Source organism: Dasypus novemcinctus, chromosome 9 (genome assembly GCF_030445035.2).
Source record: "Dasypus novemcinctus isolate mDasNov1 chromosome 9, mDasNov1.1.hap2, whole genome shotgun sequence".
Classification (NCBI taxonomy): domain Eukaryota; kingdom Metazoa; phylum Chordata; class Mammalia; order Cingulata; family Dasypodidae; genus Dasypus; species Dasypus novemcinctus.
Window position 1 is genome coordinate 108,060,111 of NC_080681.1, and position 142,401 is coordinate 108,202,511.

The following is a 142,401-nucleotide window of genomic DNA, read 5'->3' on the forward strand; positions in this document are numbered from 1 at the left end:
AACTAAAAGAATCAGGGAAGCTGATGTGGCTCAGGTGACTGATTGCAATTTGGAGGCCGAATGGCAGGGGCCAAGCTGGAGGCAGGGAGACCAGGGAGGAGGCTGAAGGCAGAGCAAAGGAGTGAGGCTTTAGGGCCAGAAGGTTTAAGCAACTGATGAGAAAGGGGGGTGTGGGGGGTCAAGTACTCCTCGTGAATGAAAGCTAAATTTCCACTTGTAATTCATTCAGAACATATGTATTAGGGACATACTACGTGCTACTTCCTATTTCAGGCACTGGGGATATACAGCTGTAAAAAAACAAACCAGGTCCTTGTCCTCTTGTGTTGTCCATTCTGGTGGGTGGAGACAAGCAAACAAGTATATAAAATGCCAAGATTTGGAAGTCCCAATAAAGAAAAAGGAGGCAGAGTAAGGATGGGATGATTGAAGTTGCCCTTTGGATGGGGTAGTCAGAGGTGGCTTATCTGAATTTTAGGTAGAGATCTGAATGAAGCCAGGGAGTGGCTATGCAGTGTGAAGGGAGAGCTGGGTGGGAGGTCTTCCCGCAGAAAGACTGGCAAGGCTTTGAGGTGAGAGATTTTCTGCGAGCTGTGGCCAGCTTAGCCTCGGCAGTAGGTGGAGTCAGAAAGGGAGCTGGAGCTCCAGTAAGGAATGTGAACTTTCCCAGAAAACCATTTCCTCCTCCCCTGAAAGGGGAAATCCCCTAAGATCGTTTTCAAGCTCATAAGGTCTTCTGGTGGTCCATGAGTATGAACTGAAAAAAATCAGCTTACCTTTATTTTCTCTGACTTCTAACTGAAAGCTAGCATTTCCTTCATGTATGAATGTATGCAATAAATAAATAAATTTCACCCAACTGGCAAAGGGGTCCGTGGAAAAAAAAAGGTTAAGAACCCCTGCTCTAAAGACTTGAACTGGTTTTGCTCTCTCCCTGCTAACTGCATAGCCTTGGGCATGTTGCTTACCTCTCTGAGCCTCAGTTTCCCCTGCTATAAAATGAGTATACTAATACAGCCTCCCAGAGTTGCTGTGCTCATTTGGTCTCAAATGAGGTTATCACACAGTGCTTGGTACAGAGCAGATTGCTCAATAAATGTTAGGTTTTTGCTTTTTTTTTTTTAATGTGGAGGGAGAAAAGATACAAAATTGACGGAGAACACTGGCTTAATTGGGATGTGAGAATTATCCTGGTATTGAACTCTGCTGCCATTGCTGGCAGGCCAAGTGTACACCAATAAATTCCTTCTGCTTCCTCTTCCCCTCTTTTTCTTTCCCCCTTTCCCTCCCCTCAGTTCTGATCTGGATATATTCGTGGTTCCAAGCAGGCTGGTTGAGGAAAGCCCCATAACGAACACTTTTCCTGGTGGGATGCCATCCCAGGTTCAGTCCTGAAGCCTTCCTCTCTTCTGCCCCCCAGCCCCCTCCCCCAGGGGTGCAGTGGATTTACTTCACTGAGGAGGGAGGGAGTGAGCAGAGGGCTGTAGAAGAAATCTCCCAACCAGAACCAAGGGCTTTTTGCATAAGGCTCCACCCTGCCCAGGGGGCACTGGGAGGAGTGATTTGAAAGGTTCTTACTGGGTGTGGAATGTTGAGATTACGAAGAGCTGAGCGTGAAGTCACAAGGCTCTAAAGACCCCTGAACTGGGTAGGGACAGGAAGCAGGGTGTGGTGCTGTGTTAGGGATTTAGATTCATGCCAGAGCCAGGCCTCTGGAGCCAGCAGGGCAAGGAAGGGGCTCTGGACGGAGAGCGGAGGGCTGCTGGAGGGCGCCCGAAGCTGAACTGTGTGGCCTTGACCGAGTCACTATGTAACAGGCCACACCTTGCTCAATAGCCTGCCTTTATCCCCCACTGCTGCAGGGCAGAGTCCCAAAGGCTTAGCCCATTTGCCAGGGCAGGGGCCTGCTACTCCGCTCCCCCCTTCCCCAAGCTCCCTGCATCCATCCGAGTGAAATGCTGAAAAGAAGCATTTTACATACACAATCATATGTGAAGCCTGCTAGTAAGACAGGGACTCAATGGATGGATGTGGAGCCTGGCAAAGAGTCCACGTGGACATCAATATCCCCAAGATGGCTGCTGGAAGGCCCCCTCCTCCCCCACCCCCCCCCCCCACAGACAAGATTCTGCCATTTAGAACAACATATCCTCCAGAAGCCAGGAGAAGCCCCAGATATTGCCCAAGGACTTTATAATTGGGCCCTCCTGGGGGGCTGATGGGTGGGGTAATCAATCAAAACAGCAAACAGCTGGAACTCCTCCCCTGCCATTAGCAAAGGGGAAGAATAATTAATGGTTTAAAAAGCAAGCACAGGAAAGCGGATGTAGCTCAACTGATAGAGTGTCAGTCTACCATATGGAGGGTCCAGGGTTCAATCCCCAGGGCCTCCTGACCCGTGTGGCAAGCTGACCCACGCGCAGTGCTGCCGCGCACAAGGAGTGTTGTGCCACGCAGGGGCATACCCGCGTAGGGGAGACCCACATGCAAGGAGAGCTGCTCTGAGTGAAAAAAGTGCAGCCTGCCCAGGAGTGGCACCACACACGTGGAGAGCTGACACAGCAAGATGACATAACAAAAAAGAGATGCAGTTTCCCAGTGCCACCAGATAATTCAAGTGGACGCAGAACACACAGTGAATGGACACAGAGAGCAGACAACAGGGGGGAAGGGGAGAGAAATAAATAAAAAATAAATCTAAAAATAAAAAATATAAAAAGCAAGCACAAAGACCTCTTGCTCTTTTGCCTTCTCCCTGTCCTAGCGCCAGTCCTGGTGCCAGTCCATGTACCTCTTCCTGCCCTCTGCACCCTGCTCTCCCCATTTTTCCCCTGCCATGGTTGCCACTCAAGTAAAACCTGGGCATTCATAATCTATAATGGGAAATTGTAGTTTGTGAATCAGCCCGCTTTATCGCTCTTCAGCCCCTTCCTCTCTACCTGGGACCCCTGATCTGTTATTTTCTCCCATTTCTCTTCCCTCCCTACCTTAATAAATTACTGGCCTAACTCACCTGATGTGCTCTTGAAATTCATTTCTGCAGCATGGTCAGGAACCTAGACAAAATTTGGTTACATATGTATGTATATATCATATGTGTATATATAATATATTTATATATATCCAGATGTGTGGTGGTGTTTTTTTTTTTTAACTTTTCCTTCAGAATAATTTTAGATTTCTAGAAATGTTGCAAAGCCAGTCAAGAGTCATATATCCCTCACACAGTTTCCTGTAGGGTAACATCTTATATTATCAATGTACATTTGTCAAAACAAAGAAATCAACATCATTGCATTATTATTAATTAAACTTGAGGACTTATTTCACTAGTTTTTCTACTAAGGTTCTCTTTCTGCTCCAACATCCAGTCCAGGATACTATATTACATTTAATTGTCTCATTAGTCTTCTCTGTCTGTGACATTTCTCAGCCTTTCCTGGTTTCCCATGACCTTGACAATCTTGAGGAGTTCCTGCCAGGTATTTTACAAAATGTCCCTCAAGTAAGTTTGTCTGATGTTTTCTTCACGGACAGACTGGAATTATGGGTTTTTGGAAAGAATACAACAGAGATGACATGGCCTTCACATGATGTTACGTGATGGGGCATGTGCCATCCATGTGACGTGGGGGCGTTACCCTGGTCTCTAATCCCCATTTATTTATTTATTCTATCATTTATCTATATCAGTATGGACCTATGTACATTTATTTTATGGTTTAGATTATAATCCAATACTTTTTAAAAAATCATTTTTTAAACAAATCAATTTTATTGATGCATATTAATAAAGCATACAATTCATCCAAAGTGTACACTCAGTGACATTTGGTATAATCACAGTTGTTCATTGATCACTTTAATCATTATTAGAACATTTTCATTGTGTCAATAATAATAATAAACAAAACAGACAAACAAGAAAATTCCTCACCTCTCAATCTCTCTATGCTTTCCCTGCTCTATATAACTGCTATTTCTGGCTATTCTTGCACATTTATTTAATTTTAAGCAGTTTTATTAAGATATATTCATATATCATATGATCTGTCCAAAGTATATAATCAATGGCTTTTAGTATACTCACAATGTTGTACATTCATTACCACAAAAAATTTTAGAACAATTTCATTACTCCAAGAAGAAAAACTTCACACCCTCTAACAGTCACCTCTCAATTCCTCTATCCTTCCCCAGCGCTGCACAACCATTTATCTAATTTCATCTTTATAAATTAATTTGTATTTACATTTTATATAAATGTAATCATATAATATGTAGTATTTTGTATCTGGTTTCTTTCACTTAGCATAATGGGTTTTTTTGGTCTGTTAACATCTTGTAGTATTAACATACATTAGTTCAGTTTCCAAGAAAAACTCTTATAAATGCAATTTTACCCATATTCATATTTCACATGTGATTTTACTATGCTATACAGTCCCATGTTACTTTTTTTTTTCTTGTTTTAGGTACCAGGGGCCAGGGATTGAAACTAGGACTTCGTGTGTGGGAAGACGGTGCTCCACCAGAGTCACGCTGGCAACTCTGAGTTGGTTTTTTTGTTTGTTCTGCCTATTTTTATTTTTGTTTTTAGAAGGCACTGGGAACCAAGCCCAGGACCTCCCATGTGGGAAGCAGGCACTCAACTGCTTGAGCCACATCTGTTCCTGCCATCTTAGATTTTTCAACTTTCCTTTTAGTAATATATTTATCCTTAGACTTGGAGTTTCCCTTTAAACCACTGTCATACCCAGGTAATAATGCTGCTAGCTATAAACATTATGTTGTACTTTCACCTTTTCTATTCGTTTCCAAAGATTAACACACATCCTTTACTGGTAAGTTTTTGTGGTTTTTTTTGTTTTGTTTTGTTTTGTTTTTTACCATGGCTGGGAATTGAACCCAGGACCTCATATGTGGGAAGCTGGCACTCAACCACTGAGCTACACTGGCTCCCCAACACACATCTTTTTACCAGTTCTGCACAGGTTAACCCTCAGCTTTCCATTCTCTAACCTCATTCTATTTTCTGGTGACCCACATTCAAGTATTAACTCCATGAGATTACACAGTATATTTGGTTCATAGTAGTGCAATCATACAATAGTTATCCTTTTGTGTCTTGCTTGCTTCACTCAACATAATGTCTTCCAGCTTCATCCATGTTGTCATATGCTTTACAACTTCATTTCTTCTTATCACTGAATAATATTCCATCATGTGTATATACCACAGTTTGTTTACCAATTCATTGGTTGATGGACTCCTGGGATGTTTCCATCTTTTGGAAATTGTGAATAATGCTGCTATGAACATCGGTGTGCAGATGTCTGTATGTGTCACTACTCTCAGTTCTTCTGGGTATATACTTAGTAGTGGTATTACTGGATCACATAGCAAATCAATATTCAACTTCTTTAGGAACTGCCAAACAGTCCTCCACAGTGGCTGTACCATTCTACATTTCCACCGACAGTGAATAAGTGTTCCTATCTCTCCACATCTTCTCCAACATTTGTAGTTCTCTGTCTTGTTAATAGTGGCCATTCTAATAGATGTGGAATGATATCTCATTTGTATTTGTATTTCCCTAATCGCTAGTGATGTTGAACATTTTTTCATGTGTTTTTTCACCATTTGTATTTCTTCTTTGGACATACATCTATTCAAGTCTTTTGCTCAATTTTTAATTGGGTTGTTTGTCTTATTATTGTTGAGTTGTAGCATCCCTTTACATTTCATGGATATTAAACCCTTATCAGGGGAATGGATGTGGCTCAAGAGGTTGGGCACCTGCATCCCACATATGAGGTCCCAGGTTCAATTTCTGGCCCCAGTATCTCAAAAAAGAAAGTCCTTATCGAATATGTGATATCCCAACATCTTCTCCCATTGAGTTGGCTGCTTCTTCACCCTTTTGACAAAGTCCTCTGAGATTCAAAAGTGTTTAATTTTGAGGATGTCTCATTTATCTATTCTTTTTTTTTGTTGCATGTGCTTTAGGAGTAAGGTACAAGAAATGATCTACAAAAAGTGGTTGTTTTTTTTAAGATTTCTTTCTTTATTTCTCCCCCCTCCCTCCATTGTCTGCTCTGTGTGTCCATTTGTTGTGTGTTCTTTTGTGACTGCTTGTATTCTCATTAGGCAGCTCCGGGAACCTGTCCTGGGACCTTCCGGAGTGGGAGAGAGGCACATCAGTGTGCCACATCCATTCCCTGATCTGCGTCTCTTTTTCTCTCTCCTCTGTGTCTCTTCTTGTTGTGTCATCTTGCTGTGCCCACTCTCTGTGTGGGCCAGCACTCCTGCATGGGGCAGCACTCCTGCGAGGGGCAGCACTCCACGCAGGCCAGCACTCCTGCATGGGGCAGCACTCCACGCAGGCCAGCACTCCACATGGGCCAGCTCACCACATGGGCCAGCTTGCCTTCAGCAGGAGGCCCTGGGCATTGAACCCTGGACCTTCTATATGGTAGACAGGAGCCCAATTGGTTGAGCCACATCCACTTCCCCTACAAGGTCTTTAAGATGTCTCCCTACATTTTCTTCTAGTAATTTTATGATCCTGGCTTTTATATTTAGGTCTTTCATCCATTTTGAATTGATTCTTGTATAGGGAGTGAGATAGGGGTCCTCTTTCATTTCATTCTTTTGGTTATGGATATCCAATTCTCCCAGCACCATTTGTTGAAGTGACTGCTTTGTCCCATTAATAAAGACTTGGTAGGTTTGTTGAAAACCAATTGGCTGTAGAGGTGAGAGTTTATTTCTGGACTCTCAATTCTATTCCACTGATCAATGTATCTATCTTTATGCCAGTACCATGCTATTGGACCACTGTAGCTTTGTAATATGCTTGAAGGTCAGGCAGTGAAATTCCTCCTACATCACTCTTCATTTTTAGAATGCTTTGACTATTCAGGTGCAATTTTCTTTCCAAATTAATTTGTAATTGCTTTTATATTTCTGAAAAGTAGGCTGTTGGGATTTTGATTGGTATTGCATTGAATCTATAAATCAATTTGGATTAGATTGACATCTTCACAATATTTATTATTCCAATCCATGAACATGGAATGTCTTTCCATTTGTTTAGATCTTTTAAAATTTCTCTTAGCACTGTTTTATAGTTTTCTGCATATAGGCCCTGTACTTCTTTGGTTAAATTGATTCTTAGGTATTTGAGTCTTTTTGTTGCTATTGTACATGGAATTTACCCCCTGATTTCCTCCTCAGATTGTTCAATACTAGGGTACAGAAACAGTACTGATTTTTGTGGGTTGATCTTGCCTCCTGCCACTTTGCTGAACTTGTGTATTAGCTCGAGTAGCTTTGTTGTAGACATTTTGGAATTTTCTAAATATAGGATCATGTCATCTGTGAATAGTGAGAGTTTTACTTCCTCTTTTCATATTGGGAAGCTTTTTTTTTCTTGTCTAGCTAGAAGTTAGAACTTCTAGCACAGTGTTGAATAACAATGATGACAATGGACACCCTTGTCTTGTTCCCAAGCTTAGAACTTAGAGGAGAAACATTCAACCTCTCACCATTGAGAACAATGTTGGCTGTGGGTTTTTCATATATGCCCTTTATTATATTGAGGAATTTTCCTTCTATTTCTTGCTTTCAAAGTGTTTTTATCAAGAAAGGATGCTGGGTTTTGTTGAATGACTTCTCTGCATCAATCGAGATCATCATGTGGTTTCTTTCCTTCAATTTGTTAATGTGGTGTGTTATGTTAATTGGGTTTTTTTTATGTTGACTCACCCTTGCATACCAAGAAAAAATGCCATTTGGTCGTGGTGTATAAGTCTTTTGATATGATGTTGTATTTGATTTGCAAGTCTTTTGTTGAGAATTTTTGCATCTATGTTCATTAGAGAGATTGGTCTGTAATTTTCTTTTCTTGTAGTGTCTTTATCTGGTTTTGGTATTAAGGTGATACTGGCTTCATAAAATATATTCAGTTATATTCCCTCTTCAATTTTTTTGGAAGTTTAAACAGGATTGGTGTTAATTCTTTTCAAAATGCTTGGTAGTATTCACCTGTGAAGCCATTTGGTCCTGGACTTTTCTTTGTTGGGGAGATTTTCAATGGTGAATTCAATTTCTTTAAATGTGATTGGTTTGTTAAGTTCTTGTATTTCTTGTAGTGTCAGTGTACATTGTTTGTGCATTTCTAGGAATTTTTCCATTTCATCTAGCTTGTCCAGTTTGATGGCATGCAGATTCTCATAATATCCTCTTGCGATCCTTTTTATTTCTATGGGGTCAGTCATAACTCTCCACCCCCTTCCATTTCTGATTTTATTTATTTGTGTTCTGCTCTAATCTTTATTATTTCCTCCTTCTGCTTGCTTTGTGAATGGTTTGCTGTTCTCTTTCTTGTTTCTCCAGGTGTTCAGTTAGAACTTTGATTTTTGCTCTTCCTTCTTTTTTTAATATGAGTCTTTAGGGCTATAAATTTCCCTCTCAGCACTGCCTTCACTATATCCCATGAGTTTTGTTCAATTGTATTCTCATTTTCTTTTGTCTCAATATATTTACTAATTTCACTTACAATTTCTTCTTTGACGTACTGATTATTTAGGAGTTTGTTATTGATGTCCAGTTTCATTCCATTATGATCTGAGAAGGTGCTTTGTATAATTTCAGTCTTTTCATATTTATTGAGACCTGTCTTGTGACCTAATATGTGGTCTATCCTGGAGAAAGGTCCATGAGCACTTGAGACGAATGCTTAACCTGCTGAGTTTGAGTGCAATGTTCTGTATATGTCTGTCAGCTCGTTTATCGTATTGTTTAAGCTCTCTGTTTCCTTGTTGATCTCTGTCTAGTTGTTCTATCTCATGACGTGAGTGGGGTGATGAAGTCTCTAACTATTATTATAGAGATGTCTATTTCTCCCTTCAGTTTTGCCAGAGTTTACCTCATGTATTTTGGGGCACCCTGGTTAGGTGCATAGATATTTATGACTATTATTTCTTTCCGGTGCATTGTTCTTTTATTAATATGTAATGGCCTTCTGAATCTTTTATAGTATTTTGCATTTGAGGTCTGCTTTGTCCCATATTAGTATAGCTATCCCTGCTCTTTTTTGGTTACTGTTTTTGTGAAGTATCTTTTTCTAACCTTTCACTTTCAGGCAGTTTGTATTCCTGGGTCTAAGGTGAGTCTCTAGTAGGCAGCATGTGGATGGCTGCTTTTTTTTTTTTTAAGATTTATTTTTATCCCCCCCTCCCCGTTGTCTGCTCTCTGTGTCCATTCGCTATGTATTCTGTGTCTGTTTGCATTCTCATTAGGCGGCTCTGGGAACTGATCCTGTGACCTTCCAGAGTGGGAGAGAGGCGATTACTCTCTTGCGCCATCTCAACTCCCTGTTGTGCTCTGTCTTCTTATTTTCTCTCCTCTGTGTCTCTTGTTGCATCATCTTGCTGTGCCAACTCTCCACATCAGCAGGCACTCCTGCACAGCGCAGCTTTCCTGTGTGAGGCAGCATTCCTGCATGGGCTGGCACTCCATGTGGACCAGCTCACCACATGGGCCAGCTTGCCCTCACCAGGAGGCCCTGGGCACCGAACGCTGGACCTCCTATATGGTTGAGCCACATCTGTTTCCCATAATGCTTTTTTATACATTCTGTCAGCCTATATCTTTTGATTAAGGAGTTCAATCCATTCACATTCAGTATATATTACTGTAAATTCATTATTGACTTCCACCATTTTATTCTTTGACTTCACATGTCATATTTTATTTCCAACTGTTTTTTTTTAAATCTTTTGGCTATCCTTTCTGCTATTCTTGTCTTCTATACTTTCCTCCAATCCTCTCTATCTTTTTCTTTTAAGTTGTAAGGCTCCCTTTAATATTTCCTCAAAAGTGAATTCTTTTTTATGAACTCTCTTAGTTTCTGTTTGTTTGAGAAAATTTTAAACTTGCTTTCATATTCGAAGGGCAATTTTGCTGGATAAAGAATTGTCAGCTGGCAGTTTTTCTCTTTCAGTATCAGCCAAAGGGGTGCTGATGCAAAATACCAGAAACCATTAGGTTTTTATGAAGTGTATTTGGGGTGGGCCCTTACAGATACCAGGCCATAAAGCATAAATTACTTCCCCTACCAAAGTCTCTTTCCATATGTTGGAGCAAGATGGCCGCCAATGTCTGTAAGGGTTCAGGCTTCCTGGGTTCCTCTCTTTCTTGGGCTTCTTTTTCCTGGGCTCAGTGTTTCTCTCTTCCTGGGGCTTACTTCTGTTTCCTCTGTGAGCTTACTTCCCAGGGCTCCAGCTTAATGCTTCAGAATCAAACTCCAAAATCAAAACTCCAACATTAAAAGCCCTCAACTCTGTCCTTTGCCATGCCTTTTATCTGTGAGTCCCCATCCACCAAAAAATGAGGACTCAATGCCCTATTGGCACAAGAGGTTTACATAATTACTTAACCAAGTAAACCTATGAATCTAATATAATCTAATATACCCAGAGGAAAAGATCAGTTTTACAAACATAATCCAATATTTTTTTTTGGAATTCATCAATAATATCAAACTGCTACAGTATCCTAATTGTATCATACCACTGTCTTCTTGCCTCCATGGTTTCTGAGGAGAAATCAGCACTAAATCTTACTGGGCATCCCTTGTATGTGATGGGTTGCTTCTCCCTTGCTGCTCTTAGAATTTTCTTTTATCTTTGATGTTTGACATTCTGAGCAGAATATGTCTAGGGGTAGGTCTATTCAGATTTTTTCTGATTAGTGGTACACTGTGCTTCTTGGACCTGTAAGTTCATTTCTTTCATGAGAGTTGAGAAATTTTCAGCTACTATTTCCTCAAATACTTTCTACCCCTTTTCCCTTCTCTTCTCCTTCTGGAACTCCTATGACACATATGTTGCTGCATTCTGTGTTATCATTCCACTCCCTGAGACCCTGCTCAATTTTTTCTATTCTTTTCTTTGTTCTTTTCTCTCAATTTCAGCTGTTCTGTCTTCTGTATCACTTATTCTTTCTTCTGTCATTTCAAGTCTGCTGTCATATGCCTTTAATATGTTTTTTATCTCACCTATCATGTCTTTCATTCCCATGAGCTCTGTTACTTTCCTATTCAGGTTTTCAAATTCTTCTTTGTGCTTGCTCAGTGTCTTCTTTAAAAAAAAAAGATTTATTCATTTATTTATTTTCCCCTCCCCCTCCCCCCACCCTGCTGTTTTTGCTGTCCGTATCCATTCACTGTGTGATTTTCTGTATCTAATTCTCTTTTGGTCTTCTCAGTTTTCTCCTCTAGGATTCACCTGGATTTGATCCTGGGGACCTCTGATGTGGAGAGAGGGTCCCTGTTAGCAGTTCCTGGTTTCTGCTGTGCTTCACCTTGACTCTCCCCTTTGTCTCTCTTTTCTTGCCTCATCATCTTCCTGTGTGACTCACTTGAGCAGGTTCTCAGCTTGCTGCATGGGCACTGGCTTCCCATGCGAGCACTGGCTTGTTGTGTAGGCATGCTTTCTCTTCTTCTTTTTCACCAGGAGACCCCAGGAATTGAACCCAGGTCCCATATGGTAGGCAGAAGCCCTATCACTTGAGCCACATCTGCTTCCCCTCAGTGTCTTCTTGATGTCTTTATCTCTTTTCCTTATTTCCTTTCAACTCATTAATTTGATATTGGAAATTTGTTTGCATATCAGTGATCAGTTGTCTCAAATCCTGTGTCTTTTTTGGTGCTTTGATATATTCCTTTTCTTGGGCCATGTCTTTCATTTTCTTAGTATGGCTTGAAATTTTTTGCTGATGTCTAGGCATCTAATTAGGATGCTGAGTTAATTCAGATGCTCAATTTCTCTTTCGTAGGGATTTAATGGCAGGAGGCTATGTGTTACTTCTGCTCTTTGATTCTTGGTTCAGCCTGTTCTGGGTCTTTAGGATTGTCCCTGTTAGTTGCTCAAAACTGGGCCATCGACCCAATAATGGGTTGCAGACTTGCTTCCAAGGACCTTGGGAGGGAGTCTGTAAAGGTTGGTAAAAGCCTAACTTATTCTCGATTTCCTCACATCTACTTTCTTAGTCCACCAGCAGATGGTGCTCTTTGGCAGCCCTCTCAGTTCAAAGCCTGGTGGGAGTGTGTTTGCTGCAACACGGAGTATATCAATGTGATAGAGGATCCTGCCTGGATGCAAAGAGCCTCATAATTCAAACTTTCTCAGAGGCTGTCCTCCAACCTTAGCCAGCAGCTCCCTCCCTTTCTCTGTGTCCTCAACAACCAGTCTGGGTCAGTAGAGAGGGAGATTGAGAGGGTTGGATCTCTTTAGTCTCTTGCCAGCTCCTAGGGCAAAGAGTGGCTTGGTCCCACCTGGCCTGGAAGGGCTTTTGGGACACAGCAGACCAAATTTGTTGATCAAAAGCTGAGTCAGCCTTAGGCTGCACTCCTCTATCTCCCCTTTCCTGGGGAAGTGGACCCCTGCAGCCCCCTCTGTCCATGGCCACTGGCCAGAGGCTGGAGAATTCAAAGCTGTCTGCTCTGAGGGTGGGGGCGATGGGCACTGACAGTGATAGCTGCAGCCTTTACTTACAGAGTTATCCCATCAAGATTCTTTTCCTTTGTTCCTCTCTCCTCTGGGTAGTGGCCAGCCTTCCCCTGGCACCCTAAACCCTAGAAAATTTTTTTCCAGGCTATTTTTGCCTTTCCTCTATCTATATTTCTGGTAGAGATGTGAGTCCTGTGTCTCTCTAATCCTCCATCTTTCTGGAAGTTCTTTAATTTTTTTGTTGCATGCTGGACATTTTAATATTTTAATGTGTTAACTCTGAATTTTATCACCAAAGTGTCTGTTCCATAAACTTGTATTCAGTTAGTGTTATGACAGAGATTTCCTTGAATGCTGGGAGCTAATGAATTAAATACAGAAGAAGAAGATAATGAAAGGGGGAAAAAAAGAGAGAGAGAGAAAAGAAAGAAAACACCTTTCCCAGTGTAGTATTTTGAAAAACTTGGTTGTTCTTTGTCCTCAGTTCCTAGGGAAGTAGGCTCTTGATCTTTTGAATTTCCGTAAGAGCGTCTTTTGTTATTTCTGGAGGACTCAAGACCAACCCTGATAATTGATGTACTAAGGTGATGCAGGCACACCTGTAGTTTTAGGGTAGGAGCTGGCCACACCACAAAGACCAACTATATGGTTAGAGGGTTGGGTCTTCAAGCCATATCAGCCAGACCTCCAGGACCTCTGGGTGGCAGATTGAGTTCACCCATGTGGGCACTGATTCTATCAATTGTGCATATACAATGAGACCTTACATAAACTCAGGATACTTTAAGCTGGAGAGAGTTTCTGTAATTGATAAGATATAGCTCCTGCATGGTGACCCAAGGTTCTGACTCCACATGTTCTGGCTTCACATAGAAAACACAAAGAAGCTTACATTTGAGACCTTAGGGACTATGCGTCTTTTCTTTTGGCTTCTTATTTGTATCCCCTTACTAAAATAAAGCTATAATTGTAACATTAGAATTTTCAGCGAGTTCTGTGAATTTTTCTAGCATTGAACCCAAGGAGGTGGTAGGAACCCCCAAATCTGTAGCCAGTAAATCACAAGTATGGGTTGCCTGTACCTCCCAACTTGTAACTGGTCCCTTAAGCTGTGGAGTCTGGCCTAATTCTGGGTAGTTAGGGTTAGATTTGAGTTGAATTGAGTTATTGTGATTTTTGTAATTACTAATGGAATGGTGCCAGAAACTGTTGGAAGTTGGAGAAGTCTTTGATAGCCTTACGCACACTCTCTTTGTAGACTGGCTCTGTTTGAGTGCTCTCCTTCAGTACTTAGCTAACCTTATGGTGAAGCTAAAAAACAGTCCAAGGTGAAAGTATGGAGTCCTCCTTAGTCTTTCTTAGCAGTCATCTTGTCCTGGGCATGCATGTAAGGCCTTGTGAATTTCTGCATTTACACGGATTTTCTGCTTGTCCTTCTTCCCCTAGGAAATTAAGTTTTTCCTGCAGGTCTGGGATGTTCTAGCTCTATTGTATGCCTTAAAGCTGGTAATCATGTGCCCCAGACAGCTGCAAATTGCTTGTTTTCTTCCAGCATTTTAGCTGCCCTGTGAGCTGCTTCTACATCCAGAAGAAGATGTGGTACCAGCAAGATGGAGGTGAGTGTCCTGGTTTAAGTTTTCAGGCTGCCGCCAGGCAAAGTATTACGGACTTATATGTACACACCTTATTCTGCTCCATCTGGAACTGGGACGAGGAACCTGCATTTGGAATGTGGGCTGCCTCTGCATTGAGCCGGAGAGAAGGTGGTAAAAGGGCCAACAATGGTGCCATGAGGTTTTCCTACCATTTTAAGTTACCTTGTATTTGAGTCGGTTCTTAGTAACCACAACACTTTAACTGTTTTCCAGTGCTCCAAGAAAGATGGGTGTGCCAATTTATTTTGTTTTTGTTTTTTTGCTATTTGTTTAAAAAATTCTTTTGGGGGATGGAACCACGTGACTCTCATTCTACCATCTTGGTGGCATCATTCTTTAGATCCATGTTTTTAAATTGTGAAATATGTCATACAAACAGAAGAGTACATCAAACGTAATTATAAACTGTACACAATCAAATCTGTTTGTTGTGTTTTTTTTTTTAATCTCTTCCCCTTGTGGCTGTTTTTGTGCATGCTGTCTGCTCGCTGTCTCCATTTGCTGTGCGTTCTTTTGTGTCTATATTTCTTTATTTCCCCTCCCCCCTTGCAGCTTGCGTGCTGTCTGCTCTCTGCATCCATTCACTGCAGGCTGTTCTGTGTTCTCGCTTGTCTCCCTTCTTTTTGTTATGTCACCTTGCTGAGTTGGCTCTCCGTGGCGCCTGTGGGCCAGGCAGCACTCCTCAGCGTGCGGGCGAGCCTGCCTTCACAAGGAGGCCCTGGGACGCCAACCCAGGACCTCCCATATGGTAGGCAGGAGCTCATCTGATTGAGCCACAGCCGCTTCCCTCAAATCTGTTTTTAGCCTTAATTTGTTCATTATTTTGTATCTTCCTCCTGAAACCCTTTCCCTGACCTACCAGGTCAGGATTTGAGCACCTGTATCACCTAGTATTTATTCTCATCAGGATCGTCTGTAATAAATGTCTATGGTAAACAAGTTGGAAATGCAGAAAAGAGAAGAAACTGGGTCAGCATTATCTACCACCCAAAGGAAAAACCTTTAACTACCAGAAAGGTCTGAGATGTAATGGGTTCCCTCTAGACCTGCACTTTACTCACTAGCCACATTGGGCAATTGAGTACATGAGATGACTTAGTACAAAAAAGGAGAAGAAGATTAAATATTAACAATTTTTAACATGATTACATGTTGAAAGAATAGTACATTTGGATACATTGATTAAATAAAATATATTAAAATTAATTTCACCTTTTTCTTTTTGTAGTTACTAGAGAATTTCAAATTATATATGTGCTTGCATTATATTTCTATTCCATAGGGTGCTCGACAGAGAGGGAGCTCCTGTGACCAGATGTATTTGGGTACTGAGTGGATTTTGGCAGGGATGGTGGTAGAAGTGGAGGTTGGAGTAGGTGATCTTTAACATACCTTGACAGGTTATGATTCTATGTCTCCAGACTTTTCTCCCATTCTCTGCTTCCACCAAACTGTTCTTTGTTCCTGTTATGGGTTGAATTGTGTCCCTCAGAATGATTTGTCGAAGTCCTGACCTTATTTGTAAATAGAGTCTTTGAAGATGTGATTGGTTAAGATGAGGCTACACTGGGCTAAAGTGGTTCCTAATCCAAAATGACTAGAGTCCTCTTAAGAGGAAATGTGAGCACACAGAATATTACTGAGGGGAACGCCCATGTGACCGCCGAGGAAGATGTTGGAGTTATGCTGCCACCAGCCAAGGAACGCCAACCATTTCAGCAAACCACTAGAGCCAAGAAGGGGCAATGAAGGATTCTCCCCTACAGGTTTCAGAGGAAGAAGGACCCTGCCGACACCTTGATTTCGGACTTCCAGCCTCCAGAACTGTGAGAATAAAATTCTGTGGTTTTAAGCCCCCCAGTTTGTGGCACTTTGTTACGGTAGCCCTAGGAAATGAAGACCGTCCCCCAGCATGACCTTCTGTTTCTTGTTTTGGAGCCTTTGCTCATGCAGGACTCTCCAACTGGAATGTCCTCTCTACTATCTCTTCTGTTGAAATCCTACCCAACCTGAAAACCAACTCACACGAAGCATTTCCTGTTCCCCCGTGACCAGAAGTAAACTCTCTGGACACCTCTAGCACCATTCATCAGCCCCTCAGTTCATTTTGTACTCTGGCAATTTGCTAACTCTTCTCCACTACTAGATTGGAAGTGCTATGAGGGCAGGCTTCTTATGAATTCTTTTCTTTTTTTAAACAAAAACAAAACTTTTTATTGCAGTTACTCGTATGGAGCACAGAATTTGCCATCTTAACGACATTCAAGTATATAATTCAGTAGTTATATTCTCAATATTGTGCTACCATCACTGATATCTATTACTCCTTTTCCATCACAAACAAAAACTATTCACCCATTAAGCTATAATTCCCTCTTCCCACTAGTCCAGTGGAAGAAACAGAACGGGTAGCAACAAAGCGCAGGAGGGGCCCTAGCCCATCCTGGAAGGGTGGATGACGATCAGAGAAGGTTTACTCAGACGGTGATGGGAGCCTTCTCTGACCCCACCCTCCTCCTACTTTAATTTTCTCATTCTGCTTGGAATTTCCAGGGCATCTCTTCAATGAAAAGTTTCCTGTGTTGGTATCTTATTTCCCCCGCCAGGCCAGCAATTCTCAAACCCAGGTTCACAAAGACTTTCCGCAATGTACATGGACATGGATACTTTCAAGAAAACTGATGTTCAGGTCCTCAGCCTTTATTTGTGTTCCTTCCCAAGACCCCCCTTCTTCAGAATGCACTCCAGATATCCAGGTGCATCTTCTTTCCCTTCTCCCATCTTGTAAAAGAAAAACCTGAGTCTCTGAGCCCAATGTTTACTTCACACATAGCATTACCCTGGCAGATAAGGTGAAGGGTTCTTTAATGAGTGGATAACAAGGCATTTTCCAAGTAGGGTGGTTGCCAGTTCTTTGCTTTCAGTAAAGCTGAAGGAGGTTCTAATTGTGTTGTCAACTTATAGATCAATAAAAATAATTTTTGGTGATAGATCACTGTGTGATTCTTGGCTTGTAACCCAGAAGGAGTTCAAATAATTAAGTGACACTGCTATAATAAAACTCCCTCCATTCTCATCTTATTTATGTGGACATGGTTTCTCAGTGATTCTATCTATAAAAATGAAAAATAGATTTAAAATTGATGCTGAGCTTGGTGTCATCACAGCAATTAATAATTTTTACCCATAAATAAATGAATTAATTGAAATTTTTCATTGAGATGTGTTTTCAATACCATTTTACACTTTAATAATTATTTATCAAAAGATAATATGTTTTCGGAAGCGGATTTGGTTCAATGGATAGAGCGTCCGCCTACCACATGGGAGGTCCAAGGTTCAAACTCAGGGCCTCCTTGACCCATGTGATGAGCTGTGATGAGCTGGCCCATGTGCAGTGCGGATGCGCGTGAGGAGTGCCCTGCCATGCAGGGGTGTCCACCGGTAGAGGAGCCCCACATGCAAGGAATGTATCCTGTAAGGAAGGCTGCCCAGTGTGAAATGCAGCCTGCCCAGGAGTGGCGCCACACAGATGGAGAGCTGAGGCAACAAGATGATACAACAAAAAGAGACACAGATCCCCAGTGCCACTGACAAGAACAAGTGGACACAGAAGAACACACAGAGAGCAGACAACTGGTGGGGGGCGGGGGAGGGGGGGAAAGAGGAGAGAAATAAATAAAAAGTAAATCTTAAAAACAAAACAAAACATGTTTTATGTTTCTTTGATCAACAGAGTACTAATATAATAATTGTAATAATCCAGTAGAAATTTTTAAAAATGCACAACCTTAGAGTTAAAGGAAATTTAAAAATTATTTAAATTTCAAATTTTAATATTTTCAATTTTATATACAAATTTATGTTGAGGTATGAATTAGGTGAACAATTATAGACTTTCAAACATAAAATATATTATACTAGAATAGCATTATGTGAGAGGAAACAAAATGTAACTATACATTCAAGAAGAAAAAATAATGGTGTAGGATTTTTGCCTGTTAAAGTAGAGCTTGTCTGAATATTTTCTTTACATGGATTACAGTAGATACCAAGTCATGATGGCATTTGCCTTCCATCGACAGATGAAACAGTTTGTTTAAAATGTTAGTATTTAGAATATGCTGGTAAGTATTATATACTTTGCTGTTAGGTACATTCAAGTTAAGACTTTTAGCTAGTTGTCAACTTAAAAATGTGCAGGGTGTGTCAGATATCCCGCATAGGGCTCTGCAGATCCATTCTCTGCCGCCCCCACCCTGCCCTCTTTCCTGGCTGGCTTTTGGGTAGAGGACATCAATGGCTCCTGTGGCCTCTGGTCTGCAGATTCATTCTCTGCCGCCCCCACCCTGCCCTCTTTCCTGGCTGGCTGTTTTGGAGAGAGAACACCAATGGCGCGTGCGCCCTCTGGTCTTGGCTTGGGTTTGGCCAATGGGGAGCCCTGGCAGCAGATGGGAAGGAGGGAGGAAAGCCAAGTCAGGGTCTCTCTCCCTGGCTCCCACCCTTGGGGGTTGAGCTGGGCTGGCTCTGTCCCTGAACTGTCCTCCACTCAAGGCAGAGGACCTGCCTCTTCAGGTTTGGGGTGAACCTGGCTGCTGCCAGTCCCAGCTTCCTGTGTGAGCTCTTGTGGTTTTCATACGCTTTGATCACACCTTTGTAATTAGTCCTTTTGTCTATGTGACTCCTTGAATTGTCCTATTTGAATGTGCCATTTATTCCCTGTTGCAATCCTCACCGACAGAGAGGGGGTGCAGGTTTTTTGTATGTGGGGTTGGTTTTTTTTTTTTAGTCTTATAGGTGGCACAGGAGCAAAAAATCTGAAGACCAGTGATCCAGATTATAGCCTTGGTCATTCATTCATTCACTCATTCATTCAATAAACATTAACTGCATCATGCTCAGCGCTCCACTACAAAGGTAAGTAGATGGGGATAATCTAGTACACAATGTAAGAATACGATATATGCTTTTATAAAGAGGTGAACAGCACATGGGAGAAGCACTATGGAGAGAGCAACAGATTCTCTTTTTTTTTTAAGATTTATTTTTTATTTATTTCTCTCCCTTTCCCTGCCCCCCCCCCCAGTTGTCTGCTCTCTGTGTCCATTTGCTGCGTGTTCTTCTGTGTCTGCTTGTATTCTCATCAGGGAGCACTGGGGATCTGAGTGTCTTTTTGTTGTATCATCTTCCTGCGTCAGTTCTCTGTGTGTGCGGCACCAGTCCTGGGCAGGCTGCACTTTTTTCACACGAGGCAGCTCTCCTTACAGGGCGCACTCCTTGCATGTGGGGCTCCCTACACGGGGGACATCCCTGCATGGCATGGCACTCCTTCTGCACATCAGCACTGTGCGCGGGCCAGCTCACCACACAGGTCAGGGGGCCTTGGATTTGAACCCTGGACCTCCTATGTGTTAGGCAGATGCTCTATCAGTTGAGCCAAATCCGCTTCCCCTGATTAATTCTAATTGGGCTTCACAAAGGTAGAGGATTCATTTGCTTTAGGACATTAAAGCTAAATAGGAGCCTTCCTGGAAGCCAAAGGGAAGAAAAGCAGTGGAGGCAAAGGGGCAACATGAACAGAGCAGGGCAGCATAAGAATCTGATGGTTAGCAGGGACTTCTGAGTCCTGGCTGAGCATTCAAAAGAGCTTTGGGCCCAAAAGCACAAAGAATAAAGGAAACAATAGATCAGAAAAAGGAGATTCGTGAAATGTGAATGAAGTCTGGAGTTTAGTTATTATTAAACATGTCAATGTTGGTTTCTTAGTTTTGACAAATGTACCATGGTAATGTAAGATGTTAACAATAGAGGAGGGAAGCAGGTGTGGGTCAAGTGATTGGGCTCCTGCCTACCACATGGGAAGTTCCTGATTCTGTTCCTGGTGCTTCCTAAAGAAGACAATGAGCTGGAGGGATGGGCAAGTATGGCAAGCTGACACAACAAGATGATGCAACAAGAGACACAAGAAGAGAAACATAATGAGAGACTCAACAAAGCAGGGAATGGAGGTGGCCCAAGCAATTAGGCACCTCCCTCCCACATCAGAGGTCTGGGGTTTGGTTCCCAGTGCCTCTTAAAGAAACAAGGAAGAAAGAGACAGAGCAAGTGCAAACAACAAAGGGGTGGGAAGAAATAAATAAATAAATCTTAAAAAAAAGATAGAGGAAACTTGTGGGGAGTACATAGGAACTCTTCATATTATTTTTAAACTTTTCCGTACATTTAAAATTATACTGAAAGAAAAGTTTATTTAAAAAAAAAATGATACTGATTCACCACCCACCAAGTTGTCAAAGTCTGACGCTCAAATATTTAGGAGGATATGGGAAAAATGGTACTTTCGTAATTGTTGGTGGGAGAGTGTGTTAGTTTCCTAGGGATACTGTAACATTAAAAATTGAGTGCCTTCAGACAAAATAAATTTATTCTCTCGCAGTTCTGGAGCATGGAAGTCAGGACTATGCTCTCTCTGAAGATTCTAGGAGAGGATCCTTCCTAGCCTCTTCCGAGCTTTGGCGGTTACAAGCAATCCCTGGTGTTTCTTGGCTTGTGGCAGCCTAATGCCAACCTCTGCTCCGTCCTCCCTCTAGGTCTCTTTGTCTTCTTACAGTGACACCAGTTGTGTTGGATTTAGGGCCCACCCTACTGCACTATGACTTGATTACATCTGCAAAGACCCTATTTGCAAACAAGGTAACATTCGCAATTACCAGGGGGTTAGGATGTCAACGTGTCTTTTTTTTTTTAAGATTTATTTTATTTTATTTACCTCACACACACTCCACCTGCACTCACCATCTGCTCTTTGTGCCCATTCGCTGTGCATTTTTCTGTGTGTGCTTGTCTTCAGGAGGCACTGGAAACCGAACCTGGGACCTCCAACGTGGGAGAAAGGTGCTCAATCGCTTAAGCCACCTCAGCTCCCTGGTCTGCTGCGTCTCTCACTGTCTCTCCTCTGCGTCTCCCTTTGTTGGGTCATCTTGCTGTGCCGGCTGTCTGCGGTGCAGGCCAGCTTGCCTTCACCAGGAGGCCCCGAGAATTGAACCTGGGGACTCCCATGTGGTAGACAAGAACCCAATAGCTTGTTCCACATCCGCTTCCTTCAATATGCCTTTTTGGAGGACATGATTCAAGCCGAAACAGAGGGCAAAAGAGTACATTAAGAAACAAGTTAGTCCAGGAAAGCTGAAAATGTATAGACCGCACAACCCAGAAAGGCTGCTTTGAGTATATAGGGAGAGGAATTCTAATACATGTGCATCAAGGGACATGTGTAAGACGTGACGCAACATTGTTCACAATAACATAAAAGGAGAGCCTGACAGTCTACAGCTGACCTTGTGGAGACAACAGAGCAGCTGAGCCTGGAGAGAATTGAGCTCTGGGAGAGAGAAGAGATTTGTCCCAGCCTACAGCTGATACTGGAAGAAGCTGGGACCACAGAGCCTTAAGAGGAAAAGTAAGGCGAAACCCTTGCAGACATCGGCAGCCATCTTGCTCCAACACGTTGCAACAGACTTTGGTGAGGGAAGTAACTTATGGTTTATGGCCTGGTAACTGTAAGCTTCTACCCCAAATAAATACCCTTTACAAAAGCCAATAGATTTCTGATACTTAGCATCAGCACCTCTTTGGCTGACTATTTCATAAGGTATAATAATGTGACGGAATATTTACTATATAGTAGTTAAAAAGAAAACAAGGGCATGGATGTAGCTCAAGTGGTTGAGCACCTGCTTCCCATGTACGAAGTCCTGGATTCAATCCCTGGAACCTTCTAAAGAAAAAAAGAAAAAGAAAGAACAACATCTGTATATAAACAGGTCTAGAGGTTAAATATGTGATCTTGAGTGAAAAGGTAAAGATGAAGAAAGATCTAAATGATATGATGCCACTGAAACAAATTTAAAAGACATGCAAAATTACCATATATGGTTTATGCAGACAGGTACATTAATTCATTTAGCTAACAAATCTTTGTTGATTGCCTTATGTGCCAGGAACTGTTCTCAATTCTGGAGATAGAGCAGTGAAGAATAGTTGCTGACACTTAAATGAGACCAGGAGCTAAGCATCCTGTAATAATAATAATAATCATAGCAAATACTTAAGGAGCATTTATTATATAGCAGGTTCGGGTCTAAGCACTTTCCATGTATTAACTTGATAATCCTCATAATAAACTTATCACATAGGTTCTATTATTACGCCCATCCTGGAGATGGAGAAACCAAGGTGCAGTGAACAAAGTTAAGGAACTTGCCCAAGATCACGAGACTAGATAGTGGGAGAGACAGCAGTTCAAATCCAGACAGTCTAAATACAACTCTGTCCTTAACTAACCCTTAGGTTATACTGCCTCGAATCCCTACCACCATGGAATTTGCATTCTAGTTAAGGTTAGACAGGCAATAAAAACATCATTTGTCAGGCGGCGGACTTGGTCCAGTGGTTAGGGCATCCGTCTACCACATGGGAGGTCCGTGGTTCAAATCTTGGGTCTCCTTGACCCGTGTGGAGCTGGCCCATACACAGTGCTGATGCGCGCAAGGAGTGCCCTGCCACGCAGGGGTGTCCCCGCGTAGGGGAGCCCCACTCCCAAGGAGTGCGCCCCGTAAGGAGAGCCGCCCAGCGCAAAAGAAAGTGCAGCCCGCCCAGGAATGGCGCCGCCCACATGGAGAACTGACACAACAAGATGACGCAACAAAAAGAAACACAGATTCCCCTGCTGCTGATAACAACAGAAGCGGACAAAGAAGATGCAGCAAATAGACACAAAGAACAGACAACCGGGAAGGGGAGAGAAATAAATAAAAATAAATAAATCTTTAAACAATAAACAAAGATCATTTGTCAGACAGTGGAAGTGTTATGGAGAAAAATTAAATAGGAAAAGAAAGGAGGAGTGTGTGGGTGGAGGCATTATACCTTAACTACGGCTGGTTAGGGAAGGTGTAACTGAGAGAGAATATTTGAGCGAGGACTCAAGGAAGTGAAGGTGGAAACCATGCGGCTATCTGGGGAAAACAGCATTCCAGGTATACAAACAGCAAGGTGAAAGGCTCTGTACCAGTTTGGTATTATTTATGAATTCCAAAAATAGATATTGGATTATGTTTGTAAATTGGTCTGTTCCTCTGGGTACATTAGATTGTATTGGATGCAGAGGTTTCACTCTTACTTGATTAAATAATGATTAAGGCTTTGATTGGGCCACATTAGTAGGACGTTGAGTCCCTGCCCCCTTGGTGGGTGGGGACTCACAGAGAAAATGACAAGGCAGAGAAGTGAGGGGAGTTTTGATCCTGGAGCCCAGAAGGTAAATACATAGAGAAGCAGATATATGTGGAAAGAGAGAAGGCTCCATTAGACACGGCAGAGGCCCCGGGAAGAGAGACGAGCCGTTTGTCTGCAGTTTATAGCTGGCCTTGTGGAGAGAGCAGAGCAGCTGAGCCCAGAGAGAAAGGAGTCCCGGGACAGAGACAAGACCTGTCCCAGCATGGCAGGAAGAGATGAGATGTGGAGGCGCCTTTGGGACTTGGAGTTGCCCTAGATGGTGCTTCAGGGGCAATCACCGGACATTGTAAATCCTCCCAGGGACCACTGGATGGAATGTGGGAGAATATGGGCCATGATGTGGACCATTGACCATGAGGTGCAGAGATGCCCAGAGATGTACTTACCAAATGCAATGGATGTGTCATGATGAAGGGAGTGAGTGTTGCTGGGGGGGGAATGGTGGGGTGGGGGTGGTGGGGTTGAATGGGATCTCATATAATTTTTTTTTAATGTAATATTTTTACAAAATCAATAAAAATTTAAAAAAAAAAAAGAAAAAGAAAAAGACCTGTCCCAGCTGGCAGCTGAGATTGGAAGAACCTGGGACCACGGAGCCTTTGGAAGAGGAGGAAGGCTGAACCCTTGCAGATATCGCCTGCCATCTTGCGTCAACACGTGGCAACAAACTATGGGTGAGAAACTACCTCTTATGGTACCTTGAGTTTGACTCCTTCAGGCCTTGTGACTGTGACTTCTACCCCAAATAAATACCCTTTATAAAAGTCCACAGATTTCTGGTATTTTGCATCAGCGTCCCTTTGGCTGACTAGTACAGGCTCTGAAGTAGGTTTGATTAATAACTTGCAAAGTAGCTGGGGCTTGGGGGTGGGAATAAAGCATAAAGAGTAAGAGTAAGAGGACACAGAGTCAGAGAGCAGGCCAGAAAGAAGTGGGCACTGGGCTGGGGAGGGACTTGTAGGCCATAATAGGGACCTCGGAGGGGTCTGAGCAGGGGTGGCAGCATCTAAAATATATCAGAAATGGGGTGGCTTTTATAATGGGAATTTATTAGGTTAAAAGCTTGCAGTTCTGAGGCTGTGAAAATGTCCAAATCAAGGTGTATTAGTCAGCCAAAGGGGTGCTGGTACAAAATACCAGAAATCGGTTGGTTTTTATAAAGGGCATTTATGGGGGGTAGGAGCTTACAGTTAGCAGTCCATAAAGCATAAATTTCTTCCCTCACCAAAGTCTTTTACCACGTGTTGCAGCAATATGGCAGCTGACATCTGCCAGGATTCAGGCTTCCTGGGTTCCTCTCTTCCTGGGGGTTTGCTTTGTTCCAGGCTGAGGGTTCCTCTCTTCCCAGGGCCTGCTTCTCTCTGGGCTTAGGTTTCCTCTCTTCCTGGGGCTTGCTTCTCTTTCCCCACAATCGAGCTCCTCTGTGTGCTTACTTCCCAGGGCTCCAGCTCAAAAGCCCAATATCAAAATCCCAGCATCAAAAGCTCTGTCCTTTTCATGTCTTTTATCTGTGAGTCCCCACCCACCAAGGGGTAGGGACTCAAAACCCTATTGATGTGGCCCAATCAAAGCCCTAATCATAAATTCATCATGCCCAGGTACAGACCAGATTACAAACATAATCCAATATCTATTTTTGGAATTTATAACTATATCAAACTGCTATACAAGGTATCATCAGATGGGAAGCAGACTTGGCCCAATGGATAGGGCGTCTGCCTACCACATGGGAGGTCCCCGGTTCAAACCCCGGGACTCCTTGACCCATGTGGAGCTGGCCCATGCGCAATGCTGATGCATGCAAGGAGTGCCGTGCACGCAGGGGTGTCCCCTGCGTAGGGGAGCCCCACACGCAAGGAGTGCTCCCCGTAAGGAGAGCTGCCCAGTGTGAAAGAAAGTGCAGCCTGCCCAAGAATGGTGCCGCACACATGGAGAGCTGACACAACAAGATGACGCAACAAAAAGAAACACAGATTCCCCGTGCTGCTGGTAAGGATAGAAGCTGTCAGAGAAGAAAACACAGCGAATGGACACAGAGAGCAGATAACTGGGGTGGGGGTGGGGGAATAATTAAAAAAATTAATCTTTGGGGAAAAAAAGGCATCGTCAGAGATATTGTCTTACCAAAGTTCAGCTGCTGGTGATCTTAGGCTCCTACCACACAGGGAGGCACAAGGGAGACTCTGCCTTCCCCTCCAGTCTCACTTCCTCCCTGAGCTCAGCTGTGGGCAGTCAGGCATATGGCTCACCTCTCCCCTCTCCTCCAGGCTTCTTTCTCAGACCTTCGAGGGCCTCTTTCTAGGCTTCTGTGGCCTGCTGATTGCAGCCTCCATTTATAAAGGACTCCAGAAGAGGACCAAGACCCACCCGGGATCATGCCTCACTGAAGCAATCCAATCAAAAGCCCCCAGTCGAATTGATCCAATCAAAGAGTCCCACCCCCACAGGAATGGATTTGCCCCCAAACCATGATCTTTTCTGGGATCTACATAAAGCTTCAAACTGTCACACAGGGAGACATCCAGTTAGGGGCTATTTCAATAAGCTGGGCAAGAAATGCTGCAGGCTTGGATCAGAGTAATAGTGGAGGAGGTAGTAAGGAGTGATTGGATTCTGGATATATTTTCACGGTTAAAATGAACAGTATTTGCTGAGGATTAGTATGAAAAAAAGAGAGGGGTCAAGGCTGGGGGTAGAGGATGAAGTGGTTATTTCCTGAATGGGTAGGAAAGTGGAAGAAGCAGGTTTGGGGAAGGGGTGGGAAAGTCCTGGAGATCTTGGACATATTGTTGTTGTTGTTTTTTAGGAACTGGGGGCTGGGGATTGAACCCAGGAAACTGGTGCTCAACCACTGAGCCACACTGGCTTCCCTGAGCTGGTTTTATCATTTGTTTTGCTTGTTGTTTGCTTTTGCTTTTTTCTTTTTTTTCCAGGAGGCACTGGGAACTGAACCCAGGACCTCCCATGTGGGAGGTGGGCACCCAAGCACTCGAGCCATGTCTGCACCTGTGGACACGTTGGTTTTGAGATGTCTGTTGGATAAAGCGGGTGGAGCTGTCAGGTGTTCAGAGTGGTACAGGAGGGTGGAATTAGAGCAGAGGACTGGGTTGGAGAGAAAAATCTGTGAGTCATCTGCATATAGATGGTATTTGACACCATGAGAAAGGACGAGGTCATCTGAGAAATGAATGTAGAGAGAACAGTGAAGAGGTGAGAACAGAGCTCTGGGGCCCCCAACATTTAGAGGCTGTGGCAAGGAGGAGGATTCAGCAACGGGAGATGGAGGAGCAGTCAGTGCAGAGGGAGGAAACCCAGGAGAGTGTGAGTTCTCAAAACGAATTGCAGAAATGTCTTTCAAGAAGGAGCAAGGGATCAAATGTATCAGAGGCTGCTGAGGGTAAAGAAAGATGAGAATCAAAACAGACCATTTAGTTGCTCAACATGGAGGTGCAATGCGGTGACACTGACAAGAGTAGTTTTGGTGAAGAAGATAAGGGTCAAATCCTAATTTTAGAGGGTTCTAGAGAATTGGGGTCTGGATGCAGCCATACAGACAACTCTTTCAAGTTTTTGGCAGAAGCTAGAGGGGTATGTGGGATGAAAAGATGCATGTGAAAATGTAAAATAATATATTACACTCATGATAGAGGATGTCTAGGGGTGGAGGTAGAAGGGAATGGCATTGATGGTGCAAAGGGACTTGAATATTTGACAAAATAGTACAGATATCAGTAAAAAAAACATGGAAAGCAACAACAAAAAAAAACCTGAACGCAAATATAACAAACTGTAACAGCCATTAATTCTGGAAGTTTAAAACTAGGGTGTTTGTTATATTTTATACTTTCAAAATTCATTATAAATAATGGGAGGCAGACATGGCTCAACTGATAAAGCATCTGCCTACCATATAGGAGGACCAGGGTTCAAACCCAGGGCCTCCTGGCCCATGTGGTGAACTGGCTCACGCACAGGGCTGTCGCGCACAAGGAGTGCCCTGCCATGCAGGGGTGTCCCCCATGTAGGAGTGCGCCCTGCAAGGAGAGCCACCCCACATGAAAATAGCGCAGCCTGCCCAGGAGTGGCGCCGCAAACATGGAGAGCTGACGCAGCAAAATGACGCAACAAAAAAGAGACACAGATTCCCAGTGCTGCCAAGAATGCAAGTGGACACAGAAGAACACACAGTGAATAGACACAGAGAGCAGACAATGGGGGGAGGGGGAATGGGAGAGAAATAAATAAATCTTTTTTAAAAATTCAGTATAAATAAATTAAGAAAAAAGTATGTGGGCCAGAATGTGTGAAGGAACTTAATTGCCCTGCCCCAGGGAAGTGGACTTGGCCCAGTGGTTAGGGCGTCCATCTACCACATGGGAGGACCACGGTTCAAACCCCGGGCCTCCTTGACCCGTGTGGAGCTGGCCCATGTGCAGTGCTGATGTGCGCAAGGAGTGCCATGCCACACAGGGGTGTCCCCCGCATAGGGGAGCCCCACGTGCAAGGAGTGTGCCCCGTAAGGAGAGCCGTCCAGCGCGAGAGAAAGTGCAGCCTGCCTAAGAATGGTGCCACACACATGGAGAGCTGACACAACAAGATGATGCAACAAAAAGAAACACAGATTCCCATGCCGCTGACTACAACAGAAGTGGACAAAGAAGACACAGCAAATAGACACAGAGAACAGACAACAGGGGTGGGGGGGGGGGGAAAGGGGAGATAAATAAATAAATCTTAAAAAAAAAAAAAGTCCTGCCTGGGATGAAGTATGCATCTGTTTAAACAGGGGCAACACTGATCCTGAAAGTCCTCCCTGAATGCTGTGTGAAGGGCAGACTGGATTTGGGGCAATTAAAAGTTTACTTGAGGGAGCAGAGGGGCTCAACCAATTGGGCGCTCACCTCCCACATGGGAGATCCTGGGTTGGTTCCCAGTGCCTCCTAAGGAAGAGGAGCCGCTGCCGCAACCAGCAGATGCCGTAACCACCACAAGGAGCGGATGCTGCAATGAGCAGATGCCACAACCAGCAAGGAGTGGAAGTGGCTCAAGTGGTTGGGCACTCACTTCCCACTTGGGAGGTCCTGGGTTCGGTTGCCAGTGCCTTCTACAGAAGATGAGAGAAATAAAAAGTCTACTTGAATAGTCCAGGCCAGAGCTTTCCAAAATGTGGATCAGAATCTCTCAGGGGCAACTAATAAAAATGCAAACGTCCAAGTCCTTCCCACCAAGTCTACTAAATCCTAACCTATCCATCTGGACTAAGAAATCTGCATTTGAAAATGGGTGCCTCCCTCCCCCACAATGGTTCTGAGAACCCAGATGGAGAGCAAGGTTAGGGGAAGCTGGTGAGCTGAGTTTGTACCTTTGAAAATGGAGGCGCCTGTGGGACATCCAGTAAATAAATGGACATCAAGTTTGCTGATGGGTATTAATCAGATTCATTATTGATTCTCTCTCTCCAGGAAGCACATGGATTTGCACATAGTAGGTGTGCACTAAATGTTTACTAGCTGAATTCTGAACTTAAAAGCAACTCACTGAACCCCCAATTCTAACTCCTCACCACCCTCCAAACTCTCTTCTAGTTGTTCAGGTGTACATGTTTTTTCACGGTGGCTATGAGCCTGGCGAAGTGGGAAAAGTTTGGACTTCAGGGTCAGATGGGCCTGGATCCAACCTGGCTCCTCTTCTTCTGAGCTCTGTGGCCTCAGACAAGCGACTCTTCTCTAGGGGCCTGGGCTTTCTCATCTGCAAGTAGTACGTCCTGTTAGGCATTCATTCAGCAAATATTTATTGAGTGCCTACTATGCCCTATCATTGTTCTATTGCTGGAGAAACGGACAAGACAGGCACGGCCCCTGACCTCCTGGAGCTCACATCCTAGGGGAGAAACAGCAGACACAGTAAATATAAAAAATAGGTAAATTATACAACATGTGAGGTGACAAGTACTGTGGATAAAAACAAAAAGGAACAGGCTAAGGGGCTGGGGCTGGGTGAGAGTGATGGTGGTTGGTCAGGGGAGGCGTCACCAGGGAGTAGGATTACCATGTGGCGTCGTTGAGAAGGGAAATGTGTGGAAAGGCTTGAAGGACATAAGGGAATGAGCCAAGTGGATATCTGGGGGAGAGTGTTCCATGCAATGGTAACAGCATGTGCGAAGGCCCAAGCAGCAGCGTGCCTGACAGTGGTTTGAGAAGTAACAAGGAGACAGCATGGTTGGAGTGGACTGAGCGAAGGGGACTAAAATTCCCAGCATTTTTAGTCAAAAGACTCAAGTTGGTGTATAGGGAAACAGACAGAGCTAAGCACCTGGAGATGCCACCCATGGCCTGAGCACCCTGAGGTTGTTCAAGATTTGCAGGGGGAGGGTCTGCAGAGATGTGGCCTCTCCCAGCCATGAGTGGTGTGGGCCTGGAATGGTAGCAAAATGAGGACTTGCTAAAACAGGGTGACAAATATTGCAGTATATGTTAGCCGATGACCTTTAACAAGTCAATGCTTTTAACACATACAAACGCTCAGCAATGTGATTTGTTTAAAATTTGAAAATTCATAGCACACCACAGGGGGTGCTGTCTGAGGATGGGACCGACGTGTCTCTTTCTAGCTGTCAACATGTCTCTGTGACTGAATGTGTAACTTCACGTGGTCCTAACGGAAAAGCCTACATCGGACACCCTTGGTGCATGTGAAGAAAAATGCTGGAAAAATGTGCTTGAAGCTTGCTGGGGACTACTCTAAGTGTTTCGTGTACATTAGCTAATAATGCCTAACAGTCCCGTGAAGTTGGCACTATTGTGGCCCCCACATTATGGAGGAAGAAACCGAGAAACAGGGAGGTCGACTGGTTTATATAAGGTCTTATTAACCAGTAAGTGGTGGTATTGGGATTTGAACCTAGACAGTCTGGTTACCCACACTAGGCAGCCCCCGTGCTTAAAATATTATGTTACACTATTTCCCCTGGGCAGGGCCTTGGCCAAAGTCCGCCCCAAGTGGTTTCTCCCAAGGCCTCTTTCCTGGTGTTGCCATGTTGTCATAACCTTCTCCAGGCTGTAGAGGCATTTCCTGATTCTCGTGGGATCTTTTACCTCCAGGCTGGCACAAAAAGGCTCATTAAGGAGCGGAGTTGGGGAGAGCCAGAGAGTAGGGAGGATCGGCACACACCAGTGAACGTTGCCCTCAGGACTGGAAAGGATGTAGGTCTTGGAGTTCTGCCCCGTGGCACCTGTGGAAAGTCTGTATCCTGGCCACACCCTTGCCCTGCTTCCTTTTTCTGTGCTGCGCTTGTGGCGTTTGAAAGAACACTGGAACACTGGCGTTTGAAAGAACATCAGAAACCTAAGTCCTGGATCTGCTGCTTAATAGCTTTGTGACCTCGGGCAAATTCCTTCATGTCTCTGAGCTGTGTGTGTGTTTTTCATCTGCAAAATGGGAATGAGAATAATAGCTACTATTTATTGTGCCCTCACATGCCCTAGCACTTGGATTGTTGATAAACCTGGGGCACTTATTTGTGAACGATAAAAGGCTTAACAGTTGCAAGACATTATTGTCATTACTCTGGTTCTTGTTGTTCCTCTCTGGTTACTTCCATTAGGCTAATGTTCTCCTTTCATCTGTTCCCAGGTGACACAGGGCCCCTAGTCTTCTCTGAAGGCCCTTCCAGGCTCTTCCCATGTAACTGAGCATATGCCAGGAAAATGGAAAGTACACAGAACTCGGTTTAATGTTGCCATCCTCAGTCATGATCAAATTACTCTATTTATTGATTATTATTTAAATAGACCTTTTTCTGTGGAAGGATAGCATACATGGAGAAAAGTGCACACATCCATGTTCAAAGAGTTATCCCCAAACAACCACATCTGTGTAAACTTGGTGGAACATTAGCAGAAGCCCGCATTGTCTGCCCCCTTCCTTTGTGCCATTTTCCAATTGCTACTTCCTCCTTCCTCCCCAAAGGTATTCATTTTCCTTACATCTAACATCATAGTTTTCCCTAGTTTTATACTTTATATAAATGCAATCATACAGTATTTAGACTTTTATGTTTAGTGTCTTCAACTCAACTTTACGTGAGTCATCCATGTTGCTGTGTAGCAATAGCACATCCATTTTCATTGCTGTATAGTATTCCATTGTATGAATACAGCTTAACTTATTTACCACAGTTGTGGCTATTATGAGTACCATTGCTCTGAACACTCTCATACCCTCTGCCTTTTGGTGTACATAAGTATGTATTACCCTATTCACTTCATAATGTCTATTGAATTTTAATTTACCTGATCCATTGGTTTATTTAATTTATTATCTCTATTCCTCCAGCGAAATGTCCATTCCATAAGGCAGGGACCTGGTCTGTCTTGTTCACAGCTGTATGCCCAGTGCTTAGAACCTGACCCAGTAGTATAAATATTAAAAGATAACAGAAACATACATGTGCTGAGCACTTTGGATTTATGGAGTGATTTCACATGTACATTATCTTAGCTTTCACGAGACCTCTTTGACTTAGGTACTGTTGGTATCATCATGCCCATTTTAAGGATGAGGAAATATGTTCAAAGAGGTGATGTGATTTATGCAAGATTATTCAGCTGGCAACTGGTGACTCAAGATTTGAACCCAGCTTAATCTGACTCCAACTCCAACACTCTTTCCCCTGTATCCTGTTGTCTTACAGGGTTGCAGAGGCCCAGGATTGAAATCCAGAACCACAGAAGATGGTAGGAGCAATCTCCGAAGAGGGTGCAGTTTGCTTTCTGCACTCTGACTTTCTAGAGTGGTGGAAAAAGTATCAGATGGGCAGTTAGGAAACTGGGTACTTTCTAAATTGAGAACAAAAGCCATGCCATTCATCTCTATGTTGGCAGAGGCCAGGACAAGGCCTTCTCACAAGACACCCAGTAAATGTGTGTCGGACTGAACCAAATCCTGGTGAAATCACTTGTGACTTTGAGCTAGTCACTTTTACTTTCTTGGCCTCAATTTACTCTTCTGCAAAACAGGGACAGCCTTTCAGTAATTTCAGTAGTTCAGTAGTTTGTACATCTCTCACATATAAGCTGTACATTAGAATCACCTGAGGAGCTTTGGAAAAAAAAATGCTGGTGCCTGGGCACTCCTATGAAGCAACCTAATCCAAAACTTTAAGAGTGGGTTCCAGACAACACCATTTTAAAAAAGCTTTCCAGTGATTCCCAAGTACTGCCATCATCTCTTGAGACCTTACCAATTCCAACCAACACCATAAGTTCAAATCTCTCCTCACTACTTACATCCTAGCTAAGGAACACTCTGTGCCTCAGTTTCCTCATCTATAAAACTGAAACCATATTAATAGTTCTATGTGCCAGGCTCCATGGCACATGGATTTACATGAATTATCTCATTTAATCATTACAGTACCCTTCTGATACAGGTCCTACTTCTGTCTCCACTTTAGAGATGAAAAAGCTATGAAACAGTTCAATAACTTGTGCAAGGTCACATGACAACTAAATACAGAAGATTATACTGAGAAACCTTTATGAGATCACGGGTGTGGAGGTGAAAGGACTTTTTAAATAGCGAAGCACTTTGTCCGTGTTAGTTAGGATCTCAGTAGATTCAGGATTTTTTTTGCCCCCCGACTCTTCTTCCTCTTCCCACGCGACACCTCCTCCTCTTGGCGAAAGGGGCCGCTGTGCTGCGCGGGCGCTGACAGGTCCCTCTAGCCCTCGGCGCCGGCAGCTCGCTGGTGCCTATAAGGGCAGCGCCGGGCTCAGCGCGGCATCAGTCCGCTGCCGCCGGGGCCGGGGTCGGGTTAGGGCTGGAGCTGAAACCGGCACTGAACCTGGACTTGGACGCGGACGAGCTGCAGCTGGGCCGGGCCGGGGCGGAGCGCAGCGACGTGCCAGGGCCGCAGGGAGGGGCGTGTTGCCGCCGGCTCACCGCGAGCTGCCCCCAGCCCGCGCCGAGGTGCCCTCCCGCCGGCTGCCTGCCTCCGCCTTCCGCCTCCTTCCATTCCCCCGGAATCTCAGCCTGGCGCTCCTCGACCCCGGCCCTGGTGGGGAAGCTCTCCGCCGCTTTCCGGGTTCACTTTCCTCGCAGCCTGGGCTCCCAGCCTCCTCTCTCCCTTTTCCTGGCCTGGATCCCACCTTCCTCGGTCCCTTTCCTTTAGTCCGGGCTCCCTACTTCTTCCCTTAACCCAGAGTCCTAGCTCCTCAGTCACTTTCCTCAGCCAAGGGCCGTAGCCTTCCTTCTTCCTTTCACTTGCCTGGGGTCCACCCACCCCCATCACCTGTTCTGGCCCCAGGGCTCAGAGTCCTTTCCTACCCCCACCCTCCACCTCCCTGCACCCCTGCTCCAGACCTTTTGTCTCCTCCTATGGTTCCTGGGTCCTTGTCTCCCTTCTCTATTTTAGAGTCCCAGATCCCCGTCTCACAATTGTGAACCCCCAAACCGTCTCCCACCCCAGACGACTGCTTCCACAAAAATATCTCTCTAAAACATGAACTTTTCCTAGAGACTCTTCCAGTCTTCGTCCCTCCTGCTGACCCTTGCTACCTATGTCCCAGGTCTTACTCTCCCTTTGCTAAGGTCCAGGCCCACTGGGCTCAGGGAGCAGGATGCTGCCTCTGTGGTGTGGCATCAGTGGCCTCTCTCCGCCACGCATCTTCCCTTCATTGCTCGTGGTGGTAGCCTTGGTGGGGCTGCTACCTGTTCTCAGGAGCCATGGCCTCCAGCCCAGCCCTACTGCCAGCACCATCCGGGGCTCAGAGCCACCACGGGAGCGCTCAATTGGGGATGTCACCACCGCCCCACCGGAGGTCACCCCGGAGAGCCGCCCTGTCAACCATTCCATTCCTGAAACCGGCATGAAGCCGCGAAAGTCCTTTCCAGTCCTGGACATCGACTACGGCCACGTGCGCATACCCTTCGAGATCTCCCTCTGGATCCTGCTTGCCTGCCTCATGAAGATAGGTAAGTCTGATCTGCTCCGCTGCCAGTGCCACCACCAGACTGGCTTACCATTTGGGGCTGCCCAGGAATAAGGGTCTGGACTATTCCGGTAGCTTGGGCAGCCTCCATCCTGCCGTCATGGTCCTTCTCAAACTTGAGCTCTGTGGCTTCTGGGGTTGTAAAGCCTGCTGGGATTGAAGGCAGCCTCGTGTGTGGGAGAGAGCAGGGCAGGATGAGAAGATGGGACCCTCGGATAGTAGGTGCCTTCAGCACGGCTTCCAGGCCTGGCAAGTCTCCCCTGGCCGGGCCAGGCATCCAGCTGTGTGCAACAGGGGAGTGTCTTCCAGCAAGTGGCACCTTCTGCTTTGTCAACAGCAACCAGTGCAATTACATGCTTCATGGTCAGGAGGTCCAGGACAGAGTATATCTGTACTTGGCCTGTCTGAGGCCTGTCCTGTATAGTGGGAGACCTAGACTTCAAAGCGCTAGAGACTTTGAAGTGTGGTGGAACATGAGGGATCCTCAAATTCCCACTTGCCTTTATCCCTAGCATGCTATCTGTCAGGTTTGCCTGTCCAGGCTGGTTAGGAGTCCCTGAGTCAGTTTCCGGCCCAGGAATGTCATTCCTTACACAGTTTATAGGATGGTGGCCCTGGAAATTTCCAAGGTCTGTTTTGGGGGTATAGGGAGAGTGAAGGAGGTTGCAGCTTGCTCTGGACCCAACTCACCCCCAGGTTCGCAGTGGGCTGTGTCTCAAGGTGCCTTCTGAGCCGGCCAGTCACACTGCCCTTCCATCCATCTAAGTAGGAGATGTACAGTGGAGGGGCTAAGGTATTCTGATCTGAAGAGACTTTGAAACATTCTTTTTGGGGGAAGGAAACAGAAAAGTGGTTCCCTGTCATAGGGCTGGTCTCCCTGCCAGGCCTGAGTGTCCTGTCCTGCTGGGTGATTGATGGAGCACCCTGGAGCCTGCGTAGCCCAGAAGTCCCTGGAAGCGGTGTCCAGGGAGGCTTTTAATGTTGCCTTTGCTATCATCAGTTCCCAGCTAGCTGTGGAAGGCATAGGGACCTGGAACTCTGCTCCCCTTCTTTGCCTGAGGTTGGGTTTGGGGTGTTCCTGCCATTTGGCAGGCAGTCTTGCAGCTTTCCCAAGGGCATGCAGGAGCTGAGTGGCAATGCCAGCAGGCTCTGGGACCTGCGGGTACCTGGGGCTCTCATTGACTCTTGGCAGATCCAGGACCTGGCTTCCTGGTGCGCGGCTTTGATGCTGAGCCGGTCACAGTTACTGGGCTGGGCCTGGAGCTGGGCCACTAGGCCCTATACACTGATAGAGCTGTACTTCTCAGAAAAAATCAAGGACTGGGCAGAGGAGCTGTTTATACTGATTCTGGCACATACATGACCTTGAACAAGCTGGGGTCTTTCTTAGCTGGTCTCTTCCACCTGGGAAATGGGCAAGACACTCTAAATTTGACTATACCAGTCGAGACCATGTGTCTTAATTTGTTGTAAAAAAACCCGAAATGACTCTGATGTGTCATTTGTGAGTCCAGGAAGAGAAATCACAAGTGCTGTCTATACACTGCCCTCCTCTCCAACCCCCTCACCTCCGACCCACACCCGGCACTGTGTTAAGGGCGCTGGGGGCTGGCAAACACTTCTGGTGTTGGCGCCTGCTGGTGGGATGACAGCGTACTGCAAAGACCTCACTGGGCAATCAGGAGTTGTCCCTGCAGGCCTGATGAGCTCTCTCATCCTCAGGCTTGCCCCAGCCTGCTTTGTCCCCAGAGGCGCATCGTGCTCAGGACCCTGGGCTGCTGGAAGGCAGAGATGCTCCCATGGCCAGGGTATTAGTCTAGAAACCTGGAAGGCTGGCTTCTCATCTCACCTCCTGTGACCTTGGGCCAGTCACGATCCTCACCTGTCAGTTGATCTTTGTGGCCCTTCCCCATCTGATATTTCTATTGTTCCACTTGCTTGGGTAACTGGCAAGTCACTCAGCCTTGGGCCTCAGTTTTCCCAGTGAAAAATGAAGAGGCTCAGTATGATCTCTGAGAGCCTTTGCAGTTCCAAAAGTCTGTGCCTCTGGCTTAGAAAGGCATTTTCCTGCCTCTGCAAACAGAGACAGCATCTGGCTGTCCTGGGGAAAGACTGGAGAGGAAGGTGGCCAAAAGATCTCATGGGTCCCAGTTAAGATGGCAAAAGTGAAGGCCCATTTTTCCTTCTCCTTTGCAGTGTAGAATCAAGGTTGGATCCACTTAACCTGAGCCCTGGTTTCCTCATATGTAAAATGGGGGAAATAATAGTATCTAGCTACAGACTTGCTGATGTGACATAAATTGATGCCTATGAAACTGACTTTGTAAAGTGCTTTACATACAGGAAGAACTCAGAGGGAGGCAGCTGCCCCTGTAGTATTTTAGACACCTAAGACAAATGCATCCCTTCTTCGGCCTCCTACAGTCTCGCTCTGAGCCCTGGAGTCTCCCTCTGAGTCTCTCTTTTAACCCTAAGCTGCCACTGGGAGACTTTCCTTGAGGTTTCAGGGTTTGCAATGTGGTCCACTGACTTTGTTCTTCCTTTCACTTAAGCTGCCTCCCTAGCTGATCTGGGAGGTAAGGATGGGGGAAGAGAGAGGGGCTGACTGCTTCTGGGGGTAGAGAGTGGGGGGCTGAGGCCATGCTACCTCTGCACAAATACCCAAGAGCCTAGGAGCTTGTTTGGGGTACTTGCCTATTCTCCCAGCACCCCAGCATGGGTAGGAGCTGGTTTGGAGCCCTCATTCTGTCATCAGTGACAGCTGCTTCTCTTGCAAAGTAACCCTCCTTTAAGAATGGAGGGGAGTGGATGTAGGCCAAGTGGTGAGTGCCTGCCTCCTACGTATGAGGTTCTGGGTTTGTTCCCTGGTACCTCCTAAGAACAAAACAAACGAACAAAAAACCAACTCAAGGGGACTGGTGTAGCTCAGTGGTTGAGTGCAGGCTTCCCATGTGAAAAAACCAAAACAAAACAGAATGGAAAGGGTTGTGTGCAGTTCTCATTTCTATCCCAAAACTCCTAATCATTACCCTTGCTAGGTACACACTTTGTCAGGGACTGGTGGGAGAGGGGCAGGTTTAGAGCTGAAGTTCTAGAGTAGATGCTTCTGGCTTCTCCTCTGACTTAGGCAAGTCACTTGACTTCTGGGGAGATATTTTTTTCTCTGACAGTCAGGGATTCTTGCCTTTTTCTTTTGGGGCAAGGGCTAGCATTGTGAGGGAGGGGTTAGAATTTTGGGAGAACTATGACACTTACCCTAAGCCTTAAGGTTATGTCCATTCCCCAGCCCCGTTCCACATTGTGATTTGGACCTTGCATGAATTCTGCTTTGTTCCTGGTTCACCTGACTCCCGGTATAGTGCTTGTTCCAAGGGAGCAGCTCAGTGTAACCCAGCTCACCACTGGCATCCCTTGAATTTGTTTTCCATATTCCTGACCCGGAACTCCTGGCAGAGGCCTGGGAGTCTACAAAGCAGGTGTTTATTGTCTCCTAACCAGAGACACAAAAAAAGCTTCTTTTGTTCCTTTATGTCTTACAGCTTTTTTTTTTTTTTTTGGTTTTCACCCTGCCATTTTCTCCTGTGAAAGGGAAGGTGGGTTATTATCACCCCCTTCACCTGTGAGGATACCAGACCCAGCAACTACTTCCCTATAAAAATAAGACTAGAACTTGCCTCTTCCACTTCTCAACAAGAGAGAGGAACAGCCTGAAGGTCACCTTGAAACTGCCTCAAGAAGCCCAGATGGGACTCTAGAAAGACAGGTGACCTTTTTCACTTTGGGAAAACAGCTGACTGACTGCAGGACAGTGGGAGGGGAAGTAGGCTGGGGACTGGAAGGAAGTCTTGAGGTAGGCATATGTCTCCTGAAGCACCATGGCCCTTACAAGCCTCTGTTGCACATATTGCCATGCTGTTCAGCAAGCACCTACTACCTGCAAGGTGCTGTATGGGCGAGGCAGGCCTTTCCTCTCATTTCCACCCAGCTCTGGTCTAAAGGAAAGCCTTCATCAAGAGGTTCTGACCCTGCTTCTTGGTACCCCTGTAACCTTGGACAAGGCGCTTCCTTCTCTGAACCTAACGCCTCATCAATAAGGTGAAGGTGCTGTCCCCACCTTCCAAGACCGATGTGGTGCCAGCTCACTGTGGCAGCTTTCAGGGCCCACTCAGCGTCCTTCCCTTTTGTGAGGTCTTCCCAGCCTGCTCCCCAGCAATTGCTCCTTTCTCTCCTGAACCTTTTCCCCTTACTGTTTTTCCACAACTTTGGCATTTGGCCCAGCCTGCCCTTGGACATTTCTTCTGTTGGGTGTATGTATGTTTTAATAATAATTATCATTTATTGAATATGTGTGGCATAGTGTCAGGCACTTTATAAAAGTAATCTCAGTTAATCCCTACTAAAATCCCAAGAGATAAAGGTTATCTCTGTTTTACAGATGAGAAAACTCAGAGAAGTTGTCTTCTGTGATTTTGAATTGCTATTTATTTTCTGTTCGAGTCTCGGCACAGCCTCTTAGAGGGGTGCAGCGCATCTCCTGCCTCTTGCTTTCCTTTCGGCATATGCACAAGGCTCTGCACTGAGTAGGTACCCAGCTAGTACTCCCCTTAAGGGGCCAGGCTGGCGGCGATGGTAGCAGTTTTCTCCCTGCCCAAAGCTGGAGGTATTCAGCGCCTGTGTTTGGGCCCATCCTCCATCCCTGTGAGTCCACATGGGCACACCCCACGCCAGGCAGCTCTCTCCCTGGTTCCATGGTGGTTCTCTCTTCTCCCCCCCTTCCCCCCTTGTCTGACCAGAGCTTGCTTCTCAGGGTTAGAAGCTGCTCAGGCCAGGGAGTGTCAGTTGGAGAATGGCTTTCTTTAGCAAGCAGAGCATGGCTGTCCTTGTGGCTGTGATCCCCTGCTTCAGAGCAGGAAGGGTGCTGGTTGCTTTTGGTTCCCCTCAGGGCCCATCAGGATCCCCTGAGAGGCAGCCGCCGTGTAGGGAGCAGGTGGCTTAACTCGCTTTAGCCCGCCAAGGTGAGCGGGACTAAGTGGTAATTCTCATTGGTACCTTAAGTTGTTTTTTCCAAAGTACTTGCGTGTACAGTATTTAATTTTGATCTTTTCTGAATTCCTCTGGGTTAGGATAGCAGGTGGTATTGACATACCCATTTACATCTCAGGAAACTGAGTTTCAGATTGTGACCTGCCTGAGGTCACTTAACAAGTAAGAGACAAAGGATACAACCCCTGGACTTCTAACTCCATGCCCCGAACTGGATTCTTGTGAGGATTAAGGGGAATGAGAGACCCAGAGGTACACCGGGGCGAGTAAATGAGCAGATAGGGCCATGAGGGCCGCCAGGCAGGGCCCCTGAAGGAGTGGGCCTCAGCTCTGGCTGCCTCAGCTCTGAGCACTTGGCAACCTCTGGAACACACCTGTATTTGCACAAAAGAGGATATGAAGGCTGCACTCAGAAATGGAGTCTGTGGAGCAGCGAACCTCCAAAAATGGAGGGCTTTTCCTTTCCCTCAAAGCGTTTTAGGCCCTCCAGGAGAAGAGAGAAGAGTCAAGGAAGTGAACTACAACAGAAAACATACTGGATAGGGAGGTGGGGGGCAGGTCAAGAGACCTGGGTCTGGTTTCAGCTCTTTGCAGCCTCATTGTGTGCCCTTAGGCAAATTACAACCTCTGCTTCCTAATCTGCTGTATAAGATTGGATTAATTATATTAACTGCCACTTATAAGGCACCCTTCCAAAGGCTGTGTCAGGTACTTCTTGCATAGCTAGAAAATACAGGGGTTTAAGCCCACGTCTGTCTGGCTTCAGAGCCCATGGTCTTTTCATCAGCCTGCCCTGACTCCAAGGACCCTTTCAATTCAGCAATTTTATTTTTCCCATAATCATTTTGAACTGGGAAGTTCTAAAGATTTTAGTGTTTCAAGCCTGGCTGCTCTCTTGGATCACTTCTTGGGTTTGGGGCAAAAAAACTGTGACCCACCCCAACTCCAGGTCTTACTGTGAAGCAAACAGCCCTTCCCAGAGGTGGCTGTGTTCAGAAACACCGGAGGGACAGGGAACTGGAGCGAATCAGTCCCAGGCTCCCTCTGGGAATGCCAGCCTGCGCAAAGCTGGCCCGCCTGCCTCCTTCCCTCTCTCCCCACCCCCCATCTGCCCCCTTTCCATATGAGGGGGAGAGCAAGGGAGGAGACCTGGCTCAGCAAACCAGGGCCTGGGTTATCCCTGAGTCATGCATTGCTTGTGTGGGCCTCGTTTTGTAGCACTCACTCCCCCTGCAAATGTATGAGTCAGACATGTCTCCCCAAGGTTGTCTGCACACACCGCACCCAGCCAAACCATCTCTTTAGATGACGATAAACATCAACTGATACTTTAAGGTGGCCTGTGCGTATGTGTGGATATTTTTAATCTTATGGGCTAATCTAATTTTAACTGAACTAAGCTTTGGGTTGAACTGCTCCCTTTCCCTGAGATCGTGCTGACTTTGTTTCCTTCCCCCCAAAGCTCATCCATCATGCAGGGCCAGTTTTGGGGTCTCAGGCCAGTCCTGAGCCTTGAGTTCTAATACTTGCTGAGAATCTGGAATTCCCCAAATTATCCCAGCAGGTTATTTCCTGCAAAGGTATGTCTTTAAGCAGCTATGACTGAGGTTCAGAATGAGAAGTCCTGTTCCTTCCCAGGCCCCCTTCTCAATCCCTTGGGAAGTCCTAAGCCCAGACTGGCCCGTCCACAGTGCTGAATCTGTTTCAGACTAGGCCACCGAGGGCAGAGGGGTGACCTCACAGCTGTGTGTGAGGCAGAGCTCATGAGCTCACCAGAATAATAAATAGCTAACACTTGCGTAGCACTTGATGTCTGCCAGGTGGAGCTACGGAGGCTGTGTCTCTGCAGGGGCCAGCCAGGACCAAGGGCAGCTAACGAATTCATTCGCTCGAGCCAGGGATGAAGAGGCAGGTCAGCTGAGATCCCAGCAGGCATCGGGCGCGTGGCCCTTCGGGGAACTAAGAGTGAACCCTTCGTTCCCCCGGCCCTGCTCCTGAGGAGCTTCTGGTCTGCTCAGGAGAGGGGTCTGTGTTGGGACTGGGTGGATGCCTGGCAGAGGCAAAGTTCAGAGGGAGCGAGCCGGGAGCCGGGTGGTTAGGGAAAGCTCTCAGGAGAGGTAACTTGAGCTTGAAGGATGGGGAGGAGCTAGATAAGCCGGCAGGAAGGAGGGAGCTATTCTTAGTATTGGATTTCCACAGGAATGTAAGTCCCGTGAGGGCAGCGGGGCCTCTGTTTGCTTTCCTGGCCTCTGTTCCTGGCACGTAGTAAGGGCCCCATAAATATCTGGGGGATGAATGAATGAGCGAGCATGTGACTGACTTCTGTGTAGGGATAGGCTGAAGCATTTGGGGCAGACGAGAAACCAGTTTGGCTCCTCAGGGAGCAGGGAGAGCAAAGGTTGGAGAGGGAGTCTGTAGCTGCCACGCCAGGGAGGTTAACCACCCTGGAAAGTGACACCCACAAAGTGATGCTTTAGGGTCAGCCTGCCTTTGCGTGGTGCAGCGTGGCTCCCTCCCTCCATCCCGGGCTCTAAGGGCGAGGCTACACTGGGAGAGGCTATACCTCTCTGCACTAGGTGGGGTCTCTCTGGGGGAGGCGTGGGTCTGTTTGGTTTGCCCTTGATGTGTGTAAGTAAAAGCAAGGTGCCCAGGCTTCCTCAGGGAGCTGCTCAGAGCCTAATTGAATTAAGCCCTTTCCGAGGAAAACTGTCTGCCTGTGTCTATGAATGAATGAGACTGGTGGCCATAAAGCTTGCAAGAAGTCACGCTTGTTGCTTTATATTCATACCTGGACAGGTTTACTTATGGCTTCCCCTTGTTTTTATGTCTGTGCTGGGGGTAGGCAGGGACTAGAATCTCCTTTCTGTGGCAGATTTATTTTTATAATAAATATGTTCAAGGTAAAAAAAAAAACCCAATAGTACAGAAGGGTATTAAGGTGAAAAGTAAAAGTGCCCCTCCTACTTCTCTGACTGCCCCACCATTGCACTTCCCACAGGATACCACTGTCAACTTTCTAATGCATCTTTTCAGAAATTGCATTTGCACGTACAAGCGTGTTCGTGTATGTGAGGGCAAATTTAGTTTTTTTGTTTTGTTTTTTTAGGTACCAGGGGCCGGGGATTGAATCTGGGACCTTGTGTATGGGAAACTGGCACTCAACCACTGAGCCACATCAGTTTCCCTGAGTTGGTTTTTCTGTTTGTTTTGCTTGTTGTTTGTTTTTGTTTTTTCAGGAGGCACCAGGAACCAAACCCAGGACCTCCTGTGTGGTAGGCGGGAGCCCAACTGCTTGGGCCACATCTGCTCCCCAAATTAAAATTTAGTTTTGTTTTTTTTTCAAAGATTTATTTCTCTCCCCTTCTCTCCCCGCCCCAGTTGTTTGTTCTCTGTGTCTATTTGCTGCGTGTTCTTTGTCCACTTCTGTTGTTAGCAGCACTGGGAATCTGTGTTTCTTTTTGTTGCGTCATCTTGTTGTGTCAGCTCTCCGTGTGTGTGGCACCATTCCTGGGCAGGCTGCACTTTCTTTCGCACTGGGTGGCTCTCCTTACGGGGTGCACTCCTTGCACGGGGGACACCCCTGCATGGCATGGCAATCCTTGCACGCATCAGCACTGCGCATGGGCCAGCTCCACACGGGTCAAGGAGGCCCCGGGTTTGAACTGCAGACCTCCCATGTGGTAGACGGATGCCCTAACCACTGGGCCAAGTCTGCTTCCCCAAATTTAGTTTTAATAAAGCTATTTGTTAAAGAGAAAGAGCTCTAGGCTGGGGTTCGGGGACCTGGGTCCTAGTCCTGGCTCTGCCTCTTTCTTGAGTATTGACCTATGGTGGTGTGTCAATTTGCCTCCCTGGGCCTTAGTTTCCCCACCTGTCAATTTCATTGTTAAAGGCTGTCTGGGTCTTTGTACTAGGAAAAGCAGCCATTCCGGGGAAGCCCCTATTGTGGTGAGGCCTGAACAGACTTTGAGGCCCTTGGAAGGGGCGTTCCATGGCCCCATCCTTTGAGGGTCAGCACAGAATTCTCAAGTATAGGATGCTAGTTATTTCCAGTTCAGGGTTAAGGGGTTGAAGAAATGGGTCTGCTGGGGAAGTGAGAAAACACTGAGGGGGCGGGTTACAAGTGAGAACTTATATGACTCAGGCTGGATTGCCAAGGGGGATCAGAGAAGAGGAGGTGACATGAGGGAAGCTTCCTGTAGGAGGTTGTTTTGAGAGATGGGTCAGGTGGAGAAGAGGAACATCATTCAGCAGTGTTGCTATAGCAGGGTGTCTTAGTTTGCCAGGGCTGCTATAACAAATACCACACACTGGTTGACTTCAACAATAGGAATTGATCATCTCACTGTTTGGAGACTAGAAGCCCAAAATCAAGCTATCAGCAGGCCATGCTTTCACTGAAGGCTATAGTGTTTGGATGGTGGCTTGTGAGTGATCCTCTATCACATGATGGCCTATCTTCTTCTGTCTCCTCCTCTTTCCTACTACTGTGTCCAAATTTTCTTTGTTTATAAAGACTTCAGTCATGTTGGATCAAGGGCCACCCTGATTCAGTTTGGCCTCATCTTAGTAGGCTTTTCAAAGATACTGTTTCCACACCTACAGGACTTGGGGTTAGGACTTGAGCATGTCTTTGTGGGGCACATGGGCCAGTTCACAACAGGTGGGTTCTGGCTTGAGTGGGAAGGTGGACTGGGATACCTGCTGTTCTCCAGGATCTAGGTTCTTATGATCCTAAGTAGAGGTTCTTTTGTGATGGTATTCAGGGGGCCTATAGACAACCGAAATAGTCTGTAGACATTTGTATATATTTACTTTTACCGGGGGGAGAAGGCCTGTAGTAGCCATAGATTCTCAAAGAGGTGTCCACCTAAAGCTAAGAGCTGCCTTTTTTCCTGTGAGAATTGGAATAAGGGGACCTCTGTGAAGGCCTAACTGATTTGGGATGAATCCTTGGATGAAGTGGTCCTTAACCCTGGGAGGAGTGGGGTTTGCTGGGGGGCGGTGGGAGGACTCCTAGGCAAAAGGGAATGAGTCCAGTCAGAATGAGTAAGCTGTGTCCTGGGCGACAAGAAGGGACAGTGACACCTTAAAATAGAGAAAGACTTGTTTGGATGGGGATCAAAGGTTTTGTCTGCACTGTGCAGACAGGGAAGGCACGGATTCCTCTGCCTCCGGGGTCTGCCAGGTTTCCGTGGCGAGTCCAGCTCACACCCAGGAGGTGGCTGAGGCCTCTTACTCTTTTTCCCAAAGTGGCTGGGGCCAAACACACCTCTGAGGCTCCATTAGGGGAAGCAAACACACTTGGAGGCAGCAAGCACAGGGAGAGCCTCTGAAAGTGCATAGCATTGCGGGCACAATGCTAGAAAGTCTAGATTAGCCTCTGTGACTTCCTGGACTGAGGATCCGCCTTCTCCTGCTCTGGCCTTGTTCCTGGGCATGGGTGTATGGAACATTATTCCAATTCTAGAATGTTGGAGGTGGCCCTGGAGGGCCTTTGTCCTCCAGGCCCAAAGATGGACTGGAGTTTTGTTTTTTAAAGATTTATTTATTTATTCCCTCCCTCTTGCGACTTGTTCCTTTCTTTGCGATCTCTTCTCTGTGTCCATTCGCTGTACGTTTTTTCTGTATCTGCTCGTCTCCCTTTGTTAGGTCATCTGGCCGGGCCAGCTCTCTGCAGCGCATGGCCGTCAGCTCTCCGTGGCGTGTGGGCAAGTCTGCCTTCACAAGGAGGCCCCAGGACGCGAACGCAGGGCCTCCCATGTCGTAGACGGGAGCCCAACTGATTGAGCCACAGCCGCTTTCCTGGACTGGAGATATTTTGGTCCAGTCCCCTCGTTTTATAGTTGAGACACAGAGAAACCAGGAGCCTTGCCCTGGCCCTTCCTTGCTTTATTAACTAAAGCAGTAAGATCCTGAACCAAGAGTAAGGGCCGTGGACTTTGGCCTGGGTGTTGGTATCTAAGCCTTGTCAAATCCCAGTTTTTCCAGCTGGGCCCTTCAAGCTAAGGAAAGGCAGCCTCCTGCTGTGGTGTCTAGCAGGGAGCCATTCCTGGCAGGGAAACCTCTGGGCCTTGGCCACACTGGTCCTCACTGGGAGACCAAGTGCTGGGCTTGGGACCTCTGAGCCTGCCCTGAGACTCTGCCCTCACCTGTCAACTTCCTCAGGCCTTTGTGATCCATCATAAGCCAGTGTTGAGCTCTGGTACTGTACCTTTTACAGCATCTTTGCCATCAAACCAGAGAGTGCAATCCTATCTCCTGGGTTCTGGGCCAAGGCCCACAGGCATCTGGATGCTGCACCAGGTGGGCAGCATGCCAGCAGGAGGTGGGGCCAGCTTACCTAGCTGAGCAGAGCCTGACTCGGGTGACAGCCAGATGGCAGAGGGGGAGCAAGCACCCCAGCCATCCCTGACTGAGCCTGGCCTGCCTGCCTGACTGACGGAAGGTACAGTGAAGCATGAGAGCTGCTTGTCTTAAGGAGCTCAAGGACTGCACTGAGAAATGAGATACAGATGCAGAACAGTCAGGGAGTAGGAAGTGGGTGTTATTTGAGGTGCAAATGGAATTCTTAGGGAATATGGAGGAGGAAGGGAGACCTTCCCAGCTGGGAAGATCAGGAGAGGCTTTGTGGACATGGCTGTTGAGCTCTGCCTTGCAGGATGGGTAGAATTTAGATGAGAGGAGACTGCTTGACAAAGGTACAGGTGCAGGTCTCACTGGACACAAGCAGAAGCTTTCTACCGGGGCAGGGCCTCAGGGTTACAGGTGTCTTGTTCAGTGAGCACTTGCCATCAGGGCTACCCAGGGCAGGTCCCTTTGGAAGCTTGCTCATGGGCCTCTTTGAGTCTCCATGTGCTCATCCATTTCGTAAGCTAACACTGACCTGGAGGGGTATCGGGAGGATCCCAGAAGAACACGCATTTCTGATGTGTAGCACACTGTGGCATATACGGAACACACGGAAATGGTGGTGGTGGTAGATACTGCTCTCCTCTTATGCGAGGAGGAAGAGAAACCCTGGCTTTTTCTCTTTGACTCCTGAATCTCCCAGCAACTGAATATTGACTCCCTGCTCTGTGTCCAGGGCTTGCTAATTAAGCATGGGGTTGAGGTAGAGATAGATGAAGAATATTTATCCTTTGAATGAGTGCATCTCTAAGGTGGAAGAGCACTTTCCAACATGCATCAAGGAAACTTTTTGGGAAGAGATGCTATGATCCCCCCCTCTTTCTTTTTAATATTGGTAACATAGCCAAAATTTTGCCATTTTAATCGTTAATTACCTTTACAATGTTGTGCTATTATCATCACCTTCCATTACTAAAACTTTTTATCACCCAAAACAGAAACTCTTTAGCCATTAAGCCATAACTCCCCATTCCCCACCCCAAGGTAACTTATGCTCCCTGTCTGCATGAATTTGCTTGTCCTAAGTATTTTGTATAAGTGGAATTATAGAATAGTTGTCCTTTGGTGTCTGGCCTAATGTCTTCAAGGTTCATCCATGCTGTAGACTTTGTTAGAACTTTTACGGCTGAATAGTATTTTTACGAATGAGGACACTGAGGCCCAGAGAGGTTAGATGCCTTGTCTAGGGTGTATGGCCCAAATGTGGTACAGCTAAAGCCAGAACCCAGGTCTTTCCATTCCAAGTCCTGTGCTTTTTCTCCCTACATAACAGTCATTTTACCACCTAGCTAGAGTTGTGAGACTTACTGCCTGAAACATTTAATGAACAAAGCACAATTTTGTGTGGCAACTTGATGTGTAGCTGTAAAAGTACTAAATATTGCAGAACAGATGATGACTTTTAAAACAGGCCAACCATGATATGGCATCAGGTGCACCGAGCCAATGTTAGGGGCAGAAGGTTCTACCACTTCCTAGCCACCTCACCCTGTTTGAGCCTCAGATTCCCCAACCTAATAGGGTAATGTCTGTAAAGCCCTGAGCAAGTTGTAAGCGTCAGTGTCAGGAGTTGCCACCATTCCTGTGGCGTTAGAGAAAGACCCTTATGGTCTGCTGCCATCAGGGGAGACTTTGAGGGGAATTTGAGGGTGGAGTCGAGCCCTGGGGGAGGATTTTAGATTTGCGGGTGGGAGGCCACTGGGATGGGACAGAAAGTCACCCATCCTGGGGGTGGGGTAGAAATGAGAGCTTGAGCTTGATGTGTCTAGGTTTGGCTTTTAGTTGGGAGAAGTGGAGACACACCCTCAGCAAACTTTGATTTGTGCCTGATAAATGTTGTGCTGAAAGATGAAAGATGAATAAATATTATCCCAGCCTACAGTCTGCCAGGGAGGCAGACGTGTAGATGGCTCTTGTGATATAATGTGAAGTGCCACAGCAGAGGTCCGTGGGGCCGTGGTAGCGGTGCCGGGAGGCATGGCCTGGATCAGGGACGGTGTTCTCTGAGCAGAATGCTGCAGGTGAAGCAGCATTTGCTCAGCTCGTGGAGGGGAGAACAGGAGAAAGGCACAGACAATGCAGAACCACTGCCGTTGGCTTTTGAAACCTGTTCGGACATCCTCCATTCCCCTCACCTCACCCTCCTGCTAGAGAAGGCAGGCAGAAGTGAGCTAAGCCATACCTGGGGGCAGAGAGGGGTGTGAGGAGGGAGAACCTGTCATGGGAAGCCTCCTGAGCGCCTGGCCTCGTGCTAAGGGCTGCTCAAGGCACATCCCCATCTGATTCTCACCACAGCCCAAAGGGCCTGTCTCATGGTATCTGCCTCTTTCCAGCTTACAGTTTACCCCGGGAAAGTGAAAACCGGCAACAATTAGGTGCTCATTGCTGTGCTACTGTCTCAGAGCATGGAAGGACTTCAGGGAAGGGAGAAATGTGGCAGGGATGAGCTGGAGGCAGAGGGCTTTGTGCGGGTGCCTCCCATTAGAGGAGGGGCAGCAGTGCTTCAGGGGAGCAGCGGGTGGGGGCAAGTTCCTGGAGAAGGCCCAGCCCTCTGGAGAGGGAAGTCCGGGCTGGGGCTCAGTGACAAATAAGATTGGGTCTGGGGTCTAGAATTGGCAGGGGTTCTCAGACTGGTGGAAAGCAAGGCCTGCATTGAATATGCCCCCTTCTCTCCATTTCCACTCTGTTCTTACCCAAGCCACTAGCCACGTGACCCAGGTACCTCTAGTCCCTTCCTGTCTCCCTGTGATCCATCCTCTACAGAGCAGCCAGAGGGGCCTTTTGAAAATGTAAACCAGGACATGTCATTTTCTCCTGCTGAAAACCCTTCATTTGCTTCCTGATGAACTCGGGATAAAGTCCAAGAGAGGTTTGGCCTACACCTCTCCCGACTTCATATCCTACTGCTCCTTCCCTTACTCAAGTCCCACCAGCCTCCCTGGTTCCTCACATACCGTGCCCTCACCAGTCAGATAGGGCAGTGTCTTGAAAGCCCTGAGCATGGGAAGTGTTCAGTGTCAGGAGTTGCCACAATTCCTGAAGCGTTAGAGAAAGACCCTTATGATCTGCTGCCATCAGGGAAGGCTTTGAGAGGAAGTTAGAGCGGAGCCCTGGAGAATGACTTTAGATTTGCAGGTGGAAGGCCATTGGGCTGGGACAGAAAGTCACCCATTCTGGTGTGGGGCTGGAAGTGAGAGCGTGAGAGCCATGGCACTTTCTTTCCCCGGCTTGCTTTCTCCTGGCGCTCCCCACTCAGGCCCAGGATCAGATGTCATCTCTTCAGGGAGGCCTTCCTGACTGACCCTTAGGAGGCGCTCCCAGCCTCACTCCCAGCTCCTGTGTCAGACACTATTCTGGGTGCTGAGGATGCAGCCAGGACCGAGACAGAGGAGGTCCCTGACAGCAGGGGCTCCCACGCCAGAGGAGAGCCTTGAACAGTGGACGCAGTACTGTCAGGCAGCCAGGAGAGAGACGAGGGCTGCCTCAGATGGTCAGTGCGGGCCTCTCTAAGGAGATGACACCTGAGCTTAGACCTGGGGGATGAGATGGAGCCAGGCTTTTGAGGACCAGGGGTTCTAAGGAGCACTTCTTTGAAGAACCTGGAGTGGAGCCAGAGCAAGGAGGAAGGCAGGGCCAGCTCACAGGGCCATTGGAGTTTGCCGGGGGTGCTGTGGGCTGCCATTGAAGGGTTTTGCATGGTGAGTGGCTTGTCTGACCTGGGGAAGGGTGTCCAGAGCAGGCTGGAGTCAAAGCTGGAGAGTCCACTCTGGCCCTGGCGTGGTCGCAGAGTGAGCTGAGCAAAGCCACTGGCCACTTTGCCTGGGTCTCTGAGAGCAATGAGAGCAAAGCTTCTAAGCATGCCCCTCTGGCCAGGACAGAAGGGGGATAGCAGCTTCGGCCTGGGAGAGCCACTGCTGGGGGCGGTGACCAGGGAGCTGGAGCCAAGCAGGAGGGGCTGGGTGGGGCTCCCAGTTCCGCTGGACTCCTGCCTTCCTTCTCCCCTCCCCTTCCCAGCCTCCGTGCTCACAGCCAGGCAGTCACCAGACCTGTCATGTGGGAGGCGTGGCACCGCAGCCCCGGACAAGCCTGTTCCCAGCTGAACCTCACGGTGATAGCCTGGGTCATTGTCAGCAGGCCCAGGAAAGGCAGAATCAGAGAATCGGACTTAGAGCTGGGAAGGGCCCTGGAGACAGTGGAGAGTTCAGACATATGCTGGAAAGATAAGGGGTTGGGGAATCAAAAAATCTGGACATGAATCCTGGCTCTTCCCCTGGCAATGTTGAGAAGGTGCAGGGAGAATGCTGTGGAGGGCACCTTGCAGTCAGGGCTCAGGCAGGGTTGGTGAAGGAGGGCAGAGCCCAGCCCAGCCGCCTCGTCTTACAGAAGAGGAAGCGAAGCCCAGAGCGGAAATGACTTGCCCAAGGGCCAGTGGGTGGTGGCAGAGCTGGGGCTGAGTTTGGGTCTCCTGACCCCTCGTCCTCTAGGATGTAAGTGGCCCCTCTTTCCTGCATTGTTCTGCAGAGGTGGAGCAGCTTCCCCTGCCTGCCTCTGAGCGTTTCTACACGTCAGGCCCAGCTGGCTGGGGGGTGTTCCCACTTCTCAAGTCGCTGACATTTTTGGGTGGGAGATAGGCGTGCAAAAAACTAGAATACAAGGCTGACTGAAGTGATGCAGGAGGTGAGGGGCGTGGGTCCTGGCACAGACAGGTCCCAGTTCTGGTGCTGCCCCATAGGATACAGAGCCTGAATCCAAGTCAGGCCAGATCAAGGAGGCCCCCACTTCCGGGCAGAGGGGCAGGGGCTCTTTTTGTAGGCAGCAGGGGCAGCAGAGCTTTGGGGAGAGGCATGACTGTGACTGGCCAGTTTTGGAGGCATGTCCTGCTGGCAGGTGGAGAAGGGACTAGAGAAAGTTTTTCCCCAATGTTCTTGGTCCTTGGAATGTTCTACCTCCACCCTCCACGGATAATTATGCTTCCTAAGAAACTGATCAGTTGGGAAACTGCAGGAAGAGGTTTGGGACAGGGATTGTGTAGGAGTTGGGAGGGGGGAGAGTTTGTCACCAGAGAGGGGGCGTCTGTGCCAAGCAGCAGGAGGTGGATCCCTACAGAAGGGGAGGGAGAGAAGCCTGGGCAGGGCTGGGAATTTAAGGCAGGGTGTGGGTGGCTCTGGGGGAGCTGAGACCCACCAAGCTCCTCTGATCCTGGTTCCCCAGTCGGGGGTGGGGTGTGTGGGTAAGGCTGACTGGGAGGGTCTGGCCTTTCTGGGTAATAGTAGCTGGAGGCGGAGCAGGAAAGTGTGAGGCAGTGGGGCCCAGTGACCAGGGCACCGGGCCCAGCTCCAGACCAAGTCCCTGGGCCCTGAGGAGCCGGCCTTCCACCCCTGAAATTCCATTATTGGCCCTGTGGGCCAGCCTATTCAGGTGAAGAGTGGGCACCGGGCACCCTCTCCTCCCACAGAGTGGTCCTTTCCCTGCCCCGGTCCCAGCAAGCCCAAAGCTTTGGTTGTGGGCCTGGCCTCCACCCTGTCTGCCTCGCCGTTAAACAGCCGCTCTCGGGTGCTGAGACTGCTGACGAGCCAGGCGCCACTGAGTGAGCAGGCAGTGGAACCACAGCGGCCCGTTTAGCAGTGAGGAGCAGGTGGCTCCCCACATCTGGGCCAGGAAGCCAGGCTGCCCGAGGAGGGGCTCAGATGGCTCCATAGGTGGGATTCAAGGCATCCTTCGGGAAGGTCAAGGGTCAGCAGAGCCTGGTGCTTAAGATCAGCAGAGCCCAGCAGACCTGCGTTTGAATGCCAGCTCAGTCCTTACCCACTGGATTACCTGAGGCTGATTACCTGACCTGGGAGCATCCTTTTTCTGGACCTCATTCTTGCTCCCAGATTTGTTTGTTTAACTTTTCCCCCTATTTATTTCATTGACAAATAACATGTGTGCATATTCTGATCTCAAGTGCACACATGATGATTATTTACCAATGTTTACATCCATGTCAGCAACCACCCAGATCAAGATACCTCCCCCGCAAGGCAATCCCCAAAGGAGGACCTCCTGTGCCCTTTCCAGTCTGTAGGTATCCGTCCCCCCTCCCCCCCCACTCCCCCTCCACCCAGGTAACCACTATTTTGCCTTCTCTTCATGGATTGATTTTACCTGTTCTTGAACTTGACATAAACAATCTCTGTGTCTGGCTTCTTTCACTCAGCATATCTGAGAGATTTATCTCTGCAGTTGCATGTTCCCAAGGTTTGTTCTCTTTCATTGCTTTGTGGTATTGTCATGCATGAATTCACCACAGTTGGTCCATTCTCCTCTTGATGGACATGTGAGTTGGTTCCTGTTTTTGACAATTATGAGTAAAGTTGCTATGAACATTCCTGTGCTCCATAGGATTTCTGTGACAACTAAATGAATAACCTAGTACAGTAAAGTATCTAATACCAAGTTTTGACTCAGAGCAGGTGCTCAGAAAATTTCCCCATGGATTTTTTTTGGTTCAAAAAAAAAAAAGGATGGGAAGCAGATGTGGCTCAATAGAGCATCTGCTTACCATATGGACGGTCCAGGTTCAATACCTAGGGCCTCCTGACCCGTGTGGTAAGCTGGCCCATGCACAGTGCTGTCACACACAAGGAGTGCTGTGCCATGCAGGGGTGCCCTTGCGTAGGGGTGCCGCACGTGCAAGGAGTGCACCCCACAAGGAGAACCACCCTGCGTGAAAAAAGTGCAGCCTGCCCAGGAGTGGTGCCACACACAGAGAGCTGATGCAGCAAGATGATGCAACAAAAAGAGACGCAGTTTCCCAGTGCCACCTGACAATGCAAGCGGACACAGAAGAATACACAACGAAGGAACACAGAGCAGACAATGGCGGGGGCGAGAGGGAAGGGGAGAGAAATAAATAAAAATAAATCTTAAAAAAAAAAACAGGAAGGAAAAACAGAAATTCAAACACTGCGTAAGTCTATAAAGACAACTATACAAGCTTTTTCCCTTTCACCCCTGTTCTTCTAAGCCAAGCGCTCTTTTTTTTTTTTAAAGATTTATTTATTTCTCTCTCCTTCCCCCCCCCCCCCCCAGTTGTCTGTTCTCTTTGTCCATTTGCTGCGTGTTCTTCTTTGTCCACTTCTGTCATTGTCAGCGACATGGGAATCTGTGTTTCTTTTTGTTGCGTCGTCTTGTTATGTCAGCTCTCCGCATGTGCGGCGCCATTCCTGGGCAGACTGCACTTTCTTTCATGCTGAGCAGCTCTCCTTACGGGGCGCACTCCTTGCATGTGGGGCTCCCTTATGTGGTGGACACCCCTGCATGGCACGGCACTCCTTGCGCGCATCAGCACTGCACATGGGCCAGCTCCACACGGGTCAAGGAGGCCCAGGGTTTGAACCGCGGACCTGCCGTGTGGTAGGTGGATGCCCTAACCACTAGGCCAAGTTCACTTCCCCCAAGCACTCTTAATGGTTCATTGTGTCCTCCTGGACTTTCCTCTACATTTGTGTGACTTTTAAAAACAAAAATAGTTTTATAAAAATCATGCTGTTGATACTCTTTTGCACCTTACTTTTTTCATTAAATCTGGTCTTTTAAAAGAATCCCCTTAGTGGGAGGGGACGGGTGTGGGGTATATGGGGATCCCCCTATATTTTTGATGTATCATTTATGTTATCTAAACTTCTTTAAAAAAAAAAAAAAAAGTCCGCCTGTCTGCACTGAGGGAGCAGCTCTGTGAGGGCCAGGCTGGGGTAAGCTTGCTGGCAGGGCCGCTCCCGGGCTACCTCCATGGGGAACCCAGGATTTGTCTTCCGTAGCCGCGAGGGTGCATCCTGGCTCAGTCACTCCCAGGCTGGATGTATTCTGGGCCTTACATGCTCTGAGCTTTGCTTTTCTCATCTTTAATATAGGAGAACCCATACCCACCTTAGAGGGATGTCATGGGTTTAAATGACATATTGTGCATGAAAGTACAAAGCAAAATGGAAAGTGCTCTATGTGTGCTAGTTATTATGTAAACTCATGGCCTGTCAGAGCTGGAGGAGACCTCTGAGAAGTCAGCCCAGCCCTGCACCTTACACCTGAGGAAACCGTGCCCAGGCAAGATCCCAGAGCCAGCAGGTGAGGGAGCCAGGCCTTAACCGAGGCCTTCTGACTCCCAGGAGCCTACACTGCCACGTCCCAACTTCCTCTGAGGGTTCCTGCTCTCTCTTGGTCCAGGTTTATCGCCGATAGCCCAACTTCCTATTTGAGGGCACTTTAGAAAATTTCTAAGGCTCCGGTTTTCCCTACTGGTCCCTGAACCAAGACCACTGGGTGACTACAACTGCCAGGCAGTGAGCCGTGCTCACCGTTGTTCGGTCTAGTCTAAGAGGGCATGGAAGCAGGAAGATGGGCAGGGCAGTGGAGCCTGGGCTGGGAGGCAGATGCTGCCCCAGGCTAGGCCATGGTGCCCTGCCTGTCCCAACTGTCCCCCTAACCTGGGCCTCAGGCAGTTCCCCACTGAGCTCACTCCCCCCAAGAAGTTAAGCTAGGTGCCCTGATCCTTGTCTTCTTGGGAAGACAAAGGCTTGCGTTGCAGTAGCCTCTAAGGCTTTTCCTAGCTTAGTGTTAGGAATTCCTGAACCTTCGCCTTGCAGAGGCTAGAAAGGGGACTCCTCTGGGCCACAAATTAGGAGCTAGGTTGAGGCGGAGAATCGAGCTGGCATGGGCTGGGACCTTTGCCTCACTCACCCAGCTCCCTGCCAGGAAGAAGTTGGCGTGATAAGATTCATATGTTCTGCCCAGGTGGGCCCCACTCTGCCCGTTGTTTAGCTACCACCTGCAGTACCAGGTACGCCGTGGCAGAAACGGCCCTTGGCTCTGCCCTCACTTGGAGCCCTCAATCCTGAAAGCTCCCATGGCAGCGATATCAGGGAGCCGCGCAGGGCCTGTCTGGGAGCGCTTTGTTGGCCCAAGGCGGGGGTGGGGAGGGACTGTGAGCCCTGATATCTGCTTTCAGGGAGAGGACATGGTGTGACACACTTTCTAGTGGCAGTGAGTGGTGATGTCACAAAAAGTGCTGCCCAGAGAGTAGGAGGCACTACCCCCTCATCCTCAAGCGGCTTGCCTTGTACGGGCCCCATGCCAGACTTTCTGCCTGCATCACCTCGGTGGTCCTGACCCGACCCTGTGAGGTGAGGGGAGGTATTCCCATTTTATAAATGAGGACCCCGAGATCTGGCAAGGTTAACTCACTTACCCAGGTCACACATGCAAGAAAGTGGTGGGATCGGGTGACCTTGAATCCTAGGAAGCCAGAATGGAGGAGCCGTTTGAGGTTACTTGATCCTCTCCCTTCCTTATACAGTTGACCAAACCCAAGGCCCAGCGTGGAAGAGTTAGGGCAGCGTGGGGACGAGCATTGAGGAACAGCGCTCCCTGCATTCTGGTGACAGAATGCCACGCTGAGGCCGAGCCTGCTCCTTTGAACACTGTGAGACAGTTCCAGTTAGGTCCATCCTCAGGAGAACTGAGAAAATCATCGTCCAGATCATATTCTGTGTTCTGTGGTTCAGACAGGGAACCAGGCAGAGAAAGGCCCTGGAGGGTAAACACCTGTAGGCTCCAGGGTCAGCCTCCTGGGCTTGAATCCTACTGGGCCCTGCCATTGACCAGCCGTGGGCAGGTAACCTAGCCTCTCTGAGCCTCGGTTTCCTCATCTGTGATAGGGGTGTGATAGTGCCTCCCTCATTGGGTAGACATGGGGTGAAGAAGCCCTCAGTACGTGCGAGCTAGCGTTTTTATTAACATCTCATGAGGAAGCTGGGTGACGAAGCTGATTAGAACCCAGGGCTCAGCTCAGGTTCCGGGCCCTGCCTGGCTGTGGCTCTCCCCAGTTCCGGCTGCCCTGTGTGCACCCCGCCCTCTGTACAGGATCACACGACGGGCCCTGCCCAGTCCAGCAGCCAGCTCAGGGCCAGTGGAAGCAGGCGCTGACAAAGGCCTCCTTATCTCCTCCCGGGGCTCGGCAGTTCTCTGATGTGGGCTGGCCAGCGGCGGGCCGGCGGGCAGCCCCTCAGCCCACCGGGGACCCTGCACCTCTGAGCTCTGCTCATCGCTGACGGGCACTTGGCCACCAGCCAGGCCGTTACCCCACAGCCACATCTGAGCTGGTCTCCAAGGCCTGTGCCCGGAGGACGAGAACGTCTGCAGGAAGCAGTTACCAGGCCGTTTCCTATCCTTCCGCCTGGTGTGAGGGCAGAGCTTGGGCTCTGTGAGCTGGCAGGCAGTTCTGGGACCAAATACCAATTTTGTTGCTTATCGGCCGTGTGGCCTTTTTAAGCTCTGAGCCTCAGCTTCTCCTCTGGAAATGGAAATAATAGGGTCTGCCTCATGGCATTGCTGAGGCCCGTTGAGAAGGCACAAGGCTTCGTGCTATTTCCCCCTCCCCTAGGGGGGTGTGGCAGGAGGGCTGCACGGTGCCAAGACAGTGCGGGAGGCACTGAGCAGGGGCCCCGCGGGCCAAACCCAGGCCCGGGAGGTGCTGCCGGAGGAGCTCCGGCTCTTGACGACGTACCAGGCAGCTCCTGGTTCTCCCCGTGCAGAGCGCACGCAGAGCCCGGGCACACTGGTACTGCTCAGACCCGAAAGGGAGCTCAGCAGGGGGTCCCTGCCCCCAGCACTCCCCACTTGACCCAGCAGCAGGACTGAAAGTCAGGGCTTAGAGCCGGAGGCAGCGTGGTTGGAGCCAGGGCTTTGGAGTCAGGAAGACCAGGTTGTGTGGCCTGAGTTAGGTCCCTTCACTTCTCTGTGCCTCGGTTTCCTCAGCTATAGAATGAGGATGGAGAATCATGCGTGTAAGGTATACAGAGCATCATAGTGAAAAAAAGTTGGGGGGCGTGGGGCATTGGCACTGTGGACGGAGTGAGGTCCGGCTGTGGGGTGGACTGTCCTGGGTGTGAGTCCTGGTTGTGAGTCCTGGCTCTGCGACAACCTTGCTGCGTGACCCTGCCCAAGCCCCTGCTCCTCCCAGGGCTTCATTCTTTGCACCTGTGAAATGAAGGGCTTGGATGGGATGGTTTGGAAGAGCCCTGTGGCTTCTAGCTGCTCCTCTTCTCCCTTTGTTGGCCCTGGAGTCCTGGCCCTCCTGGCACTGGGAGCAGGGCCTGCAGCCGGCCATGTCCTCATCTTTTCTCTGCAGTGTCCTTTAAAGGGCAGCCTCCTCTGAGCATGCTCAGCGCTCCCATCCACTCAGTATATCTCCTGGCTTCTAGTGGCCTGAGGTGACAAACCTTCTCCTGTGGCAAGCATGCCTTCCGTGTCCCCCGCCTTCACTGTGCTCAGCCAGCTGATTTGATTTTTAGGGGACGCATGGGAAGACTTTCAGGACATCTCCTGGAAAAGGAGCCTCAGGTACCTGCTTAGGAGGAATCTCTCTCCCTGCCCTCTTCCCCCCAGTCCGAAGCCTGCCGCAGTGAACCTGCTCTGCACCTCTGCACGGCACTTTACAGTTTTTAGAAAGCCCAGCCACACCCATAGCTCTTGTGACCTGTAGTCAGGTACCGTGTAAGGAAGGCAGGTGACCAGCAGCAGACTCAGCAGGCCGGAGGGCTTCTGCCGATGTCGGCAGGGACGGGGTGCCGAGCTCTGCTTCTGAGGGGCTGTCTCGGTGTTGCCCGGGTCTCCTGGGCACTTGCTTCTTTGGCACGTGTGTTGTGGTACCCGTGGCCCATCTTTGTGCCTGGGGACCAGGAAGGTTCAGAGCTGGAACCGTGCACTTTGTTGAGTACTTTCCTGGGCAGCCCTTTGCCTCACTTCAAGAGACATAATCTCATCAGCCCTTTGAGATGAAAATGGCTGTGAGCTCTGCTTTTCAGATGAAAAAACTGAGACTCAGAGGTAAAGTCTACGCCAAGGAGACCTGGTAGTAGGAGGCAGAGCCGGGAAGCCAGGCCGCCTGCTTCTCAGGCCTTCGCTGGCTCTTCACCTCCAGGCTCTCCTGCCTGCCCTGACTGGTGGCTGAGTTTGGGCTGAAATTTTGGACAGAGATCGCTGGGGTGGCACCTGGCTGGTTCTTCCTCAGGGTCTCCCAGCCCTCCCTCCAGCCCAGGCCCCATCCCTCTGCCTCAGTCCTCCGAGTCCTGGTTCCCCTGCCCCAAGAGAAGCTGCTGCCTGACAGGAGGGTCCCCTCACCAGGGCCTCCAGAGTGGGCCAGGCAGCCCAGCCCCTGTGGTTTCACGCCATCCCCGCTGTGCCCTCGTGGGACCCAAGTCAGGGTGGCAGCCACGCGAGGCCACAGCATGCGCTGAGCTTTGGCGGGTAGAACAGAGAGGCCCTTCACCATCCCACCCCTCCTTCCAACCAGCCCCCCTTGTACCTTCCTTGAAAGCAGAGTTGTCATAAATTATCCCTGCCGTGCCCTGATTCTGCAGCTCCGAGGTGTTTTTATTTTTGTTCTCTTCTGGGTGTTTTTAACCTCTCTTTGCGCCTCTTCTTCACAGCAGCCCCATGCTATGGGCATTGCTTATCCACATGTTAGAGAGGAAGGAACGGAGGCTCAGCACCGTGATTTGCCAAAGGTCCCAGGGAAGTTAGGGTTTAGGGCTGGGAGGGGACCAGCACCCTCGCTGGCAGACCAGGGCTCTTTACATGGCCCCACACTGCCCTGTGCCCTTGCGCTCCAGCATGAGGACAGTGTGGGCCCAGACGCCGCCCTTGGCAGCGACCGAGACAGAGGGTATTACAGCGGCTGGCGTTGTCCAGCAGCAGAGCTCGTCAGTGAGATGTCAGAGCTGGTAAGGTTCAGACTGAGCCACAGAGGGTGGGGAAGCCGAGGCCAGAGAACGGCCAGGACTGTTCAAGGCACGCGATGAGTTGGTAGCAGGCTCTAGACTAGAATCCAGGTCTCCCGCCCCCTGCCTGGGCTTGGCTCAGGCCCTTCGTGTCTCCAAATGTAGCTTTCTGCTCTCTTGAAGCATTTGGAGGCGGGATGGGGAAGGCTCACCCATCCTGCTGGAATCAGACAGGAGGCAGCAACAGCCAATCCAGAGCCTGAACCTAATGGCTGTGCAGTTGGACAGCTGTGCCCCACCCCAGGTGCTGAGCCCGGGTGTCCAGTGCCATCTCCCTGGACTTCCTCCCTGAGGTAGGCGCAGGTAGAACTTTCACATCACCGCCCAGGTTAGAGCCCTCTAGCGGCTCCACAGGGTTTGTCTAGTTGATTTACAATTCCCCCTCCAGGATACTTAAAGGCCTTTCACAATCTGGCCCTGGGCGAGCACTGAACTGGGAGTCAGCAGTCCTGGGTTTGTGACTGGTCCTGGGCTCTGCTGCTACATATGTGACCTTGGGCAAATCTCTGAACCTCTTTGAACTTCTGTTTCCTCATCTGTTGTCTCCTGCCAAGGGTCAAATTGAGGACCAGAGGAAAGGCTGCTTTATGCCCGTCTAAGTAATTTCCTCCCAGCCTTCACTGTTATTTGTTTCCAGTAGAAATCCTCTACCTTGCACCATGCTTGTTGCCCCTTTCCTGCCTTTCCAGCTGCTGTTCCTTGCTTTGCCTGGAAGTCTTTCCTGGTGCCCCTCAAATCCCAACCCTTCCTTCTAGGCTAAGGCCAGTTTCAACTAGGGTTTAGTGCACATGAGCAAGAGGTAAATGCTGGAGAGCGAGTTAAATCAGACAGGAATCCTGCCCTCAGATAGTCACCCAGGCCACAAACGAGTCTTGATTCTTCCCATATATCAGGCTTTGTGCTGGGTGTTGGAAAGGACAGATACCCTACCCTCGAGGAACTTGTGGTCTGGGGAGGGGACAAGCACATGGAAACCAATCAACCAGCCATGCAGTGTGATCCAACTCTGAATAGAGGATCATGTAATTTCTGGCTCTGCAGGACCACCGAACCCAGACCCACTGGTTTCTGCCCTGGAGGTCTTTAGGGAGAGCTGCTGAGAGGAGGTGATGCAATCATGGTCCCAGGCAGGAGGTGTGACTCTCCAGGGGACAAGCAGTGGTGACCCACCAGGACAGGGTCTGGCAGTTCGCTCAGTGTTTTCATATCTGTGGTCTCACGTGATTCTCGCAATAACCTTGAGGTCATTGAGGCAAGAGGCGATCATCCATTCAACAGCTGGCGTTTGTGAGCCTTCTGTGTGCCCGGCCCAGTCTGCATGCTAGGGATGCGACATTGGTCGTGATGGATCTGCCCCTCGTGGGGCTGACATTCCTGGGGGAATGGTCAGTAGCCCCTGTGAATGTCAGGAGCTGATCGATTAGGGAATAAAGAAAGATAAAGCAGTGCGAGTGGATAGACAGGATTGGGCTAGGCTCTGCTGAGCAGGGACCTTAAGAAGGGAGGGAATACACCATCCTTCTGGGTGGTGAAGAGTGTTTCAGAGAGCAGGAACAGCATCTGTGAAGGCCCTGAAGCAGAGCCATACTTGTAGCAAGAAACTGGGATAGCTCAAGGGGAGGGAGCAGAGGTCTGAGTGTGATAAAGCCATGGGAGGGTTCTTGTTTTGTTTTTGTTTTTGAGGTTCCAGGGCCAGGGACTGAACCTGGGACCTCATGTGTGGGAAGCCGGTGCTCAACCACTGATCCACATCAACTCCCCTGAGTTGTTTTTGTTTGTTTGTTTGCTTGTGGTTTATTATTATTATTTTTTAGGAGACACTGGGAACCAAACCCAGGACCTCCCGTGTGGGAAGCCAGCACTCAACCACTTGGGCCACATCCGCTCCCCCATGGGGGGGTTTTGACCCTCCTTTTAGGAGGCTGTCTTCCCTTTCACAGAGGTTCACTCTTGGCTGGGTATGTGAAGAGACTGGGGGACAGGAGACCGACTGGGGTGCCGTTGCAGTGGTCCAGGCGAGCGCTCATGGCAGCTTGGGCTGGGTGGTCGCGGTGGGGGGTGAGAAGGTCAGATTCTGCCTAGGTTCAGAAGGCAGCGCAACAGGGCTTGCTGATGGATGGGATGTGGGGTGTGAGAGCAAGAAAGGAGCCAAGGATGAGTCTGGAGCTTGGGGCCTGAGCGACAGGGTGGTGTGGGCAGATGGGGGCCGTTGTAGGAGGAGCAGGCGTGGGGATGGGGAAGCGAGAGGTCAGCTGCCGAGGAGTCCAGCTCCTGTGCCCCTCCCTCTCTGCAGGTCCACCCGCATGCACCCAGACCCACCGGCCGAAAGGCCAGCCGGCTCCCACCTCTCCGGGAAGCCCCCTTCTTCAATGGCCCACTCCCAGCCCTGTGCTCCAAGAACCATTTTCTCACATTGGTGTCTTTCCGGCCACTCTGGGAAGTCACCAAGATGCCCAAGTTGAGGGGTGGCTGATGCCCCTTCTTTGTCACCACCCCTAGGGATGGTGAAGCACCGACTCCATAAAGCCCATTGTTCTAGGAGGGCTAGAGGGGCCAGGTTGCCTGCTGGGGCTGCTGCTCCCTACCGCACCCCACCCCAGCCAGGGCCACCCAAGGCCCACTCTGTCTTTGCAACCCACCTTCCCTTTAGCTGCTGAAAGTGGGATACTGTGACTCACTATTGCAGGGTGGGCTGGCAGGCCTGGCAATTGTAGAATTCTCTTTGTTTTGCTTTCCTACCACCATCTCTCTATACTCTGCCCCTCTGTACCCAAGTACGATGATATTATGAGCAAGATCACATTATAGATAACGGATTTAATGTACTTTTATGCTTTTAAGGTATGTGACTTTCGATTGGAAGGGGTACTGGAAACAGCAGATATTTGCATTTTCTCACCAATTTGTATCTTGTAAACTATACCCTATCCCCACAAAAAGGAAAATTAAAAAAATCTAGCTTTCCCATGGCTCTGAAGTTTCTGAAAACAGAACCTCTCTCGTATCTGCCTGTCGCTGCCCACCCAGCCCACATGTGGGGCAAAATGGTATTTGGAGCTCCTGTGGCCTGGACAGGGCCAGAGGAGAGCTGAGCTGCGGAGCCACACACCTGGCCACCAGGAAAGGAAGGGGAAGGTGGCTTCAAACCAGACTATTTCCTGGTTCTTTTCCCACTCAAGCATCCTGTGTCGTCACCCCCTGCACACTCCAGGGTTGAAATTCAGGGAACCGAGAAGGGCCCTCTTGGTTTTAGGTTTTCCTAATTCCAATGGTAGCACGTGGTACTGGTGAAGTGGAGGCCATGTGGTTTCACTGCCAGCCACAGAGGCCAGTCTGCCTGGGGCTCTCAGTGGAGGCTTTCCAAGTGTGAGAGGCCAGCCTTCCTCCCAGCGCTCATCGTGGGGCACCGTTCAGGCGGCCCAAGCAAGGCCATGCATACAGTGAGGCTGCTCTGCCTGGGTCCGGGGCCCGTGGGGCCCTGGCTGTGTGATGTGTGATCTTGGGGCAAATGGTCATCCCTCTGGGTCGTTCTTTATCATCACATGGGAACAACAATAGTATCTGCCACATTAGGGTGGTTGAGAGAATTAAAGGAGAGGCTGCAGTAAAGTGCTGAATGCAGTCTCTGCCCCGTGGAATATACGTATGATGAGCCGCACATAATTTAGAAATTAGAGATACAGAAGAGTTAAACTGATATGTGTGTGTTTAGGTTGCGGGAGGGGTGCATAGTGGGCATAAAGGGAGACTCATTGGGAGATGATCCTCCTTCTACTTAATGCACTTACATACTGTTTGAATTTCTTTTTAAATGACATGGGTTCTTTTTGAAATCAACCAAAGCAATATATTTCCATTTTGAAATAATCTAAAGATATTGCCGTGCTTCACATGCACCTGCCAGGGTGACCCAGTGTCTTTGGAGCCTGACGACCCCCCACCCCCAAGTAAAACCAGCCTCCTGAGCTGCCCCCCATTCCCCCAGGTCATCACCCCCACTGGCTGCCTGGAGACAGGTCCCTTGCCAGGCCCAGTTGCTGCTGCTGGCGTCTATCTCTTGTCAACACGCATGGGCTGTTTACTGCCTGTCCCTGTCCCTGTCCCTGCATGAGTCATACTCTCCCTCCCTGCATGGGAATGCTCGATCCAGAGCCTTTCCAGCAGGAGGTCGAGAAAGTCTGCGGAGTGAAATTCATTCATCAGATGTTCGCAGAGCCCTTAGATAATTGGAGAGGCCGGGCTGGCTACCAGGTGCTGACCCAGCCTGGGGTGGGATGGGGGTACTGACAGGACCCGGGGAGGAGGCGGTGGCAGTAGAAGGCAGGGCAGGAGCAGGACCCAGCTTGAGGCCGGGATGGGGGCATTCAGGGCCAGACCTGGAGGTCAGGGGCCCTCGAGGATGGTCTGGGGACCCCCTGAGGCCTGTAGCGTCGGGCGCCTGGGCTCAGTTCCCTCCACGGCCCGCCTGCTCTGCCTGCCTTGCAGCGCCTCTCACTATACAGTCTACGTTTCCAGGCTGGCTGGAGGCCTCCTGATCTTCGGAAGGCTTTTGGGGATTCCCTGGCTGTTCGTTTGTTCACACTCTTCCCTCCTGCCCTCTGAGCCTCATCTTCAGGCCCACACCCTTTAAAAAGCTTCCCATCATTCTCTTAGCCTACTTTTCCTGAGCATCACCTTTATCGGGCCCGGGTTTGGGTGCTAGGTACCAGGTGGACTGGACCACCAACGAGGAGCTCCTGACTCCAACAGTGTAGAGAGGCACCTGCATGGGTTTTGGGGAGGGCTTCCCAGAGGAGGTGATATCTGCATTGGATTTTGAAAGGTGGGTAGAAGTTCAAGGTGACAAAGGGTTTCCCTCTGCTTGTACAGTGGTGGGGCATGGGGGCTTCTGGCTTCTAGAGGAGTCTCTCGGGATGGGAGAGGTGAGAGGAGATGGACCTGGAGAGGGGGTGATAAGTTGTAAGGAGGGCTTACACCCAGGGTTGAGGGTTAATCCTGAGCTTGGCCAGATCCCCTGACCCTGGAGTGCTTGATCCCACCCCATTGTGCCTGTTCGAGCCTCTCCTTCTAGCCTCTCCTGCTAACGTCAAGGGCCGACTTTGGGCAGTCGCTGCTGGCTGAATCACGTGACTTATTACTCCAGCGCGTCCCTGGCTGCCCAGTGCTCTTCCGACCTGCTGTGGCATTCTCATCCTTACTTGTCCTTTATCAGTCATCCCTGAAGTTTGTCTGCCACTTCACCATGTGCAAGGTGCATCCACGACCCTTGATGATCACATGTTTTATGCAGGAGGAGACAGAGGTCCATTTGTGATGTAGCGATTTGCCCAAAGCCTCGAGGTCACTAAAGGGCAGAGCTAGACCTCAAACCTCGACTTTGGCCTTCTTTTCCGTGTTCTGTTCCCCGTGCCCACGCCACCCAGTAGCTGCTGCTGTGTTCTCGGCTAGCTGCCTTCCCACCTAGTTCTGATGTCCCTCCCTGGAGGGTGAGCCCCGTTTCCCCAACATAATAAGCCTCCCTGAAATGGGGATTGAACCAGCAAGAAATGGAGGTACTAGTTGGGAAATGGAGGGGGAAAGCACCGAGAGACTGCCCTGGGCCTGGGGAATGATCCCTGCCCAGGTCCTGGAAGCACATCCGTTGGTGGCCGTTTCTGCAGGGGCGGCACGTTACAGGCCTGAATCCTCTTCCTGTTGATCCTGACGGGCTTCGTTTTAATTGAAGCGGCACGACACAAAGAACTGGCACTTGGGAGACGGGGTTCTAATTTTGGCTCTGCCACTTCCAAACTAGGTAGCCTGGGGCCGGTCACTTGAACTCTCTGAGCCTCGGTTTCCTCACCTGTCAAATGGGGATGGGGCCCAAGATGGAATGAGAGGAGGCGGGCCTTGCCTCAGACACTATAAATGGCCAGTACCTGCTTTTCTTCTTCCTTGGGCTGGAGATTGTCTCTCAACATGGATCTCGATCAAGTAGGTTCCTCCTGACTGGGCAGGAGGAACTTGTTTATATTTTTTATACTTTATATATTTGTTTATATTTTATATACTTGTTTATATTTTTTAAAAATTGTCAGTAATTGAGCGGCTGTTGTGGGCCAGAAGCTCTACATAAATTATCTCAGGGGTGCTTATAGCTACCCCAGGGACAGCGTCATCACCCCAGGTACAGAGGAAGAAACCGAGACTCAGAGACTCGTGTGCCAGGTCTGTGGTAAGTGCTTCACATACACTGTCTCCCACCTGCCTCATGTTTGGAGATTTTCAAAGATTTGGTGAGGTCAGCCTGCTTTCCTGTTTATCTTTTTCTTTCCTTGTTTTCATTCATCGTTACCCACAGATCCTCTTGCTATGTGCAAGGTATTGTGCTAGGCTCTTTGGAAGATACAGAGCCTAGAATGACTGTTCTCTGGTGTCTTTATCTGGCCAACTTTTATTGATCCCTCAAAGCCCAATTCAAAAGAGTTCTGCTTTGGGAGCACCAGCTAGTCTTGAAAGCTCAGAGCTATTATCTGCGTTTCCCTCCTTTTTCCCACACTTCACGTCTAACAAGCTACTTTTATCTCAGTTCACAAACAGTAGCTGCCTACTCTGTGCTGGAAGCTGGAGACCCAGGTGACAATAAAGTTCCCTCCCTCAGGGAGCTTACAGTCCAGGGATGGACAAGTCTGCAGCAACAGAGGCGATTTGTGTCACTCCGGTTTCAAGGAAAATCTTAATAGTAATAGCAGTTACTACTTGAGTGCCAGCATTGTTTGGCAGTCTTTCCCTGTATTGTCTTACCTGGTATTCCCAAAACCCTCTTTAATAGGCTCTTACGTAGACCAGTAAACCAAGCGCAGGAGATGTACCCTGCCCAGGGTCACCCAGCGAGCCAGTGACTGCACCCTGCCTGGAACCCAGTTTTCTGGCCGTGGGAACACAGGGTGGCAGATAGTGCCGCGTGAGTGTCCTCTCTTGGTCTCTCTGAGCCTCTTGAGGCAGCAGCTGAGTCTGTTCTGGTCTGATTTGTCTTTCTCCCCTTCCTCAGAGCTGACCTCTGTGGCAGGAAGAGTCAACTTTGAGGAGAAGCAGCCATGGGCCCTGCCCTCAAGGACCCTCCAGTCCCCAGGAGGCAGGGCTGAGTGCAGATGAGGCTGGCTGGGCTGAGCAGTTGGCCAACAATTCCCACCTCCTGCCCTGTGAGTTTGGTGGAGGAGGCTAGGCTGACTCCTCCTGCCTGCGTTAACTTGGAAGGGCTTCCTGGCGGTGGTGGGCTTAAAAGAGACAAAGGATTTCACAGCGTCTTTACTAGGCACTAGTGTGGAAGAGGAGCAGTGGTGAGACCTGCCTGGAGAGGAGCTCATGGAAAGAAATAACTACCCCTGGCCCTCTGGGAGCTCCTTGGGCCTCTTCAGTACTGGGCTTCCTCAGGACACAGCTCCCCTTAGAAACAACATAGGAATAAAAACAGGCAAGATGTGGCCAGTGTCTAAAACACAGAGCTTGGAGCCATACCACCTGGGTTTGACTCCCAGCTCTACTCGTTCCCAGCTGTGTGACCATGCAGGTCACGTAACCTCTCTGTGCCTCAGTTTCCTCATCTGTGAAATGGGGGGATGGTATTGTGACCTTCCAGAGCTGTGGTGAGGAACAGATGGGTAAAGTGGAAGTGCACCCGGCTGTAGGCTGCAGCGCTGGGCCCTCGCTGCTGGAAGGTGTTACCTTTCCTTATTGTGGTTGAGGCTGTTGCTGGGGCAGTTGAAGAGGGAGTTAAAGAAATGGAATCGTTGTGCAAGCGGGACTCCCACGGGGCCTGACCGAGTTGCAGCCCCAGAGCAGTCCCCTGGCCTGGAACTAGAGCGGCAGAGCCCCCCACGGGCCCCAGGGTCCCTGGCGACCTGGCACTGGTGGGCCAAGGAGGGTCTTCCCAGAACTTCCCTGAGTGCCCAGGCCAGGGGAGACGTGGGGAGCTGTGTCGGCAGTGTCTGGTTCCCCTGGCAACTGTGGGTGACTTGGGACAGCGTTGCCTGCACCAACGCAATGATCTTAGCAGATGCGGACAGACGGGGTGTCAATAAAACATTCCCATGATGAGGAGCAGAGCAGCCACAGAGGCCCTGGGAGCCCCTTCCCCCCCACTCCAGTTTTGGTCAAGCGTCTGCTCAACATGCCGTGAAGAGGGTGTGTGCATGTTTCCCCTCAGCACCCCGAGAACCCCAACCTCCCTTCCCCCACTCTCTTCCCCTAACTGGGGAGCAGGCCCTGAACTGTGTCAGAGTTTGCCCTGTGCCTGGAAGATGTTGAATTCCACACATTCTTGAGTCCTTACTCAGGGAAGACTGAATACCCTTGAAGGAGGTCCCTGGATTTGGAGCCCGGAGCCCTGGGTTCCTATGGAGGACCTTTGACAAGTCCCCAGCTCTCTTTGAGCCTCAGTTTCCCCCTCCAAGTGATGGAGAATTTTCATCTCCAGGGTGCATTCCAGTCCGCACGTCTCTGGATCTCTGATTCCAGCTGCCTCTGCTCCACCCCTGATTCCATCCTGGGGACAGCAACAATGGCCAGGAAGTTCGGGCCCTGGAAGTTTTGCCTCATCTTTTGGCACCTTAGGGTCTCACCTCAATGCCGAGCCTTTGCCACTGTCTAGGCCCCAAACCGTTTCACCACTCCTGTGTCAGCAAGCGCCCTGGCTCCCTGGGGATGCAGGGTGGAGGTTGCAGGAATCAGGGCTTGGGAGAGGGACAAGCGGGAACAGGCTCCAGGCCTCGCCCCCTTTCCCTGAGTTGCAGGGCCTGAAGGAGCCGCCTCCTGATGACAGAATCCACCCCCAACCCCCATCCAGGAAGCTGCTTTCCAGTAACACTCCGCCTCCCCACCGCCGGACCCAGGAGCGGCAGAGCCCAGAGCGGATCCCAGGCCTTTCTGCTCCACCTGGTGGCCATCCCCACCGCTCCCCTTCTCCTGAGAGCCCTCCGGGGCTGGGAGTTCCTCTGCTTCCTGGGAAGCAGACCCAAAGACGGGAAGCGTGGGGGAGGCCTGCCCAGGCACACGGCCTGTCCTGTCCGCAGGCCGTCTGGGCGCTGGCTTACCTGAGAAGAAAGCACGGCCCGGGGAGTCAGGGGGCCAGTCCTCGTTCCCTGGGCGGCTCGGGCCCTGCCTCCCCTCTGAGCTCCGGGATTTCATCTGTCACATAGGAATGCCAGCTCTCTGTCCACGAGTGAGCGAGGGAGGCCTGAGGGCCCAGAGGTCCCAAAGCCTGGGAGAGTGTGGCCATCCTCAGGAGCTCCTCACAAGGTTTGGAGCCAGAGCCCCCAATGTCCCCAGCGCCCGGTGTTGTTCCAGCTCATAAAACGCCCGTGATGGAGTAAATGATACTTGGCCCTTTCTGCATCCAGCTTGAGACACCCTACGTTAGAGGGCACTCCTCCCTTGGACTCTGGCGAAGGTGCCTGTTCTTGCTGAGCCTTCGCTTTCTCTTGTGCAAAGTAGGGACAGTTCCCACCCCACAGGGCTGGTGTGAGACCAGACCAAGCGAGTGGGCCCGGCTCCCAGCACGGCGGCTGGCTCAGGAGCGCCTTCGGGAATAACGAGTATCCTCATTACTACTCTGGTGGTTTCACATCCACCATCCCAGGGCAGGAGCTGTGGCTTTCTCATCTCTGGGTCTCGTCTCTTACTCATCCCTGGGTCTGGAACTTCTTGGGGCCAGGAAAGCTTTTGAATTTGACCAATTTCATAGAGGGATGGGAGGCGTTTTAAAATCTAATGGGCTGGGTGAAGGCCGAAGCTTTCACCTACCTGCCCTGGGCTGTCTCTCTGGACTTCAGGGAGAGGTGGGAGGTGGGGGTCGAGGAGGGGCAGCTGGCTGGAGCTGCACTGCTGGCCAGCCTTGGGAAGCTGCTTTCTGGCCAGTGCCTATAGGGACTCTGCTTCTCCCAAATTCCCATGCTGTTCTGTCTCCCTTTTAGGACAGCCTGAATCTTGGGTGTGGGCTCCTATCTCCACTGCATCTGCCTGGGTTGTCTGACCTTACTGGGTCCAGGGATAGAGAGGAACTCAGGTGATGATTGCGGATTGGAAGTTGACAGAGAGGCACTGAAAAATGATTCCTGCCCTCACCTGGGGGAGGCATGGGTGGTCAGGGAAGGTTTCCTGGAAGAGGAGGCCTGCAGAAGGCTATGGTGTCAGCCACACACAGCTTGGATAGAGATGCGAGAATGGTGTTCTAAGGAGAGGAACTAGATTGTGCAAAGGCAAAAGAGGATCTATCTATTGGGGAATTGCAAGGGATTCGGCAAGGCTGAAATGTTACGTTTTGACAGTAGGGGGAGCAGGTGTGGCTCAAGTAGCTGAGTGCCTGCTTCCTACCTGGGAGGCCCCGGCTTCAGTTTCCAGGACCTCATAAAAGTGAAAAAAGAAACAACAAACAAACAAATGAAAAAACCAACTCAGGGGAGTGGGTATGGCTCAAGCAGTTGAGTGCCTGCTTCCCAAATATGGGGTCCTCTGTTCAATACCCAGCCCCAGTACCTCAAAAAAAAAAAAAAAAAAAGCGTTGACAATTTGATAAAGAGAAGAGTGGGCTATTACCACAAAGGTGATGCTGAAAGTTTGGACTTTATGCTGTATAGGAAGGGAGACTTGGACTCCATATGACTTGCACTTCAGTAAGCTGAACACTGCGGTGACAGGTAGACACTGCAAACGCTGGGGACTTCAGCCAAAGTGGCGATTTCTGGTCAGGTCTGTGTTGAAGTCAGAGGAATGGACATGGTGGTCCTTTCCTGGCCAAGGTTGAGTCGTTCCTTCATTCATCATGTTTTGAGTGTCTCTGGGTACTTGGGGCTGTGCTGGAGTTCTAGGCCTTAAGAGCGTTTAAGTGTGTCTTGACTTGTCCTATGCCACCACTGCCCTGATTAGTACAAAAAGCAGGAGGGGCTGGGGCTTTGGGCATGGGAAGGGTGTCAAGGATCTTGGGTAGTGAAAAGAGGCCTGGCCAGGCAGGTTATCAGCAATCATGTGGGCAATGGCCCAGCCCTATACATTTTCAAATCAGCCACCACTGGTTGAGTACCTCTTGTGTCCCCAGCCCTGGAGAGATCAGGATAAACAGATACAGAATCTGCCCATGCAGGACTTACAGGCTGGGAGGGGAGGAAAGAGGGACCTTTCACCTTGACAAAGGCTCCTACCCTCTTGGCCAAGACGGTGCCTCCCATGCAGCGAGGTGCCCAGGGCTTCTCCACCCCTCCCCTGAAAACACAAACAAAAAAAGCTTGGGGAACTTGGGGCTCAAAGCCAAACCTGCCTTTGAGGGAGCCACTTCTCTGGAGGGGATTTTGCTACCCCCAGCTCTGGGTTTGGAGCCCCAAGATGGGCCTTAGCATCATGTGATCCCTGCTGCTGGTCAGGACATGGCTTGGGAAGATGGTTGGTGGGTCTCAGGAAGAGGGGTGCAGAGCTCACTGGTAGCTGGGGGGTCAAATGTGGGTCCTCCCTTGGTTCTGCTCCTAATTTGCTGCATGACCTTGGGCAAGTCCCTTCCCCTTTCTGAGCCTCAGTTGCCCCATCTTTAAAGTGGGTAGGATTGGACTAAGGTCAAGGCAGTGAATAGGTTTTCATTTGTTTGTCTTTAGGAAGTACTGTCAGAGATTGAACCCAGGGCCTTGTACATGGGAAGCAGGTGCTCAACCACTTGAGCTACATCTGCTCCCCAGTAACAGTTGGGTTTTTTCTGTTTGTTTGTTTGCTTTTAGGAGGTACCAGGGATCAAACCCGGGACCTTCTACATGGGAAGCAGGCCCTCAACCACTTGAGCTATCCACTCCCTGGCAGCGAATAGGTTTTGACTCACATGCCAAAACTGTTGATTGCTGTTGGCTTCCTCCAGCCCAGTCTTGAGCAGCTGTCCGGGCTGAGGGGAGAAATGTGCTGCGATTATTTTAGAGGGGTCTGCTGCAAATCTAGGATTGGAGATGGCCATGTGTGCTGCGAGTTTGCAGACGCAGGCAGCCCACGTCCCTTCCTGCACTGGCATTCTTCTGTGCTTCCTTCCATCGCCCACGTCACTTCTCTGCTGCTCTGCCTTCTGCTTCAGTACCTGCATGCTGGGGGACTCGCTAGCTTCCCTCGGCGATAATTGTGGGACTGTTATACCTTAAGCTAAAATCTGCCTCCTTGACCTTGGTTGGGCCTGGAAAGATGGCAGGTTCAGCCTTAGATATTTTGTTGTGTTTTTTAGGAGGTACCGGGAATCCCAGGACCTCGTACATGGCAAGCAGACATACCACTGAGCTTTACCCCCTCCCCAGCCTTAGGTCCTTGGTGCCTTGATCATTGACTGATCATTTCTTCCTCTGGAGTCATATGGAGCTGCTTCCTTCTGATGTTTTATGACTGTGACCTAGAGACAGCACACACTTATCCTTGGAAAGAAGCACGTTAGCAAGGTCCTCACTCGGTTTTTGCAGCAACCCAGGAGGCTGGCGTTACCACCTCCATCTCCCCGGCGAGGAAGCGGAGCCGGGAGGGTTGACAGCGCCTCCCGCCAGCCGCCGTGCTCGGGCCTGTCCTCCCGGCTCCGCGGCAAGCCCACACCCTGCCTTCCTCTCCCCTCCGCAGGTTTCCACGTGATCCCCACCATCTCGAGCATCGTCCCCGAGAGCTGCCTGCTGATCGTGGTGGGGCTGCTGGTGGGCGGCCTGATCAAGGGCGTGGGCGAGAAGCCCCCGCTGCTGCAGTCGGAGATCTTCTTCCTCTTCCTGCTGCCGCCCATCATCCTGGACGCGGGCTACTTCCTGCCGCTGCGGCAGTTCACGGAGAACCTGGGCACCATCCTCATCTTCGCAGTGGTGGGCACGCTGTGGAACGCCTTCTTCCTGGGCGGCCTCATGTACGCCGTGTGCCTGGTGGGCGGCGAGCAGATCAACAACATCGGCCTCCTGGAGAACCTGCTCTTCGGCAGCATCATCTCGGCCGTGGACCCCGTGGCCGTGCTCGCCGTCTTCGAGGAGATCCACATCAACGAGCTGCTGCATATCCTCGTCTTCGGGGAGTCCCTGCTCAATGACGCCGTCACCGTGGTGAGGGGCTGGGGGCCGCGCCCGCACGCAGGCAAATCCCGTGTCCGTCCGATAATACTTGGGAAAATCCAGCGAAGGCGCCTCCCTGCACACTGTGGGCCGGAGTCAGCCTGAGCCCTTGACGTGGATTATTTCATTTAATCCTCACAGCAGCCCTCGGCGGCGCTGTGATTCCCGTTTCACAGAGGAGGGAATAGGCCCAAAGAAGGTAGCTAACTTGCTGAGTATGATGGAAGCAAGATTTGAGCCCAGGTCTGGCTGAGCTCTTGGCCTTACCAGGTCATCCACTCTACCTGACTTGTGATGTGGTGGGATCTTGGGCAAATTACTTATCCACTCTGTGCCTCAGTTTCCTTTCATAGAGCTTTGGATCTCTGAGGGGCCTTTCAACTCTCACATTGGCTGTCTTAAGTTAGAAGTCGGTATAGGGAGAATTTTGGGCAGAGATTATGGAAAGCCTCCAGGAGGTGATGAGTAAAAGGGGTTGGCCCCTTGCTTGCTGTGTGAGCTCAGGCAAGTGAGTGTACCTCTCTGGGCCTCATCTCCCTCAGCTGCAAAGTGACAGCATCGTTAGTGCCTCCCTGCCAGGATCTAGCCAGGGCAGACACCCCCACTGCAAGGTCTGCATGTGGGAGACGCTGCAGGCCTGCTCATGCCCTTCCTCCCAGCTGGTTTCCTCAGGAAACAGGTAGGTGTGCGAGCAAACACCCCCATCCCAGCTGGACCTCTCAGCGAGCAGCTGCACACACAGGAAAGCACAAGAGCACACGTGCACGCCCTGCGCCTTCACGCACGTACATGTTCCCGCACCCTCCTCCCCACCCCTTCTCTCCCACCCCAGCCCCTGAGGAAGCACAGCCTCAAGGTGGAGACAGGCAGTGTGTTCAGCTGCCCCCAGCCTCGGCTTCCTCCTTCTCCCCGTCCTCCTTGCCAGCTCCTCTCGGGGCTGCGGAGAGCAGCAGTGGGGCCAGGGCAGCCAGGCTTCAGTCCTGGTCTCTTCTAGCCCCAGCTTTTGCCCAGGGTGACTGTGAGCCTCAGTTTCCCCACCGTGACACAGGGAGTGCAGCCCCTAGCCTGTCATCCTCCCGGGTTCTCGTAGGAGTCACACTCACTAGTGTTTGGGAAAGCTCCGGAAATGTGCCAAAACTGAAACCCTCCACAGCTGGATCTGGGTACTTGGGGTTCCAGTGGGCACTTGTGGGGAGCAGTGGGGTGTGCTTGTGTCAAGTGGCTACCCCAGCTGCGGCCCCTAGGGGCCCTCGCCATGCCCCTGACAGAGGTGACAGCACTGTTTGTGATGCCTGCGTTTTCTGAGCGCTTCCTGTGTCTGAGTGGGTGGTGCCTCACCTAACGCTCCCAGTGACTCCATGAGGTCAGCACTGTCGTTAGGCCCAGTTTTTTAAGATGAGGAAACTGAGGCACTGAGCAGTAAAGGAACTTGCCCCAAGTCACAATAGATGATAAGTGATATACTGGAATTCAAATCCACAGAGCCTGAGCCCAGAGCCCTGGCGCTTGCCGCTATGCCACACTGCCTCCTGTGCAGTCCTGGTGACAAGGACCAGGCAGGAAAAGAGGGCCGTGCCCTCCACACCCACCCATTGGCCCAGGTGGCAAGCCAGGAGGCCCCTGAGCTCCCTCAGGCCAGGAGAGAGTCAGCAGCCCAGGCTGAGAGCACATGTGCTGACAAGGGCTCTGATGGCTGTGGCCCGGGCAGCCCTCAGACCAGGTAGAGCTGGGCGTTACCCCCCGCCCGGCCTGAGTCAGGCACGCTCTGGGGCCCTGGGTGTGGGTATAAGCTGCCCCAAGCACATCACCTCCCCCATGCCACACTCTCCTCGCCTCCAGGTGCCATCCAGGGATGGGGGCCTTGGGGGGTTCCCGCTCAGGAATTCTCAGAACCTCTTCTCACCCCTCCCCAGCCCCTTTGGGGTAGAAACTCCCCGGCAGGTTTCCTGGCTGTCACTGTGCTGACTAGGACAGCACTGGGAGGGGGCAGGTCTTCAAAGCTGAGCCTGCTGGGAGGCCGCAGCCCTCTGTTGCCCCGGGATGAGCCCTGGGCCCAGCGCTCCTGTTCCCCAGCTGGGAGGGCCTGACACATCACTGTACTCTGAGCCTCAGTTTAGCAAAGGCACAGCCACCACCTTCCTGAGAGGTGATAGTGTTGGCTGGGGTAGTGATTATCCAAGGGCTCTGTGGCATATCAAGTGCCACTTGAAAGTGTGACACAATTACCATTCGTTTCCCAGTCCAGGAGGTGCGGAAACCTCCCGGAGCCTTAGTTCATAGCATGTGAACCTGGCCTTTCACCCAACGTGCTGGGGAGCTTGTTGCATAGAACTTTCTGGGTCCCATCCTCAGTCCAAGTCGAGTATGGTCTGGTCAGATGTATTTTCAGACAGTTTCAGAAGTTAAGAAATCCTGCTCTGGTTCTTTGTCTGAGCTTTCCCTGCCTTGTGCTGAAGGAGAAACTGAAATCCAGACAGGGAGGCTATTTGCCCCTGGTTATACAGCGAGAAAGTGCGAGGGCGCCGACCTGCGCGCTTGATCTTTATTGGCTCATTTAGTCCACATCCCCGTGGAGTTGGAACTGTTATTATGCCCATTTCATGGATGGGGAAACCGAGGCATGGAGGGGTTAAGTAGTTTGTCCCATGTGTACAGCTAGTGAGTGGCAGAGCCAGAATTCCAACCCAGGCATTTTGCCTTCAGAACCAGCACCTCGGGCTGCCAGGCCCGAGTCAGGTCCTCTGACCCACAGGCCAGTGGTTTGTAGCAACCTGGGTGGCATGACGGTTTCTCTGCCGCCAGGTGGCCTTTACTTGGGGGAGGGCTCGCGCTGGGGGGAGCCAAGGGCCGCGGCCCGGGCCCCTCCCACCGACCTGCCTGCCCCCCCAGGTCCTGTACCACCTCTTCGAGGAATTTGCCAACTACGAGCGCATCGGCATCGTGGACATCGTCCTCGGCTTCCTGAGCTTCTTCGTGGTGGCCCTGGGCGGGGTGTTCGTGGGCGTCGTCTACGGCGTCATCGCCGCCTTCACCTCCCGCTTCACCGCGCACATCCGCGTCATCGAGCCGCTCTTCGTCTTCCTCTACAGCTACATGGCCTACCTGTCGGCTGAGCTCTTCCACCTGTCGGGCATCATGGCGTGAGTCCCGGCTGCGGCGGGCGGCAGGGACGTGTGGGGAGGCTGCCAGCTTGGGCTCCCCAGGCTCGAGCTCACGAGGTGCCCCCAGGGGCCAGCTTCCACTCCAGCAGCGAGGCGCGAGCCCTGGGCGCCGGACCCTGCTCGGCAGCTCTTTACCTGACCAGAGGAGAGCAGTCCTTCTGCTGGCCTCTGGGGCTCCCGGGCACCTGGAGGCGAGAGTGACCGAGTTAGGGTGAGCTCGGGCCACGGGGGCGGAATCTGACGCTGCCCCTGGAAGCCACTGACTCTAACGTTCCGGCAGCTCTCAGCCCTGCTGCTTCTTCCCTTCATTTGTCTCAGGGGGCATCCTTGGGGGTAGCTCGACCCAGACATTCACATTACAACTGCCCTCAGCAGCCCCCAGAAAGGAGGCTCCCCTTGAGGCAGGGAGCGTCACCACTGCGAGTATTGAAGTGGGGCGGGGAAGCGGGGGCGCAGAGCCAGCCCCGCAGGAGTGGAGCTCGGGTGCGGGCAGAGGGCTTGGGCCGCAGCTCAGCAGAGCTCCCTGCGCGACCCTGAGGGGAGGTGCTGGGGGGCCCCGTGCCCTGGGGGACGCCACACGTTTGGGGCATGAACTCAGGAGACCACAGGTGTGTCTAGTGGAGTGGACTCCCGGGGGCCGGGAGGCGGCGTGGCCTCGGGGCAAGGCACAGGCTTTGAGGCCGGGCAGACCTGGCCGGGTGACAGCGTGAGGGAGGCTTTATTGCTCCGAGTCCCAGGTGCCTCCTTTGACAACCGCGGGAGCAGGCACACGCCTGTCGGCCTGTTGGGACCGAGCGAGAGCAGGTGTGTGAAGGCCGCAGCGGGCACCTCGCACCTACGAGGTGGGCGCGCAGCGCTGCGGCCTCCAGCCGTGGAGCCCTGATCCCCGCTCTCCCTGCACGCCAGCCTGATTGCCTCCGGGGTGGTGATGCGTCCCTACGTGGAGGCCAACATATCCCACAAGTCCCACACGACCATCAAGTACTTCCTGAAGATGTGGAGCAGCGTCAGCGAGACCCTCATCTTCATCTTCCTCGGTGTCTCCACCGTGGCCGGCTCCCACCACTGGAACTGGACCTTCGTCATCAGCACCCTGCTCTTCTGCCTCATCGCCCGAGTGCTGGGTGAGGCCCTGGGCTGGGGGCTGGGGGTGTGGAGGAGCTGCGGGGGCTGTGCATGCCTGTGTGCGGAGGGGCGCTGACGTTCACATGAGCGTGCGAGCGTGGCTGTGTGCAGTGCGCAGACCAGGGGGGCTGGGTCGGCTCCCGGCTGTCCAGCATGGCTGGACTGGAGGGGCTCCCCGGTTCCCCCTTGCTGTGGCCCTCGCTGGCCTTTGAGGGGAGAGAAACCAGTGCTCCTGGGGAGTCTGTGGTCTCTGGAGAGACAGAATCATCGTGGGTCAGAGCACGGGGGCCGCAGAGACCCTCTGACGCTGCGCCTGTTGGTTTTCTGGGCAGGGCACCGTGCAGCCAGCCGCGTGGCGGCACAGGTGACTGAACACACTCCAAGACTGCATGTGGGCCATGGGGCTCCTCTCACCCTCTGCAGGGCCCCCTCAGCTCTGTGTCTAGGTCCTGCCCCTCTCTGGGTCTCAGTGACCTCCTCTGTGACACAAGGGTTAGGGCTGTGTTCCCCAAGCCAGGTGAAGCATCTTTTTTTTTTTTTTTTAAACTTTTTAAAACACTTTATTTTAAAAGATTTAGATTTACAGAAAGGTTGTGAAGAGTATACAGAGAATTCCCATATACTCCTTCAGTTTTCCCATTTATTAGTATCTTATATCAGTATGGGACATTTTCACAATGAGTAAGCCTATATTGATGTTCATACCTTATTAAAGGTTTATTAGATTTTTTTTTTTACTTTTTTTTTTTATTGACTTTGTAATAATATTACATTAAAAATATATATATATGAGGTCCCATTGAACCCTACCACCCCCCCCCCCGCACCTTTCTCCCCCCCCAGCAACACTCCTTCCCATCATCATGACACATCCATTGCATTTGGCAAGTACATCTTTGGGCACCTCTGCACCTCATGGTCAATGGTCCACATCATGGCCCATACTCTCCCCCATTCCATCCAGTGGGCCCTGTGAGGATTTACAATGTCCGGTGATTGCCCCTGAAGCACCATCCAGGGCAGCTCCATGTCCCAAAGACGCCTCCACCTCTCATCTCTTCCTGCCTTTCCCCATACCCATCAGCCATCATGTCCACTTTTCTCAATCCAATGCCACCTTTTCTATGTGGACATTGGATTGGTTGTGTCCATTGCACCTCTATGTCAAGAGGAGGCTCAGATTCCACATGGATGCTTGATGCAATCCTCCCACTTTCAGGTCCATTGCACCTCTATGTCAAGAGGAGGCTCAGATTCCACATGGATGCTTGATGCAATCCTCCCACTTTCAGTTGTAATCACTCTAGGCTCCATGGTGTGGTGGTTGTCCTTCTTCAACTCCATCTTAGCTGAGTGTGGTGAGCCCAATAAGTCAGATTGTAGGTGCTGGAGTCTGTTGAGGCTCAGGACCTGGCTATCACATTGTCAGTCCAGAGATTCAAATCCCCTAAATATATCTTAAACCCCGACACTAACTGCACCTCCAGCACATTAGCATGAAAGTCTTATGAAGAGAGATCCCATCTGAGTCCAGATTCATCACACATAAACACCAGTTCCAAAGAGGGGCCATCTGACCTGGTAGTTAACTCCATCGGCCATGACCATAACTCCCATGGGTCTCTTTAGCCCTCGAAGGAACCGATATCTGGGGGTTGTATCTGCTTTATCTGTCTCTCAGACTCTGCTCAGTTGTGCATAAGGGCAATTCTTCTGACAGCCTCCAGACTCTTTTTTAGAGACTCGTAGCCATATAAACTCATTTCTCCTTTCCATTTCCCCCTTACATTAGGTCAAACAGCATTTTAAAGTCATGTTATTTTATGTAGACAGGGATATTCCGCTGATCTGCGTTGAACCTTCCGTATGAGGTCATTTTCCAGTTGCATCATCAGTTGGTAGTTGATAGTGGTCCCTCGGTGCCAGGGAGGCTCATCCCCGGGTGTCATGTCCCACGCTGGGGGGAAGGCATTGCATTTACATGCTGAGTTTGGCTTCGAGACTGGCCACATTTGAGTAACATGAAGGCTGACAGGAGGAAATTCCCAGGCACAATGCTGCTCTAGGCCTTGTTCTTATTTTAGGCTTATCAGCTCACAAGCATAGTCATTAGCGTCAGGGGCTCACTGTTGAACCCTCACTCCCTCCCGGTCCCCGCCACTGCACCTGGGAGACTGTCGCTGCTCCCCTAGGGACCAAGACAGAGCACCACTGGCCAGGAACCCAGTACCCCCCCTGCTGTGGTTTTTAATTGTTACCACTATGAGTATATCCAAACATTGCCATGCACCCTGGGTGAAGCATCTTTTTACTTAAAATCTCTGACCTGACTCCTGGGCCTCATCTTCTAAGATACTGGTTCTGTGGGTTGAGGCTGGACCCAGGACTCTGCATTTTTTTGATAACTTTATATCATGGGAAATCTCAAACACACAGAAAAGTGAAGAGAAGAGGCCAGTGATTGCCACATACCCCTCACATTGGACAGGTATCAACTTGGGGCCCATGTTGTTTCATCTCTTTTCCCGTTGTGCCCCACCTCCAGCCCCTGGAGGCCACTGTGACTTCCCTTAAAGTAAATCCAGAGAAGCAGACTTGGCCCAGTGGTTCGGGCATCCGTCTACCACATGGAAGGTCCGTGGTTCAAACCCCGGACCCCCTTGACTCATGTGGAGCTGGCCCATGTGCAGTGCTGATGTGCGCAAGGAGTGCTGTGCCACGCAGGGGTGTCCCCACGTGGGGAGCCCCACGCGCAAGGAGTGCACCTTGTAAGGAAAGCTGCCCAGCGTGAAAGGAAGTGCAGCCTGCCCAGGAATGGCGCCGCACACACGGAGAGCTGACGCAACAAGATGATGCAACAAAAAGAAACGCAGATTCCCTAGTCGCTGACAACAAGCAAAGAAGAACACGCAGCAAATAGACACAGAGAACAGACAACTGGGGGGCGGGGAATAAAAATAAATAAATAAATCTTTAAAAAAATAAAGTGAATCCAGCTTGGGGAACCCCCTTAAGGATCCCTCTGGCTCTTGGACTGAGGGGTTTGGAGCACCCGGGCTGAGGGACCCCGGAAATGAGGGAGCCAGTGGGCTGAGAGTGGTGGCTTCCCGGACAGGCGAAGTCACCGTGCAGATCCGGGCGCGCTGTGGCCGGGCTGACCCTTCTCTCCCCCGCTGGCAGGTGTGCTGGGCCTGACCTGGTTTATCAACAAGTTCCGCATCGTGAAGCTGACCCCCAAGGACCAGTTCATCATCGCCTACGGGGGCCTACGAGGGGCCATCGCCTTCTCCCTGGGGTACCTCCTGGACAGGAAGCACTTCCCCATGTGCAACCTGTTCCTCACTGCCATCATCACCGTCATCTTCTTCACCGTCTTCGTGCAGGTGCTGGGTCCAGGAGGAGTAGCCTTTGTCTTGGGGCCCCGACTCTGTGCCAGGGGATGACCCGAAAGGGGGCTGTGGGTTCTAGCCCCAGTGCCACTGCTCACTTCCTGTGTGCTCTTGGGCAAGCCACTCTCTCTTTCTGGGCCTCAGTTTCCTCAGCTGGGAAGTAAGACTTGTGATGAGTTGTGACATGACAGATGAGAATGTGAAATGACCAGAATGCTGCCTGGCTCAGACCAGAAGCTGGGATCGCATGGACCTAAGTGGGTAAAAGGCAGCAGGCCAAGGCGTGGGGCCCTAGATGAGCGGCTTGTGTCTTAGAGTTTCAGTTTCTGCCTCTGTAGAATGGGAATTATAGCCCAGCATGGGGAACTGGGACAGTCACTGAGCTGGGCAGAAGGAAACTTGGCGTTGACCCCCACCCTGCTGCTGTGTGCGTGGCGCTGGAGGGCTCGGCTCCTGTCGTGAAGTGAGAGGGCAGGGCTTGAGGACCCCAAGGACTCCTAGCCTTCTAGTCTGTGACCTCTGGGTGTTTCAATGGCCCCAGCTCAGCTGAGCCCTGTCCCTCCCCACAGAGGGACGCCCAGCTTGGGATGATGGCGATCGTTCTCCTTCCCTGACTCTACGTGACCTTGGCTTCCGTTTCTCTGCCACCCCCTGCATCTTTCTTGGACACAGTCTTCTCAATGCCCTGAATGCGAAATGTCTTAGTTTTCTCATGAGAAAGAATACAGGGGAAATCTCGTGGAGCTGGGTTTATTTTCTATCTTCTAAAGGGAGAGGGAGCTGCCTCTTTTGTCTTCTTCTCCTGCTTCCATCTTTAAAAGTATTTTATCACCTTCACTTGCACTTGTGTATACTGATGGTTTCCAACCTGTTTTCACTGAAGGGGGCAGGCACCTCCCTCAAGCCAGCCAGCCTGGGCTTGAATGTGCTTCCTGGCTTTGGCATTTCTGTAGCACCTTAAAAAATTACTTATGCTCTCTGAGCCTCAGTCTTCTTATCTGTAAAATGGAGTTGTGGGTGTTGAAGAGCTAAGGGTCTAATTCTGGTAAAGCACAACTGGGAAGTGTGCAGTTAATCAGCATCTGCTGTCCTTACTGGGCCCTCCCAGCATTCCTGCGAGGGAGGCAGGAAGGGGTGTTCTCCTGCTCCCTGTTTCCCAGGCCTGACTTCCCTGGGGATGCAGAGCAAGACTGTGGTGGAACCCGCACTCAAACCCAGGCCCTCTGCTCCCTGGTCCCACGAGGGGGTCATTCAGCTGGATGGGCTGTGCAGCCTTGGGCTGCATCTCTAGGAAGAAACAGGCCTCGAGGACCCATCTTTAAATGAGCGCAGGGCTCGGGGCTGGGGCTCGAACACCCTTTGGTCCTGGGAGATTGGGGACTTGAGAGCAGAGAGGGCATCCCAGCCTCAGGGCCTGGGGGAGGGCAAGGCTCTGCAGCCCCCCCTGCCAGGGTAGCCAAACTGGAGAGCCTGACACCTACCTGGCCCCCAGGGAATGACCATCCGGCCACTGGTGGACCTGCTGGCTGTGAAGAAAAAGCAGGAAACAAAGCGCTCCATCAATGAGGAGATCCACACGCAGGTACTGGAAGCTGGGGCTGGGCCCTCAGTTGCAGGAAAAGGCTCAGGGAGCTGGGGAGCGGCTAAAGCTCCTTTATCCCAGTGTCCAAGTGTCCCTGAGCCTCCTTGAGGCTGCGTGGTTGCTTTCACCAGGTTTAGCCATAGAGCTAGTGCGGGGTGAGCAGCTGGGAGCCTGAGGAGGGGTGTCATGCTGTCCCTGCCTCCTTCTAGAGGCTCTAGATGGAACCCAACCCAGGCAGTTGGACATAGGTGGGATCAGAGAAGGGGACTCAGGCGGCAGGCAGTCAGTGACAGAGGGTTTGAGATGCCAAAAGTCCTTACCACTGGAGTTGAGAATAGGTGGGGCGTAGGCGCCACCTCCTGGCTACTGCTGGAACTACAAAGCTGGGCTGAGCAGCTCTCTGGCCTGGGGCAGCAGGGGCTACTCAGAGGTCTTGGTCGGGGAAGGAGCCCAATAGTGAGGCTTGACCTGACCCTGGGCCTGTTTCAGTTCCTGGACCACCTTCTGACAGGCATCGAGGACATCTGTGGCCACTACGGCCACCACCACTGGAAGGACAAGTAGGTGGCAGGCCTGGTGGGCCAGCGGGTGGTGTGAGGGTCTCCCAGGGCCAGGGCCTCTCCCCACTCCTGGGACCTGGCTCCAGCCATCCCCTTCCCCCTCCCACCAGGCTCAACCGGTTCAATAAGAAGTACGTGAAGAAGTGCCTGATAGCCGGCGAGCGCTCCAAGGAGCCCCAGCTCATCGCCTTCTACCACAAGATGGAGATGAAGCAGGCGATCGAGCTGGTGGAAAGCGGTGGCATGGGCAAGATCCCCTCGGCCGTCTCCACCGTCTCCATGCAGTGAGTGCCGGCCCGGCGGCTTCTCCCCCACGCACCCACCCCTCCGCCACAACCTGGAGCAGGCCACCTGCAGGGGCGGGTGGGCGCAGCGGGCGAGGGCCGAGGCTTGCCCACCCGGCCCGGCCAGCCCGGCAGTGCCACAGGGTACACGAATGCTCTGGAGGGCCTGACCCGCACCCTGTCGTCCTAGGAACATCCACCCCAAGGCTCTGCCTGCCGAGCGCATCCTGCCGGCACTGTCCAAGGACAAGGAGGAGGAGATCCGCAAAATCCTGAGGAACAACTTGCAGAAGACCAGGCAGCGGGTGAGGGGCTGCTCCCTGGCCTGACTCCTCACCCCTGGAGCCCCCCTCTCCTCTGCCCCTCTGCCCCAGCCCTCCCCTGCATACCCCTCCACACTCACCCCAGAGCCGCTGGCCCCAGCCTCCAAAGCACTGCCTGCCCTGTCCCAACACAAGTCCAGGGCCTCCCCGGCCCCCCAGGTGCTGGGCCCTGTCCTGACACCTGCTCCTCCCACAGCTGCGGTCCTACAACAGACACACGCTGGTGGCAGACCCCTACGAGGAGGCCTGGAACCAGATGCTGCTCCGGAGACAGAAGGCCCGGCAACTGGAGCAGAAGGTATGTCTGGGAGTGGAGCTGGCACCTGCCTTTGTCAGGGAATCTGGGCTCTTGCTCCTCCCAGTCCTGTCCCCCCTACCACCTGCGAGCCCCTTTGAGGACAGAGCCACACAGTCTGCTTTCCCTGGAGCCTGGGCCCCAACTCCTCCCCTCAGAGCAGCACAGAGGCCAGGGCCCTCGTGAGATCCTCAGGCCTTGGCGCCAGAAGAGCCAGTCCGTGTGTCTTGTTCTCTAGTGAAGAGACCAGTACCTGCGGGGAAAGGGACCAGCTCCAAGCAGCAGAGCAAGTGTGCATGTACTCATTCATTCGTTCATTTTGGAAACATCGGGTACTTCTTAAGTGCCAAGTGCTAGGGTGGCCTCCAGGGACCCAGCAGTGGAGAACCCGGTCCTTCCCCTTCGGACCTCAGGGAAGGTGCAAGCGGCCGTGAGCACGGACGACCGGGAAGGCGGTTAGGGTCAGAGCCCGGGGTGGGGAGGCCGGGAGTGGCCGGGCAGGAGGAAGAGCACGTGCAGAGGTTCCCGGTCACAGGACGGAGCGGCCATCCTAGAGACTGAGGCTTCAGGCTCCCTTTGAACAGCTAAGGGTTTATCCTGAGCTTGGAAAGCCACTGAAAGGTCCCAAGCAAAGGAGTAGACGGAGGTGGGGGCTGGTTGGGGCAGTGGCAGGGAGATAGAGTGGGTGATTCAGAGGACCTGTCGGAAGTGGGACTCACCAAACGGCCACCAGTTTGAAGTGGGCTGAAGGAGGGGGAGTTGGGTCACGGCGGCTTCGGAGCAGGAGGCTCGTTGGCTGCCCGGGCCCACGGCGGGAGCAAGGTTCTTCAGGGCATAAGGAGCTGCGCTCGGTTCCCACGAGTCGGGTTTGTGGTACCTGTGGGCCATCCTGTCCAGGTGTCCACTCCCAAGTTGCCTTTCTGGGTCCGGAACCCCGGGGACAGGTGTAGGCTAGTAGAGCCAGGGGCCACATCACTGCGGGAGAGGCAGGGCAGCTGCGGGAGAGTCCAGGCTGCCCAGGGAGACCGCACAGCCCCACAAAAGCTGAGAGTCTGGGACGAGACCTCAGGAACCCAAAGTGCCGGCCTGGGTGCAGGTGCAGGGAGAGGGCGCAAAGAGGTAGCGAGCACCCCAGGGTGCCGACTGCGGGAGCCCAGATGGGAAAACGCATCCAGAGGGCACTGACCGAGAGCTACCCCCTGCCCGGCTGCCCGCACTCACCTCGCCGCCCCGTCTGCTCTGTCTCTGGCAGATCAACAACTACCTGACCGTGCCAGCCCACAAGCTGGACTCGCCCACCATGTCGCGGGCCCGCATCGGCTCAGGTAAGGTGGGGCAGGGGGTGTCGGGACAGGGGCCTCAGGGCTGGGGAAGAGGACCCCACAGGAAGCAACCTCAGAGAGCCAGTGGGGAGCACAGGCTTCCCCCTCCCTGGCCCCCTCAGGGCCTCCTCCCAAGCCGTGCGCTTCTCCTGTATCAGGTGGGGTTGGGGCTTCACGGAAGGGGCCTCTGCCTGGCAGGGAGAAGGGAGGGTAGCTCTGCCTGCGCCTGCCGCCAAAGCCGGGGAAACCAGGGCAGGCCTTGTGGGAGCAGGTTCTAGGGTGGGTGACACGGCTGAGGGGAGACTTCCTGCAGGCGGGACCAGCCCACACGCCGCTTTTGCTCCCCAGACCCGCTGGCCTATGAGCCGAAGGCCGACTTACCCGTCATCACCATCGACCCGGCGTCCCCGCAGTCGCCCGAGTCTGTGGACCTGGTGAACGAGGAGCTGAAGGGCAAGGTGTTAGGGCTGAACCGGGACCAGGAGCGGAAGGCCGAGGAGGAGGACGACGACGACGGGGGCATTGTGATGCGCAGCAAGGAGCCCCCGTCCCCGGGCACCGACGATGTCTTCAGCCCTGCGCCCAGCGACAGCCCCAGCTCCCAGAGGATGCAGCGCTGCCTCAGTGACCCAGGGCCCAACCCCGAGCCTGGGGAGGGAGAGCCGTTCATCCCCAAGGCGCAGTAACGCCAGGGCCGCGGGCAGTGCCCGCCCCACCACAGACTCTCCCACCAGAGCCGGGGCGCCGGGGGGGCGCCCCTTGCCCCACCCGCCCCCGCCCCACGCATGGCAGCTGGGCCCACAGCCCCCGCCGCAGCACGGCTTCCCTCGGCCTCCCGGGAAGCGTCTTCCCCCACCGGGCTCGCCTCCCGGTCCACTCGGCAGAACTTCTGGGCCAGGCGCAGGCTGTCTTCTGTCCCCTGACTACAGCCTCCCAGGGGCCCGGACCTCTGCGAGGTTCCCAGGCTCGCAGTGCCCGCCTCCCCCACCACTCCGACACCCTCCTCTTTCGAACCAGTCTTGGTTTCTAACCAAAGAGCCCCCAGCTCAGCCTTGGTCCCCCTAGGAATGAATGGAGCTGAGGCCCCCTCAGCCTAGGCCAGGCCCTCCTTTACCAGGGGACACACTTGGGGCACAGGCGTGTGGCTGGAGGAGGGGCCTGTCCTCCGGCCAGCGCTGCCTCCCTGGCCAGCCATCCTCACCCATCCTGACTCGGAGCTACGGGCTCAGGGCAGCCCCGAGCTGCTCTGACTGGACAGGGATGTGACCAACTCGGAGCTTTCCAAACCGTGCTCCCAGGGGCCACTGGGCCGCAGGGGCTGTCGGGGCTCCAGAAAGCCCTGCCTTTTTATCTGTTTTGTTTGTTCTCACTTCCATCTCTGATTCTGTTGGCACAGAGGGCATTCCTGTTTTTAAAACGTTTTGGAAACTCCTGGCTTAACAGAGCTCTAACTCACCCCTACTCCAGAGAATTACCCCTCGGCCGTGCCTGTCTGTCCACTGTCCCCCCACATTGGTCCTCTGCCTCCAGGGCTCTCAGCTGAAACCAAATGGCTCTGGTTCAAGAAGTGTCCCCACTCCCCAATCATGATCCTTTTAACCTCAGAAATGTTGGGCCTCTCCGCACCTTCTCTGCTCTTGGGCCTGGCCCCCCGGGCCTGCCGGCCTATTCCTCCTTATTTCCCCACCCCTGGGGGGGGCCTGGAACCTCTCCCTCTGGGAGCACCTCAGGCAGGGTCCCCGGGCGGTCTCCTGCCCTGGGCTAGGGATGGACGGTTGCGTGGACTCCTGGGCCCAGAGGCCTTTGCTCACTGGCACACATCCCCTCCCTGCCCCCCCACCATGGCCAGGGGCTGAAGGTTGGCATCTGTCCTTCCTCCCCAGGGCACTCCCTTCCCCAGGATCGTGCAATAGTCAGACTGCCCTCTTCCCAGCGGACTGGACAGGGGGTGCTCGGCCCACCTGTCCACCCTCCTCTCCGCGCAAGTGCTGTTCTGGGTAGGAGTCACCACGGAGGGTGACGTCGACAACTGCGTACAAAGCCACTGCAGCTGCTGCCGCTCTGCCGCCTGTACAGAAGAAATCGAATCTTTTTCATATTCTAATAAATCAGTGTGCATTTTTGATAGAGTCAAGGACTGCTTCCTGGGGGCCAGGGGCTTGGGGGAGGAGGGTGGCCTGGGGGCCTCAAGTCCTTAGCTCAATGCCTGGCGCAGAGGAGCACTTAATAAATGTCAGCCGCTGGTGCTGCCTCACCACGCGCCAGGCACCTGAGATGCAGCGGCGGGCGAGAGGTGTCCCCTGCCCTCGTGAGCTGTCAGCCTAGCAGGGAGAGCAAGGAAAAGCGTCTGTGAATTTAACATGGTGCAGTGAAGGGTGGCAGAGGGAGGAGGGCCTTCCTGAGGAAGTGAGGGCTGGGAGAGGCCTGAGCAGGCACCGCAGGTGGCCAGGTGAGGGGGTGAGCCAGGCCAGCCAGGGCCACCAGGCACGCTCCAGCCTGGAAGCCGAGAAAGGCGGGTGTGGCCGGGTCAGAGGGTGCCAGGAGGGGAGACAGGGGTAGTAGGGAAGGCCTTGCCCTCCGTGGTCTTTACACGAAGGCCAGGGGAAAGTCGCCGAAGCCTCTGGCTTGTGTGAAGAGGGGACGGGAGCCCTGGGTGGAACAGGCTTCGGCGTGTGGAGGGAGGTGTGGAGGGCCAGCCCCTGGGATGCGCTTCCAGGAGCTGGCCACCAGAGGGCAGTGGGGCCTTGGTGCACACCCTGGGCACCCTTTGAACCCGGTTGTCCTTCAAGCATCTGCTTTGTAACCCCCTGTGTACAGGACCTGTGTACAGAGCTGGCTCGACTTAACAAAATCTGAAGTGGTTAGTGCCAAAAGGACTGCACGGCCGGACTGCACTATCCATTCCTCTATCATTTGGTGTCCCAGAGGAGACACACGGTACGCCCAAAGCAGCCCTGAAAACCTTCAGCTAAGGGCTTACCTACAGAGCTGTGGGCAGGGCTCCCGGGACCTGGCAGGGATGGAAGCTAGCAGGGCCCCCAACTGCAGGCAGCCATACGCCCCAGACCGAAAGGGCAGGAGCAAGGAAGCACGCTGCGGGCAAGCCGTGTGCCCCTGCCAGGCCAGGAGCCAGGGGAATAAGTATTCTGACTTCTTTGATTCTGGTAGCGTCTCTTCTTGTCCAACCCATCTGGGAGCCAGAGGGCGAAGGAGCGCGGGTGATGAAGGCACGCTGGCCAGCATTCAGTGACTGGAGCAGGTGAGTGAGGAAGAGGAGAAACAGACTACCCAGCAGAGCCTCTCCTTTTGCCCCTCAGCATCCACTCGCCAGCAGGGAAAACAGGCTCATCGGCCACTGTGTGCTTGTGGAGTGGTGTCCATTCAGTTATAACTCACCCGAAGCCTAACTGGAAACAGTCATCACCAGGGCCAGGTAAGACAGCAGAACAAATGAAAACACATATGGGGAGCAGATGTGGCTCCACAGTTGAGCGCCTGCTTTCCATGTACAAGGTCCCGGGTTCGATCTCAGGGACCTCCTAAAAACAAATAAACAAAAAACAATTCTCACTGGGGAGTGGAAGAAGCTCAGAGGTTGAGCACCTGCTTCCCATGGTATGAGTGCAATCCCCAGGTCCTCCTGAAAAAAAAAATCTATGACTCCCACTTCTCTAGCTGGTCTCAAGGCCTACACATCAATCACCATATCTGGAACAGTTGACACTTCTCTGTCTTGGTTCAGCCAAAGGAGGAGCAGAGCCCAAATTGGTCAGGAAAGGGACTCTGCTTCCAACATATCTGTTTCCCCAGAGGACGCCTTCCTCCTTTTGGATGCTACAACCTCCAAACCCCTGAGCACAAAGTGGAGGGAATGGGATGCCATTCCCACCTCTGCCCCTGGTCCCTGGATTTTGCATTTTGGCTATGCAAGAGGGGCTCCATAAGTTGGTCACTGCTTTCAAGCATCTACTGCATCCCATTCATCAACAACCCAAACTCACAGGGTTCTGTCTCCAGCTGCAGCTGTGATGACCTTCCCGCAGGCTCCTCTAGCCAGCCAGCTGCTTCTGGGTGACAAGGCACATTGTAAGGCCCGTGCATTCCATGAGTGAGAATCACTGCCGTGTGTCCTCACCATAAACTGAATTGGTCATAGGTAGGCAATGGAATGAATGAGGCATTCTGGAAAGTCCAGAAATGATGGTGCTGGCAGAAGCATTGCAGGCAGAGAAGGCAAATCCGTATCAGGAATATGTATTACTATAAGGTCATTAAAAACTGCTCGCTTTGTGAAGGAAGGGATCAGTGCAATCAGCCTGGGAGAGTAGCCAGCGAATCCGCTAGGGCAGTGGTTCTCAAAGTTTTGGTTTCAGGACACTTTATATTTACACACTTAAAAATTATGGAGCACTTCAAAGGGTTTTCGTTTGTGTGGGTTATATCTATCAATATTTTACTGGATTAGAAATTAAGATGAAGTTTTAAAATATTTATTTAAAAAGAATAAACCCATTACATGTTAATATAAATTACTTTTTTAAAAAAGATTTATTTATTTGTTTTTATTTCTCTCCCCTTCCCCCCACCCCCCAGTTGTCTGCTGTCTGTGTCCATTCACCGTGTGCTCCTCTGTGACCACTTCTATCCTTATCAGCGGCACCGGGAATCTGTGTTTCTTTTTGTTGCGTCATTTTGTTGTGTCAGCTCTCCATGTGTGCGGTGCCATTCTCGGGCAGGCTGCACTTTTCTTTGGTGCTGGGCGGCTCTCCTTACAGGGTGCACTCCTTGTGCTTGGGGCTCCGCTACACGGGGGACACCCCTGCATGGCAGGGCACTCCTTGCACACATCAGCACTGCACATGGGCCAGCTCCACATGGGTCAAGGAGGCCTGGGGTTTGAACTGTGGACTTCCCATGTGGTAGGCAGACGCCCTATCCATTGGGCCAAGTCCGCTTCCCTTCTTGTGTTTCTTGTTGTATCATCTTGTTGCATCAGCTTGCCACACCTGCCCATTGTGTCAGCTCACTGTCTTGTTCGAGGAGGCACCCAGAACCTTTGCTCCCTGCTCTGTTGTGTCTCTCACTATATTTTCCTTCTCGTGTCTCTTGTTGCATCATCTTATTGTATCAGTTTGCTGCACCTGCCTGTCATACCATCTTGCTGTCTTCTTTGGAGGTACCAGGAACTGAACCACAGACCACCCACATGGTAAGTGGGAGCCCAATTACTTGAGCCCCATCCACTTCCCTGCCATGGGAATGAGCCGCCTGCTCATGCATTTCCCTGTGCCTTCTGGACCTGCTCAGACCTGATCTCATAGCTGTACTACTTAACAATAGAAGGCTACCATGAGTGTCCAGCGTTATGGTTGGGTGGCTCAGATAATATCCAGTTTTGGTGGCCTGGGTCACTTGGTGTCCCACAGTCAGGCATTCAATCTCCATCCCATCCAGTGGTGATCCAGGAGCTATTTTTTATAATGGAGATCAGTTATTGCCAGAAGATTGCATGACATTGCAAAACCCTAAGGGTCTGTACTGAACTGTGATTCTCCTTTTGAGTTTGTCAGAGACTCAATACAGAATCTTTCTCTGCCACAGTCACTTCGAAGTCATAAGACCATGTGTCAGGGCAGCTTTCACTGCAGCCCAGACCTACTGCAGAGCCTTTTCTTGTTCCAGGCCACAATCAAAACTTGCAGCCTTATGGGTTTTCCAGTAAATGGGTAAAACAGCACAGTCAAATGTGGTATATGTTGCCGCAAAGATACAGAGTCCCATCAAGCATTTTGCCTCTCTCTTTGTGGTGGGCAGTATAAGAGGTGCAGCAATTTGTCTCTCATTTTTCGAGGTGATATCCTGACATGCCCCAGACCACCGGATCTCCTAGAAACTTCATCAACATGGCTTGTCCCTGAGTTTTTGTGGGCTTTATCACCCACGTTTTACTAAGAATTCAGAGTGCTCGCAATTTCCTGCTCACTAGACCCAATTGCCATGATGTCATCAATGCAGTGGTCCAGCATAATGTTCTGAACTATATCAGGATGATCAATGTTCCTTTAGACTATATTAGGACAGAAGACAGGAGAGTGGACAAAGCCCTAAGGAAACAAGAGTGAAGCTATCCTGCTGAACATGAACGCAAACTGTTATCTTTACTTAGTTGGAATAGAAGAGAAAGCATTTTGGGGTTAAAGATGCATGCAGGACTGGAGTTGTATTGACTTGTTCCAATAAAAATTCCATGCCTAAAACCACAGCTGCAATCAGCATCACTAACTTTACAGTAATCTTCAGCCATTCCCCAAGACCCAGTTGATTTTTGCACCAGCCAAGTAAGTGTGTTAAACTGGGACATGATAGCTATGACCACTTCTACATCTTTCACTCTTTGGTGGTGGCACTAATCTCTGAAATTCTTTTATGGATATAGTTTTGCTTCTAGTTTACTATTTTGATGGTGGTAAAGAAGCAGTACCAAGACTCCATCTGTCACCATAAATCCCAAATCTAACTGGACCATGATAGCATTCTGAATCTCCAGGGATTAGCATCAGTTCAGAGCCAGATTTTTACTCTTTCTCAAGTAGACCACAGGTGCTGTTGGAGAAGGCTTAGGTGAAATGGCATGGTATACACATGTGGCAGCATTTCAGAGTCTTTCCTCAAAGGGATTAGTCTTCCTCTTAATCAAGGGGTTTTAAGGACAAGTTGAGAGTCAGTGAACCTTCACTAGGCAACTTGAATCAGCTTTTTGTCCACCAGACCTAGAATTTTTCTACTTATTTAAGTCAAAGCATCTATATCATTCCCAGAACCCCATGATCAGTTGGCCTTTATGCTGATCCATATGAGCTAAGTTTGTGCTCAGCTATATAGCTGTACACAGCTATAGAAAATGCATACGGATGTTTGTTGTGTTTTGTTTGGAGGGGCGGGGGGGAACGGGAGATAGAGATGTTCATAAGCCATTGGAAAATGACCCAGTAGAGAAAGAAGGAAATATTTTAAGGAGATAAAAAGGGTGGAAATGCAGTGTCAAGACACTTTTGAGAGAAGCAGGGTCACCTTCTCTAAGGCATGCAAAAACAAGGAGTTTACAGATTTAGTTGGGGGGATTGAGAAAGTGCCTATGTGATTAAAGCCTTTAATTCTCTTGATAAACAATGAGGCAAGGTCACCAAATGGGAATGAATCCAGAAAGGGAGGTAGGAAATTTAAGGAAAGAGGGAAAGGAAGAAAATAGTCATCTTGAGAGAGTAGAGAAGAAGAGAATTGTGCTTATTAGAAAAATTTTCCATGTTGAGTCCGTTTAATGTTTAAGAATAGTGAAACCCATCATCCCAGTTGTATGATTTCGTTGATCTTCGGATACTAGGGTCTAGGCAAATAAGATGAAATGAGAGTGGGACTAAGGAATTAAGGGTTTTTATAAGAATGTGACTATAATGATAAACCATATTGTCTAGAAAAGATCCAAAGGAAAGTGAAGATTGGAATGTGTTGATAAGAACAAGGATCAATGGGTTGGACTTCTCCAAGAAATGAGAACATTGTTCAATGGGTATGTATCAGTGAGTGAAAAGGCTAAGGTGCTGTAACAAAAATACCCCAAAATACAGTAGCTTAAGAGAAGTCAATTTTTTTTCTCTTGTAATAATCCTGATATAAGTGGTCAGGTTGTTGGGGCCATCTTGGTGCTCTGACATCCCTGTGGTAGATTGAATTCTGTGCCCCAAGAAAAGACATGTCTATATATTAATCCACATTCCTGTGGGTGAGAAACCATTTGCAAACAGTATCTTTAACTATGTTAGGGTGAGACAGGGTATGAATTCATTTGTGAATAGGGTCTTTGAATGTCATATTTAGGTGTGGTCAACTAAATCAGGATGGGTCTTAATTCACTTTACTGGAAATCTTATTACAAGGAGCCAGAAGTCAGCAGAAACTAGAAGAGCAAACACAAGGAGAGAGATTGTCATGCGATGGGAGGCAGAGATGCAAGACAAGGAACCCCAAGGATTGCAGCAAGCCAGCACCAGAACCCTAAAGACTTTAAGGAAAAGGTATGGTCTTGCCAACAGCTTGAATTTGGACTTCTAGCCTTTAAAATGTGAGCCAGTAAATTCCTGGTAAGTCAACCCATCGTGGGATTTTTTTTTTTTTTTTTAATTTTTTTATTTTTTATTGACTTTGTAATAATATTACATTAAAAATATATATGTGAGGTCCCATTCAACCCCACCCCCCCACCCCCCCTCTCCCCCCCCCCCCAACAACACTCGTTCCCATCATCATGACACATCCATTGGATTTGGTAAGTACATCTTTGGGCACCTCTGCACCTCATATACATTGGTTCACATCATGGCCCATACTCTCCTCTATTCCATCATGTAGGCCCTGTGAGGATTTACAATGTCCGGTGATTACCTCTGAAGCACCATCCAGGGCAGCTCCATGTCCCGAAGACGCCTCCACCTCTCATCTCTTCCTGCCTTTCCCCATACCCTTTGTCCATTATGTCCACTTTTCCCAATCCAATGCCACCTCTTCTATGTGGACACTGGATTGGTTGTGTCCATTGCACCTTTATGTCAAGAGGAGGCTCAGATTCCACCTGGATGCTGGATGCAATCCTCCCATTTTCAGTTGTAATCACTCTAGGCTCCATGGTGTGGTGGTTGTCCTTCTTCACCTCCATCTTAGCTGAGTGTGGTAAGTCCAATAAATCAGATTGTAGGTGCTGGAGTCTGTTGAGGCTCAGGATCTGGCTATCCATCGTGGGATATTTGTCATAGCAACCTAGCAAACTAAAACAATCCCCTAAAGTGTTGTCCTCATCGGTATGATCAAAGTATGGTGTATGTTCTAACCCAAGGGAAGGGAAATGGGCATGAAGGAGAAAGTACCCAAAGTTTTAAGACTCAGAACTAGAAGTGACACGCATCACTCTTGCTCACATCCATTGACAATAAGTTACCACATAGCCTCCCCTAGCTGCAAGGGAGGCTGGGAAACATAGTCTTTATAAGGGCAGTCAAATAACCCTACTATTAATACAAAAGAAGGTGAAAATAGATTTTGGTGGACATCCAGCAATCTCTCCCAGAGGGGTATTTTCACAAGTGAGCATGGTAATTGTCCTATGTGATACCAAAATTTATTCAGTAATCCCTTTTATTGAATATGTGAGTTGTTTTTACCTATCATAACTAGTTTGCCAATCAACATCTGAGAATGTAAATCTTTAGGAGCGTGATTTCTGATAAGCATCTTCCTGAAAAGAGCAGACAAACTATAATATAACCAAGCAAAATATACCCAAGCAAAATCTAAGTGAAAGCTGAAATGAGAGCTAAGACAACGTCTAAAGCTGTTTTTCCCTGAGGTCAAATGCCAATCAGATACATAGAGGCTTCAGGCTTGATCGTCTCTCAAAGCCTAACCAAGAAGGAGAATCTGATAAGAGATCCAAAAAGGCCACAGTCTCAGTGTGAGGATGAACCAGAAGAAGCTGATCCCCCACCTCTAGAGGACTTCAAGGAAATGTGCCATGGTGCCACAAAGCATAGGAAGTAAAAAATCATTTCACTGAGAATTTGCATCTGAAAGCTGTCAGTTATGCAAATGTTTATACCATATTCCCATAGTCTACAAATCTTCAAATGCTCCTGAACTTGCAATGCCCCTAGCACCTGATAGCATCAAATACAAATGCTCTTTAAAGGAATGCACCTTCATCCTAGACTCGAAGACCTACAATAATTCATGTTTTTAAAATATGTGAACTGCTAACCAAGCAAATAAGGGAGGAAGGTACCATGAATGACCATAAAGGAAAAGATGGATAGGTTTAATTCTGTTAAAACTCGAAACCTCCTTATTAAGAAAAGCCATACAATGGGGAAATACTTGCAACACGTATAACAGATAAAGGAATCTTATCCAGAATATTCAGGAACTGCTGCAAATCAATAAGAAAAAGACAAAGCCACCCCACAGGAAAATGGACAAATAATTTGAATACATATCACAAAAGAAGAAACCCAAAAGGCCAATAAATATATGGAAAAGTGCTTAATTCCATAAATAATCAGGGGAATGCAAAAACCATAATGAAATACAATTATATACTTACAAATTCAGTAAAATTCAAAAGTCTGACAATATCAGGTATTGACAAGGATGTGGTTCAACAGGAACTCTCATACCTTGCTGGTGGCAGTGTATATTTAGTACAACTACTTTGGACAACAGGTTAACATTATCTAGTAAAGTGGTACAAAGACTCATAACCTACGACCCAGCAACTCAACCGCTGGAAAAATGTCCTAAGAAGCGTATACATGATGTACAAGGAGTCATGTACAGAATGTTCAGGGCAGAGTTGTCCATATAAGCCCAAACTGGAAACAATTCAAATGCCAATTAATAGCAAGATAGATAGGTAATTTTTAATAATCATACTATGAAGTATTAAGCAGCAATGAAAATAAGCTAGAACTTCACACATCATGGAGTAATGTTATAAATCCAATGCTGAGCAAAAGAAGCAAAACACAGAAGATACATAGAGAATGAATCCATTTATGTATAGTTCAAAATCAGAAAAATCAAAATTATATTGTATAAGGATGGATAAACTATAAAGAACTCTGAAACTATAGGGTTAGGCAACAATTACCATAAAAATGCAAGAATGATTATTCCTAAGAGGAAAGGAGGAGATATGATTGAGAAGGGGGCAGGGTGTGGCTGTTGTGGTGGTAATATTCTATTTCTTGATTTGGGTTACACAAATTTGTTTTAAAATTATATGTTATACTATACACTTATAATTTATGCACCTTTCTGCATGTGAATTATATTTTACAACCAACTTTAAGATGAAGATATGATTAACTTTATGCCAGTACATTTGAAAATGTAGGCAAAATGGTCAAGTTTCTAGAAAATTTATTATTTTCCAAAACTGGTTCAAAAAATAAAATATCTGAATAGTTCTGTAACTAGTTGTATTCAGTGTCTATTGCTTTCCCACAAACTTAGCAACCGTATTAGTTTGCTAAAGGCTGCCAAAGAAATATACCAAAAATGGGTTGGCTTTTACAATGGAGATTAGGCTAAAATCTTACAGTTCTGAGGCTGTGAAAATGTCCAAATCAAGGAATCATCAGGAGAGGCCTTCTCCTTGAGCTGTGGGTGACAATGCACATGGAGGCATCTACTGGTCTCTCCCCTCTTCTCTGGGCCTCATTGCTTTCAGCTTCTGACTAAAGTGGCTTCCTCTCAGCTTCTATGTTCTGTTGATTTCTGCTTCTGGATTCCTCTATGTCTCTGCAGATTTTATCTGAGGCTTTTTATTCCATGATTTATAAAGGACCCTGTTGTAGAATTTGAGAGAGGTTCAATTATTTGCGTATAGAGAGGCCAGGACTCAGGAATGATTTTGAGAAGGAAAAATGGTTTATTGACGGCTGGCCAGACTCAGGAGCTTTCGGTTTGAATCCCGAGCCCCGAACAAGATTTTTGAATCCCTTTTATACAGAGAGGAAAGGCCAAATGGTCCCTTTGTTTCAGTTCTCAATAGGCTTCAATTAGCATATATATCTTCCACATCTTAGGTAAACTTTTAGCATGGACTTCAGACATTCTAGGTAAGCTTTTAGCATATTTAGTTTGCATTTCCCCTAAATACTTAAAGTTTATAGACCTTGCATTGTTAAACTGTTTCCTGGGACTGGAGTCCTTGCCATTGTTACCAAGGGCAGGACTGCAGCCTCTTACCGTCACACCGGCAAGTCAGAGAGCTTAGGTTATCTCTGAAGAGACAAAGAGCCTTCCACCCATAGCCCACATCAACCCCAGTAAGAGGATTAAGACCCACCCTTGGTCCCACTATCTTAATCACAGGCCCTTAACCAAAGTAATTCAATCAAAAGTTCCCACCTACAATAGGTTTACATGCACAGGAATGGATTAGTTTAAGAATATGCAATGATGATTAAAGTCCATTAAGACTTCCAGGAAGATGATGGACTAGAAAGACCCAGGACTCTCTTCTCTAGAAAAAGAGGTAGAGGACAGACTGAAACAGCCTAGAAAAAGATCTTCTAGGGTATAGAACACAAGGCAAAGGCTGGACACCACCCAGAGGAGAGAAGGATAGAGGTGGAAAATCACGACAGCAGAACTGTGAGTTGAAACCAGATGCTGCCGCTGCTGGCACCCTCTCCACACTAAAGACACTTAAGAATTCCCAGGCCTCTGGGCCTGCAGCTACAGACAAAGGGGACTCTAGGGATCCACCACCCCAGGAAAGCAGAGAGAGGGACACAGCTCAAGGCTGACTCAGCTTCTGACCCACAAGTTTGATCTGCTGTGTCCCACCATCCCGCCCAGGCCAGGTGGGATCACATGGTGGTTTGCCCCGGGAGGCAGCAAAGGACTGGAGAAACCCAGGCCTGGCAATCTCCCTCTCTTCTAGCTGGGACTGATTGCAGAGGACCCCCCAGGAATGGGGAAAGGGAGGGACATAGCCTAAGGCTGACTCAGCTTTGACTCACAAATTTGGTTTGCTGTGTCCCAGGAGCCCTTCCAGGCTGGGTGGGGCTGTGCCATTGTTTGTCAGCAAGGGACTAAATACAGAGGACCTTCCCAGTGATTGTTGAGGATCCAGAGGGGAGTGGAAATATTTCCTAGCTAGGAAAAGGGAGGGGGCTGCCAGAGAAGGCTGGAGAAAGTTTGAATTACAAGGCTCCTACCTCCAGACAGGAAGCGCTATCATATTGACCTCTTTTGTGTTGCAACAAATACACTTGGACCAGATAGTGCACTGAGAGCTGCCAAAGAGCACCATCTGCTGGCAGACCCAGGAAGTGCATATGAAAAAATTAAAAATAATTAGGAGAGGCTTTTTCTGGCCTCTATAGCCTCCCTTCCCCAAAGCCCTAGGAAGCGAGTCTACAACCAATTACTGGGTCCAGTGCCCAGCTTTGAGCAACCAGCAGGGACAATCTTAACAATCCAGGTCCGGTCAAGAATCAAAGAGCAGTGGTAACACACAGCCTCCTGCCAAAAAATCCCTACAAAAGAGAAAGAAATTGAGCATCTGAGTAAACTACATCCTAATCAGATGCATAGACATCAGCAAAAAATTATGAGCCATACTTAGAAAATGGGGGAAGCGGATTTGGTTCAACAAATAGAGCATCTGCCTACCACATGGGAGGTCCAGGGTTCAAACCCATGGCCTCCTGACCTGTGTGGTGAGAAGTGCTGTGCCATGCAGGGGTGTCCCCCATGTAGGGAAGCCCCATGCACAAGGAATGCACCCTATAAGGAGAGCCACCCCGCACAAAAAATGCAGCCCACCCAGGAGAGGCGCTGCACACACAGAGAGCTGATGCAGCAAGATGTCGCAACAAAAAGAAACACATTCCCAGTGCCACTGACAAGAATATAAGCAGATACAGAAGAACAGGCCATGAATGGACAGCGACAACTGGAGAGGGGGGAAGGGGAGAGAAATATGAAAAATAAATCTTTTTTAAAAAATAGAAAATGGAAGACATGGCTCAAGAAAAGGAATATATCAAACCCCCAAAAGAAATGCAGAATTTGAGAGAACTAATCAGGAAGATGTGCACAAATTTCCAAAATCAAAATAATGAGCTGAAAGACAATATGGTTAAAGAAATAGGACATCAAGAAGACACTGAGCAAGCACAAAGAAGAATTTGAAATCCTGAACAGAAAAGTAACACAGCTCATGGGAATGAAAGACCTAATAGGTGAGATCAAAAACACATTAGATTCATGCAATGATGGATAGAAGCTATGTTAAATTTCACCAAAAATTTATAAAAGTGTATAGTCTAAAATGTAAACCATAATGGAACCATGGTTGGTAGCTATGCTTCAATATCTGTATATCAGCTGTTGCAAATATAACATCCACAAGTAAAAAATTACTACTGGGAAAGTGGGAAGAGGGTTTGATGTTGAGTATATGGGAGTCCCCTATATTGTATATGTGACTGTACTGTGATCTAAAACTTTTTAGAAGATAAAATTTAAAATAAAAATTTTAAAAAGGTTGTAGACATTGAGGAAGGAATAGAGGAGATTGCCTTGCCACTGTACATGCAGGGCAGCACATATTAATGTGATGAAAAGCAAAATGCTAAAAACAAAATTTTATATTTTTCACTTTTTAATATCCTATTTTTTACTTTATCTTTAATAAATTATTATGTATTCTATTTCTATTCTTTAAACCTGTCAATACTATTTCATTTTTCTACTGATTGAATTTGGCAACATATTAGGCTTCATTTTTTAAGAAGTTTTGGATCACAGAGGGGTTCAACTATGGCAGGAGAAGAGCACTGGTATAGGGTGTCATTGATGGGGGATGAATGATGGAAGGGGGTTCTCCAGGGCATGCATATAGGGTATATAGATATGTTTGGATGTTCATTGGGTATTGTTATAATGGATAGAGTTACACATGACAACTGAGGGAGTGCTGAGTTCCCCAGGATGGGGATTCCCTAATGGAACAGCAACAATCCCCCAAGTGCAAGAACAAAGACCAGTGAAGAAGGATTGCCCAATGATGGGCCCTTGATACTGATGACTATGCTTATGAGCCTGTGTGCTTGAAATTTCAACTAGGCCTAGAGCAGCAGGGTGCCTAAGAATTACCTCCTGAGAGCCTCCATGTTGCTCAAATGTGGCCACTCTCTAAGCCAAACTCAGCTAGTAAATGCATTACTTTCCCCCTGTGGGACATGATTCCCAGGGATGAGCCTCCCTGGTGCTGAGGGATTACTACCATAACCAGCTGGTGATGAAACTAGAAAAAGACCTTGAATAAAAGGGGGAAATGGTAAAGACAAATGAGTTTATATGGCTGAGACTTCAAAATGAGTCAGGAGGTCATCAGAGGGGTTGCACTTAGGCACATCTCAGCAGAATCCCAGAGACAGCCAAAGTAGATACAACCGCAGGTACTGTGCTCCTGAGGGCTATGGAGACACACAGTTTCTATGGTCATGACAGATGGCTCTGGAGTTCATTGTCTTGCCAGTGGGCCCTACTTTGGAATTTATGCTCCTGGTTGTGATGGAGTTGGACTCAGATGTGACCTCTCTACACATGCCTCTTCTGTCACTTTTGCTGAACCTGTGATTGACTCTGGGGTTTGTGTATGCTCAGGAGGCTTGAATCTCTGGACTGTCCATGTGCCAGCTGGGCCCTGAGCCTCAGCAGAGTTGCAACACCTACTCTCCAGTTCGTTGGACGTACCCAGATCAGCTGACGGGGACGTGAGAATGGTCAACCACCACACCAGGGAACTGAAGAGCATCTACAATTGCAAGCAGAAGAATTCCATCCATCATCCATGTGGGATCTAAGCCCCCACTCGATTTAGAGGTGAAGTAGACATCATCATCCCAGGGTCCACAAGATAGAGGAATATAATATGGATTGGAGTGGACTTGCTGGTATTCTACTATAGAACTGTTGTGACTCTAGCAATGGAAGAAATTACATCATCGATGTGGAGACGGTGGCCATAGGAGTTGCTGAGGGCAGAGAGAGGGAAGAAGAGGTGTGATATGGGGCATTTTGGGGAGTTGGAGTTGTCCTGAATGATATTGCAGGGACAGATGCAGGACATTGCCGATCCTGACATAATGCGCTGGATGGACTGGGGGAGATGTGAACTACAATGTAAACTATGGTCCATGTGGTGTGGCAGTGCTCCAGGGTATATTCACCAAATGCAATGAATGTGCCTTACTAATGAAAGGGGATGTTGACGTGGGAGTGGGGGTAGGGTGGGGAGTGGAGTATATGGGAACCTCTTATGTTTTTTAATGTAACATTCTATGTGATCTATTTATCTTTTTAAAATCAGACAATAAAAAGGTTTAAAAAAAAAACACATTAGAGGCATACAATAGCAGACTCAAAATGATAGAAAAAGAATAAGTGATACTGAAGACAGAACAGCTAAAATTGAAGATAGAAAAGAACAGGTAGAGAAAAGAATGGGAAAAATTGAGCAGGGGTTCAGAGAGTTGAATGAAAATACAAAACACAATAACGTATGTGTAGTGGAAGTTCCGGAAGGAGAAGAGAAGAAAAAAGGGGCAGAAAGAATATTTGAGGAAATATTACCTGGGAATTTCCCAACTCTCATGAAAGAAATGAACTTACATGTCCAAGAAGCACACTGTATCCCAATCAGAATGAACCTGAATAGACCTACTCCAAAACACATAATAATCAGAATGCCAAATGTCAAAGATAAAGAGAAAATTCTCAGAGCAGCAAGGGAGAAGCAAACCATCACATACAAGGGACATGCAGTAAGACTTAGTACAGATCTCTCATCAGAAACCATGGCGGTGAGAATACAGTGGCATGATACAATTACAATACTCAAAGAGAAAAACTGCCAGCCAAGAATTCTTTATCCAGCAAAATTGTCCTTATATATGAAGGTGCGTATAAAATATTCACAAACAAATAGAAACTAAGAGAGTTTGCAAAAAGAATCCACCTTTGTAGGTAATATTAAAGGAAGAGAGGCTTAGAAGAGAGTATAGAAGAAAGAATAGCAGAAAGGATAACCAAAAGAGTAAAAAGACAGACAAAAATATGATATGACATGTGAAAACCAAAAATAAAATGGTGGAAATAAATAATGCATTTATATTAATATCATTGAATGTGAATGGATTAAACTCCTTAATCAAAACATACAGTCTCACAGAATAGATTAAAAAAAAAAAAAAACATGAGCCATCCATATCCTGCTTACAAGAAACTTGCCTTAGGGAAGCAGATGTGTCTCAACTGATAGAATGTCCACCTACCATATAGGAGGTCCAGGGTTCAAACCCAGGGCCTCCTGACCCATGTGGTAAGCTGGCCCATGCGCAGTGCTGATGCGCACAAGGAATGCCATGCCACGCAGGGGTGTCCCCTGGGTAGGAGAGTCCCACACACAAGGAGTGCACCCTGCAAGGAGAGCCGCCCCATGAGTAAAAAGTGCAACCCACTGAGGAGTGGTGCCGCATATACAGAGAGCTGACACAGCAAGATGATGCAACAAAAGGAGACACAGATTGCTGGTGCCACCGAGAATATAAGCGGACACAGAAGAACATACAGGGAATGGACGCATGAGAGCAGACAACCGGGGGCAGGGGGGAAGGGGAGAGAAATAGAAATAAATAAAAATAAATCTTTAAAAAAGAAGAAAAGAAACTCACCTTAGATCCAAGGATACAAAATGGCTGAAAGTAAAAGGTTGGAAAAAGATATTCCATATGAATGGTAACCAAAAAAGAGCAGGGGTAGCTATACAAATATTGAACAAAAAAGACTTTAAATGCAAAAAAGTTATAAGAGATACAGAAGGCCATTATATATTAATAAAAGGGACAATCTACCAGGAAGATATAAGTCATAAACATCTATGCACCGAACCAGGGTGCCCCAAAATACATGAGGCAAACTCTGGGAAAACTGAAGGGAGAAATAGACATCTCTACAATAATCGTCAGAGACTTCAACATGCCACTCACGTCATTAGACAGAAAAACTAAACAGAAGATCAATAAGGATACAGAGAACTTGAACAATATGATAAACTAGTTGGACCTAAGAGACATACACAGAACACTACATCCAAACTCAGCGGGTTAAACACTCTTCTCAAGTGCTCATGGATCTTACTTTAGGATAGACCACATGTTAGGGCATGATGCAGCTCTCATAAATATGAAAAGATTGAATTATACAAAGCCTTCTCAGATCCTAATGGAATGAAATTGGAAATCACTAATAGACAGGAAAGAAGTAAATTCACCAATGTGTGGAGGCTGAACAACACACTCCTAAATAATCAGTGGGTCAAAGAAGAAATTGCAAGTGACAATGAGAACAAATGAAAATGAGAACACAACTTATCAAAACGTATGGGATACAGTGAAAGCAGTCTTGAGAGGAAAATTTATGGCCCTAAATGTTTATACTAAAAAAGAAGAAGAAAAAAAGAAGAGCTAAACTCAAAGATTTAACTGAACAACTAAAGAAACTAGAAAAAGAACAGCAAACCAATCCCAAAGCAAGCAGAAGGAAAGAAATAAATGAAATTGAGAACAAAAAACAATAGAGAAAATCAAGAAAACCAAAAGTCAGTTCTTTGAGAGGATCAATAAAATTGACAAACCTCTAGCTAGACTAACAAAGAAAAAAAGAGAGAAGATGAAATAAATACAATGAGAAATGAAAAGGGGGAAAGTTACAACTGACTCTGCAGAAATAAAAAGAACATAAGAGGATATTATGAGAAACTGTATGCCAACAAACTAGACAACCTAGATGAAATGGACAAATTCTGAGAAATGCACAACAACTTATACAGGAAATACAAGAACTTAGCAAACCAATCACATTTAAAAATATTGAATCCATCATCAAACATCTCCCAACAAAGAAAAGACCAGGACCAAATGTCTTCACAGATGAATTCTACCAAGCACTTCAAAAAGAATTAACACCAATCCTATTTAAACTCTTCCAAAAAACTGAAGAGGAGGGAAAATTACAACATGTTTTATAAAGCCAACATCACCCTAATACCAAAATCAGATAAAGATACTACAAGAAAATAAAATTATAGACCAATTTCTCTAATAAACATAGATGCAAAAATTCTCAACAAAGGACTTGCAAATCAAATCCAACAGCATATCAAGAGACTTCTACATAATGAACAAGTGGGATTTATTCCTTGTGTGAAAGGCTGGTTCAACATGAGAAGATCAATCTATATAATACACCACATTAATAAATTGAAGGAAAAAAAATACATGGTCATTTCCATTGATGCAGAAAAGGCATTTGACAAAATCCAGCATCCTTTTTTGATAAAAACACTTCAAATGATGGGAATAGAAGGAAAATTCCTCAATATGATAAAAGGCATATGTGAAAAACCCACAGCCAACATCATACTCAATGGGGAAAAGTTGAAAGCTGTCCCTCTAAAATCAAGAACAAGACAAGGATGCCCACTGTCACCATTGTTATTTAGTATTGTACTAGAAGTTCTAGCTAGGGGAAAAAAAAAGGAAACCAAATAGGAAAGGAGAAAGTAAAACTCTCACTGTTTGTGAATGACATGATCCTGTACTTAGAAAAGTCTGAAGTATCCATGACACAGCTACTTGAGTTAATAAATGAGTTCAGCAAAGTGGCAGGATACAAGATCAACACACAAAAATCAGTAGTGTTTTTGTACAATAATACTGAATATTCTGAGAGGAAATCAGGGGAGTAATTCCATTTTCAATAGCAACAAAAAGACTCAAATACATAGGAATTAATTTAACCAAAGAAGTACAAGAACTATATGCAGAAAACTATAAAACAATATTAAAAGAAAATTTAAAAGACCTAAACAAATGGAAAGACATTCCATGTTCATAAATTGGAAGAATAAATATTGTGAAAATGTTAATCTTACCCAAACTGATTTATAGATTCAATGCAATACCAATGAAAATCCCAACAACTTACTTTACAGAATTAAAAAAGGCAATTACCAAATTCATTTGGAAGGGAAAGTGCACCCAAGTAGCCAAAAGCATTCTAAAAAAGAAGAGGGAAGTGGGAGGAATTTCACTGCCTGACCTTGAAACATATTACAAAGCTACAGTGGTCAAAACAGCATGGTACTGGTATAAAGATAGACACATCTATCCATGGAAGAGAACTGAGAATCCAGAAATAAACCCTCAACTATGCCATCGACTGGTTTTCGACAAACCCACCAAGTTAATGTTAATGGACCAAACCATCTCTTCAACAAATGGAACTGGTACAACTGGATATCTATAACCAAAAGAATGAAGGAGGACCGCTATCTCACTCCCCACACAAGAATCAACTCCAAATAGATCAAAGACCTAAATATAAAAGCCAGGTTAATAAAACTACTAGAAGAAAATGAAGGGAATCATCTTCAGGACCTTGTGGTAGGTGGTGGTTTCTTGGACCCCACACCCAAAGCACGTGCAACAAAAGAAAAAATAGATAAATGGGACCTCCTCAAAAGCAAACACTTTTGCACCTCACAAGACTTTGTCAAAAGGGTGAAAAGGCAGCCAACACAATGGGAGAAAATATTTGGAAACCACATCTCTGATAAGGGTTTAATATCCAGGATATATAAAGAGATGTTACAACTCAACAATAAAGAGACAAATGACCCAATTTAAAAATGAGCAAAAGACTTGAATAGACATTTGTCCAAAGAAGAAATACAATTTGCAAAAAACACTTGAAGAAATGCTCAACATCACTGATTAAGGAAATGCAATTAAAATTAGAATGAGATATTTCACACCTATCAGAATGGCCACTGTTAAAAAGACAGAACTGCAAATGTTGGAGAGGATGTGGAGAGATAGGAACACCTATTCACTGTTGGTGGGAATGTAGAATGGTCCAGCCGCTGTGGAGGACTGTTTGGCAGTTCCTAAAGAAGTTGAATATAGTGGTATATAGCAATACCACTACTGGGTATACACCCAGAAGAACTGAGAGCAGTGACAGGAACAGACATCTGCATACCGATGTTCATAGTGGCATTATTCACGATTGCCAAAAGCTGGAAACAACCCAGGTGTCCATCATCAGACGAATGGGGAAACAAACTGTGGTGTATTCACACAACAGAATATTATGCAGCTGTAAGAAGAAATGAAGTGGTAAAGCACATGACAACATGGATGAACCTGGAGGATAGTATGTTGAGTGAAGCAAGCCAGACACAACAGGACAAATACTGAATACTGTATGATTGCATTACTATGATCCAAATATACTGTGTAAGATATTATGTGATTCACACACAAAAAATATTTATATGTATCCAGTAATTTAGAAATGTATGTTTTTATTCAACTGTTTTCTTTTTCTTTTTAAATTATATTTTCAATTATTAAATGTACGAAATAAAGTTTAAAAAAGATAAAGTCCATTAAAAATCCTTGTTAAATAAAACAATATAATTTTCTAGGGTTCACAAAAGACTCAACCCCCACAGCAACTTTAAAACACACATTCATTACCACATGGTTTCTGTGGGTATGTCATGGGTGGGTTTGCTGCTTCAGAGTCTCTCACAGGGCTGCAACTGTTGGCCAGGACAGGGTCTCATCTGAAGGCTTGACTGGGAGGGAGCTGCTGCCAGGGCCATGTGGTTGTTGGCAGAAGACAGTTCATCCAGGGTGGTTGAGCAGTTGGACTCAGTTCCTGGCTCTTTCTTGCCACCTGGCCCTCTCCAACACAGCAATCTACTTCATCACATGTGCATGCCAAAAAGGCAACAAAGAGCATCCGCTAGCAGGACAGGAGCTACAATCTTATGTAGCCTAGTCACGGAAGTAACGTTGACCACCTTTGCTATAGTCTATTGCTCAGAAGCCAATCACAGGTCCCATCCACACTCGAGGAAGGGATGACACAAGGTCTCTCTTTTTTCAATCTCTCTCTCCCCCACCTCAGTCTGCCTTCACTGGCTGCTGGTCTTTTTTTAAGGAGGCCCTGGCAACTGAACCCGGGACCTTCCATGTGGTAGATGGCACCCAACTGCTTGAGCCACATCCTACTCCAGGGTGGACAGATTGCTGCCCCCTCCCTGAAGGAAGGGGTTCGATGTAGCAAGCTGTCACCGGGTGGTTGCCTGGTTCCCCTCAAGGGCACAGTTTGGCCACTCGAAGGTGAGGGTAGCCAGGTGGGCTTCGGTGAGAGGAAGTCCATTCTGTGGAGCGCAGGCAGAACCTCTGCCTGCCTCTGGGGCCACTGCGTTCAAGTGCCCATTGATTAAGTTTTTGACTCGCTGTGGCTTACAGGACTCTCAGAACCCATGGACATCACCATGTAACAATTTGTCCTCCTCTTGGGAAGCAGATGGAATTAACAAGCTGTGACTATTAAGCAAGTTATACCAGAAGATAAATTATACATTATGCAACAAGGGGAAAGAGAACATGTGATGTTTGCAAAATTCTTAAGGGAATTTGTCCTTGTCCTGAAAAAAAAAGGCCGACTTGCTGTTTAACATTTCTATTAGAAAATTGAGGCTCTTCATGCCTCAAATAAGGTAAGAAAGTCGGGTTGGGATATTTCCTCTGAAGCTGCCTCCAAAGCAAAATAAGGCGAGAGTCACAGCTTGGTGATGACCAATTCTGCCCCGGGGGAATAACAGCCAAATGTTGCTTAGCAACATCCTAGCTCAGGACAACAGGGCAGGGAAATCCCTGTGACTGGAAGATGGTGACACCCATAGGTGTGCATCTTATTAACCGCCTCCTCTCAAGGGGTGCCCTTGGGTGAACAGTCACTCGGGACAAGCATTCTTGCACAGTCTGGGCCCATTCTGAGGTTTCCAGCCACGTGGCACCAACCCACCGCCTTGTCACCACTCTAATCTCTTTCCACGGCCCTGCCGCCCTAGCGAGAGCACCACGCTGCCCAGAAACTGGCAAAAGCCGAACCTCAGAACCCCCCACTTCCACGCAGGTGGACAACAAAACACACAGCCGAAGGCCCTGGAAGGGATTCCTGTCACTGTCACCACCGGAGACGGGTGGCAGTGCCACAGCAATCCATTCCTGGCTGGAGCTGACTGCTTGCAGAGCCATCTGTTAACAGACTGTGGAGAGAGCTCAAAATCGCCTGAGAAATGACCTCGAAGGCTCATCCCGGGTTGCCTGGCAACCAGCAAGCTGGGACAGTGGCTCCCCCTCCCACAAGGAGGGGCGGATGCCTGAACTCACGCTTCCAGTGGATGGGGGTGGGGTGGGAGAGAGCGGCCCCAGGCGCCCAGGCCAGCACTCTCCTAAACAGCTGACACTTCAGTTCTGAATGCTTCGCAGCTGAGCACAAAACGTGCATTCCACCCCTCGCACACACCCTCCACCGCTCCCAAGGTCGCCGTCCTGCAGGGCTAGGAAGAGCCAGAGCCCCTGCCCCGTGGTGTATCAGCCTGGCCTTGGCCTCAGCTTGCCTCTCCATGGGCTGCTGAGGACAGGCGACCCAGGGGCCTGCGGGTACTTTTAGCCACAAGTTTCAGTCGCCACGGAGTGTCGCTGCTGGCATCCACCCACGCTCTTTGCCCGACACGCACTCGGGTTTTTAATCCTCTGCCAATTGGTCTGAGGGACGTGCCTCTGAGGTGAGCTGGGCAGCCCGAGCAGGGGCCTTGGGGAACGAGCCACCTGCTCAGGACGGGCCTGACCTCAGCCTAGCTAGAGGCTGCTGGCAGACCTCAGGCAGCACTCAGCTCTGTCCCATGGTCCCCGGGTACCCTGTGGCAGGCTGCCTGCTTCCTCCAGGGCGCCACCAGCTCTTTCGCAAAGGAGAATTGTGGCTTGCAGAAGCTAACACGGCTTGGCACTAAAATTCTAGCTCCTAAGCCGAGATTTGCCTGCTAGGGCTTGTCCCGGGCTCCATAAGGGCATCTCGATATGCCACAGACACTTGAGGACCTCAGACGATTCCAGCAAGATTTGGAGCATCTGCTGAGTGTGCGGGTTGGGGTGTGGAAACTACTGGCTCTCCCCACCAGCTGGGAACCCCAGGGACAGAGCCGCGTCCTCACGGAGTTCTGCACGGCACCTGCCTGAAGCCCTGGAGTCTTGACCCTGCCCACAGGCCCTCCCCACCTCCCCAAATTATGTTAGATCCCAGAGTTCAACCTTGAAGTCCTGCCCACAAGATCAGAATGGACTCCTGATTTTCTTAGGGCTTTCTAGAAGAAACAGAATGAAGTACAGTGTTCTAAACTTGAGTGTGCCTCAGAACCCCCTAGGTGGGGAGCTTGCTTAAAATTAAACTGCCTAGGCCCCAAATCTGGAGACTCTAATTCAGCAGAGCTGAATGCATTTTAATACAAGTCCCCATCCCAGATAATGCATTTTAAACAAGTCCCCATCCCATGATTTTGGTTCAGGCAGTCTGCCAAACACTGCTGGCGTGTCACAGGGTCAGGCAAGGCTGGATCTAAATCCAGGTTCCTATATTAGTTTGGATTCATTTCAGCTGTGAGTGACAGATACTCAAAATAGCAGGGTCCTAAATAAGAGAATTTATATCTCTCTCATGTAAAAGTCTGGGAATGCAATCCAAGGCTTGTTTAGTGGTACCACAATCATTAGGAACATAGACTCTATCCTGGTGCTCCGAAATCTGATATTCAGCTTTGCTTCATACACCAAAATGGCTGCTCCAGCTCCAGCCATCATACCCACATTTCATCCAACAGGAAAGGGTGGGGGAAAAGACACAATCCCTCCCTTTAATGACAGTTCCTATAAGTTGCACATACCACTTCTACTTACATTCCATTGATCAGAACTTAGTCATATGGCTAGAATGGGGAGTGGGGGGGTAGAGAATGTAGATATTCTTTAACTGTTTGTGGTGATTTAAGGCACAGAAAGAGTATGCAAAGTAGCCGAAACACACAGCGAAAGGGCAGAACAAACTAAAAATTAAAGCAGCTAACAATGATTTTGTCAGTTCTATTCTAAGTACTTTAATGTGTAACAATGAGGGAAGCGGACTTGGCCCAGTGGTTAGGGCGTCCGCCTACCACATGGGAGGTACCCAGTTCAAACCCGGGCCTCCTCGACCCGTGTGGAGCTGGCCCATGTGCAGTGCTGATAGGCACAAGGAGTGCCCTGCCATGCAGGGGTGTCCCCATGTAGGAGAGCCCCACGCACAAGGAGTGTGCCCCATAAAAGAGAGCTGCCCAGCACGAAAGAAAGTGCAGCCTGCCCAGGAATGGCTCCGCACACATGGAGAGCTGACACACAAGATGACGCAACACAAAGAAAACACGGATTCCCGTGCAGCTGACAACAACAGAAGTGGACAAAGAAGACACAGCAAATAGACGCAGAGAACAGACAACCGGGGTGGGGCGGGGGAGAGAAATAAATAAATAAATCTTAAAAAAAAAAAAGTTTAACAATGAATTTAATTCTTCCAACAACCCAGTGAAACAGACCCTCATATTCCTTATTTGCCAGAAAACACCCACCCCTAAAGCACACCGACTGAAAGATTAGCATTGCCTGCGCATTCTCTGGGTGGCTCTGAACAAGTTCCTCACTGGCAAAAAGGAATGGAAAAACTATCCTTTGTCCAGACCAGGCACGATTCACCACCCCTCACCCAGGGCCTGGGCACAAGGCCCCCGACACCTTGACAAAGTCAAGCCTCTGCCAGCCAGGAAGAAGGGGTGCACACCCCGGCCCTGGTGAGACCAAGGTAAGGTGGGCTCAGACGCCACCCTGTGACCTGTGGACATGCAGCTCTCAGGGGTCATGTTCTCAGGGCGCTTCTAGCTCCGGTTTCCAGTTTCAGCTGAATTCTTAGGCCTGTGGGTGCTGGAGGCTGGAGGCATAGTTGCCAGGCTTGGGTACCTCCAGGAGGCTCTCCTCTTGGCACAAAGTAGCTGCTCAATACGTACTTGTGAAATAATAACAACAACAAACACCTAAGACGTGCTTGCCAGGCATTGTGCTAAGAGCTTTTCCTATATTATGCTGTCTGACCCCAACAACTGCCATGATCTTCCTTTTACAGTGAGGAAACTGAGGCTCCCAAAGGTTAGGTACTTGCCAGAGGTCCCACAGCTGGTGAGTGGCGGAGCTGGGATTTGAACCTAAATAACCACAATGTTCAGGTGTCTACAGCCCTCAAACAGCCACATGCACCACGAATGACCCAGGAGCCCGGGAGGCACAGAGCCTGTCCAGGCTGACAGACAGACGCCTGCCAGCAGAATGAGTTTTTGTCTGAGCTTCTAAGGATTCAAAGCTGGATACTCTCATCCTTTTGCACCTCCCCCTTTACTCCCCCCACCCCAGGGATCCTGCACAGCACCAGACCCCTTGGAAGGAGCAAAGGAGGGGGAAGGGCGGGCCTTTCACCCAGAGGAGAATTGAAAATAATTTTCAGAAAGCAGCAGAGTATGTAGTTGAAAGGTCAAATGTTAGCTATCGTTTTGACTGTCCCAGCTAAAGCTAATGCCAGCAGAAGTCCACCTGCCTGCCAGAGGGCTGAGTTCTGGACCCTGTACTTCCTTTCTTTCTTTTTTTTAAATTTTATTTCTAAGTTTTTGTTGTTGTTGTTTGTTTTAACACACACACCTCCCATAGATGGCTCTCTCATCTATTTGCTCGTTGTTTCTGCTTCTTGTCTGCTATTGTCTGTTTGTTTCTTATTTAGGAGGCACCAGAAACTGAACCTAGAACTTCCCATGTGGGAGGTGGGCATCCAACCGTTAGGGCCACACCCGCTTCCCTCTTCTTTCTTTTTGTAAGTAATAAAATTGGTTTCTAAATAACAAATGAGGGAAATGGATGTGGCTCAACCAATTGGGCTCCCATCTACCATATAGGAGGTCCAGGGTTCGATGGCCAGGGCCTCCTGGAGAAGGTAAGTTGGCCCCTGTGGCGAGCTGGCCCACGTGGAGTGCTGGCCCATGCGGGAATGTGGCCCCATGCAGGAGTGCTGCCCAGTGTGGGAAGGCCGCCCCACACAGGAGTGCCGGCTGACACAGAGAGCTGGCACAGCTCAAGAGAGACACAGAGGAGAGAAAATAAGAAGAGATAGCAGAACAGAGAGATGAGATGGCACAAGAGAGTAATCACCTCTCTCCCACTCCAGAAGGTCCCAGGATCGGTTCCTGGAGGCCGCTAATGAGAAGACAAGCAGACACAGAAGAACACACAGCGAATGGACACAGAGAGCAGACAATGGGGGGAACTGAGGGGAGAAATAAATAAAAATAAATCTTTAAAAAAAAATAGATAAATAAATAACAAATGACATGTAGTCAACTGTAGAAAATGTAAATAACACAGATTCCCAAAATTAAAGTTACCTGCAATCCACCCCAAAGATAGTCTTTCTAGTCTTCCTTTAACTATTCCCACTGATTTGGTTTATTGTTCTTTTCCCCAGGGGGTGACGGGGATTCGTGCTCCCCCACCCCCACCAGCAGCCCTCGCTGAGTCACCCCCGTCCCAAGCAGCCACCCCAGGCTCGGTTGCGCAGGTGGTGAAGTCTCAGAAACAAGGGGAAGAGGCTGAAGAACAGGCCTTGCCAGTGCACCTGGCTCGTCCCACCACCTGCAGAGTTTAATGAGTAAGGCATTTCAGGGACTTTTAAAAGGTAAATCAGAGTGGCCACTCCCTGCCTAAAACCTTTCCCCACTTTCCACTGCACTGAGCACAAGGCCGAGATCTCTCAAGGTGAAGCCGGCTAGTAAGACAGGGAATCAATAGATGGATCTGGAGCCTGGCAAAGAGTCCGCGTGGACATCAGTATCCCCACGATGGCGGCTGGAAGGCCCCCCAAGATTCTGCCGCTCAGAACAAGACTTCCTCCGGAAGCCAGGAGAAGCCCTGGGTATTCCCAAGGACGTTATCACTGGGCCCTCCTGGGATATTGATGGGTGGGGTAATCAATCAAAACAGCAAACAGCTGAACTCCTCCCCTGCCATTCGCAAAGGGGCAGCATAATTAATGGTTTAAACAGCAAGCACGATGACTTCTTGCTCTTTTGCCTTCACTCTGTCCTGGCTCCTGTCCCCATGTGGGTCCATGTGCCTGTCCTGCCTTCTGCGCCCTGCTCTCGCCGTTTTTCCCCTGCCATGGTCACCATGCAACAAAAACCTGGGCATTTATAACCTATAGTAGGAAGTTGTAGTCTGTGAATCAGCCCACTTTATCACTTTTCAGCCCCTTCCTCTCTACCTGGGACCCGTGATCTGTTATTTTCTCCCATTTCTCTTCTCTCCCTACCTTAATAAGTTACTGGTCTAACTTACCTGACATGCTCTTGAAATTCATTTCTGCAGCATAGTCAAGAACCTAGACAAAATTCGGTTACAGAGGAGCCTTCCATGCCTGTACGGGATGGTCCGGGTCTGAATCCTGGCCTCCAGATAGTGTATCTTTGGACAAGTTATGTAAACCTCCCTGTGCCTCAGTTTCCTCATCTGTAAAATGGGGATAACAAAACTTACCTCAAGGGGAAGTAGACCAAGTGTTTCTAAGAGCACCAGGCACATGGAACGTTCTCAATAAATGTCAGCTACTGTTGTGATTATCCTCTTGTCCCTTTCTTCCCTTGCTCTCCACGCTAGGACATGCCACCCGGAAGCCTATTAACCCTCTGCTCACCATCTCTGACAGCAGCCTGAGGCGAAAGGACAGGGAAGGGCTAGTCCCGGTTCACACGAGCTGGGGAGGAGATCTTTCCCAGAAGCCCCCAGGAGGCGTCCCCTTCTGCCCCACGGACCAAAACAGGGTTCTCCTGCCACTAGAGCAATGCCTGGCAACAAGGAACAGGAACTCCATAGTTACCTGGACAAAAGGAGGCTTCTGTGAGCATAAACCAGTGGTTCTCAAACTCCAGCGTGCATCAGAATCGCAGGTTTATCTGGCCCCTTGAGTTTCTGATTCAACAGGTCTGAGTGTGATCAAGAATTTTCCTTTCTGGTGCTGCAGGTCCAGGACCCCATTTGAAGACCCCGGCATGGAGGGAGGGAGGAGGGTCTGCCGCACAGATGGGCCGGCGGCGTCAGCTGTGGCCTTCTGCCCCTGGAGACCGAGATGAGGTGTGTGCAGGCCCCAGCTGCGACCGAGGCCACACAGGGCCCTCTCGAGGTTTCTGCCGGGCCGGGGCTTATCGTCCCCCAGCCCCGTCCCTGCCTCTGCTGATTTTTCACAGCTGTTCGTTTTGTTTGTGCCCTGGAATTGACCCAAGGGAGGGACAAGGGCCGGAGAGCATTTCTCCCCACTCCCAAAGCCACGGTGGGTACAAGGCGGTGCGTGAGCAGGACGTCGAGGATGTCGCGCTCAGCAGAAGGCCGCGCGTGAGGGCCCAGTGGGCTGAAGCCCTGCAGGGAGGCCCAGCCCACACCCCTGGCTGCCCCCTCGCCTTCCTCCTTTGCCCTCTCCCACCCAGCCGCGTCCTCGCTGCCCCAGCGCCAAGCAAAGCCACTTGGCTCCCTCCTCCCACTCCTCCCACGCTCAGCTCTAGTCCTCCCATTGGCCAAACCCTGGACCAGAGTGACTGGGTGGAGGTGGTGGAAATCCACGCTTGGGGGGCGCAGGAGGGAAGAGGCTGAGGCCGAGCCCCCAGCCTGGTAGGAGAGGGGGCTTCTTCCCTGAAAACCTTAGCGCAGACCAGGTCGGCCGAGGCCTGGGGCGGGCACCCACATCCCTTGGGGGGTCCTGGGGATTTGCGCGGGAGGCTGCACCGGTGAGCGGAGGCCCGCAGCCCGCGCTGCCGTTCTGAGCACTCCTGCTCCCGACGCGGGCTCTGGGAACATGGGCTGGGAGGGTGCTGGGACCTCTGAAAACCTACGGTGGGGGATCCCTCCCACTTCTCCTTTAGCTCTCAAAATCACTCAAGCACAGCGATGAATGTAATTAATACCATTGAATTGTGTACTTGAAAATGGTTAAAATAGGAAATTTCATGTTGTATATATGTTAACATAATAAAAATTTTTTTAAATTGCTCGAAAATGGGCTCCTAAATTGAGTGACTGAAGCCTTGGCGCCTGGGAGGCAGAGGCAGGAGGCGGGCGGGGCGGCCCCTGCAGGAGCCTGAAGCCACCAGTTTGGGGGATGGGGTTTAGAAAACTCAAGGACCGCAGTGTCTTTCTACGGCAGATTGATGTCACCTTCTCAGGTTCTAGGAAACCTACCGTGTCCTCCTCAGTGATGTTCCCAAGGACTCGAAGGGGCTCGGACAGTCAACCTGGGGAGGGACCTCCTGGCCACCAGCACACTCTGATATTTGAATTCCCACTACACCCAGGGACATCCAGAAAGGACGCCTATTATTTCTAACCACAGTTTCCTTCTAAGGAGAGGAGATCCTGCTTCTTAAATAAAAGGCCCTTTTGTTCTGCGGCTTCCTATTAGGTTTGGCCTGGAGTTTGGGAGGTGGGGCTGAAGAGAGTGGAATTGCCAGGTGTCCTGAGTGAGGACTGGGAGCCCCTGGGCGCGTCAAGGTGGGAGGGGCTGAGAGGGAAGCGGGGAAGGAGAAGGCTAGGAGAGGACACTGGGAGCAGGCTGGACTCCGCAGGGAGGGGAGAGACGGGGCTGAAGGATGTGTGAGCAGCTACTGGTGGCCACCAGGTTTTAAATCCAGGAATGTCCCACTGCTGCTTCCCACTGGGTGCTGAGCAGCGCTATAATTTTTCCAGACACCCACAAATCTTGAAATCCTGCTCACAGAGCCGCCTGGTCTTCATGGTTTCTGGGAAGAAGAAATGGACCGCATCCTGCATTTGAGTCAATTCCAGGGCTGAAATAAAGGGAACAGCTGCTAGAATTCACCAGAAGCAGGAAAGCAGAGCTGTACAGTCATAAGCCTGAGAAAGCACAGAAGCCTAGTGAGGGTGAGGAACGGGGTAAGAGCCTTAGCTCAGTCCCAGTGGGATGGGAAATCCCAGCAAAACCTGAGTTCTGCCATGGGGGCAGGCATTTGCCCCTGCTTCTTGGCTAAAAGTCTGTTTTGTTCAGGTGAAAGGCCCCGGGGAATGGAGGACAGGGTCAAAGCTAATTAAATGTGTTCCCATGTCCCTTTACTGCTGACTGGGCTAGAGGTGGGCATGTCAGCTGGACAGGAGAGGAACAGAAGTCAGTTGGGGGCTTTTGGGTGGGATTTCTTTCTCTAATAAAAAGACATTTAGGACCAGCCCTGCCTGTCTTCCTCCCTTGGTATAGTGTCTAGTGGCTACGTAGTTGAGCAGTTAAAAGAGTGGGTTTCACAAAAGGTGGAAGCCCAAGTGTCCATCAACAAATGAATGGAGAAACATGTGGCATATACAGACAATGGAAAATTCAGCCATAAGAAAGAAGTGACATTCTGATACATGAGGCAGCATGGATATGGATAAACCTTGAAAAAATAAGCCAGACACAAAGGACACATTTTATATGATTTCACTTATATGAAATACCTAGAACATGCAAATTCATAGAAACAGAAAGAAGATTACAGGTACCAGCAGCAGAGGTGGGGAAGAGGGAATAGGGAGTAAATGCTTAATGGGTACAGAGTTTCTGTATCCAGGAAAATTTTGGTATTGGATGGTGGCGATGTAGCACAACATTGCAAATATACTTAACACCACTGAAGTGTATATTTGAAGGTGGTTAGAATGAGAAGTGTTATGTTCTGTATATGTTACCACAACAAATATTTTTTTAAAAATTGAAAATAAAAAGTCTCCAGAGTCAAACTGCCTGGGTTAAAAGCATGATTCTGCCTCTAATTGTGTGGTCTTGAACATGTTACCTGACCTCTCTGTGCCTCTTGGTCCTCATCTGCAACATAGAGATAATAATTGTACTTTCCTCATATGGTTTTGTAAAGATCAAATGAGTTAATGCACCTAAAATGTTTAGATGGTGTCTGGCCCGCGCTAAGTGCCAATAGCTGCTATTATTTTTTTTGTGGATATGATGCTTGGCGCCCCTGCAGTCATCTTTCATCATGAAGGGGGCACCTCTGACACTGAAGATGGGAGAGCAGAAAGGAGAAAGCAGTGCTGATTCAAAACTGTCCACCTCAAGACCTCTTGCAATAATAAAACTCCCAACTTTCTAGGCCATTTTTAGTTGAGTATTCTGTTTCTTGCAGCCTAAACCATCCTAACCAATTCATGCACAAAAGCCTGATGTTCATTATTAATTTACAATGAGAAATAAAACCACCTAGTCCATAGGACACTCATATTTATTGACCAAAACACTCACCCTGGAGACAGACCACAGCACTGATTACTCGTTATTCCCAAATGTTTAGTTTCTCCTTCGTTAGAAAAAAGAACTGCCATGTTTTAGCTGGGCACATGCTGCCTAGCAAGAAACTACATTTCCCAGTCTCTCCGCAATTAGGTGAAGTCATGTGACCAAACTCTAGACAAAAGAATGTGAATAGAAGTGATGTTTGCCCCTTCTGGGTTCTGCCCTTAAAAGGATTGGGCATGCCCTCTCCTTGTTCTTTTTCCTTCTTGCTAGTGGGAAAATAGCAAGAGCTGGATCAGCCACCTTGGACCCAGAGAAAGAAGAGCCATTCTGCGGGTAGCTGCCCCACCAGCCCTGACCCACCTATCTCTGAACTACAAGAATACAAAACTATCTTGTTTAAACCACTGTAATTTTGTAAATTTTTATTGCTTCATTGCAGCAGATCTACACAAATATCAGGTGGAAATAGCACAGAAATACTGTCCCGTAATTATTACTTTGACCCTCTGGATCATAACAAACCACCCAAAAGTAAGGTTTAAAACAACAATAATTATTTCTCATGATTCTGTGGCTCAGCGGCACTGTTCTTCTGCTGGCTTTTCCTGGGCTTGCTCATGTGGCAACATCCAGCTGGAGGCCTGGCTAAGGGCTGGTTCTGCTGGGAGAGTGGGGAGGGCTGACCCTCCCTTTCCACGTGGCCTTTCCTCCTCAAGGAAGATGGTCCAGGCCAGGCTTCCTCACTTGGTGGTTCCTTGAGAGTTTCAAGAGAACAAGCCCCAAACACAAACACTTACACTTACCAGGCCTCGGTATCATGTTTGCTGATATCCCATCTGCCAAAGCAAGTCACGTGTCTCAGCCCCACGTGACGGTGGGTGTGGCTACGCCAGGGTGTGGCTACCAGGAGGCTTGATTCACTGGGCCTGATTATGCCCCATGAATTTTAGAAGCTCATTAAGGATAATTAGCAATCCCAGTGCAATGCTCATGAGGCCCATCTGCAAGGGACTAATAATCCCCTCTGACTGGGGATGACTGAAGTTCTCGTCCTTGTTTGGTTATTCATCACTTAGCTCCAAAACAGGGTTTGGGGTTGTTTATGTAAAGACAAAGATGTTTCAATGGTAAAATTAAATGTAAAAACAATTGTTGGAGAGAATCAGAACAGAAAAAGGAAGGTTAAAAAAAAAAAAAAAGGAAAAGAAAGAAATGAGGGACCAGGTAGAGGATACGAGTCCCTGCAGCCTGTGCTCCTGCTGGGAGAGGGGCATTAGGGCCAAGCAGTGGGACAAGCAGCTAGTCAGGGGAGGGAAGAGGGGGCGGCAGCCCCCCAGGTTGCTCTGTCACTTTGTGGGATTTGGGGGAGCTGGGATGAGGCTACACCCAAAGCCTTTACATGCATTGGGATCACTGGGGGAGCCAGTGGAAAAGCAGATCCCATGCCAGCCTCAGAACCTGCCTTTTCAACAAGCTTCCCAGGGGATTCTGAGGGAGGTGGTCTTGGAACTACATTCTGAAGTGACTTTGAAGTCACTAAGGGAGTGGCTCTCAGAGTGCCATAGAGATTCCAGAAAGGGGAGGGAACTGCCATGGGATCTTGGGGCTCCTAATAATTCAGACACCTGCACACATCTTCCCTTGAATTGACATCTCTTGGTGGGTTGCTGTGCCCTCCAGATATGACAGGCTCTGTGGTGGGCCCATCCAGCCACAACCAGGGCCATGGTTCCACCCCTACTCCAGTCACTGCTCATTGCACCAGGCAGGGCACCTGACCCAAGTGGGGCCCACCAGATCCCACCTGCCAGGAAATGGGCTCCTAGAGGCCTGGTCCACCCAAGACTGCACTCCACAGAGAGCCCGTGAGCCCCTGCTATTAAGGCCTACAGAATTTCTCTGGCTCCTGCCCTTGCTGGGTCTTGGCTCTTCAGCTTCCCTCCATCCTGTAACACACTCTGGCATCCTTCCAATAAACTCCATTTTGGGCAGAGCTGGCTTCTGTCACTGGGTTCCAAAAAAACCGTAATAGCTGCAGGCTGGCAGCCTGTGATGGGGATAGAGTTAGTGGGTCTGAGGCAATCCCTCTGGTTCCAAACTGCGCTGTCTCTGAGAAATGGGCTGTCCCTGAGATGCCAAAACCTGAGGCTCTTGGTGAAAGAGCTGCAGTAGCCCTGGGAAGACACTTGTGCTGCAGCTGGAACTCACTGCTGAGACACAGGAAGTGGGAGATGAATGAGGGACAGAGGAGGAAGTGAGCTGAGGGGAAGTTGGCAAGGCCTGCACTGGGCACCATTGTCATCCTTCTTCAGATTGCTTTAGAAACAGTTCCAGGAAGCAGATTTGCCTCAGCTGATGGAGCATCCACCTGCCATGTGGGAGGTCCAGGGTTCAAACCCAGGCCTCCTGACCCCTGTGGTGAGCTGGCCCACGAGCAGTGCTGATACGTACAAGGAATGCCATGCCACACAGGGGTGTCTCCCTCATAGGGGAGCCCCACGCGCGAGGAGTGCACCCCTTAAGGAGAGCCGCCCAGTGCGAAAGAAAGTGCAACCTACCCAAGAATGATGCTGCACACACATGGAGAGCTGACACAACAAGACGACGCAACAAAAACAAACACAGATTCCCGGTGCCGCTGATAAGGATAGAAGCAGTCACAGAAGAACACACAGCAAATGGACACAGAGCGCAGACAACTGAGGGGAAGGGGGGGGGAAAGGGAGAGAAATAAATAAAAAATAAATCTTTGAAAAAAAAAAAAGAAAATTGAGGGAGAAAGCCTGAATCCCTGGAAACACTGCTAGTTTCCATGCCCTCTTTGGGTATGGCTTGCTCATCATCATGAGAGACAAAATAAGTTCACAATTCCTCTGATATTCAAAATACCAGGATGTCTGAGTAACCATCCTATTGAGGGTGAGAAGTTCACCTTTTCTTCTCCTGAGGTAAGTTCAGAAATTTCAGAGTTTAACCATCAAAAGGAAGTCATCCTGATTCACTTTCCCTGGCAGAGAGGGAAATAGGAAATCTGGTCTCACTGAGGAGCCCTGTTCTGAGCTGCACAGCCTCCCCCAAACCAGGCATTCCAGCAGTTTCTCGGAACAGATCCAAGGAAATGAAAGAGGGCCTTTACAAAAAAACCTAGGAAGAAGCAGACTTTGGCCCAGTGGTTAGGGCGTCCGCCTACCACATGGGAGGTCCGCGTTCAAACCCCGGGCCTCCTTGACCTGTGTGGAGCTGGCCCACGTACAGTGCTGATGCAAGCAAAGAGTGCCCTGCCACGTAGGGGTGTCCCCCACGTAGGGGAGCCCCACGAGCAAGGAGTGCACCCCTTAAGGAGAGCCACCCAGCACCAAAGAAAGTGCAGCCTGCCCAAGAACGGCGCTGCACACACACAGAGCTGACACAGCAAGATGACGCAACAACAACAAAAAGAAACATAGATTCCCGGTGCCGCTGACAAGAATAGAAGTAGACACAGAAGAACACACAGCGAATGGACACAGAGAGCAGACAACTGGGAGCGGGGTGGTGGGGGGGGAAGAAGGGGAGAGAAATAAATAAAAAATAAATCTTTGGGAAAAAAAAAACAAAAAAACCCAGGGACCTGGCCTGATGGAACCAAGCAGCAAGGTCTTCACTTCTAAGAGAAAAGAAGTCCAGGCCCCCAGGGCAAGCTGTCCCCCTGGACAGCTGAGTCGCGCCGCAGACTTCCCAGGAGAGACGCCAGGCGGCGCTCGTGGCGTGGAGGCTTCTGGCCTGCCTGGTGTGCCGCCTCCCTCAGGGTGAGGCAGGTCTCTGAGGGTCTCTTGATTCTTCTTCCCCGGTCCGCCCTGGAATTCTCCCCACGCTCTGCCCCCACCATCTATCTCACTCCCGCCCGAGCTCAGGGTCGCAGGCCCAGCTGCTCGAGGCCAGGGCCTTTTCTCCCAGGATCACTCCCAAGGGGTCCCGCTCTTTTCTCGCCCCGATTCCCCTTTCAGGAAATTCTTGAGAGGCTTGATGGCAGCACTGAGTTGACCTCTGGCCCGCTGAAGTTCCAGTCATGGTGTGGGGAGCAGGGACCCTCACCCTAACCCCCTGCCCACAACCCAGGAGGAGGCGCTCCTCCCCCAGCCCCCACAGTCCTGGACCCAGCAGGCAGAGAAGAGTGGTGGCGCCGGGCAGGAACGCGCCCTCTGGCGGCCCCAGGCCACAGCACGCCCCACCGCTCTTCTACCTCACTGTCACGCCGGATGGCCTTCAGGACCCCGCCCTGGCCCCCCCACCCCCAGAGCCAGCTGCCCCCACTGCCGGTGGAGAGAAGCGAGGTCCCTCCCAGGGGACTCCGGGTCTGCTGAGTTGGGTGGAGCTGGGTTTGTAATTGTTCCCCGCGCCTTCTGGAGAGCTTATGAGACTCTGAGAAGGGCTCAGGGAAGGGCTCAGGGAGGTGCTTTTTGGGCCGCAGAGCTCTGAGAGTGTGAGCTTCTAAGGAGGGCAGGGGCCTGGGGGGGCTGGGCACAGCCTTACAGCCACCCTCCCTAGTCTCAGCAGTTTGGGAGTGGGACAGAGGGACGGAGGCACAGGCTGCCCTGCAGGGCCAGGTCAGCCCCCCAAGAGGAAAGCGCTGAGGCCAGAGGACGAGCCTCTGCTTTCTCACCTGTAAAAGGAGGATAAGAGGATGAGAAGGGATTTGGGAGTAAAGCCCTTTATTCAGCCTCTGAGGAGGAGAATTTTCCAGGGCAGGTGGGGCAGGGTGGGGTGGGACCAGACCTTGAAGTTGTTGAAATCGGCCTCCCAGAGGGGGGTCTGCATCCTCACTCCCTTTGGGAGTGGCTGAGCCAGGCAAGCTGAGAGACAAAGGTGGGGCTGGCTCTTGGACACCTAGAGACCTCTGTCCCAAGAACCTCAGAACTAGGATTTGTGGGCCTGGCGCCATGTTCGTAAATGTCAGAATGACTCATCGATGGAGTAAGCGGCTGAAGCGCACTCTGGAAAAGGCTGTTATCCTGATCCTCCTGAGGCCAGTCAAGAAAACAGATCAAAGCCTTGGAAAAAGTGAAAGAGATTACTGCATGTCCTTTCAATGGAGGGCTAGGTAACTTCAGGAGGATCTGATCCCGTCAGGGTTCCTGCCTTTGATTATCTTTGACTTTACAATTCTGGGGGTGTTGAGGCAACTTGTAGAAAACAGTAATGCAAATGCTGCTTGCTCAAAACCTATGCAAACAAATTTTATCCAGTAGAGAATAGTAAAGCCCTATAAGTCAAATTCATTTTTTTTCCTATCTGGTTGCATCATTGTCTTTTTGGTGAGTCTCTTCCCCCCTCCGGGGCCTGCTCTGCACAGGTCTGGGAGGCCTTTTTTTTTTTTACCAGGAGGTCCCAGGGATTGAACCCGGGTCTTCCGAGTGGCAAATAGGAGCTCAATTTCTTGAGCCACAGGCGCTGCCAGTCAAATTCTTATTTGAACTAGTTTTAACATCTTTCTTGTTCCTTATCAAGTAATGAGTTAAAGAAACTCTTAGACACGTTCCTTTCACTTGTTTGAGGGTCATGATTTTACCTTTTTTAAAATTATACTAAAGCAGATCCATGATTCCAAAGAATCTACAAATTCTCTCACACCTTTCTTCCCTTCTTTCCTCCAGCCCTGAACAGGTGGGCCTAGCAACGGCATCCTCTGGGTCCCCACCGCACCCAACACAGGCTTTGAGGACAAGCTGTCCTGGTGCGCTTCCAGGCCAGCTCCCCAAGGCAGATTCTGGCCGGATCTACAGAGCTTGGTAGCTGCTGCTGTACGAATGCATGAAAATACTTGGCTGGGGCCACACCTCTCTGCTGGTGACAGAGCCCGTGTATGGGTGGGGCAGTCCACGCTCACGGTCTAACCCTTCTGAGCCCCAGTTTCTGCATCTGTGAAATGAGATCAGCATTTCCAGCGTGTCCCACAAATGGGACGGTCCTCTGAAGTACTTCCTGCATGTTTCCATTTCCTTCTTTTAGTGTCTATCCCCACCTCCCATTCCACCCTCAGATGCCAAGAGCAGCGGCTGGGTGATCGCCCCTGGCTCCCCACACTGCAAGGTCCACAGGAAGTGTTCAGTTAACTCTCCCTGCTGGTTCAGACACGGGAACGGGATGGGGAACGGGATGGCTCGAGAGGCTGGGGTGCCCCTTATGGTGTGGGCAAGGAGCAGAGCCTGCTCTCCAGAAGCCTCGGGCTCCTGCAGGGAAAGCCTGAGCATGGACAGACTTGAAACAAATCAAAAGGAAAAAGGCTGGAAGAATCTGAATTTCAAGCAGCTCCATGGCCTGGTCCTGGCCCCAACTCATCCCAGGCCGGAGGAGCCCACCCTGCCTCTTTGGTCGGTAAAAACCCCTAAACTCTTTCCTCTGCTAGTTTGCCGCCAGCTCCCAGATAACTGTGATTCTGGCGCCACCTCGTGGCTATTTATGGAATTGCGCACCCAGGCTGAGCAAATCCCGAAGGTCTAAGAACCCAGGGAGCCAGGCTAACACCTCCAACTTCCCTGGCCTCCATCCTCTTCACCCTCATCTTCTCCCACGCATTTATTAATCACTGACTGTATATCAGGTTCTTTGCTCATCCCTTTACAGATCGTTAGCACATTTAATTCTTGAAACAACCTTAAAAGGCAGGTAATGCTTAGCTCCAATTTTCATATGCGGCCCAGAGGCTAAGTTTTCCCAGTGCCCCAGAGCTAGGAAGTGGACTGGAAGAGCTTGTCTCTGTCCAGGAGAGAGATGGTGAAGCAGCTGGTTCTGCATTTGGTGAGCTGGGTCGGCCTCGGGTCCTTCAGCTGTAATTCAAATATGATTTTGGTGCCAACTCAGTGCCAGGCCCTGGGTCCCTCTTCATTTCTTTCACAACATTTATCCCCATTTGCATGACCTGATTACCTATTAAGTGTCCGTCTCCCACCACCCAAGACTGTGGGTTTCTTGAAAGCAGGGACCTCGTCTGTTTTGCTTCGCTGCTGTGCCCCCAGCACTCAAAACCTAGCTCAGAACACAGAAGAGGAGCTCAGTAATGAATACGCAGTAAGAACACTTGTCCCTGCCCTCAAGGCGCCCACAGCCTAGTAAGGCAGGCAGATTGGTAAAGGGCAGATGGGTTTCAGAACTGCCAGTGCTTTGGGAGAGAAGCACAGGAGCTGTGAGAGTGCGGATGAGGCCCCGAGCGGGCCGGGGGCCTTCGGGCAGAGGCAGGGCAGCCGAGGCCTAGAAAGAGGAAGGGGAAAGGTCCTCCCCTGGAGGCAGCAGCCCAAGCAAGGGGCCGGAGAGGCGCCCTGAAAACAACCTCCTCCCCTGAATACGCCTCGGATTCCTCGTCCACAAGGTGGGAATAAGATGAGGAGGAAATGAGACGGGAATGTAAAGCACTATCCTCCCTACTAGTGAGCCCAGGCCTCACCCCACTGCTCCGGATGCACTTTGGGGGCCCCAGAGACCACTGGCCTGAGGCTTGGAGGCCCCGAGCCGGGAGAAGGAGAGCCAAGCTGGATGCGTGCACAAGTCCGGCTGGTTTAAGTCCTCGCCTCAGTGGTGGCAGCACCAGGAAACTCCCTGGGGTCCAGGCAGACACCCCCCTTGAGACAGTGGAGCTGGCGTGGCTGCCTCGGGGCAGTTCAACAAAGGCTGGGGAGCTGGAGCAATTCACAGGCACCGGGGCCAGGGCCTGGGCTCGGCCTCACGTGGAGAGGGGGTTCGGACAGAGCCCTGTGACATAACCACAATCCATTCTTTCCTGCAACCAATGTTTATTGAGTACCTACTGTGTGGCAGGTCTGTTATAAGCACTGGAGATGGGATATAGCAGACAATAAACCAAGGAGGGGGTGAGAGCAAGCCACGAGGCTGAGGGGAGAGTGTCCCAAGCAGAGGGAACAGCAATTTGCAAAGGTCCTGGGGCAGGAGCGTGTTGGCCATCGTTCAAGGAGCAGTGAAGAGGCCAGTGTGTGGCTGCAATAGAGTGAGCAAGGGGGGCGAGTGGGGTGTGGGGGGGGAGGTTGAGGTCAGGGAGGTAAAGGGGGAGGGGCCCAAACGAGGATACACATACAGTGGCAAAGGTGCTCGATGGGACGGAAGCGCGGAGCCTCTCATCAGGCAACTCTAAGCGTGTGTCTCATTACCCGACCACACCTCCCACAGCGCACTATGAACTAATATTTCCTATAAATCCTGTAATTATCTTGTGAATAGCACAATTACATTGCATTGTATTTTGTGTGTTAAAAGCGCTCATTTGTTAAATGTAAACATTTATATATGCCATGCTCTCTGCAATCTCTTTTTTTTCTCTTTTCTTTTTTTATTAAATAAAAAAGAAGCAGCTGGGGCTTCTGATGACATCTGAGAGGCCCCGGGGCTCTACCTTCATGCTCCCACGCATACTCACACCCATAGTCTCGCACTCTCACACTCACTCAGCCCCGGGCCCAGCCAGAGCCCTGGGCTGGCAGGCAGAGAGCTGGCTCACCTGCTGGCTCTGGGTGACCTTGGGCAGGTCACTGCAGTGTCTGCCAGCATCTCCACCTCACCTCGCCCAGCCCTGGACTATTTAACAGAGCTGCCTCATCCTCATAGGCCTCCACTACGTCTACAAAATGGGCAAGGATTGGTGTGGCCATTTTGCAGGTAGAGAAACTGAGGCTCTGAGAGGTCCTGCTTAAAGCTGCTGAGCAGGAAGCAGGGGCTATAGGAGGCAAGGTGGAAAAGGCGAAGATTTAGAATTTAAAAGGGAGGGCAAGGGAAGCGGATTTGGACCAACGGATAGGATGTCTGTCTACCCCATGGGAGGTCCGCGGTTCAAACCCCGGGCCTCCTTGACCCGTGTGGAGCTGGCCCATGTGCAGTGCTGATGCGTGCAAGGAGTGCCCTGCCATGCAGGGGTGCTGCTCCCGCATAGGGGAGCCGCACACGCAAGGAGTGTGCCCTGTAAGGAGAGCCACCCAGCGTGAAAGAAAGCGCAGCCTGCCCAGGAATGGCGCCGCACACACAGAGAGCTGACGCAGCAAGATGACGCAACAAGAAGAGACACAGATTCTAGGTGCCATTGACAAGAATGCAAGCAGACACAGAAGAACCCTCAGCAAATGGACACAGAGAGCAGACAACTGGCGGTGGGGGCAGGGAAGAGGAGAGAAAAAAATAAATCTTAAAAAAAAAATTAAAAAAAAAATAAAGGGGTGGGCGAGGCAGGAGAAGGTCATTGCTAAGCTTCTGGTGGACCATGACATTCACACAGACCCAGGTTTGAACCCCAGCCCATCACTTATTCACTTTGGATAAATTACTCAAGCTCCCTCAGCCTTAGTTCCTAAATCTTTATGATGGGAGTAATAACAGCACATACCTCGTGGTGGCGGTGTGCAGATTAATTGAGATGACGTGTAAGACACTGAGCATGGCAACTCCACGGTAAATCACAGCTGTTATTATTACTGTTATTTGTCTTACCAAGTCTCTTGACCTGGGGTTAGGGCGAGGGTTGGGGTGGGCTGGGGAGGAGGCTGCTCACCAGCGGGTGAGACTCCTGCTGTTTCTTCTTCCGCCTGTGTAGACAGGCATGCTCTTGCAGCGATCACCGTCCAACCTTCCCGTCCTGTCACTCTTGCTTTATAGTTTGCAAGGTGCTTTCCTTCCTTCATTCATTTATAACATAATCCAGGCACGGGGCTGGGTTCTGGGTGTAGCCTGGTGAACAAGGCAGGCACTGCTCCTGCACCCCTAGAGCTTATAGACGTGACGTAGTTAATCACACAAATAAGTCTCTAGTTAGGAACCGGGTTAGGTAAGGGCTAGGAGAGAAAAACACAGGGGGCCACGAGGGAGCTTCTCAACGGGGCCTCCGGTGAATCTCAGCAAACCTGCCCAAGGCTCTCACCCCCATCGCCACGGATGGGAACCCTAAAACTCGGCGGGGGGAGGGAAGCATTTGCACCAGGACACTGAGGAGATGGGGCGCAGGAACCGGAGGGCCCCCCGTGTCTAGCTGACCCCTCCCACCCAAGCGGGCCCCCGGGAAGGAGAGCTCTGCCAATCGTTGCCCTAGCCCTGGAGTGAGACCTGCCCGGAACTTCCGGGGAAGGAGGCGTGTCCGTATGCAGTCCTGCGGCTCCTTCGCGTTTCCTGGGGCGCTGGGCACCTGTGCCTACCCTTTGGGCAGAGCTGTTCCAAGCGTGGGCTCTCTCTGGGCTCTGGGGGGGGGGGGCTGCTCCCAGGGGAGGCTCTCGCCAGGCTGACCTGGCAGCATGCCCACCTTGCAGGCACAGCGGGCTAGAAGCTAGCTCTGAATTGAGTCTGCTTAGCTACTGCTGACTAATGATCCCAGAGCCACCAGCTGGTGGGCTCAGTTTGCCATTTGCAAAACCCTTGCACTATCCTCATCTCCTCTGATCCTCACCAAAAACCTGATGGGAGAGAAAAGTCACCAGACCTGGAGCCGTAAAGGCAGGGCTTGAGTTCCAGCATGTCGCTGCACCTCTCTCATTCAGTCATTCAACAAACTTTCATGAAGCGTCAACATTGAGCTAGGCATAAGGCCAAGTGCAGTGAGCAAAAACAGACCAGACAAGGTCCCCGCTCTCCTGAACAGAAATGAAGACAGAAAGCAATCAAATAATCACCTAAAACGAAGCACCATCTGTATTAGTCAGCCAAAGGGGTGCTGATGCAAAATACCAGAAATCTGCTGGGGGTTATAAAGGGTATTTATTTGGGGTAGGAGCTTACAGATACCAGGCCATAAAGCATAGGTTACTTCCCTCACCAAAGTCTATTTCCACATGTTGGAGCAAGATGGCTGCTGACATCTGTGAAGGGCTCAGGCTTCCTGGGTTCCTCTGGGCTCAGCTCCTCTGGTTCTTCCACAAGGTCAGCTGTAGACTATCAGGCAAATGGCTCTGTCTCTTTCCCTGGGGCTCCAACTTAAGGCTTTAGCATCAAACTCCAACATCAAAACTCCAATATCAGAAACCCTCAACTCTGTCCTTTGCCAGGCCTTTGATCTGTGAGTCTCCACCCATCAAGGGGTGGGGACTCAACGCCCTAATCATGACTCAATCATGCTCAGGTACAGATCAGATTACAAACATAATCCAATATCTATTTTTGGAATTCATAACCATATCAAACTGCTACACCATCCTCGAAGCATCCCCCTCCTTTGGCTCCTTCGTGTCTCAGCCACCCACAGGCATGTCCCGTTGGCTCCATGTTTTATATCCCGAGCCCAAGCACTTCTCACCATCGCCACGGCTCCCACCTGGGTCCATCAGCGTCCTCACTGGCCAGGATCATGGATTAGCCTGTGCCCTTACCCACTCTCCCCCTTGCTCGGTCCATTCTGTGCACACTGGCCTCGGTGTTTCCCACGCTCACCCTTCACACATGCTGTTCCCTCTGGCTGGAAGGTTCCATGTCCAGGTGTCTCTGTGGCTTCCTCCCTGATCTCACACAGGCTCCTGTTCAAGTGTTACCACCTCAAAAGAGCATCTTCCTTCCATCTCGCCCTGCTTTACCTTTGCCCCAGCACCAGGCACTACCTCACGTTATAGCATTACCTGTTCATTGCCCATTTCCTCCTCTAGAGTGGTGACTTTTGTCTCTCTTGTCCACCGTTGTATCAGCGCCCAGAACAGCGCCCAATACATAGTAGGTGCTCAATAAATATTTGTTAAACAACTGAAGGAAGATAATTACAAAGGGGGATAAGAGCTATAGATGAAAATAGAGGGAGCCTATCAGTTGTGTGGTGGGAGGCCTCACCTAATTGGTGGGAAGCAGGAAGGGCCAGAAAGGGTGTCCCCAAGGATCTTGGCTCTTCAGGGTGACTCAACTGAGGCATGGGGGCCAGGCCTTTGACTCTCCCCGTTGGCCAGCCCCAGGCTGCCCAGGAGGATGGGCCATCGCCTTGTCACTGAGGAGGGGACATTTGAGCTGAAACCTGAAGGGTGGATGGCAGCTGGGAGGAATGGGCTAGCGCATCCAGCTGGAGGGGACAGCATGACTGAACGCTGGAGGTGGGGAAGAGTCAGGCAACCGGAGGGGCTGAGAGGTGCCAGAGAGTGAGGGGAGCCTGGGGGGAGGCGAGCTGGGGTTGGATCAGGAGCTCCCTTGATCCCACAGTGCCCTGGGCAGCCTGGAAAGGCCTGGAGCCGGGGCAGAGCCTCGCTGGGCTCTGGTGTCCTGAAGCTCCCGCTGGCTCTCCAGCAGAGGAGGTGGGAGAGGCAAGGGAGGAGGGAAGCGCTGCGACTCGGGTGCGCGGGTGCCGCTGGCCCCAGCGGGGGGAGAAAGGGAGGAGGAGGAGGCTGTGAGTGGGGCCCTCGGGAGTCTCCCGGGTTGCCAGGCTGGAGCTTCGGCCCTGACGAGGGTTGTGTCTCGGGAGCAGTGACGTCTGGGCTCGGGTGCCCTGGAGACAGACCCAGCGACAGGGAGTCTGGTCAGGAGGCTTGTGGGGGTGGCTCTCACCGCGACTCCCTTGAGGAAGCGGGGGAAGCCGGGCTGGACACAGGGAGAAGGCGGCAGCGGTGCAGCTGCGACAGAGGCCTCAGCCCACCCCGCGGGGGCTCTGGAGCTGGGACGGCGCTGCAGGCCGAGGGGCCGGGGACCCTCCGCATAGACCAGTTAGTTCTTGGATACAGGCGCCACCGGGAAGGGAGCACAGAATCGCGCCTTCCGCGTGGGCAGTTCCTGGGGTGGGACTGGCTGTGGAGTGAGTGCCTCACTCCAGAAAGGGGGGTCTGGGTGGTGCACCCCAGCTTTGCCTCCACTATGAGCCCTTTCACCCAATGCCCCAGGGGGGCCGTCTCTGCTCTGGGGTGGGGGATTCTCCCCTTCCAGCCTAACTGTGGAAAAGCTGGACTTGTCACAGAGCTTGGCCCCACCCCATATTTGTGGGAACTTCAGGGGTATTTACCTACATTCAGGAACCCACCCTCCTCAGCCTCAACTCTGGGTGCCATTTGGCCTGGTACACAGTAAGCGCTCATCAAAGTTTAGACGGTAGGGAAGGGTAGAGAGAGGAGGAAGGCACAAGGTGAGAACGCCTCCAGCTTTCTGGTCGGGGTCCCCGGCTAAGACGGAGCCAAACTGGGGAGGGAAGAAGCTGTGGTGGGTTTGGGACTGGGAAGGCTGTGGTGCCACTGAGATGCCTGGGCCACGGGATCGACGGCAGCTCCCCGAGGAGCCCCGCCATGAAGGGGAGGCGGGAGAAGAGACCAGGGGAAAGCAGAGGAGCAGGGGCGTCGGGGCAGAGTGGGGTCCAGGACCCACGGAGCTGGCACTGGTGCCAGACACCAGGGAAAGGTCAGAGGGCTGGGGCCCAAGAAGAGGGGGAACCAAAGAAGACGGCGGGGCCCGGGTGAGCCGCGTGGAAGCTGGGAGGGGGTAGGGGAGGGCCTCAGGCTCCGTGAGGGCGTGCAAGGTCCAGGGTCCACCGGAGGAGAGGTGGGAAAAGGAGGTCCTCCGGAGAGCAGCTAAAAAAGTTACCACCGTCCCCAGAGCTCCGTCCCCTCAAGGGCTCAGAACAATCCCTCCTACCCCATTCCACTCAGACCCCAGGGCCAAGCCCCCCTCCTCTACCACGTCTGGAGAGCCCTACTCACAAGGTATCCCAGCTATGGAGGCTCCTCCTGGGAACTGTTGCCTCAGCCCAAATTCAAGTCAGACAACAGGAAGGACTTCCTGGCAGGGAGGGATGGGATGCCCAGGCAAGGTGCATGGGGGACTGGATGCAGCGACTTCTGGAGGTTCCTTTCCAAACGCTGGACAAAAAAGAGCAGAGTCTTCTCTAATCTGGCCAGGGCAGGTGGTAGGGGGGGAGGCTTTTTAGAAATGGGGGGTGGGGGTGGAGTGGGGTGGGGAGGGGAGGACTCGCTGCCAAGTAGCACGGACATTAGGAGCCCAGATGCCCTGGGTTAAACCATAGAGTATAAATTACTAAGAGATAGAATGTGAGTTGAGAAGGGAGAGCTGATGCTTAACATACATAGAATTTTTAATGAAGTTTATTGTAAACGTATGAAAATGGATAGAGCTGATGGTGACACATTATAGTGAGTATAACTAACACTGCTGATTTATGTGTTTGTGGCTGAAAGGAGTAGTCTAGGGACATAACTATCAATTGAAAGGGAGCTGGAGGGTAATCCGCATAACGGTGATTTCGGTGTGGATGAGGATTGTGGTTAACAAATACAAGAATGTTTTCCTATTACGATGTGTTAAGAATATGGTGATACGTGGGAAAATACAAACAATGTAACTTATGGAGTATAGTTACCAGTAATATTGTAATATTTTTGCAGCAGTGGCAAAGAAGATAGTATTTCAATTCTAAGGTCAGCAACAGCGGGGTATAAGAGGGTTGGGATTTTTCCTTTTGGAGTAATGAAAATGTTCTAAAATTGACTGAAGTGATGACAGCACGACTCTGTGATGAAAGTGAAAGCCCTTGCGCACACACTTTGGATGGATTGTATAAGGTGTGGGACTGCATAACACAGTGAACCCTGTGGTGAGGATGGGCTGTGGCTAACAGTACAAATACGAGAACGTTCTCACATGAACTATAACAAATATACAATGTTTTACATGGTGTTAATAATACCGTGGTTTGTGGGAAAAATACACCAAATGTAAGATACAGACTATAGTAATTTTTTTCACCAGCGTTTTTTTTTTTTAAGATTTATTTATATTTATTTATTCCCTACCCCCATCCCCCCATTGTCTGCTGTTTTTGCTGTCTGTGTTGTCTTCTCTTCTCCTTTTCTCTCCTCTAGGATTAACTGGGATTCAATCCTGGGGACCTCTGATGTGGAGAGAGGTTCCCTGTCAATTCCGCCACCTCAGTTCCTGGTCTCTGCTGCGTTCATCTTGACTCTCCCCTTGTCTCTCTTGTTGCATCATCATCTTGCTGCATGACTCACTTGCGCGGGCGCTGGCTTATCATGTGGATGCTTGCACTCACCATGCAGACTCTCATGCTCACCGCGCAGGCACTCATGCTCACCACATGAGCACGCTTTCTCTTCTTCTTTTTCACCAGGAGGCCTCAGGGATTGAACCCAGGCCCTCCAATATGGTAGGCAGAAACTCTATCACTTGAGCCACATCCGCTTCCCTGCAGTAATATTTTTTTTTATAATTTTATTTTTTTTATTGACTTTGTAATAATATTACATTAAAAATATATATGTGAGGTCCCATTCAACCCCACCCCCCCACCCCACCTCTCCCCCCCCCCAGCAACACTCGTTCCCATCATCATGACACATCCATTGGATTTGGTAAGTACATCTTTGGGCACCTCTGCACCTCATAGTCAATGGTCCACATCATGGCCCATACTCTCCTCCATTCCATCCAGTGGGCCCTGTGAGGATTTACAATGTCCGGTGATTGCCTCTGAAGCACCATCCAGGGCAGCTCCATGTCCCAAAGACGCCTCCACCTCTCATCTCTTCCTGCCTTACCCCATACCCATCAGCCACCATGTCCACTTTTCCCAATCCAATGCCACCTCTTCTATGTGGACATTGGATTGGTTGTGTCCATTGCACCTCTATGTCAAGAGGAGGCTCAGATTCCACATGGATGCTGGATGCAATCCTCCCACTTTCAGTTGTAGGCACTCTAGGCTCCATGGTGTGGTGGTTGTCCTTCTTCAACTCCATCTTAGCTGAGTGTGGTAAGTCCAATAAATCAGATTGTAGGTGATGGAGTCTGTTGAGGCTCAGGACCTGGCTATCACATTGTCAGTCCAGAGATTCAAATCCCCTAAATATATCTTAAACCCCAACATTACCTGCACCTCCAGCATATTAGCATGAAAGTCTTATGAAGGAATGCAGTAATATTTTGACAATGTTCTTTTATCATTTGTAACATGTTCCACAACAATGCAAGTTGTTGGTGGTGGAGTGATTGATGTATGGGAATCCTGTATGGTATGTATGATTGTTTTGTAAACTCACCCTTCTCTAATTAAAAAAAATTGCAGCTACATCATCAACTAGCCGTTTAACCTCAGATAAGCTATTTAACCACTTTGTGCCTCAGTTTCCCCAGCTATAAAATGAGAGCAATAGTAGTGCCTACCTTATTAGGCTTTTATGAGGTTTAAATTAGTGAGTTGAAATTTGTAGAATGCTTAGAATAGTACCTGACACTAACACTATGTAAAAGAAAAGATAGCAGCAGTTTCCATTGTGAGCCTCCTGGGTGCTGGATGGTGGGCCAGGCTCTTTCTTTACCTCAAATTCCCACATTATATTATAAGGTTACTCTTATAGTTCCCATTTGACAGACAAAGAAACTGAGACCCAGCACTCTTAACTACTACACTATATTGTCTTTCTCCACCGTAAAGGCAAAGCATTGGACTGGTAGGATGGACAAAATGACCTCCCAGAGGCTTCTCTTGGATCCTCACAGCCACACTCACAGCCACAGCCCCTCTTGCCCACGAACCATCCCCGGCCTCCCAGAGCCTGTGCAGACTTCCTAGTTGTGCCAGGCAACTAATAAGCGCAGAACCGCAACCATCTCATTAAGTAATTAACTCTGGGCGTGCCAAGGGCAGGAAGTGATCTCACGGCCCTCTACTGCCACCGCCCTGCCGCTGGGGATGGAGATAATGGGGGTAATTGGCGGTGCTGTTGGTAGTGACACTGATGGTGACGCCGTCTAGTGATGGAAAAGGTGAGGCAGGTGTCTGATCTTGATGGTGGAGGAGGTGACGGGGCTGGTAATGACGTGATGGCTAAGGCGATGGTGAACGGGGGTGGCGGATCATCGCGTTGATGGAGACGTGGCAGCAAGAGTGACGGCTTGGGGCAGACACCGTGGATGGCTCTCTCAGCCTCCACCCCGCTCTTCTGGATGGGAAGTTCAGGAAGCTGGAATGCTACATTCCCCTCCCTTGCAGCGTTTGCATGTGGCACGCATTCCACCAATTAGATTCATCGAGCAGGATCTGGAAGGCTGAAGTGAGGCTCAATCCTTCCTGTGCTTCAGTTTTCTCATTTACAAAATAGGGATAATAACCAAACAATGCCAGGTACCTTGTAGGCACGATATAAACCTTGGTTGTTGTTGCTATTATTATCATTTTATTATTTTATTTTATTATTTCCTGCTGCCTCTGGGCTGTTTCTCCCAGCCAGCAAGGTCATGGTAATGAGGTTTTTCCGCAGCAGTCTTTCATGTCAGGTCTCCAGCTTCATGTTCACCAAGAGGCAGCTGCAGTGTTGAAAGTGGCAGTACCAGCTTTTTAAATCCAGCTTCCTGGTCCCTAGATTGAAATTCCAGGGATGTTTCCTTGAATCCACAGCTCCAGTGGGGGCAGTTTTCCTGTGTGTCATTTCCCTATAGTCCTGGGGAATCGTTCCTGGAGGCTCAGCTCATTCAGCCTCTCCATGATTGTGTAAGTACTTAATCCCCTGAATTAAATACCTTCCTGCTAAAAAAAATGCCAAGAGGGGTTTCTGTTTCCTGCACTGAACCCTGGCAGATAGATACAGCTTGAAAACCTGAGGATAGTGAAAGCTGTTGATGCTGTTGTTAACAAAGGCAGTTACATGGATGGAGAGGGTGTCTGGTGAGGGTTATGGGGATAGTTGGATGACGGTTGATCTTGAGATTAATGAAGATGGTGACACTGAAAGTTCCTTGGGGTGGGGGTATGTGGTAAGTGGTAAGTATTGGGGAGCTCCAAATCTACCAGAAGCCTGAAGATTCAGGCTCAGATAAAGGGCAGAAACCAAGGAAGTAACAGCAGAGGAAAGACCAGGCCCCACTGCAAGACATCCAGATGCCACTGTCACCATCAGACATCATGCTGACCACTGCTGTCAAAGGCCACCCTCCTCAGTGAATTGTAAATCCACTCTACCATGCATCACTGGCTCACAGTTCAAAGCCCTGGGCCAAATCATCCAATTGGCTGAGCCCAGGTTATGTGCCCAGGCCCTAGCTGTCAGAGAGTAGGAAGAAGGGGTCCCCTGCAGCTTTGGGAGATGGTGGGGCCATCCATGATGTCCATCATGCAGTGGGGGCTTCCCCCAGGGAGAATGGCGGTTTGCATACAAAGCAGCCAAGAAACGACAGGAAGTCTAGTCCGTGAGGAAGCCTGGTGGTTGTGATGGGATAAAGAAGGCGAGAGGAGATGCTCCCTTTTTTATTAAAACCAAACCAAACTTAGAGGTGCCTGGACCTCCCAGCCCTGCCAGACAACAAGCCCCTGAGATCACCCACCATCTTCTGCTGCCACCACCACAGAGGCACCCGCCAGGCACAGACCTGCCAGCCTCAACACTCAGGCCTGCAGGTGGATGGGATGCTCTACCCTTCCCTTTAGACCCCTGTGTAGAGCAGAAACCTGGCCTGGACATTCAAACAAGATGTTACCAAAGGCCCAGGGTCACTAAGGGAAAATAAACACAGACACTGATTCATTTAGTCCATAGCCATTTATTTGGCACCACCTAAGTACCAGGTACAATAGAGCTTACAATCTGCGGGGAAGAGAGTAAAACAGGGACACGTGGGCAAACAAGGTAGTCACAGGTGGAGATCAGTGCTGGGCAGGAAATAACGAGGAAGCAAAGAGCAATTGGGGGCGCCTTTAGATGGAGAGAGCTCAGGGAAGACGGCTTTGAGCTGAGACTGGAAGGATGAGGAACCAAACAGGAGAAGAACTGGCAGAGGAAATGGTCGGTTCCAAGTCCCTGAGACAGGCACGAGCTTGTTTTATTTGAGGAAGAGAAAAGGGGCCAGAGGAGCTGGAGCATAAAGCGCCGGGCGGGGAGGAGGGAAGGCTAAAGTCAGCAGGATAAAGGCCTGGCATCTTATTCCAGTCACCAGGAAGTCACTGAGGGGCTGTCCTCTGATGGGGGAGGGGCCTGTGCGCGGGTGTGACTCGGAAGGAGAAGGGGGCACAGTGCGGGTAGGCACAGAGTCTGTGGTGGTCACGAGGGGCTGCTCTTTCCTCACTGAGGTGTCACTGCTCAGGGGGAGGAGGGGACAGTGGCAGGAGCTGTTGAGCCCCGTGACAAGTGCGTAGGTCACAGCAGCCTTCACGTGTCTTGGGTAGAGCCGTGTTACAGCCCTGGGAAACCCGGGCCCTAGTCGGCCCCCACGGTCCTGGACACCACCTGGCAGGTTCCCCTGGGGACAGAGGCACTTCCTTGACCGGGTGTGACCCTGTCACCGAGAAGGGACCAGTGGTGTAAGTGGAGCCTTGACCATCACAATCAGTGTCAACTACAGCCACAATCAGGAGCACAGTCACCTACACACCAGGAGGCACAAGGGCAGAACAGGCCACGCTCCAGGGCTCCCGGAGCCAGCCAGCCAGCACCAGCCCTCCCGAGGCTGGAAGGCAAGGGGGTGGGCTGGAGCCGGCTCCTACCGGCTTGCGCAGGCTGGTCTCTGCATTGATAAGGCCTCCTGGTAATCAGCCATGGCCCTGGGGGAGCTGGGAGGTGGGTGGACAGCTGAGCCTAGAGTGGCAGGAGATGGTAATACAGGGAGGGTGGTGATTGGTGGTGGTGGGGGGGGAATGTGGGTGGAGACGGCGGTCCTCCTCCCCCCAGGCCCCCAATTCCCCATCCCCCAGAGCCTCAGCTTCAGCCCAAGAGTCAAGGCCTGTGTGCTCCAGGCTGGCTCCTGATTCACCCTCCTGGAGAAGGAATCCTGGGAGGAACCAAGGGCTGCTGCTCCCTGTTCCTGGAGCCCAGAATGAGCCTTGACCTTGGCGGTAAACTGGACCTGAGTGGTGACAAAAATCCCCACCCAGGCCCAGATGGAGCCCCTCCCTGGCCCCAGGCTGGGCCCTGATTGGACTACAAAAAAGGCACTCTCACCTCCATCCCAGCCTGGCTGGGTCCCCACAGGGAGCCTGGACCCAGCCCAGCCCAATGGCAAAGCCTGGTCAAGGGGAGCTGGGCTCAGCACCCCTCACTCTGCTGCCCAGGATGCAAAGGGTAAAAAACAAAAGCAACTTAAAACGCACCATCAGTCTATGGGAAAAATATACCAAATATAATCTGTGGACTATAAATAGCAGTAATATTATGACGATGTTCTTTCATCATTTGTAATAAATGTGTCACAACAATGGAAGGTGTTGGTGGTAAGGCCATGTATGGGAATCCTGTGTGGTATCATGATTGCTTTGTTAATGCACAACTTCTCAAATAAAATAAATAAATAAATACCACCACCATCTCACTCTTGCTTTGATGACTCAGCTTTGTCTTAGGAAATAAAACCTAAAGGTAAAATACTTTTTCTGAGGCACCAAGCCTTCCCCCTACTGGGCCTCCTCTTTGGTTTGAAGGATTTTTGCCCTAAACACTGGATGGGGGCAGAGTTAGCTCTTCCCCCAACCAATAGCCCCAAACACAGGCTCCACATCCCCAGGCAGGAGAGGGAGCTGCGAAAGCCCCCGGGAGCTTCATCCAGGAGCCGAGGGGCGCAGACCAGGGCATCAGCTGGCTTGTGAGCTTGGGCAGGACCCTTTCTCTCTCCAGGCTTCACTGCCTCCATCTACATAGTGAGAGATTTAGCCCTCCAGCTCTAATATCCAAAGTGAAGGGCCCTAATGGAGCACTAGAACTCCATGCTCAAGCGTTGGAAGGGTTGTACTTCCTGGATAATTCAGATCCAGAAGACCCAGGAAGCTTCTCCTAAAACACATACGGGTTCCAGCCCTGAGACATCCCCCCAGCTGCAGTACCTTATGCTAGTGATTTGGCCACGGACCTGTGTTCTCATCTGCCATATGGGTTTGTGGGGATGAAATGAGATGGTGGCAAGAAAAGTGCGTTGTACACTGCGCATTCCTCCGGTGGGTGGGGGACAGTTGTTACTGTTGTTCTTATGATTTAATGCTTCGCCTGCCATCATTGCCCAGGGAGAATTGCCCAGGGAGCTTATCGGTCCATCTAGCACTCATGGGTGGGAGACCTCCTTAGAGCCTCCCCAGGACCCACTGCCCCCACCCTGCCCAAAACTGGCACTAGGCCCACACAAGCCTCTTGCCTGACTTTCCTGCCTCCTGCATGGCCGTCCATGCCTCAGCATTAAGCAAATCTTCCTAAATCCCTCACTGGCTACCACCGGATCATGGGCTTGAGTGCTGGAAGGATCGTGGAGATCCTGGGATCCCTTCCCTTTGTGTGGCAGCCCAGGGAGGAATGGGGCTTGCCCCAGGATGAAAGCTGGGCCTCCAACCCAGGCCTCTCCTTTCTGCAAGACTCCCCTCCACCCCAGCCTCTACAACGGGGTCCGCTGGAATCCCCAGCTGGTGCCCCTATGCCAGCAGGCCCTGGCCAGCCTAAGGGACTCTGGGAGAGACACCACTCCACTGGCCCTCATGCCCTGCTGGGCTCCTACCTCTTCCACGAAGCTTTCCCTGACCACAACCCAAAAGGCTGGAGGTGATCCCCTTCCCACACTGCTCCTTTGACAGAGAGCAGGCTTCATACTCAAGTGTCTGTGCACCTGCTGCCTATCCCTAGACTGTGAGAAATTCTTAAGGGCAGAAACTAGCGGGTTTCGTCTTGGTCTCCCCACTACGGGGGCCTAGCCCAGACTAAGGGCAAAGGGAGCGGCCAAGCGAATCAACGCAGCAGGGATTTACAAACCCTAGGAGGCTCAGGGACGAGGGTGGGGCTGGCGGGTGGGGGCGGGGTGGGGGCGGGTGGGGGGGGAGGCCCTGCCCCCTAGGACGTCAACTCCCAGGGCGGGGCGGGGCCTCCCTCCCTACCCCAAGGCCCAGTCTCCCGGCCCTTCTCCTCCCGTGGGAACTGCTGTCTCGGCAGCTGGCGCCCAGCCACTTGGGTGCCAGGAATGAAGCTGGGCGGCAGGGCGGCTGCTCTTCTCGACCTGGGTCCTGGATCTGGACAGGCCCGGGGCAGGGCAGCCCCTGGCTCCGTCCTGGGGAAGGGGCTGCTCTGGGAGGTGGGCACGTAAGGGAAAGTACGGGTGTGGACCTGGGCTTTGGGCGCCCCCTGACCTGCGGGCCCTCAGATCTGCAGCTGGGCACCACTAGGCGCTGGTGAGAAATGCAGACGCTCCAGGCTGGCCCAGACTTTCCGATTCCAGCTCTGCGGTTTTTGTTTTGTTTAAAGATTATTTATTTATTTATTTATTTAATCCCCCCCCCCCCCCCTTGTCTGTTCTCTGTGTCTATTTGCTGCTTCTTGTTTCTGCTTCTGTTGTCGTCAGTGGCACAGGAAGTGTAGGCGGCGCCATTCCTGGGCAGGCTGCACTTTCTTTCGGGCTGGGCGGCTCTCCTTATGGGGCGCACTCCTTGCACGTGGGGCTCCCCTACGCGGGGGACACCCCTGCATGGCAGGGCACTCCTTGCGCGCATCAGCGCTGCACATGGGCCAGCTCCACACGGGTCAAGGAGGCCCGGGGTTTGAACCGCGGACCTCCCATGTGGTAGACGGACGCCCTAACCACTGGGCCAAGTCCTCTTCCCCAGCTCTGCGTTTTAACGATATCCCCAGGTGACGTTGCACATTCACATTTGAGAAGCACTGTTCTAGAATAGTCTGCCCAAGTATTTACAGGTTAAAAGTAAAAAGCATATTATTAAATTACTTTCCTTGTACTTCTTTACGTTTTAGTTAGAACATTACCTTGATTTGTTTTTTAAAACTACGAGTATGAAGCTAGAAGACATTATCTACACATTGCATTCCATTACAGGAACGAGGCATTGCAAAATATTTGTTATAAAAGGGGTCCTAGGGTCTGCTAGGGCAGGAACCCACTGATGAGCTTCTGCTCCTGTTCCCCTCAGCAACATCTGCTCTGAGGAGACTGAAAGGGAGAGGCGCCACCCTGGAACCTGAGTTGTTTCCACTCTTGAAGAGAAGAGACAGAAACAAATGGTGACCTTTCTGGGCCTCAGTCTCCTCACACATGAGTTGGGCTTAATCAGCCACCTCAGCCTGCCTCCTCACAGGGTTGGGTGGGAGGAATGAGCTCCACGACAGGGGCGGGGCTTTGTGAACTGCACAGGCCTTAGCTGTCAGCTGCCCTGGTTCTCTCCCACAGCCTCCTCTTCCACTTTGATCTCCTTCTCTCCACCCTGTCCCTGCTCCACCCCTCCCTCCCCCCAAAAAAAACCACCTGTCTGAACCTTGTTCCAATTAGTTTTGGGGTGGGGGGGAGCATGCATTGGGTGCTGACTACAGGCCAGGCATCCCTCACACACTGGGTCTTTATGCCAGCCCTGAGAAGAGAATGCCCTGAAGAACTGGGGAGGAACCGAGGTCCTGCGGAGGGGAGTGACGTGTGTCCAGCTCACACAGCCAGTGGGAGGCTAAGCTGGAATATGAGCTCGAGCTTCCTTGGCTGGGGAAGCAGGAAGACTTGTAGTATCCTTGGGGAGGGCTCAGTTCAGGTTCCTTCTGAGGAACTTGGGCCACATCCCACCACTCCCTGCAAGGACCTGTTATATAAGAGTACCTCTTCTGCCCTTCCTCAAGCATCCCTTCATTCAGTGACTATTAAGCACCTACTATGTGTCGACACAGTTCCCAGGTGCTGAAGATATACCAGAAAACAAAAGCAGACAAAAATCCCTGCCCTTCTGGAGCTTCTGGTCCAATAGGGTAACAGACAATAGAGTGGTAAACGCACAGCATGGGAGACGGGGTTAGGAGCTGTGGAGAACAAAGGAGCAGAGAGGATGCTAACTGGTGCAGGGAGGTGGTCGGGAAAGGCCTCACCTGCAAACGAGATCAGGAGGGACTGAGGGAGGAGCCCGTGGCCAAGGGAAGAGCAACTGCAAAGGCCCTGAGGTGGGAGTGCCTGGCATGTTTGAGGATCATCAAGGAGGCCACTGTGGCTGCAGCAGAGTGGCTGAGGGGGAGAGTGGGAGGAGATGGGGTGGGGGTCGGGTGTCATCCCATAGAGTCTCACAGGGATTGGCTTTTACTCCCAATGAGACAGAGGCATTGAAAGGGCGTGATCTGAACCTGTCGTACAAGGATCACTCTGGCTGCTGGGCTGAAAACAGCCTGTAGGGACTGGGACAGCAGGGGGACCAGGACGGAGCCTACAGTAACCTAGGAGAAAGGGCCATGGCTCAGCCCATAAGCCCGGGGGTTGGTGGGATGTGGTGGGATCCTGCCCGAGTTCTGAAGACAGAGGACAGAACTTGCCGACCAATGGGATGTAGAGTGTGAGAGAAAAAGGAGTAAAAATGGCTTCAGGTTTTCAGCCCAAGAAATGGGAGGATTAAGTCGCCATTTGCTGTGGGAGGGGTGATTCCATTCGAGAATTCAGCTTGGACGTGCAAAGTTTGAGAAGACTCTAAACAAGTAGAGATGTTGAGTAAAATTAGATAAATGAGAGCTCAGGAGAGAACTCTGGACTGGCATATATGGATTTGGGATTTGACCTGAGATCACCAAGGTGAGTATAGACAGAAAAGAGGCCCAGGAGTGAGTCCTCAGGCATTTCAAAGTTTAGAGGCTGAGGAGATGAGTAGGAAACCACCAAAGAGCAGGCAGTGAAAAAGAAAAACCAAGACAGCAAGGTATCTTAGAAGCCAAGTGAAGAAAGTACTTCAAGGACAAGGGAAGGATCAGCTGTATTACAGGCAATTTATAGGTCAAGTAAAACATGAGGATTAAGAATTAATTAGAGGGTGGGGGGGTGGGGTTGAATGGGACCTCACATATATATTTTTAATGTAATATTATTACAAAGTCAATAAAAAATAAAAAAAATAAATAAATAAATAAAAAAAAGAATTAATTAGAATAGGATAAACTATTTGCAAGTCATATATCCAATAAGGGACTAACATCTAGAATATATATTTTTAAACTCTTTTTTTTTTTTTTTTTTTAAAGATTTATTTTTATTTATTTAATTCCCCTCCCCTCCCCCGGTTGTCTGTTTTCTGTGTCTTTTTGCTGCGTCTTGTTGTCTTGTTTCTTTGTCCGCTTCTGTTGTCGTCAGCGGCACAGGAAGTGTGGGCGGCGCCATTCCTCGGCAGGCTGCTCCCTCCTTCGCGCTGGGCGGCTCTCCTTATGGGTGCACTCCTTGCGCGTGGGGCTCCCCTACGCGGGGGACACCCCTGTGGGGCACGGCACTCCTTGCGCACATCAGCACTGCGCACGGGCCAGCTCCACACGGGTCAAGGAGGCCCGGGGCTTGAACCGCGGACCTCCCATGTGGTAGACGGACGCCCTAACCACTGGGCCAAAGTCCGTTTCCCTATTTTTAAACTCTTAAGGGAAGTGGCTGTGGCTCAATCTATTGGGCTCCCGTCTACCATATGGGAGGCCCTGGGTTCATGTCCTAGGTCCTCCTTGTGAAGGCAGGCTGGCCCATACCCGTGGAGAGCTGGCGCAGCAAGATGACGCAACAAAGGGAGACAAGCAGACACGCAGAAGAATGCGCAGTGAATGGACACAGAGAGCAGACAGCAAGCAAGCTGCAAGGGGGGGGGATAAATTAAATTTAAAAAAATTAATAATAAAACAGACAACCCAATTGAAAAAGTAGTCAAAGGATCCGAATAGACATTACTCCAGAGAACATAGAAAAATGGTCCATAAGTGCATGAGGTGATGCTCAACATCCTTAGCAGGGAAAGGCAAACCCAAGCCATGGTGAGATACCACTTCACACCACCTAGAATGGCCTTCATAAAAACAAATAATAAAGGAAAATAAGTGCTGGAGAGGATGTGGAGAAATCGGAACTCTCACATATGCTGGTGGGATTATAAAAGGGAGCAGCTGCTGTGGAAAACACATTGACAGTCCCTCTAAAGCAGGGGTTCTTAACCTTTTTTGTTCCACGGATCTCTTTTATTTAAAAAAATAGATCACACCCACACCAACATGTCCCTACAAGAATAATGTTTTTTTAAATTGCAATTCAAGCTCACGAACCCCTTGTTAAGAACCCCTGCTCTAAAGGTTAAACATAGACTATGACTCAGCAATTCTACTCCGAGGTATATACCCAAAAGAACTGAAAACATATGTCCACAGAGAAATTTGTACACAAACATTTATGGCAGCATTATTCACAATAGCCTCAGGGTGGAAACAACCCAAATGACCATCGATGGATAAACAGACAAACAAATTGTGGTATATACATGCAATGGATTATTGTCCAGCCATAAAAGGAACAAAGTACTGTTACATGCTACAACTTGGATGGACCTCAAAAACATGTTAAGTGAAAGAAGCCAGACACAATAGTCACATATTGTATCATTTCTTTTATATGAAATATCCAGAATACGCAAATCCATAGAGACGGAAAGCAAATTAGTAGTTACCCGGACCTGGGGGGAGGAGGGAATGGGCAGTGATTACTTAACTGGCACACGGTGTTCTTCTGGGGTGGTGAAAAAATTTTGAAATTAGAAAGAGGTGATTGTTGCACAACATTATGAATATGCTAAATGACACTGAGTTGTACACTTTAAAATGGTTAATTGTATGTTAGGTGAATTTCACCCCAATTAAAAAAACCCACAGTGAACTACACTCCACACCCACTAGGTTAGCTATAATAAAAAAAGACAGAATAATAACAAGTGCTGGGGAAGATGTGGAGAAATTAGAACCCTCATACATGCTGGTAAGAATGTAAAAT

The 142,401-nt window shown here is 49.9% G+C and overlaps 1 protein-coding gene and 2 long non-coding RNA genes across 3 annotated transcripts; 1 reads left to right on the forward strand and 2 right to left on the reverse strand.

Moving 5' to 3' along the window:
- Positions 1-33,193: 33,193 nt before the first annotated feature.
- On the forward strand, positions 33,194-85,970 carry SLC9A1 (solute carrier family 9 member A1). The gene is made up of 12 exons (XM_004478757.3): positions 33,194-34,444; positions 71,337-71,797; positions 74,696-74,946; positions 75,874-76,091; positions 79,273-79,475; positions 80,974-81,063; positions 81,553-81,623; positions 81,734-81,907; positions 82,098-82,212; positions 82,427-82,528; positions 83,778-83,850; positions 84,196-85,970. The coding sequence occupies exons 1-12, from the start codon at positions 34,090-34,092 to the stop codon at positions 84,531-84,533; spliced, it is 2,451 nt and encodes an 816-aa protein (XP_004478814.1). The 5' UTR covers positions 33,194-34,089; the 3' UTR covers positions 84,534-85,970.
- On the reverse strand, positions 85,868-87,899 carry LOC139439700 (uncharacterized). The gene is made up of 2 exons (XR_011649716.1): positions 87,849-87,899; positions 85,868-87,386 (listed from the first exon to the last, which is right to left on the reverse strand). It is a non-coding gene; the product is annotated as an uncharacterized lncRNA (long non-coding RNA).
- Positions 87,900-110,166: 22,267 nt separating this feature from the next.
- Positions 110,167-113,854, reverse strand: LOC139439699 (uncharacterized). Its single transcript, XR_011649715.1, has 4 exons — positions 113,685-113,854; positions 112,333-112,569; positions 111,795-111,965; positions 110,167-111,092 (listed from the first exon to the last, which is right to left on the reverse strand). It is a non-coding gene; the product is annotated as an uncharacterized lncRNA (long non-coding RNA).
- Positions 113,855-142,401: the final 28,547 nt, after the last annotated feature.

What these genes read in the sequence shown, in the direction of transcription:
- SLC9A1 (XM_004478757.3), top strand. Translation starts at nt 34,090, where the DNA reads ATGCTGCCTCTGTGGTGTGGCATCAGTGGCCTCTCTCCGCCACGCATC. An exon ending in TGCCTGCCTCATGAAGATAG is followed by an intron (nt 34,445 to 71,336) that starts GTAAGTCTGATC and finishes TCCCCTCCGCAG; the next exon opens with GTTTCCACGTGATCCCCACC. An exon ending in ATGAGGAGATCCACACGCAG is followed by an intron (nt 81,064 to 81,552) that starts GTACTGGAAGCT and finishes GGCCTGTTTCAG; the next exon opens with TTCCTGGACCACCTTCTGAC.